The sequence below is a fragment of the Hibiscus syriacus genome, unplaced genomic scaffold (assembly GCF_006381635.1).
Source record: "Hibiscus syriacus cultivar Baekdansim isolate YM2019G1 unplaced genomic scaffold, ASM638163v2 tig00110602_pilon, whole genome shotgun sequence".
Lineage (NCBI taxonomy): Eukaryota > Viridiplantae > Streptophyta > Magnoliopsida > Malvales > Malvaceae > Hibiscus > Hibiscus syriacus.
The window spans coordinates 1,586,316-1,730,494 of record NW_024062798.1 but is presented as its reverse complement, the minus strand read 5'-3'; the positions used below and the strand labels follow the sequence as shown (position 1 = coordinate 1,730,494).

Genomic DNA, 144,179 nt, shown 5'->3' with positions numbered 1-144,179 from the left:
CAATATGTATATTCTATCTTATTAATCACGTAGAGGTCACAAAAATTGGTTCACTAATTTCATGCAAAACATATTTTATCAGTATCTCATTCATGCAAATACCCAACAAAATTATCATTACTACAAACAAATTATCAATAAACATATTATCAGAAACAAAAAGCCAATAAACATAATAAACACATATATTATCATAAACAAATTTTTAACAAAAGAAACCCCTAAACCATTTTTAACAGAAGAAACCTCATAAACAAATTTAGGGTTTTAATAGATCAAATTCATATAATCAGTAAACAAATCTATTCATATAATCCGTAAACAAATTTATTCATATAATCAATAAATAAATCTATTCATATATACTATACCTTTTTAACAGAAGAAATCATTATACCATTTTTAATAGAAAAATCCTTAAATCATTTTAACAAAAGAAACCTCTAAACACATTTACTAAACATTTATAAAGGACTTTTAACAGAAGAAACCTAAAACATTTTTAAATAAAAAAAATCATATTTCAAGGGGTTTTAACAGAATAAATTCCTAAACCTTTTTTACAAGAGAGTTTTAAAAGAAGAAAATATTTAAACACATTTTTAGAATTATTTTTAAACATAAAAAATTCCTAAACATATTTCTAGGGTTTTTAACATAGTAAACTTCTAAATCTTTTTTACGTGAGAGTTTTAAAAGATGAAACATTTAAACCCATTTTTAGCATTTATTATATCTCGCTTTTGACTCTTCTTCATCGTGATGATTTCTACTACCCATTTTGATGAATCTTCGATTAAACCATTGTTTACCCTAAACCTCAAACAAAACTCAGTGTTTACTCTCAGAATCTCTTTAAATCTCTCTCAAGAAAAAGACCCAGTGTTTACCCCCCCCCAAAGTTTTGATTTTTAGAAATAAAAGAGTTGAGATATTTCAACTGTTTCATGAAATGGATGAATAAACTTGTGTTTACCCATTTTGATGAATGAATCGTCTAAGGATAATTTCAAAAAAAAAATTCTTTTTCAAATTCGTTATTAATCACTCATTTGATACGTGTCTTTTATTATTTTTGAGTTTGCATTAATAATAATGTAAAATCCATTCCTCTACATCACCTTATTTTATAATAGCCACGTCAGACGCGCCGTTAGTTTTTTAACAGAGAGTGGTTTAATTTAACCATTTAAAAAATTGGGTGGTTTGATTGATTAAATTAGAACGTTGATGGCCAAAATGGTTTTTTGACCATAATTAGATGGTTACCCTTGTAGTTTACCTTATATTTTATATTGTGTCTTTTTTTTATATAATTTTTAATAATTTTATCTTTATGATACTTTTTTTCTATATTGATTTCACATTTTTTTAGGTTTTTAACACGTTTACATTCTTTTTTATGGGTAGTTTAGTCATTCTCATCATTTAATTTTTTTTAAAGTTGAATTTGATGATGCATTAACTAATCAAGATCATACTTATTTATTCACCATGTTGAATTGTCATGTTTTGAACCCTTAAATTGAATTTGGATACATGTTTTGTGTTCAGAGACAGTTTTCTCATGATAATAGGCTATGATTTGTAATTGTTGGTAGTCTTTCAATAGTTTGATATACTGTTGTGATTTGTTTGCCAATGTAGTCAAATCTATTTGCATCTATATTTTGTTTGATTTTTTAGATAAATTTTTTATCTTTTCATTGTATGTCCTTGTATGATCTTAAATTTCTAGTTTCTTGTGTTAACAGTTATAGAATTAAGACATTATGTATATAATTTGCACTTATGATTGTAAACATTCATTAGTAATTTTGAATGTTTTGTCTTTTTTTAATAAAATTAATTACTTATATTTGTATAAAAATTCTAGGCATTATTATATATAAAAAAACCCATTAACTATTTTTTTTTTTTTGAAGAGTAACCCCTTAGCATATTTGTTAGAAAAATACCTCCCAAAGTGCACACGTAGGACTAACTCACATCATACACAGCGCAAGTACATGTCTTGCTTTTTACAGGACGCAAGGTACAATGCACTTTTCAAATCACGCTTCACAAAACGCGAGGTTCAATTAACCTCACCTCGGGGACACTGCAATGACGGTTATAAATCGAGTTCCCACCACCCGACATTTCTTATTCTCACACCTTTATTAAAAAAACTCTCTCACACAAATTTTCTCTTTGATATTATTATGGCATGATTATTGAGGGTTGATCTTCCGCATGTATGCGACTATTGGCGGAATAATATGGCAGTAATTTTTATTTATTTATTTACTTTGAATTTTTTAATTATTTTGAATAATTTATTTATTTAATTATTTTATTTTATTTATTTATTTATTTGAATGGGTATGAACGTCCATTGACGTGTTATATCAACTATTTCTCGACCCTGATGACGATATTATTCCATATTTGCATAAAGCCTGTTTTGGTTACGTTGACACTATAATTGATTGTACAAAATTGCATCCTTCATTGATAAACGTGTTGCTAGAACAGTTGAGATCGGAGAAGCACATGTTTCATTTTCCTTATGGGAAGGTGACTATTACCCTTGAAGATGTCGCATACCATTTTGGGCTGCCTGTTGATGGAAAATCTATTATCAGTATTACTCACGGGGACTGGAAAGACTTGTGTGCGCATCTGCTCAGACTTAATCCGACATATGACAATTTGGATGGAGGGAAAATCTACATTAAAATTTTGGACAACAATTTTTCGCACCTACTAGTCAATGTTGCTCCAGAAATTAAACATGTAATTTTTTAAATATGTTTATTTATTTTAATTTATTTATTTATAATATTCGGAAAAAACTAGTTTATGTTTTATTTATTTTAATTTATTTATTTATCGTAAACTTTTTTACGATAAATTTTTAATCTATTTGCACCATTTTCATTTTACAACAATTTGCTCGTGCTCATATTTTACAAGTTATTGTGGGATCTTGATGCCTGATAAATCCCGAACAAAGTGCATCTGATGCGATTGTACCATCTACTTGATTTACAGGCCACTAAAAATAAGAGTTGGGGATCGACAGTGTTGGCCTTTTTGTTCCAGGAGCTATGTAAAGTTGTTCATCCAAACAAACAAGTAAATGGAGGTTGTTTGATGTTGTTACAATTATGGGCTTGGTTTTGAATGTCGTTTTTAGCACTGATTCCTACACAACCGAACCCATTAGAATTTTCACTACTTCGGAGGTAATTACAAATAACCTATGTTTATATATTCTTTACTACATGTTTTTTTTTGTTTTACAAATGATTATATTTTATTATATGAATGATAGGTGAATCGTCACACTTACTCACACCCACCTACCAAAAAGTCTGTGTGATTTTAGATTATCGATTGATAAGTTGACTGATAGACGAGGCAATTGATTTAATAATTTTTATTTGTAAATTAAATATCAATTTTTAATCGAGTTTTTCTAACATAGTTTAAAATATTTGTGTAGTTCATGTGGACGTCTTACAGTGACGATGCTATTAGAGTGAGTATACCAGATGAGATAAGTCACAGTTCACACGTTTGGATGTCGGTGCCCCGTTGACATTCTATGAGATCGTCGAGTGGCATCATATTGATTATGTGTTGCGGCAATTTAGCCATGTCCAAACGATTTTGCCACCACCAACAAACTTGGACAGGGCCTTGCATCGCCTAACGCGATAGGGGAAGATGGATGTTTATTGGGAGGTGCATCATGTGGATTGGGTGATGTAATGGATGACGAGGTTCGTTAGGCAGCCCTCTTCTGAACCCATATTAGTCTACAGTGTTTTAGATGATTACATGATATGGTACGAATAAAATGGGATGTCACATATAATGACTAAAAATGAACAAACACGAGAAATTTATAGCCCCCCAAATCGTCTGCCCACGCAACGTCCCCTGACGCAACGTGGTGATAGAGGAGAATCAATCAGAGTAGACGAAAACATGCTCAAGCCTCATCATCGGGAAAATCACTGGCACTTATAGAGCATCAAACACCACAGACGGCACCTATATTCACCCACTCGACTCAATCAACATTTCAACATATGGCGCCTTCGATGGAAGGTTTTTTCGCCGATGCATTTCGTTCCTACATGGCGATCGTTGTCCATTCTCCTTGCCCTCGTGCACCAGCTAAACCATATTATCAGTCACCTCTATGAAATCCACTCACCGTTCTTTTAGTTTCTTAGTTTAAGTTAATATTTACATTTCAAGCATAAATTTTTAGTTGAAAATTAATTGTTTGAGAATATTTTACGTTTCAAGAGAAATTTTAGGCCGAAAACACTTACATAAACATTCTCAAACAGTTTCTTAACTTTTAATCAACTAGTGAATTAACAACGAGACTACAGTGGACAATCTCCCAGTCCGGGATGTCGTTACTGCTAATGGTAACCATTAAAATAAATTAAACAGTAATTATTTTAATATAATTAAACATTAATGATACAATTAGACAATTTATTAGTCTACCCCGAGGCCGCTTTCTAGAACAATAGGCTACTTTTCGTATAGAAAACGCTATAGCATGGGACCCACTATAAAATAATGACAAGGGCTAAACTGTCGACTAATTGGTCCGCACGACCCTTAGATGTCTTGCTCGATTGCTCGACATCTAAGGCAGTTAATCTCCTCGGTTGTAGTTGCTATAACATAAGAACAATGGAAAAACATGGAAAAATGTAAGTAAGCGTGGGTGGAAAAGTTTTTGGCCTCAATGCCTGATTTTATTCACACCAAATTCTCTATATTCAATCGAGGTGGGGAAACCTCCTTTTATATTGAACTCCCTTTACATCTCATGACTACTCTTAATCTAATTATAAGTAAAACTCTTTACTTTAGTTGAAACTCTAATGCTTGAGTCCTATCCAAACAAGGACTTTGCCCCTAGTTGAAACTCTAATGCTTGAGTCCTATTCAAGCAAGGACTATGCTACTGTGGCTTTGTTTTCCAAGGGATGGCCGACTTTGCTAGGTGGACAGACCCTCTGTCGGTGCTGGCCTCATTCCTCGGTGCACTATCGGTGTGTACGGGCCTCGACCCTCGGTGCACCCTCGTTGTGCACAGGCCTCGACCCTGTGTGCTATCGATATACGTTGTCGTCACCCCCAAGTGCCTCCCTTATGTCCTGATTTTAGGCGCACACCCGGTGTGCATTGGCCCCAACCCCGAGTGCATCCCGTTGCTTGCTGGTTAGGGCCTTCGGCTGACCTTGTCGTGCATTGGCCTTGGCCCTAGGCGCAACTTGATGTGTGCTGGTCATGACCCTAGACGACCCTTGTTGTGCAATGGTCGTGCGTGTGGGTAGTTTGGGGCGGTCATGACTTGATCCTATCCGGTTCTGTGTGAGCCTTGATCTCGGCGTGGCCCTTGTGGGCCGCTTGGGTTGCGTTTGTCGCACCGTGGTGGGTGTTGATCTCGGCACCTCGATGAGAGCATCATGTTTTGTGCTGGTTGCGGCCCCACAGGTGGGTTGTTGCAAGCTGACCTTGCCCACAAGTTCGTGGTCAGTGACAATAACATTTACCCTATCACAGATTCCGGTCCACCACTATATAATGCACCGCCCCCACATCCAATCATACAATTGTCCTAGCAATTTTATTTTATTTTTTCGTTTCTTCAACCTTTCTTCGTTCGTAGCTTTCCTCCCCAAATTTCCTCCAGGCATTACAAAGGAAAAAACAAAAAGGGAGGATCCAATTCATTTTCTCTGGTTCGATCTCTTCGGTTTCTCACCTTTAATTGATGCATTGTTTATTTATTTATTCATGCAGCTGTCTTTTTTTATATATATTTTCCCAGTCAAAATTGTGTTTGAAATATTTTATCATCCCGGCAAAAATTCAAATCGAGCTTAGATGATTAATGTAGCTGTGTTGTTTGAGAAGGTTAAGTTATTCGATGAAGTTGAACCGAAGCAAGTGAAAAAACATTAACTTACTCCCTGGGTGTTATTTTATCAACCAAATTCCATTTGAATTTTTTTTTATCAAATTACTTGAATAAAATATGGATATAGTCGAATTGAACAAACTTGTTTGAATTAATTTAAGATAATTTAAATATTTTGAATTAAAAATTTAAAAGTACAATGGTTCTTTGGTTACACAAATGGTTCATTGATTATAAGGTGTTCTTTTGTTGAATCCTGGGTTATTAAAAGTTACAAAATGTTTTTTCAACTATAAGGTATTGTTTCATTGAGTCACTTAATTATTAAAAGTTACAAAATGATCATCTGACTATTCGTCTGTTCCAAATTTGTCATTTTATGTTAAAAATGATGGTTTTTTAAGTTAGACGTTAATATGATGACTATGATATGATATTCGTTTGAGATTTTTGGATTTGATTTTATCATATCTTTGTTTATGAGATATCAAAACTTGACTCGACTCGAAAATTTGATTTTTGTTTTTAATTTTGAGTTATTCAAGACAACTCAAATTATTGATTCGATTTTCAAATTCGAGTCGAGTTGAAATTTGGAAATTTTGAGTTATTCAAAAAAATAAAATTTTGATTAAGTATTTTGAAAGTTTTACGTAGGCATGTAAACGAACATGAATAAGGAGATCTTCATGTTTGTTCGTTTAACTTTAACCGAACAAACGAATGAACACAAATAACTAAACGAATGAAATTTCTTGTTTGTGTTCGTTCATTAATAACTTTAGCTTGTTTGTGTTAGTTTATGTTCGTTCGCTAAAATGATAAACGAATACAAATGAACAAACAAAAGCAAACGTAAATGAATATTAATGAATAGACGTAAAATTAATTGTATATATATTTGAGAACAATTTTTTTATTTTCAAATTATTTTAGGATTTATATTTTCTTTAATTGATTTGAGTATTTTTTTTATTTGGGTATAAAACTAATTGGGTTTTAAAATATTAATGGATTTAAGGTTAAAATTTATTAGGTCTTAATATTTCAAGTGGGTCTGAAGATTGATTGAATATAAACAAACGAACATAAACAAACAAAAACTAACATGAATGAATGAGCATAAACTAACAGATTACTGAACGTTCACAAACGTAAATGAACGAGCAAATTCTTTTTTTTCGTGTTCGTTCATTTAATGAAGCGAACATAAAATGTTGTTCATGTTTGTTCGTTTAATAAATAAACAAACATAAATGAACCTTTTGCCGAACGGTTCATGAACAATTTGTGGAATGTTCGGTTGGTTTACAAGCCTAGTTTTACGATTAGTCCCTGATTTTATTAGTCATTCAATTCTTTTTTCATTTTAAGTTCATTTTTTATCAAATTTGAATTATATGCTTCTAAACTATCTTAGAATATATATGTACTTTCAATTCTTTTTTTAATAATAATTTTTTTATTTTTTAATTTAGTCCCTCCATTTTCATAAGTTTCTTATTTCTTCAATTCATCTTTTATGTTCAGTTTGTTTTTTGTCAAATTTGAATCACATGCTCATATATCAATATAGAATAGCTATATAACTTCAATTCTTACTTTTTACTAAAAATGTACTCTCTTTTTTATTTAGTCTCTTAACTTTGCATTTTATTCAATTTGGTCTTTGATTGCAATTGTTTGTAAATTCTTTCTTTTCATCAATTCTTTGACTTTTTTATACTCTCATCAATATTTTACCTTCAAAATATTTTTTAAAATATAATATTATGAATATATTTTATAATTTTAAATTATATTTGATATATTAAATAATATTATAATGCAAATTAAATTAACTTAGTTGATGGGTGTTATTTTATCTGCCAAATTCCATTTGAATTTTTTGAATCAAAATACTTGAATTAAAATATGGATATAGTCTAATTGAATAAATTTGTTTGAATTAATTTAAGATAATTTAAACATGTTGAATTAAAATTTTAAGGGTAAAATACACAAATGGTCCTCTGACTTTAGAGCGCTCATTTGTTGAGTCTTTGACTATTAAAACTTACAAAATGTTCTTCTGATTATAGGGTGTTATTTTGTTGAGTCATTTGATTAGAAAAAGTTACAAAATGATCATCCGATTATTCATATGTTCTAAATTTGTCCTTTTTCGTTAATAAAATGATGATTGTCTGAGTTAGACGTTAACATAATGATTGTGAATATGTAATATTATAGTCGTTTGAGATTTTGGGATTAGATTTTATCATATCATAATTAGGAATTTAACGTCTAGCTCAGACTAACGTCAATTTTCTAATGATAAAGGATGACTTTGGAACATATGAATAATTGAGTGACCATTTTGTAACTTTTAACAGTCAGGGTTCTCAACAAAGATGTCCTATATTCAGGGATCGTCTTTTAACTTTTAATAGCCGAAGGACTTAAAAAAGCAACACCCTATAGTCGGGGCATCATTTGTGTATTTTACCCTTAAAATTTTGACAGTTTTGCTGCCAACACATGGAAAAAACAGCTAGCTGACTTGGTTTCTTTGTTGCATGATGCTGTTGGTTTCACGAATTGTCTCTCTATGAAGACCAAAATATAAGCATAAAAGAATACCGATATAATTGTAAAACGTTAAAAGCATACATAAAACATTATAAATTCAGGTAAAAGCATACATAAAACATTACAAATTCAGGTGAAGCTTATATGAATTGTGTGTAGAACTGGAAGTGGTCCTCATTTTTCATATTTGGTAATAGAATATGATATGCCTAAACTATATTTCATTTACATTTCAGTTAATGTTGACAGAGGTATCTGTTACTTATATTGGGCTGTTGACATCAATGATATTATTCATTGAAGTATTTCTTTTTTGCCTGAATTTATCTGTTTGGAAGTTTTTGCTTCCGTAGCTGGAATAGTGGAATGAATGTAAAGATTCATTTTTCCCATGGTGGATGTTTTCTTTCACCTTTTAGGCCTTTTTATCGGTTGAGGAATGCAGATGAGTACTTTCTGTCAGCTGACCCTCAGATTGTGTTTTGACTGTTAATTGCTGGTGTCTTAATTTTTGGAGTGCTCAAAAATTGAACGTGGATCAAAGTTACGTGTGTTGTGTGGTGGATTGGGACAACCATTTCTAGAGATTCCACATTTTTTTTTTACTTTTTATTGTTATACCCGACTCTTGAAGTAGCTGAACATAACCTTTCTGTATGTGGTTACATGTTGCATGCTGTTTTATTTTGTCTGCATGATGGGATTAATATTATGCAAGATGATCTTACTTGTTTGGTCGCACTTTGCACTCATTTTTTTAGCAGTTGGCTGTGTAGAGGTCCTCAAGGAGTATCATTGAACTTTTACACTTGCATATTGCTTATTGGATTTTCGGCAATGTTGCAGGTCCTGTTGCTGAAAACATGTTCCATTGGCAAGCAACGATCATGGGTCCACCAGATAGTCCATATGCGGGGGGTTGTTTTCCTAGTGACCATTCATTTTCCTCCAGATTATCCCTTTAAGCCACCCAAGGTACTTTTTATGTAATTCTTCTTTTCTTATAGGCAAGTTCTTTACACTGGCTTAGAGCATGCAAAGCTTCCCTGTTCATTTTGGGTTCTTGTTTCGTGATCCACCGCATATGGAGCTAGTCCATAATATATACCCTTGAAGAGTGACAGAGACGCTGCAATGAAGATAGTCAAAGCCTTATTTCCATATGATAAATGGGTTTTGCAGGTAGCATTTAGAACAAAGGTATTCCACCCCAATATTAACAGCAATGGAAGCATTTGCCTAGACATCTTGAAAGAGCAGTGGAGTCCAGCACTAACGATTTCCAAGGTGACATTTCCTCTGATATTCTTGTTTGCAACTCTTATCATTCATTTGGATCTTCAATGTTGTGGCACGAATGAATCCACAATCTGAACTAGCCAAGCCTTGATACTTATGTCCATCTCCAATTACCTAAATTCTATAGCTATGCCTTTTGGGATCTTGCGGTTTGTTCACTTGGGTATTGCTATCGATATGTTCCTTGCTGACGGACCCGAATCCGGATGATCCATTGGTGCCGGAGATTGCACACATGTACAAGACAGACAGGAACAAGTACGAGACAACTGCAAGGAGCCGGACCCAGAAGTATGCCATGGGCTAAAGGAGCTTCGGTCTGTGAGGGGACGTTGGAGGCACCGTATGTCATTTTTAGTCACTAGAGCATTGAATAATAAACGATGTGTTGACACACCAAAGTAACGTCGTTTTAAATTCCTATAAAAAGTATTTTTTTTTCTTTCTTCCTTTTTGAATCTATCCAAATTTCAATAATCGCTCTACTTGTTGCTTCAGCCATTGATAATCACCATCATTTGACAATAAATGTTTAAGCACCTCTGACATACGATGTGTTCGAATCTAAAATTTCTAGAGATAACAATCATCCCTTTAATCACTTAAAAAAAATTTTTCGTGCCATGACCTTAAATATTTAAGTAGTAAGTAAGTTTATTTTATCATATTTAGCCAACAAATATTCTTCGGCATGTTGAGAAAGTGTTCCTTGATATTTGTTTGCCGCAATAGTGTTCACAAATTTATTTTAAAATGTTATTTTACCGTGATTTTGGGTTCGAGTAGTTGTACTTGTAAAGTGTTTGTTATCAATGATTAAGAAATATTTTAAACAAGTACTAGCGAATAATCATCACATACTATTAAAAACAAAATAGGGTAAACATTGTTATTAGGGACATACGCGTAATTTTATGTTATGGGATGTGAATTTCTGAAATTTGAGGATGGGACGAAACATATTAACAATTGAAAATATAAATAAAATATCTAATATATGCATAGTAGTTTAAAATTTTATTGCATACATTGTATTGATGTTATTTGATTTTCTATTCGGCTTTTCCTTTTCAGATACAGAATACCTTGATATTATTAGATAATGATGTCTCTTCTATTGTGAAAACTGCAACTAAAATAATTGAAGAATATTGCAATATAATTTAACAAAGTTCTGGAACAGTGAAGAGGGTTTGAAATGGTAAATAAAGGTTTAGGGTTTGGGATGGTGATGGTGATGGTGATGGTGATGGTGAGGACAGTGAGTTGTGGGGGTTGGATTAGGGTATGAGAATTTTAATTCTTACTTAACACAAATATTAATAAAATAATTACGTCATCATACGTTTTATGATATAACAGTAAAAATAATCTAAAATTGTAGTGATTAAATTAAGTTTTTAAGTTATAATAATTAAAATAAGAATAAGAGTAAAATTGATTTGTAAATTTACGCTTCTTTTAATTAAACTCAAAAGTATATTTTGTTTCCTAACATATGGAGTATTTGTTTTTTAACTTAATATGTAAATTTATTTTAACTCGAAGTATCAGTAGAATTATGCTTAAATTCGTTATTAACACAAATTAAGTGACTTCAGTAATTAAAATAATAGTTGTTATCTCATAAGATTTAAGATTCGAATACAATATCTATATAGATATATTAACGTCAATTATTAAAAGATTAATTTTTTTTTTGAATAAATATTATATTTTAATTAACGCGTAATATTTTAAAAAAGTTCTCTGTTATTAGTTTTATAGAAATCATTAAACCGGTTTAAAAAAAAAATCTTTGATCAGGTAATAGTTCTGACAAAAAAAGGTGTTACGACTGATTTGAAAAGATGAACCGAACTCTATCGCAAAATGATTAAAGAAATGGCAGCAGGTGCGGCAAATGGGTCGTGGGCACGAGTGGAAGAGAAACAAAGTCCCTGAAAATCTGGTTCAATAAATAATACTGAACCTAATCTCACTTTGAATTTCAAAGGAACTGAAAAAGTTTGTCTCAACTTAAAAGAAACCAGCCAACTCCCTCCAAACACAAACACGACTATAAATGAGATGAGAAATATTCTGATTCGAGATTGATTCGATTAAAATTCAATAAATACTCGACTCGAATAGGCTTAACTCGAGCTCAACTCGAGTTCTTAACAAGTGGAAGCGAGTTACTTGATATTCGACTCGAAAAACTCGAGAACGGCTCGAAAATATAATATATTAAAATTTTATTTTTTTAAATATTAATAATATTAATATTTATGTGTTGGATTTTTTTTATAAAAATACAGTTTAAGATTTTTATGTATTTATATATTTATGGTTCGAGTTCGAGTTTTAGGGTTTAGGGTTGATTTAAGTAAGTTTTTTTTTCATTTTGAGCTTTTTCGAGCTTCAGTCCATGGTTTCGAGTTCGATTCGAGCATGAAAATTTTAGGCTCGCGAATTTTTTAGTTGAATCGAGTTTCATTTTAGAGTTTTCGAGTCGAGTTCAATAATACTCGAACTCGACTCGGCTCGTTTACAACCCTAACCACTATCAACATCATTTTGGTTTGATTAACAGTAAGGTTGATGTTTCGACAATGGCGGATCCAAAAATATTTTTCAGAGTGAACACACATATGTTAACAACATAAAACTTTTAAATAATATGAGTACAAATAAAATTTTAGGATGAGCATCGTCTGTAAAATAAATAACTAATAAAAAATCATATTTTAGGGTGTGTACCATCAATAAAATAAGTAATTAATCGAAAAAAATTTAAATTTTAAGTTAAACACGTGTCTTCGCTCACCAAGTTGTGACTCTGCCCCTGTTTGTTGAGTTCAAGTTTTGTTTGTATATTATATAATATTGTTTTATAGAAGTAAGATTAGTTCTTTTTTGGTAAACAAAGAGGCTTTAAGGCAGCCTATTAATCGAAGCAATGTGTAGCTAAAATTCCTTGTACAGCATGTAAATGAACCGAACGTACATGAACGAAGGTATATTTATGTTCGTCATTTAATAAATAAACGAACATAAACGAACACGAACATAAACGAACAAAAATTTTTTTGTTCATGTTCGTTTATTAAGGAATATAACTTGTTCATGTTCGTTCATTTAATAAATAAACGAACATAAACGAACATGAACATAAATGAACACGAACATCAACGTTGGAGACTCTACCTTCCATTGTTCTTTCATGAAAAATAGTCGACAATGCAAATCAACCAAATCTACAGTGATAAATAGCGTAAGAACTGATTAGCAGTGATGAAATGTTTGAAGATATCAAATATTTCGATCGATCTTTTAAAAATATTAAATGATTCACACGAATTTAATTTAACGCTATAACATTTATCTTAGTGGTCCATGATTACATATGAACAATCATTTTACACTACGTTATTCTAATAAATTTGCCGGTTAAAAGTTTTATGACATTAATATCAGAATTTAGTGAGGTTTGTTAATAATGGTCATTTACGTTGGCAGAGTAAAAAATTTAACAGCATGAAGATTTCGAACGGTACAAATTGGGCTACAAGACAATAACGTAGATCCGAAATCCCTTCGATGCTACAAATCGTAACTGATATTATTGTTAAACCACCATTCAAAATTTTAACGTACCTAAAGTGTACTCCACAACTAAAGGTCACACAAGAACTATGAAAACAAAAGTTCATTGTCAAAGTGTTTTTACTACTTATTAATGGGTTCTTCCTGTAAAACTCATTACTTCCGCTATTACACTCTTTTTCAGAAATTGCATAGAAACCTTTGTTTTGTTTTCTGACAAATTCTATATATTTTTCTCTTTATTGATGCTCATATACTTCTGATTGTTACATTTATCTTCCCATCTATTTCTAGAAAGAAGTATGATGTTTTCTTGAGTTTTAGATGTAATGATACCCGCAATAACTTTACATATCAACTATTAAGCCAAATAAAACAGAGAAAGAGATGAAAACAAACCTGTAAAACTTCAGATTGTATTATAATATAAATTGTTTTGAAGCTTTCAGCTATCGTTTCCAAATAAATTGGGTTAATTATAGAGTTGGTTATCAGAATATCAGATTAATTAATATTTTTAAGATACTTACAAATTGGTCACCAAAATTGATTTAAGAAGATTGGGTTAAACATAAATGAAAGAACATAAACGAACATAATCGAACGAACATAAATGAAAATAACCGAACGAACATAACCGAACGTTCACAAACGTAAATGAACGAACGAGACCTATGTTCATGTTCGTTCATTTAATTAAACGAACACAAAATCTTGTTCATGTTCGTTCATTTAATAAATAAACGCACATAAACGAACTTCCCGCCGCACGGTTCATGAACGGTTCGCTGAACGTTCAGTTCATTTACAGTCCTAACCAACGGAGCAGAATGAAACCTCATTCTTTCAAAGTCATCCGGTTGAACCAACTTAGTCACCTGTTCAGCAAGTCGATTCGCTGTTCGCCGCACCTATGAAAAACAAACTCTCCAATTCCTTCCAATAACTCCTCTATATGTCGTGAAATGGTGAGAGAAGCTCCTCCCCCTTCATCTGCTGCAACATTCTGTATACCTCACCATTATCAACTTCAATAATAATTCGTCTAGCCTCAAAATTCCAAGCATTCCTCAAACCTTCAAGAACTCCCCAAAGCTCTGCCTCTAAGACCAAGCTTATACCCACAGCTCGAGCAAAGCCGAATATCCATTCTCCCCTGCTATTACGCAACACCCCCCCCCCCCACACACACACACAAGAGGCATAACCCGACACATCTCGAGCCCCATCGGTTTTAAGATTCAAGAAATCATCTGGTGGCCGTTCCAACGCAATTGCACCCATATTCCCTGGATGTACCAAATTATTACGATGCACACATGCTGCAAGGAATCTAATACCTTCAGCTTGCTTGCTTTTGCTTTGTTCAAAAATGGAATAAACTCCCAATCTGGAGTTATCGAAAACACATAAATTTCTGTATTTCCAAGGTTCCACAGAATTGCTCCAAATAACAAATCCCAGTCCGTATCATTGATCACAAAAAGGCTTGGATTTGCAAGGTTCATAACCAACCAGTCTCTAACATTCATCGCTAAAAATTTCGAAAACTTACTTGGGCGGACAAGACGCTTCCACACCTCCAAAGCAGTCGGGCAAGTCCGAAACAACTTATCAACAGATTCCGCGTCGGAAGCGCAAACACCACAACTCGAAAAACTACTGATATGCCTTCTCATGCACTCCTTATTAGTCAGAAGTCTATCGCAAGCCATCATCCATAGAAAGACCTGTTGGTAATGCTCAATCCCACATAGTATTGGAAACACTATTGGGAATAGTATTTAAGGCTTGGCTTTCCCACTTCCTTGTTGAGTGATAGAGAACAAGGGGACTCTCGCGCACCGTCGCCGCCGTCCGTCTCAACTCCGTCTCGACTCGTGGTCGTGGTCGTGGTCGTGGTCGTGGTCGTGGTCGTGGTAATACGTGTCTTCGACACGTCCGCGCGGATACTATATTTTTAGAGGAATTTCTCTTTGAAAGAAACAAATGGAAAAATATGAAAGATTTCAACTGATATTTATAGGCTGCTGAGGACTGTTTAATTTCAAATGATAACAGCTGGTTTATGAGAGTTATCAGAAATTAAACAGCTTTTCCTAAATTAAATCAAAAACGTTAAGATGTATCTGGACTGATTTCCAGCTTTGTACAGAGGAGACAAGCTGTTAATATCAGGAGTTATTTGATTTAATTACATGGGTTACATGATATAATTTCGGGAGTTATAACAGCTGAACAATGATACAATGAACCTGGACTATTTTTGAGTCAGGTTCATCTAGACGTTTCAGCTGTTACAAAAGAAGAGATTTAATCTTGAAATTTTATGGACGATTTTAACCCTATTTCTAGCCTATAAATAGCCTATAAATAGAGGGTTATATTCAGCTTCTCAACTCACTCTCAAACATTCACAATTCACTTACAAAAGTGTTTTCTACAATTCTCTCTGTGAGTTCTCTGTGAGTGCTTTCCAATCAGAAAAGCAATACCACCAGCAGTCCACTCCGGTTTCGGGTGTACGAAATTCGGAGCGACCGTGTTAACCTCGGGGGACGATCCGCCTACTGCAGCGATTACACACATCGGGGCGAATTCGTTTCTAAGGCAGTGGTTTTTACCACGACACGGTTTACGAATTTGTTCCTTTTAATTACTGGTTATATTTCCAGTCAATGCTAACGGTGTAGTTTTGCACTTCATATATCCAACAAGACCTTCACCATCAGCAACACCCAAAATTTCGAGATTGTGGTCCAAAACTTATCCCCAAAAACAACATTGCCTTCAGTTCGAATCTCATATGTCGATCTGATTGTAAAAACTGGATTATGAGTCCATTTCCATTCAGACTTGTCCACGATTTGGGTCATGTGGGAGGCAAAGTCGCATGTAATCTAAGGAGAATTTCATAAGGAATGAATCGATTGATTAACGTCCAATTCTAATCCCTATTCTCATCAACTATGTCCACAATCATAGTCCTTGGCAAGATATCAACTTCCACATCATTCGGCACATAGTCTTTTAACGGACCAACATCGCTTAGTCTTGAGTCATACTAGAATTCTATTGAAGAATCATCACCTACTATCCACACCAAGCTAGACCGAACACAAGGCCAGGCCAAACTCACCCCTTTCCATAATCTTGACCAATTTATCCAAGAAATGTCTTTCAGAGTACTTCCATCCCATTTGTATTTGGAACGAAGCACTCTCGCCCATAACTGATTAGGCTGAACCACCAGGTTAAAAGCAAATTTCATTATAGAAAAAGCATCATTCTATTTCTCTAGGTGCTTAAACCCCAAACCACACATGGCAATAAAAGAGCGCGCCGTATCCCAATTCACCAGATTAATCCCCGATCTTATCTGCGATTTATCCCAGATAAAACCCCGAATCACCCGCTCAATCTCTGCACAAATGCATTTCGGAAGATGAGTAGACTTCATCGAGTAATATGGACTGACTGAGAGCATCGACTTTGCCAAAGTGATGATCTCCGCAAGAGACAATTTATTGGCCACCCATCCCAACAAGCGATCTCTTACTCGCAGAACCAAATATTGATAAATAGCATTAGTCATTTGGCTATGCAGAAGGGGTACCTTAAGATACTTACCCAAGTTTTAAATCTCATAGAACCCACATCGATTATTAATGGACTCCCGGCACCGCTGTTCAACGTTCCTAAAAAACAAAATATTCACTTTTTTGAAGGTTAATTTTTTGCCCAAGAAAACGACAAAAGTCCTCCAAGATCGTCGTGATTACTCCAATTTGTTCCAGAGACGCATCAACGAAGAGCATCATGTCATCTGCGAAAAAAGATACGAGATCGCTGGCCCATTATGACCTAATTTAATAGGTTTCCACATATTGGACGACACACTGTTCTGAATAACTTGAGCAAGCCTCTCCATATATAGGAAAAATAGATATAGAGAGAGTGGATCACCTTGCTTGATCCTTTTCGATGGCTTAAAGAATCCCGAACACGATCTATTCCACAACACTTGAGTAGAAACCGATGAGACATACTTCATAATCAACCTCCGTAACCTGTTAGGTAACCCAAGATCTTTGAGCGTATCATCAATGAAACTCTACTCAAGGAGATCATACGTCTTCTCCAAATCTATTTTGATGGCCATGAAGCATTTTCTCTTCTTAATCCTTATCGAATACACCACTTCCTGGGTAATGATAATGTTCTCCGTAATTGACCTCTCGGGGACGAAACTCGTTTGATTTTGTGAGACTCATTCAGGCAGAAACAGCTTCAAACAGTTAACCATAACCTTCGTAATGGATTTATACATAACTGAGCAAAGACTAATCGACCTGAATCGAGTGATGGACTCCAGGGTTTTGATCTTCAAAATCAGAACAAAGAGTGTTCGGTTGAGGGATTCATCAAAATTACCCCGTGAAAACACTTATCGCATAAAGCTACAAACAGTGCCACCAATTACTCCCCAATTATGTTGATAAAACAAAGCGTGAAACTCATCCAATCCGGGAGCTTTCAAAGGACCCATATCAAAAATTGATTGCTTAATCTCCTCATCAGTAATAGGACGATCAACTTCTTGTAAGGAATGCACCGAAACCGAGGGAAAACAACCTCTAATACTATATACATAGTTGTTGACTCTAGAGTTAGTGAACAGATCATTGTAGAAATTAATAACCATTGATCAAAGCTGCTCCTGATCATCACACAGGTTTCTATCAGAAAGATTGAGAGTGTGCACAAAATTAAATCTCCAACTTTACATGGTGGACGCATGAAAGTACTTCGTACTCCTATCGTCGTGAAGAAATCATTGTTGTCGAGACTTCTAGAACCATAAACTTTCCTCTTGTTCAAGAACTTCTTTAAGCTCAGCTCTTAATCTCGACTCTAACTACGTCAAGCGGTCACTGTTGGAATATCGGAAAGCTCGATCAATACCACAGATTCTAGCAAGAAGAGTTCTTTTTGGGTACCAATATGACCAAACACGGTAGTATTCCATTCATTGACCCTCTGTTAGTCAAATAAGGCTGCACCATTCGGTGCATGTTCAAAGTTTGGCATCGAATGGTGCACAATTTGAAAGTTGGCAGAATTTGTGTTGAAAATAGAAATGGGTAAATTGCACTTTAGGGTATTTTCAAAGATTAGTCTCTAAGCTCCAACTATAAATACCCTTACCCATTTAGCTTCAAAATCATCCCAAATCATTTCTTTCACCCACTACTAAAGAGTTTAGAGAGCTTTCTTGTGAGTTGTGAGTGTTTTGTAAACACCTGTAAATTTTCTCTCTTTAGTAAAAGATCTACAGCAGTCCGAAGACGTAGACATAATTGGTTGAACTCCGTTATCAATTTCAGGTATTATTTTTCCGCTTTTATTTCGCATTCTCACTAATATGGTTATAGAGAAATTACTCGTTACTCATTTATTTCCCAACAACTGATATCAGAGCTTTTGGTTGTGAATTTTGTCGGTTTTTCTGTGAGGTTACTATTCATGTGAATAGTAAATTTCGTGAATAGTAAACTTTTGTCGATGATACGAGTTTGTCGACGGAGGTGTTCTAATACACGGTGGTTTGCAAGAATTGTCAAAAATTATCCAAAAGATGCCATATTCGAGTGGGAGCGATGGCTTTGAGAAACGAAGTTGATGAGCTTAAGAGGGAGCTGCTCATATGCAAGGGAGCAATGAGTGAATGTGATGCACTCAATGCCTTCTTGGAAGGACTTAGACCAGGGGCGATGCTCGGGGAGAGCAAAGTGATGCCCAGAGACTTTCGGAGGCCATAGCTATAGTCGAAAAGCTGACTGAGCTTGCAGGTGACAAGCCAAGTAGCGATGTGTCGGCCAGGCTCATGCCCATAGATAGTGGCAACAATGGTGGAGACCGGGAAAAGGTGCAACAGAGAGATGGTAGAGAAAGCTCTTTAAATGACCAAGGTGAGCCATCGACTGTTCGTAGCCAAGGAAAGCAATCGGGAAAAAATGGCAAGGCTAAGTCCGGTGTAAAAAACAAGGGGAGCAAGGAAAACTTGAAGTGCTACTTCTGTGATGGTACTCATTTGATTAGAGGATATCCCGAGAAGCGTCGTCTTACAGCCATCATGAAGAGGATGGAAGAAGGAGAAGTAGCGGGAATTGGCGCGGTCGCAAGTGTTAAAGCTACCAAGCCAGGAAAAAGATTTAACCCGATTGATGAGATCAATGCGGCCAAGAAAGGAATAATATAAGGCAAGGATGTTGATGTTGAAGTAGTCGAACCCGGAATAAAGCCCGAGATTGCAAGTATCCAAGCAATCAAGGCATGGGCAAGACTTGAAGAGGCTACATGTTCCAAAGTAGTCGAATCAAGGGGCAAGGATTGTGCGACTACAAGTTCACAAGTAGTAAATCGAGGAGCGAGGCATGGCAAGACTACATGTGTCAAAGCAGTCGAGCACATAACAGGACCCGGTGCAATAGAAAGAGATAAAGCCATCAAGCCGAGGGTGCAAAGTGAGTAAGTCTGTTCACGGTATGCCAGGATGGAGGTGTGGTCCAAGTTGAGGCGTCTTAGGCATAAAGGGACACTTAAGGAGTATGTGAGCCGATTCAAAAGACTCATGCTCAAAGTCCCAAGTTTGACTGAAGAAGATGGGTTCTTCACCTTCATGTTCAGATTAAAGCCGTGGGCAAAGAAAGTGTTGGAGCAAAGGGAAGTCAAGGAGTTGTCCAAAGCCTTGACAACCGCTGAGTCCATCAAAGAATTTGGAGTCAAAAAGAATAAGATTTCTAAAGCAAAATTGAAAGTCGAGGGTAGCGGCAAGAGATTCCATGATGAAGGCAAGTCGAAGGATGAGGAATGTTACTCCTCGAGTGGCAGAGAAAGTCCACTCAATGATGAACCAGATGATGGATCTAGGAAGATGTGTGTAGTCTTGGCACAAGTTCGAGTGTCAAAGATGCTAAGTCGGGGGTAAGAGTCGAGCAAGCGAGGGGGCACAGACTTAAGATGCCAAAAGTGTTACCAAATTTCCCGAGGGGAGCCGAGTTATCAAAGGTGATGGATCATCCCAAGATCGAGTTGTTCGTGTCCAAGGAGTTTGTCGAGCATGTTCGTGTAGAGAACATGGCTTCAGAGACCATCATAAGAGAAGGTTCGAAGCAGGGGCTTGCCGAGGATGTTCAAGTGAGGAACAATCCTTCAAAGACTAGTAGACAAGAGTCGAAGGGAGCTAAGACGTTGAGGGACAAGACAATCATGGAGAAACTACCCAATAACAAGTGGGTGTACAGGGCGATGACTACGGAAAAACTGAAGTTGTGTTCAGCTTCAGTTGGCATGCTAGAGTAATAAGAACAAAAATACTGCTGCATTGATCGAGGTGTGAAGACAAATTAAAATCAGTCTTCAAGTGGGAGATTGTTAGTCAAATAAGGCTGCACCATTCGGTGCATGTTCAAAGTTTGGCACCGAATGGTGCACAATTTCAAAGTTGGCAGATTTTGTATTGAAAATGAAAATGGGTAAATTGCACTTTAGTCATTGCACTTTAGGGTATTTTCAAATATTATTCCCTAAGCTTCAACTATAAATACTCTTACCCATTTAGCTTCAAAATCATTTCTTTCTCCCTCTACTAAAGAGTTTAGAGAGCTTTCTTGTGAATTGTGAGTGTTTTGTAAATATCTGTAAATTTCTCTCTTTAGTAAAATATATGCAGCAGTCCGGAGATGTCGGCATAATTGGCTGAACTCCGTTATCAATTTTGGGTATTATTTTTCTGCTTTTATTTCGCATTCTCACTAGTATGGTTATAGGGAAATTACTCGTTACTCATTTATTTCCCAACACCCTCAACTTGAAATCCTCAATGTTGGCACAATACTTTTATTATTATCCCAAGAATTAGAAATGAACTCGGAGAAACCAGAATGCTTCTACCAAACAACAAGAAAGTAAAAAGGTTTGTTCGAATCCCTATTATTGACCACCAAAACATAAAGTAGAATGAGACAATAATCAGAACCCACTATGTTTAAATGAGTAACAATGAACAATGGGGGAAAACGAGCCCATCTCTCATTGATAAGGCACCTATCTAGACACTTCCACAACCTTCCCTGCTTCCAAGTGAACTGTGCTCATTTAAACTCTACTTCCAAAAGCGCCAAATCATTAATAAAATCACGAAAAAGCTGACTACCTCCATTGTCGTTGGAATTACTGCCAAATGTTCCCTCGGTTCTGATAGTCGAGATAAAATCACCCCAACATCCACGCCTCACAACTACCAAGATTTAACTGAGAAAGAAGATCCCAAATTGCTCTATGCTTGGTAACATTTGGACTAGCATATACAACCGTAAAGAAAAGCCACTGAGGGAGCCCATTATCCCAAACACGCCCATACACAAACTGAGTAGAGATGCATAAAATATCAATTTGTATTGGGTCCGACCACAACACCAAAATGCCACCGCTAAAACCAATTGCCTCCACACGAAAATTGTTCTGAAAGCCCAGTCTTGAAATTACTCTATCTGCGCTAACACCACTGATCCGGGATTTAAATAATATCACCACTTGTGGTTTATGATAAAGACTACAATTCTTAAAATAACGTCTGAAATCGGAGCTAGTTACTCCTTGACAATTTCATAGAAGAAAACTAATCATTAAAAAATGATTAAAAGTGTCGCGACTGTCTTTCGGGTGGATCCAGAATTGGGCTTCAACTTGAATGAAATAGTTAGAGTCGCCACCGATCATTTATTTTAAGAACAAAATGGGCTGATCGGATACCTCGATTTCTTACATGATCTACATCTTACCAAAGATATGTCAGATTCAGGAGTCAGTTACAGTCAAGAAAGGATTAGCACCCCTGAACAGCTCTTTCGGTACTAATTAATTTCTAGTTGTCTTAATTAAGAAAATTGTAATTTAAATTAAAAGGGAAAATATGATCCATATTACTTACCTTCGATCGGTTTAGACGAATACCCTTAAAAAGTTTAAAACATTAGATTGATAAAGAGACGTACTGAATCCAAAAGAAAGAATAAGAGGTAAATTATGACGTTTAAAAAAATATGTACATGTTGAGGGATTAAGAGAAATAAAACAAATTACTCTTATTAAAATAAATAGCAAATGAAAATTAATGTAAGGAACAAACTCTAAAAAATAAAAAATAACGGTGCTAATTGTAAGGTTAAATATAAACATTTACTAAAATAAAGAAATAAAATAAAATTATAAAAAAACCCTAAAAATAATAAAAAAATAAATTAAAGTAAAAATAAAAATAAGGAAGAAGGACGAATAATAAGTAAATAAATAAGCTAAAAATAGAAAATAAAACACGATAAAAAATGAATGAAACAAAATAGAATAACAATAACAATAACAATAAGGAAAAAAATAAAATTGAATAAGATAAAAACAGAAACAAAATAAGAAAAAGAAAACATATAAGAATAGAATAGAAAAAATAAAAATAAAACATACATATAATAGTATTTAATAAGTTAAATAAAAAAAGAAAAAAACAATTATGATAAAATAAATATATATATATATATATATATATACACATTAAAATATTAATAAAACAAATAAATAAATAAATAAAATAAATATATATATATACATAGCTAAAACGTTGAGAAAAAAATTTAAAAAAAAGAAACCAAAAAGGGAAGAAGAAAATTTAAAAATAATAAAGATATTAAAAATAAAAATAAAAACAATATATATATTAATAATAGTAAATGACTAAATTAAAAGAAAATAAAATAAATGGTACAATTTGAAAGGAAATCGAAGCCAAAATGGGGATTTAGGGGTAAAATAAGAGTTTTAAAATTAAAAGGGCAAAAACTGGAATTCTCCCCTTTTAAATTGAAAACACACGGGTCTAGGGGAGGGCGGGTTGGGTCGCGGGTCGGCAATGGGTCGAATATAAATGTCAAAAATCATAAACACCCCATTTCATTTTCATTTTTCCAAACCGATCAACCCCCAAAATTTTCTTAAACATTCAAACGTGTTCTTCATCATGAAGAACACGACACCCCCAAACCCAAGTTTCGGTGGATCGTCGCCTTGCTGGCCGTAGTTGATCGGCACCGACCAACAAAAGAAATTCATTTTTAAAAAGCTTTTTGCCCCTCCTTTCGAAAATCAACTTGGTTTTTTCAAAAATGCCTCGGGGGAGACTATATCTAGGAGAGAACTTTCGAAAAACTTCCCCTTTTTCATCGGCTTTTCGTTCGAACCAGAAAAAAGAAAAAAAATAAAGACCACGTGTAAACAAAGATGGCAGCGGATCAAGGTAAAAAAATACCTTCTCTTATTGCTCTTTCATTCGTAAATTACAAGTTCTTGCCTATTTTCTTTTGTGATTTCTTGTCTCCTCTTCTTTCTGATTTACATGCTTATTTATAGTCTAAAAAACCTATTTTTAATTCCGATTTTTTTGAGTCTTATGTGAACTGTAACTCTTGTTTGTTGGTTGTTGTTGTGTCCCACGAGTACACGTCGCTGAGAAAATTGGGGGCCTTGTTGACCGAATGGTTGCGGCTGGGGAGGATTTTTTTGCGCGTATGGCTGTTGCGGCGCTTATGGAGAGAAGTGAGAAGATAGGGTTTTAAATCTTAGTTGATTTAGGTTACCTTGGGGTTTGTTCGGGTCAGTGACTCCAGTGGATCCAAGTCGCAGATCTCCACTTGTGTTTTGGCTAATGATTTTACTTTGTAAACGGGCTTGTTGTTTTGTAATGGGCCTTGGGCTGCACAAAATAAAAAACGTTAGTTTAATAACAATAATGATAATAATATATATATATTATATATAAGTATAATAGGTCAAAAAAAGTGTGTCTACAAAAAGACAAGGCAAGAACCCTTACTGAGTCAACGAGATGGTCGAACCATCTTGATTTTGTATATTAGTCGATGTCTCTGGATTAGGCAATCTAGCTATATTTTCCACAATCATATCCATATTATGAGACAAAATAACAGAAGAACCACCTGTCAGATTTGATTAAGAAGCTCCATTTGATTCTTGTATTCAAACAGTATGGCCAAATTGTTTGTCAAGGGACTGAAACCAATAAGCTAGCAATGGTTGAAGAGGAGCACGTGGGTCAATAGCCTTCTTCAGCTTGAGCCCTTTGCGATTCACCCCCACTCTCACCTTCAAATTTCTTCCCTTTTTACTGGACTGATGCGCAACTTTACCCCTTGTTTTTTTTCCTTTTTCCTTCACGAAAGACACAGTTGAATATTTCCCATTTCCAACCGAAATAATATGATTATCAATAATAGGGTCTCTGGTGGTGTCTGGAAATAGAATAGAAGGTACATCCATCGACATATTCTCCTTATTACGACCCTCATTATCACACGATTTCGCTTTCCCATGCATACTTGTTGTGGTATTACTCTTGCCAGCTTGTTTACAAAACACCTTCTACGTTGATACATTCACACTCAGACTATTCTCATGCAGACTTGCCACAGCATTCTATTGTCCCTTAGCAGAACTTTGATCGCCTCCATTCTTCCCTTCCTTATCTGCACTAACAAGGATTTAAAATCGAGACCCAGATGGATTACTTTCCACTTGTTTACTCTTACTATTATTATCAACCACTCGATGAACCTGTCGCTTTCGACTATAAGTTATCATCCATGCCCATAAATGGATTTCAATTCAGAGTTTTTCACTAGTACATTCTGACCCTCCTTAGCGGTATTCTCATTGCGGATAAAGGCCGCCAATGTCAAACGACATGTCCCCAACAAGTGCTCATATGTTTCACAGGTACTACTATTTAATCTATCTATCTTGACCTCCTTTCCAATAACATCTGCAATACATCTTAATAAAACTTTCAAGTATTACCGATACAACAGTTTAGAAATTCTCACCCAAACGATTACATGTGAAAGAAACCTTTTCGTCGTCGAAAAAGTCATACTCTACGGTTGCATTGTCAAATAGCACCTATAAACTGTCCAAGGGCCTGTTGAAAATAAAACACTCACACAAATAACTTTTATTGAAACTCAAACAAATATTACAAGAGCACTCTCACTCAAAACCAAGAACTACAACTCACTCTTATAAGACTTTGCTTCTTCACTCACTTAGAAGCTCTTAATTTTTCTTGATGCTTAAACTAAAATGGGGAGGGGTATTTATACTACTTAAGAACAATCCTACACCACACAAATAAAATAATTTAAACCATTAAAAAATGAGACATACCTAACTCTCACCTAACTAAATTGATGTAAAAAATGACATCTTCACCTAATTGATGTAAGCAATGACATCAACTTAGTCTGGGTTTGGGTTTAGGCTCCCATAATGGATCAAGTTTATGATCCAACACCCCCTTAAACTTGATCTTGTGACCCCTAGTAAGTTTCTTAATTTTATGAAGTCTTCGCATGTAAGTGGCTTGGTAAAAATATCGGCAACTTGATCTTGTGACTTCACGTATTCAACTTCCACATCGTTTCTTGCAACACACTCCCTTATGTAGTGGTAGCGAATATCGATGTGCTTGCTTCGATCATGGAATACTGGATTCTTTGCTAAGGCAATGGCTGACTTATTGTCAACACAAACCTTGGTAGGCTCTTCTTGTATCAAACCTATCACCTTCAATAGATTTTTAAGCCAAATTGCATGACAAACGCATGAGGTAACAACAACATATTCTACTTCACAAGTGGATAATGTGACAATCGGTTGTTTCTTTGACATCCATATGAAAGCAATATCTCCCATGAAAAATACGAATCCAGTAGTGCTCATTCGATTATCTCTGTCTCCACCCCAATCACTGTCGCTATATCCAACAAGCTTGTAATCATTAGAAACTGAATAGAACAAGCCAAAGTCAATTGTACCTTTCAGATAGCAAAGAATTCTCTTTGCGGCTTTAAGATAGGTGGTTGTTGGAGATTCCATGTAACGACTAACCAATCCAACTGCATGAAGAATATCGGGCCTCGTGCAAGTTAGATAGCGTAGACTTCCCACCAAACTTTTGAAGAATGTTGGATATATACTTTCGCCTTCTTCATGTTTGGACATCTTGATCCCGTATTCTGTCGGTGTGCTTATTGGCTTGCAGTTATCCATCTTGAACTTCTTCAGTATCCCCTTTGCATAGCTTTCTTGTGAAATGAAAATTCCATCATTTTGTGGCTTAACTTCAATGCCAAGGTAGAACGCCATGAGCCCCATGTCTGCCATCTCAAATTCCTTCATCATCACATCCTTGAATTCATTAAACATGCTTGGATTGCTTTCAGTGAAGATCAAATCATCCATGTAGAGGCACGCGATCAAAATATCTCCATCTTTGATCTTGATATATAGAGCGTACTCATAGGGACATTTTTTGAAGTCATTCTATTAGAAATACTTGTCGATTCGACTATTCCAAGCCCTTGGTGCTTGTTTTAACCCGTAAAGAGCCTTCTTCAACTTTAACACCTTGTCTTCGTGCCCTTTGACTTCGTAGCCTGATGGTTGCTGAATGTAAACTTCCTCTTCAAGAACTCCATTTAGGAAGGCAGACTTTACATCCATATGTTGTATCTTCCACTTGTTTTGAGCTGCCAAAGAAATGATTAGTCTGATAGTCTCCAATAGCGCAACAGGAGCAAACACCTTATCATAGTCAATTCCAGCCTTTTGACTATAGCCTTTAGTAACTAGTTTCACCTTGTGCCTTTCAATCACTCCTTTGGCGTTTTGCTTTGTTTTGTACACCCATTTGACACCTATCACCTTATGTCCTTTGGGAAGTGAGGTAAGTTCTCATGTGTCATTCTTCTCGATGGCCTTGATTTCTTCATCCATCGCATCTCTCCATTTCTTTTCTTGTATTGCTTCTTGAAAGCTTACTGGTTCACAATCGACAAACAAACAAAATAATGTAAGATTATCTTATCATTCAGTTGCCTCATAGAGATCTTTAAGGCTTCTTGTACGTTGCACAACTCTTTCACTTTGACTCCCACTTGACAATGACGAAGGTAATGAGTCTCCTTGAGTGGTTGATGTTGGTGAAATGGGTGGAGTTTCAAGCTCTTGTTGAGGTTCACATAGTTGTTCTCTCATTGTATGCTCATCTTCTTCAAACTGAGGAAAGAAATTGAAGTCATCTATATGAGAGTTAAAATCCCATTCTCCTTCTTCGTTGAAGACCACATCTCAACTAATCACAATCTTCTTATTGTCTAGATTATACAGCTTGTATCCCTTCAAATTAGCATCATAGCCGATAAAGATAAAACTCTCGCTTTTATCATCAAGCTTCGTTATTCTCTCGTCTGGTACGTGAACATGGGCTATACTTCCAAAGATTCTCAAGTGGGAAATGTCAGGCTTTCTTCCACTTCATGCCTCTTGCGGTGTCTTTCCCCATACACTTCTTGTTGGATATCAGTTTGTTAAGTAGACTGTACACGTTACTGCTTCCGCCCAAAATTCCTTGGGTAGTTTCTTGCTTTTGAGCATGCTTCGTGTCATGTTAAGGATTGTTCTGTTCTTTCTTTCTGCCACACCATTTTTCTGGGGGGATCTAGGAATTGTCATTGGTCGACGAATTCTATTTGCTTCACATAACTCTTGAAACTCCCTGGAAGTAAATTCTCCACCTCGGTCGAATCTAATGGCTTTAATCTTTCTACCGCTTTCTCTCTCCACTATTACTTTGAACTTCTTGAAGAATTCAAAAACTTCTAACTTCTGTTTCAAGAAATATACCCAGGTTTTTCTTGAAAAATCATCAATGAATAGAAGAAAATAGTTATTGTTACCGAGAGAGCTTGGCTTGATTGGTCCACACACATCGGTATAGATGAGCTCAAGTGGCTTTTTGGCTCTTGTCTCTGACTCCTTTGGAAAGTTTTTCCTGAATTATTTCATGACTAGACACCATTCACAAAGCTGGTCAGGATGATTAATGTGAGGTAGTCCTTTCACCATCTCCTTCTTAGATAGGAGCTGTAGACCTCCAAAATTGAGATACCCAAATCGAAGATGCCAAAGCCATGATGCATCTTTATAGCAAGCTTTCAGGCACTTTGCAACATTATTTTGTATGTTGATCAAGAACATTATATTCTTTGACATCTGTACTTTAGCAATGAAGTTATTCTTATCATCTTTTATAGAAAGATTATAATTGTTCATATGAATATCATAGCCTTTCTCTACCAGTTTCCCTAAACTTAAGATGTTACTTTTCATATTGGGCATATAGTAGACATTTGAAATAAATTGATGTCTATCATCTTTCAAACGGATAAGAATATTACCTCTCTCTTTCACTGCTACTGTGAAATCATCTCCAAATAAAACATTTCCGCTTATTGACTCGTCTAGCTCCACGAACATATCTTTCCTTCCACACATGTGATTGCTTGCTCCACTGTCAATATACCAGGAATTTTCTTGGCCACCATCAGTTTCCTTTCGTGCTAGAAGAAGAGTTTCTTTGCCATCTGTCTTTTCCTCCACATAGTTAGCATTCTCCTCAATTTTGTTGTTGGGAGCTCTACATTCTGAAGCATAATGCCCAAACTTCTGACAATTATAACATCGAACTTGAGATTTGTCATACTTTGAGTTCGGATTGATTCTTCCACGGTCTCGTGTTGAGCTTTCTCCTTTCTTATAGTTGTTGTTGGAATTGTTATTGTTGTAATTCTTGCCTCGTACCGCAACTTCCACCTCATCCATGGCCTTTACCTCTGCCTAGGCCATGTTGGTTTCTATCATTGCGTTGACTTTCATGCATATCCTTGAGTTGCAGCTTAAGGAGTTTCTCAGTAAACTCATGCTTCTTCTTATGCTTCTCCTTATGCTTCTCTTCGTATGTTTGCAATGATCCTTGGAGTTGGTCGATCGTCATTTCTTCCAAGTCTTTAGTTTCTTCAATCGTCACGAATATGTGCTCAAATTTGGGATCTAACGAACAAAGTATCTTCTCTATTATCATCACATCTTCTAACTTTTCACCATTTCTTTTTAATTGATTAGAAACAACTACTACTCTTGAGAAATAATCTAAAATAGACTCATATTCTTTCATGTGTAAAGATTCGAATTCACCTCTTAATGTTTGGAGACAGACATTCTTCACTTGATTGGATCATTTGTAGGTTTGCAACTTCTCCCACGCTTCCTTGCTAGAGCTTGTACTCGAAATCTTTTCAAAGCCATAATCATCTAATGCTTGATAGATGAGGTAGATAGCCTTCTTGTCTCTCTTTCTTGAATCCTTCAAAGTTATCTTTTGATCTGGTGTAAGAGTAGTAAAAGCATCATCATCCGCAGGCTTGTATAGTCTTTCTCTATGATCTCTCACACATCTTATGATCCAAGAAGTGCCTTCATTTTGATTGTCGTAGTTATTGTTGTTGAGTGTCGGAACTTGGAATGGTGACATACCATTTGCCATTTCTCTCAATATAATGAGAATTTGCAAAATCCGATTGCACGGATGAATCCGGAACGTCGAAAAACCTTGGAAGGGACTTGGACAACTCGGTCAAGGGGCTCCAACTCGGCTGACTAGGCTCAACTCAGTGAGTTAACTTGATTTTCTAGCAACAGTCTTTCGGCGGTGCGTGGCAGCGCGTCAGAACTCAGATTGGCAAGATTCTGGCGGCGACAAATTCCTCTTGTTGAGACCTTCGATCTTTCCAAGTCGCTCTGATGCCACTTTGTTGGAAATAAAATATTCACACAAACAATTTTTATTGAAACTCAAACAAATATTACAAGAGCACTCTCACTCAAAATCAAGAACTACAACTCACTCTTATAAGACTTTGTTTCTTCACTCACTTAGAAGCTCTTAATTTTTCTTGATGCTTAAACTAAAATGGGGATGGGTATTTATACTACTTAAGAACAATCTTACACCACACAAATAAAATAATTTAAACCATTAAAAAATGAGACATACCTAACTCTCACCTAACTAAATTGATGTAAGCAATGACATCTTCACCTAATTGATGTAAACAATGACATCAACTTAGTTTGGGTTTAGGCTCCCATAATGGATCAAGTTTATGATCCAACAGGGCCGCTGGTCAGAACATAGGTATAATCCTCTTCATTCTCAAACATAACTACATAGTAATCACTATTAAGATAAACCACCTGGAACCTCCTAATAGGTTTCCACAACATATTGATTCTGTCCAATAGAGCCTTGTAGCCAATTCTTCGCCCAAGTATCGAACGATAATCGATCGACGCATACTGTGATCTATACGGTCATGCAACCGTTTGAAAAAAGTAACTCAACAAATCTGTCCACTCTTATCCACAACCACATCACCTTCCTCTAAGACCACATCATCCATGCAAGGCACCGTTTCTACAACCATCGTATGCGATGGCAGCCTCATCACCACACCAGTGTAGGACTTACTGGTCGCTTCCTTTCCTTCTCTTTTCCCACTTGAAAACCGGTATCATCTGCCATTATAACATCCATCCCATTCGCATTTAAACCTTCTTAGGTCAGTTCCTCCTCGCTTCTGCATTTCTTCAAAGTGTGATCATCCTCAATAGGAGACCCAGTCCTTTCCAAATTTGTGGACAGTTCTATTGTAATCACCCTCGTTGCATCTGGATCAAACACAATATCAGGTGGAATGTCTAGCGGCGGAAGGGGTGGATCCGCCGGCGGGGCGATGTCGTTTATTGAGTTATCACTAGGGTTTTGTGAAACCCTAGTAGTAGTGTTGACTTTCTTAACCACCAATTTTTTATGTCTTGAATTGAATGAAGTACGATTTGTTCTTACATTATAAATTTTTAGTTTTATATCTTTATAGAATTATTGAATGAGTGAAAAGAGATAGTTAAGATTAACAATAGAAAATGATAGTTAAGATTAACAATAAAAAATAAGAATATATTCACTTGAAAGAAAAATAAGAAAATAATTTCAGTCGTCTATTTTTCATTATTCAACTATATTAAAAAGATGTAAAACTAAAAATTTTAAATGAAATAGAGATAGATCCTACCTTTATTTCTAAGTATTGTAATCTATATGATGAACTCGTCAATTGTATTCAATAATTAAAGAAAGTTCATATTTAAATATATACATAAATTATTCCCATCATTGCTTTTAAACGTTATAATATGAACATATTTATTAAATTATTTAAATGTATTATTAGAGATTAAATACTGATACACTCTTTGACAAAAATAGTTTATTTATTACGAGGAAAACTTGGGTGTCGAGAAATGAAAGAAATGAAGTTGTGCGAGTCGGGAAAAAGTACGTAAAAGCTGAGTCGTAGCAAAGATATTTAGTGTTAATCATACCTTAAATAATTGCTGATGCATATTCTCTACACTCTGCACTCTAATTGGCTTTGCAGAATATATATATTTATATAGTTCGATTATCTTTATATAGATAATATTATTCATAAAGCTTTGATCATTTTCCTGAAAATAAGAAATTGGTCTCTCATGGGAGCCATTAACGTTTCCTCTTACAGGTTGGCCCCTTCATTTCGGATACATTACTTGGATTATATACTCAATATGTAGTTTTTATATTATTAAATAGGTATTAATAGTAATTACTACAGTTTATAAAAAAAATATTTCTTTTAGTATATAATTTATTTATTTATTTATTTATTGAACTCATCAAGCGATCTCAATAGTAAAAATGAATATTATTATTGAGTGACCTCAATGGTTAAAAGAAGTTGTTCTCCTTAGAGGTCTTAGGTTCGAAAAGCTGAGTCTGCAGGGTGTATGTATGTTGTTTAATGGCTAAGAAATATTATAAACAAATATTATATTGTAATCACTCCCAAACTATTAATAAAAGAATATTATGTTTTTGGTTCAAACAATTGTATTTACAGGGCCTGTATTTTCAATAACTAAGAAAGATTTTGAATAAATACTACCTTATAATCACCCGAAACCATTAAAAATATTATTTATTTATTTATTTATTTATTTTTGAAAGGTTAAAAGATTATGCATATAAAATAACCAAAAAGTAAAACAAAAAGTGTTTTTCTTAAATTAAGTGTAAAACTAAGTTTTGCACATTGTTATTAAGGTTTTTGTTACTTGTTAGTGATTGAATGTACTAATGACAACCTTAAAGAAGATTATAATTAAACAAATATTATGACTATCAACTTTAATAAATTTAATAGTCTATTGAACAACTAAATTCTTTGACAAATACTACCTTGATATTTTTTCTTGCAACAGATAAACTATCATTGACAACACACGCCTTGTAGACGTACTACCAGAACCTATAACCTCAAAGGAGAATAATACTTATTTTTAACTGCTAAGACATTTCAATGCGTTCTTTTGACTAATTTTAATTGTTAAACATAACATCTATGTGTGTCTAATGACAAGAGAAAAATGTAAAAAAAAAATGCATTCAGTATATATGACATTTGAGTGTGGACTTAAATCCATTCACTACAATAAAATAATATTAATTCCTTTTGATATTTGTTATTACGTACATTCAATATGCATGCATTAAATAGTTAAATAATTTCTTAGGTCATTTAAATAAAAACAGTAATACAAGGAAACTAGAATCAATTGATAAAATTACCCTTTTAATGAATTTTTATAATACTTAGTTTAGATTATTCGATCAATAAATTAAATATTTATAATTTAAAAATGACGTTTATATTAGAAAGAAAATTCCGATAACACGAGTAGCCTCACAAGTACAAAAGAATAAGAAAACAAATTTGAAATGAGAGACATGTTTATTTCTTGGTTGGAAGTTGGACCAGCTGACATACTTAAATATAGGTGGTCAACACTCAGCATCGCCATATGATCCATGCATTTTTGCTATTATTATGGAAGTTAAGGCAGTCGCCATTATTTTTACTGATTTATTCATTTAGTACGAAATTTTTTTTAAAAAAAATTGATAATAAAATTGTTTTTATTTATAACAAGTTATTATCGTTTCACTTTTCATGACTGATCAATGTCTACCGGTAAAAAATGAGATTGAAAAATATATAAACATAATAAATTTATGTATAAAATTTTAAAAGATAAAAATCACATGTAGCGGAGGGATATGTAACCTCTACATCAACCATTGATCTTTATTTTTTTTACTTCTCAATTTTATTTATTTACCAAACATATTATATTACAACATTTAGGCCGAATTAAATATAATTCAGATCATAATTTTTTTTGTATAACCATTAGTATTCGATATATTGATCGATTAATCTAGATCGAGTACTTTCAGGATTTGAACCCCTAACTTTGTTTAAAGAATCTAATGCATCATTCAACTATATCAATTGATTGTTAGTAGATCATAAACTTTCACATAAATTAAAATAAACTTTTACGATGACCTATAAAAAGACTAAGTAGAATTTATGTAAAAGAATAAAAAATTGAAGGATTCGTACTATATATTTTTATTTTATTTTTTAATTTTTTTAGTTTAAAATTTCCCGTAATTCAATAAATCAAATGATAAAAAGAGCTCGGTGTATAAAATAATTAATGACGTGTAATATAATGAAATTAGGATTCGAATCCTATCTTCTAATTTGTAATATAATAAAAAAAATTATTTTTAATATTTTCTAAGAATGATATTTATGATTATAAAACAGAGTTACGTCCTAATCCTAAGATGAGAATCTCAATTTTAATTTTATTTTCAATTTTCAATTTCAGTGGAGTCTACCAGCGAAAAGTGAGAACTAATGAAAAATAGCTGCGAAATAAGCAACGGACAGGACACGCGCTGCAGCAGGGTGGACGAGAGGAGCGTGTTTTTCGCCACTTTGAACCGTAAGATAATCCTATGTACTTATTTGGGATAAACTGCATCAAATATCAAGAACTTTAAATGTCATAGCATTTATAATATGAAATTTTTAGTTTTGTCAATTATGGTATCGAATTTCGATTTTCAATTCAATCATAAATTGTTAAATTGTTAACGACACGATGAAGACTACCGACGTAGACACCTCACTGAAATGATATCGTTTTGAATCGATTGTTAATGGTTTAACAGCCCAATGGCATAATAGAAACAGAAATCAAATTTCAATGTTATAATTGACAAAATTGAAAGTTCAATGGCATAAGCGTTACAACGCCTAGTGTTCGGTGGTATCTAGTTTAGTTTACCCAAATTTTTATATCTAATTTATAATTTAAGCACAAACCGAGCGACCTTTGTAATATCCTAAAATCGGGGTTAGTGACTAAATTGAAAGATTCTAAAATTTAGTGACCAGTCTCAGAAAAGACAAAGTTTAGGGACTTAAATGAAAAGTATTGATGTTGGATTTAATAACAAAGTTTGAAAGTAACAAGGGTAAAATGGTCTTTTCTAAGAAATGATTTTATTTCTCTCTTTATATAGGAGAGCAGCACGTGGTAATAGAGAGAAAGGAAAGAAAATTCTGGAGCTTGTTTTATATTCTTCCTCTTCTCTTCACGTAAGCTCCATGGCAAAGGTAAGTTGGTTTCAAGTTGATTAATTCTTTCGTTTTAAAGTTGGTTTTGATTGTTAGAGTGATAGAAAATACTAAGGAAAGCTTAAGATGGATTAAAACTCAAAGATTATCAAGTTATGAGAGATTGAAAATAAGAGGTTTCAAATTGAAATCTTGGAAAAGAGTTAGTAATTGAAGTTGGAAGTCAAATTTGACTTGTCATCAGTCAAAATAAGAAATTCAAAGTGTTAGAAACGAATTTAGAACACGTTGAGAAATTGGTAAGATTCTTGGTTTCCAAATTTAAGATGAAATATGGGATACTAAGTTGAGTTCAAAAGATATAAGTGGGCTAGGCTAAGTGTAGTTAAGTTTAAAGGGTTAAAATGAGATTATATAAGAAGAATTAAGTGAGTTTAGTATGATTTTCGAGCTTAAAATGTGAATTCTGGGCAAGGGGTATCGGTACCCATTCAACAGGTACCGATACCCTCTCAAACGAGAAAATTTCAAAATATCATAGGGGTACCAATACCCCCAGATGGGTACCGATACCCCCTTGAACGAAAAATTACAGAATGTTATGAGGTTACTGATACCCCCAATAGGGTATCGATACCCCCTAAAGGAAAAATGAAACATTAATTCCTTAAATTTGTTTAAGCTATTAAAAGTTAATTACAAGGTTTAGGCATCTGATAATCATTTTGAAAATTATATTTATGTAGATTCAGAGCCTAAACAAGTTTCAAAACAATTGCCCAGTAGAATCGATCAAGGGAAAGATAAGAGATCGAATTGACTAGTGAGGCCAGGTGAGTGCATATTAGATATTATATGATGTTTAATAGAAATAAGACTTGCGACAAGTCTATTTCTGATATTATTATGCATGAATTCATGAACTTGATTACGTGTTTGTTATGGGTGTATGAGTAATATGTTATTGTATATGTTACATGATTTATATGAATATATGATAGTGTGATAGGTACGATGAACTGGTATAAGTGATTTGCATGATTATATAAGTTATATGACATGGACATAAGGAATGATATGAACATGTGCATATGATGTGTGAATATATATATATATATATATATATATATATGTTATATGATATATGTAACCATAAGAGAACAAATGATAAACTATGAGATCACACGAAAATGTTATACGATCTATGTAACCATATGAGAATATGACATGAAATTATATGCATATGTGATATGAACATGTGAAGATATTAAATGTTAAGAAATAATGCCCATGTTATATGAGGTGAGAGCTATAGGTATATTTGGTATGCCAAGAGTAGAGGGTCTACGCGGTCATTCGAGACATATATGTATTCTTTGGAACATGTATGAGGTCTTTTGAGACACATATTTGGTCCTTAGCATATATATATGATTCTTAAGGAATTTTCTACGTGGTCCTTAGGGACATATTATATGGCACTACAGTGCAATTCTACGTGGCACTTTGGTGCAATTCTACGTGGCACTTCGGTGCATTTATACGAACTATGGTGACAACATAGTGCACAACCTCACAGTACTCACATACCTTAAGTTCTCAGTAATGTACATGGGCTAATAAAGAGATAATAGAAATAAATTTGATATAATTGTTATGTAATTGTGTGTTTGAATATGAGTGTAATGGTTGTATGTATTGCATATGTTATTATCTATGTTAAAAATTATGTTTGTTTGATATGTTGAAATGTAAGAGATTATAATGAACTTATATGATATGTTTCAAGTAATTACATGAGAAATGTTATGAATTCCATAAGTATAGGTATATGTAATAAAATGATGGATTATAGGATTATATGAATAGAATAGTTATGATTGTCTAGTGAGAATATACTTTGTAGATGAACTAGGATAATAGAATTATACTTGAAAATGAGAATTTAGATAAATTAATGGAGATAAATAAATAGTACATCAAATAGGAAATATGTATAGAAATAAGTCGTATAGAAAATTCCATATGTTTCAAGGAAATGATGATTTAAAACTAGTTCAACTCTTAAGTGATATAAAACATAGTACAAAGATCTAGGAAATGAAATCATATGAGAACATTATAAAAATTAAAATTTTTGATAGGTTATAATAATATGTTTATATGACAAATTGTGTGAAAAATGAACTAATAGAATATAAAGAATTAGTACACAAGGATATGATATAGAATATGTAACAAGAGTCTATGAGTTATATGATAAATAGAAGTAAATGGAAATAAGAAATAAGATAGATGACTATGGTATAAATATTATATGACTAAGAATTATGAAAAAGGGAATGAGTTAAAGGATAACAAGAGAATGTGATATAAGTTGAGTAAAGTAAAATAAATGATTATATGAACATGAAACAGTACACAATACTATATGATACGATGATATAGTTGTATGTATGTATTTGTTACATGAATGTGTATATGAGGTTTTATAATTTGATAGTATGAAGTATGCATTAATTGTTAAGAGTTATAGTTACCTTATACGTTTTATATGCCTCACTAAGTCATTGACTTAACGTGTTAGTGTTTCACACGTAGGTTTCTAGAAGCAAATAGAGAAGCGAAGCAGGGATAGTCAAGGCAAGGCAGGTCAACCTCTCCTTTCCTATGATCAGATCAGAAAAAAGTTTAGAATTATTTGTATTTGGTTATTGGAAATAGTTGGCATGTAATTAATGTTTTGAATTATATACGCTCTGATCAATTTTGAAGATACTTTTATTTTAATGATATGAATTATGAACTTTTATTGAATAAAAGTGGAATTTTCATATTGGTATACAAATATAAGTTTTGAAAAGTCAATGTGACACCTCGGACTCAGATCCGGGTCGGATACGAGTTGGGGGTGTTACAATCTTAGTGGTAAAAGAATTGTTGTCGTTCCTTGATGTCTCGGGTTCGAGCACTAGGAATGTCAGGGGTGTAAGAGTTCAATGTCAAATAATTGAGAGTTATCTTTGAACATATAGTATTTTGTACTCACCCATATTAATAAAAATAATTTATAATTCAAACTGAGATTATAAAAGGCTTAAATATACAAAACGTGTACAACCTATGCCTATTTTTCAGTTTAGTGCCTAACGTTTATTCTGTTCCAGTTTGGTGTCTAACGTTTCATTCCGTTACTCAAAATGGGTTAAGTTGTGATCCACCGTTAAGTTTGGATGTTAAGTGACACGTGTCACACCCTAGTAATTCTAAAAAATTTATTTAAAATTTAAAATTATAATTATAAACATATTTTTTAAAAAGAAAAACAAATTTTGAAATAAACTCAAAACTTTGAAAACCCCCTAAACCCACATCGACCGACATCTTTTGCCATCGACGAAGCTCCACCAGACCTCCCCTCATCTCGGCCACAAAAAGCTCCATGAAATCGTGACTGATCGATCATCAGGATCGCGATTTTCATCATAGGGTTTGCGTGGTATAAAACGTTAATTCGTCATCGATTGGTCGTCGATCGATCACGATTTCATGGGAGTTTTGGTCGCCGAGGGGAGGGGAGGTTGGGTGGAGCTTCGTCGATGGCAAAAGGCAATAGTCGACATGTGTTTAGGGGTTGAAATGAAGGTTTTCAAAGTTTTGGGTTTATTTCAAAATTTATATTTTTTTAAAAAATATATGTTTATAATTATAATTTTAAATTTAAATATAATTTTTAAAATTACAAGATTATGATACGTGTCACTTAATGGAGAAATTAATGATGTTGACGGCCCGACACTTAAATGATTAACGAAATAAAACGTTAGTCACCAAAGTGAAATAAAATAAATATTAGACACGAAACTAAAAAATACATATATTAGACACCTTTTGTACATTTTAGCCATTATAAAATAATGTGAAAGACGGAGTGATTTTAACAATCATGAATACAAATGATAAGACGTTCTGTTTTGTTGCAACGTTGGCCACACATTTGTTAAATCCTTCGACGTTTTCCTTTGAATTGTCAGCAAACTTATATTTAGGGAAACAGATGGGCACCGCAAAGAAAAACAATCGACTTTTCTTTCAAATTTTGTTGTCTTTTCACCTGCACAGCATCGCAGCCAACTCCATCAATCGAATCATCTTCGGCATCAAAATTCTAACACCAGAAACCGCAGCCACACAATAATATATGTTTTTCCAGTACATTAATAAAGATCATAGAGAATATAGATCAAGAAAAATAACATGAACAACCCAAAGTCATTTGATTTTGAACAAAAGGGCCAGATAAAAAGGAGAACCGTTGTGGTTTAATAGACGACTTTGGAGTTTTCATCGGTCAAAGGTGTTTTGCTTTTGTCTAATCAGTAATCACACTTTTACCGACTTAATAAAAGTGACTAACAGTTCAGTGTAGTAAACTTTTTGGATGTGAACATTTACTCTTCGTTGACAATGGTTTAGTTGTTTTTGTTTTAAATACCACATAGCCTTTCCTTCTCTACCTCTTAGATGTTTCAGTTTGAAGTCTCTTCTTCTCCAAAAGATAAAACTTTTTGCAACAATTTTTTTACTGTTTTTCTGCATGCTTTGATTCCCTTTTTGCAGATTTCTGATTCAGCCTTTGTGTTTTTCATCTGAGCTTCTTCTTCGCTGTTCCTTCCATTTTACTCGCCATTGGTACCAAAAAACATTCTAAGAAATGGACCAAGATTTGCTATTTCCGATCACTTACACCCAGCACAAAACCCTCACGAAAATGTTCAGAAAACATTCTTCCAAGTCCACGAAGGTTGTTCGGGTATCGGTGACGGACCCCGACGCAACGGACTCTTCCAGCGACGACGAAGCCGATTTCCATTGTCGCCGGCAGAGAGTGAAACGATATATCAACGAGATCAGCATCGAGTCCGCCGCTTCCAAGACTACCGTCCCCGGTAATACCCGGAAAAGGAAAGCCGCCGTCTCGGAGCCCAACCGTAGACCACTCAAGCTTTCTTCATCGAACGGGAACGGGAGGAAGTTCAGAGGTGTACGACAACGGCCGTGGGGAAAATGGGCGGCGGAGATTCGAGACCCCGCTCGCCGCGTACGGCTGTGGTTGGGTACTTACAACACTGCTGAAGAAGCTGCCTTGGTTTACGATAATGCAGCAATCAAGCTCCGAGGTCCCAACGCTTTAACAAACTTCATCACCCCTCCGGCTGAAGATAATATCGGAAAACCAGAAAACATCGACAAGCCATCGGTTTCCGGGTACCAATCGGGAGACGATTCACCTCGCAATCTTTCGTCTCCCACTTCAGTCTTCGACTTCCAAACTCAATCGAGCGAAGAAAAAACAACGGTCGAACCCGAGAGACCGGGCCATGAGCTCCAAGAGGAAGAAAGTAAGCCGTCGCCGCAGGTTCAAGAACCGGCAACCAGTGATTTTGGAGATTATTTGCCTCTCGATTTCCCTTTCCTCGATGAGTTCTTCAATGATCCGGTTCCGGAATTGTCACTGTTTAACGATAGTTCAACGATTTTGTCAGAAAGTAAAGTGTTGGATGACATTTTACTCGGCACATCTATAGAGTTTGAGTGCTACTCATCGCCTTTATCTTCGTCGTCTATTTCTCTAGGGGATGATCAAGTGGACGATTATTTTGAAGAAATCGACGATTTATTGTTGTTGGACCCTCTTGTATCGAGCGTTTAGTTTTCATTTTGTTTTCCCCCGATCTGTTTTCGTCGGTAAATGGTTGCCGGCAGTTTTGGTTCGACGGCGACGACTAACGAGCTTTTTTAACGTTGTGATACCTTTTTATGTTTATTTCCTCCGTTAAAATAAACGGACAGTTGAGTGAGAATTTGAAAATTTAAAGATGTACGATTGTAATCCTCAGCACTCCTCGGTCTATCACTGCCCGCACCCCACCCTAGCTGGCGCAATGAACGGTTTGGGCCGGTCAACTGAGGATCACTAGGTGCCGCTCGTGTGTGAAATCGACACTCCTTTTTCTTTTTTAGAAAAAATCAGGCTAATACAACAAAGGCTGTAAAAGCTATATAAAAAGTCATACTATCGTGAATTAAATAATTTTAATAATTGAAAATTTTGTTGTTATTTTTTAAAATTTTATGTTTAAATATTGCATATATCGATAATATTAATATTCATTAATAAATATTATACATATTTATAAAATATATGGGGCTGCTACAAAGGGGGAGATGAGTTCAGCTATTTTCAGTAATTGATGCAATGTGCAGTAACATACAACTGAGTTTTACAGGAAGGATGCAGTTGATTAAATGTTATTTTTCGGGTTCAAAAGTGACCCAAAAAAAAGTGAAATTGTTTTTTATAATTAATTTAGGATGTGATTGTAAAATATATGTTCGAAAAATTTTCAATTTTTTGACGATTAGAGATGGACTTAAAGGAGGGAGATCGTCCCCTAAAATTTTTAAAATTTTATATATCTTAAATATTTTATTTATATTTTCTACTAAAAATATGTTTCCGCCTCTCCTAAACTTTTATAAGTTCACCTCCTCTAATATGAAGTTATGTGTACGCTCCTATTGACATCGAAAACTCAAACACCCCTACAGATGTGCTCGAATCTGAAATCTTTAGAGATAACAATCATCTCTTAATCATGCTTCTTTCATGTTCTTTTCCCTTCAAAAGAAAATTGCTGGGCTTTGCAGCTAATTTACTGCTTTCTATTTGTTTGTCTAAGTAATTAATTGGATTTTGTAACTCCGCTCATGGGTGCATTTTGAATGATGATAATCAACTTCAAAACAATGATGAGGGGAAGTTTCACGTGTGGCAGTCTAATATATGGTTAAGGTAATGCACTACCGGCAATGTTATTATTTTTTTAACATTTTTGATAAAAAATTACTTAAAATATTATTATTTTTATCGGAAATATTATTATTGGACGTTTTATCAAATTTGTTAACATATTCAGTAAAATACTATCTAAAACATTTCAAAACATTTGATTTGTTAAGCATGAATGTTCTTTCTCAATAGTTTAAGGCATTGCTTCAAAAGCCCAATAACAATGATGTTAACAACTTGGTACACTTTTTTGCAATAAATTTGTGGGCTTCGTCCATGATTACCATACCAATCATGCATTTCAACAATTTGAGACTTCATAAATTTATTTAAAAACATTATTCTAGTAAATTTGTCACTCTATCATTAAGTAAATTATTATTTTATTCTATTATTGATTTCAATGATATTAAATTTTTGGTTTGATATATATTTTAGTATATAAACTTAACTTTAATATGCAATTTAAAACATAAATTTGTTTTATCCAATTAGGCATCTAAACTTGATTATAAGGTTTAATTTTCTATCTATTTTTTGGGTTCAATTATATACATGAATTTGACTTGTTGGTTGGAATTAGTATTAGAAGCTACTTTTTTTTGTCTATATTAGTACTTAAGATAAGCGATTTTATTTAAACAATATTAAACCATAAAGCCAAATTTAGATATCAATTTAAATTGTTATTATTTCATGCACCGATAATGAACAATAATGTTTGACATACTTAATAAAAAAATTAATATTTCGCACACATATTTATTTGAATCCTAATCTCTAAAACTTGTAGTTGTAAATTATAAACCCTAAATAACACATCTGGTATATTATAACTGATAACATATTTAAATTTTTGTAAGGATGACCACACATATATATTCACAACATAAAATATATAATTAGTCGAAGAAAAATCAAATTTCAAATTGAGTATTTATCCACCCTCACTAAAGTGCGGATCCGTCACGGATTATAACCTCGTTTATAATTAAAACATGTCCAAATTAATATCAAAATAAATGTACAGAGGGACACACAAGCAACAGATAAAACCCAAACATAAAATATCAAACTTCGTAAACTTGGACCCTTAATATTAGGTCACCTTTACATTAGTGAATTCGAATTATTATATCAAACATACAAAGGATGTCGGGATGAACTTTATTTAGGGCTTTTTGCGGAGCTTTTTAGATAGAAGAAACCCCAAAAGAAGTTGAGACAATTTGAACACATAATTAACACTATGATTTGCAGCTGTGCTCTAAACACTTTTTTTTTGACTTAATATGCATTATTAATAATAGAAAAGCTTCATTTAGGCATCCAATTAGAGGACAAGAAAAGAACATCCTCCTTTCTCGTGTCTAATTTGGTTTCCTCCTTGTGGTCTTAAGTGGGACATGCAAATCCTTGTGTTTTCGGTGCATAATGTCGAACACCAATTTGGACTTTGCAAAACATATGTTACAAAATAAAAATCTCCCATTCTCATATTTGCATTAGGTAAACTGTTCCCATGATTTAGATGAGACCAAAGTTAGTTTATTTTCTTTCGAAGTTTCGGTACATGATATATATTTTAGAATGGTGTTTATTAACTAATAATTTTTATCTACAAAAAGATCTTTTTACTCTAAAATATAATGTTGATGGTCAAAATATTCTAATATATATATATATATATATAATAAAATAATTATTTAATCAAACATTAAAATATTTAACATTAGACCCAAATAAATCTTTAACCTCCTATGTTAATATTTTTTTTCAGACATAGTTATTCGAAATGAAAAAGTTGAGGTTGATGTTAACTAGGGCTAAACGTGTGCATGGGGTGGTGTAATGATTAAAATAAAGTAAATTAAATCTTATTCAAAACTTTAACATTGGGTCCCTGAGAAAGAGTAGGCTTTACCCATAAAGACCGTTCTTTATTTTCATGCTCTTTGAGCAAACACTGAACCATGCCTAGTTACAGTTACCAGCGATTCTTCTCCAATAGTTTCAGTAACAATACTCTCTTTTGTTATTTTTTTAATGAAAATAGCCACGTTTTAAATATTTTACCTTTTTATATAAGTGATGAAATTTCATTACTTTTCTTTTTATAATTAGTAAAGGTTTAAGGGTCATCTTTATCCATGTAGTAGATCCAATTTATCAATTTCACCTCTATCGTATTTTCGTATCAATTTAACCCTCAAAGTTGTTTAATTGTATCATTCTATATTCTTACTCTAACTTAAAACCCTAAATTGTAAATCATAAATTAGTATTTAGAGTTTAGGGTTTGGAGGTGATATGGTTGTGATTTAGGGTTTAAAGTTTATAATTTGAGGTTTTAAGTTAGGAGTAGAGTATATAATGATGCAATTGAGAACTTCGAGGGCTAAATTTATGCGAAAATACGATAGGTGCGAAAGTGATAAATTAGGTCTACTATAAGGACAAAAATTACCCTTTTTCCATTAGTAAATTTATTTTAATGGATGGAAAATTAGGGTAAATAAATATTTTGGTATTTGAACTTTATTTCAAGGCATAATTTGGTACATAAAGTTTTATGTCTAATCAGGCATTTAAACTTAGTTTTAAGGTTCAATTTGGTATTTTTTTTCCTGTTCAATTAGGTATCTGAATTTGACATTTCAATTTAAATTGATATCTAAATTTGGCTTTATGGTTTAATATTGTTTAAATAAAATCGCTTATCTTAAGTACTAATATAGACAAAAAAAAGTAGCTTCTAATACTAATTCAAATTCATGTATATAATTGAACCCAAAAAATAGATAGAAAATTAAACGTTATAATCAAGTTTAGATGCCTAATTGGATAAAACAAATTTATGTTTGATATATATTTAGATATTTTAAGGTTCAATTTGGTATTTTTTTTCCTGTTCAATTAGGTATTTTAGTATATATTATTGATTTCAATGATATTAAATTTTTGGTTTGATATATATTTTAGTATATAAACTTAACTTTAATATGCAATTTAAAACATAAATTTTTGATATATATTTTAGTATATATTATTGATTTCAATGATATTAAATTTTTGGTTTGATATATATTTTAGTATATAAACTTAACTTTAATATGCAATTTTAAGGTTCAATTTGGTATTTTTTTTCCTGTTCAATTAGGTATTTTAGTATATATTATTGATTTCAATGATATTAAATTTTAGTATAATTTACAACTACAAGTTTTAGAGATTAGGATTCAAATAAATATGTGTGCGAAATATTAATTTTTTTTATTAAGTATGTCAAACATTATTGTTCATTATCGGTGCATGAAATAATAACAATAATTTAAATACACTTATTTTTTTAAAACTAAAAATGATACTCGAGATACCCATTACGTGCAGCAACACAGCCATATAAAGAGCCCCTCCAAAAAAAATTTGATTTAATAGCGTTTTAGGTTTTTATCAGTTTAAATTTAAATAAAGGACTTCTGTCCTTTCTAAATTTTTAAATTAAATACATAATAAGTTGTTATTATTTCGAAATCGAGTATCTTATCCTTCCTAATATTTGATCTCGACTCTCCTCCTGATCACGTATGAGGGTTCTTTTTCTAAATATTTTCAAAGTCAATTGTGAAGCAAAGCCAATACAATAGGTTTATAACCTAGCATTCCAACTTTCTTATTTTATTCCCTTTGTAAAAATCTTGAAAACATTTTAAAAGGATTAGAATTTTTTTTATCAGAAATAGGAAAAGTAATAAATCATGATATATGTATTAATAAATAAATAAATAAAGCATGATGTCTGGATATTCATACACATACATGGCCCCATGAGATATTTTACAGATTGATCTTAGTATATGATGAAGTGATTATGGAGCAGCTTGTTCCCACGACATTTGACACAAAATTAATAAAAACAATTCATTTGGTTGATCTAATCATCTTAAGGGCCCTATATTTTATATTTTTATGTGTATTTTTATTGATAATTTGTTTTTACCGTTAAAATTTTATAAATACATTTCTATCTAAAATTTTACAAATTCGCTTCTTCTAATATAAAATATTACATGTCCCCGTTTATAATCTTATCTATAGGTTGCATTTAGATGGATTCAGGTAGGACTTGATTTAAGTTTAGGTAATTTTGGGTTCAAGTTATTGTTTTTTAAATTTTAATTTTGTCGGATTGATATTGTTTTAGGTTTAAATTTTAATCCCCAGTTGATCTAGTGGGATGAGACACTAGGTCTCTTAAGCAAGTTCAGGGGTTCGAATCCTGGAGTTTGCGAATGAAGCAAACTGGGTTGGAATGGCTGTCCTCGCTTTTACAGTACCCGATCTGAATTAGTCGGTCAATAGATCGGATATCAGCGATTAATTCAAAAAAATTATTTTTACTAAAACCAATATTTTTTTGGTAATACTGAAACAACAGCTTAGTAAGTGAGGCTGCTTTCTTGCCCAACTAAGTCTAACACTTTTGTAGGAGGATCGTCATAAAATTCTGTTTCAATTGCTCGACCTCTAGCCATTGTCGCAAGCTTGTCCGCAACCATGTTGGTTTCCCGATGGGAGTAACTCACTGGAATCTCCCAATCTCTCGCTAGCAAATCCTTAATCAGCTTGAAAATAGTGCATCCATCTTTTTTGGTACTTCGATTGTTGATTAAATGCACTGCCTTCATGCAATCGGACTCCACTTCCACTTTCCGAAATCCCATGCTCCACGCCATCACTAAGGTGTCATGAAGAACCCATAACTCAGCTTTCAGAACACTGAATAATACCCCAATACTCCTCAGAAACCCCGAATCCAATTACCATGGTGATCGCGCAGCACCCCTCCAGCGGCAGCCATACCCAACTCCCCTCCCATTGCTCCATCGGCATTGGCTTTAACCCAATTTTCAGCAGGTTTTTTCCACCGATTACTCAACTTGTTCCCAACGTTTTTCCTTGGGTCTTCTATCAACGTTGAAGCAATACTCTCCTTGAATCTAAAGCACTCAGCGAGAAAATCGGTTTGTTCCACATAGGCACTGTCCAGCAATATGCTACATCTACGCTTCCATAACTTCCAGCAAACAATGATAAAAAGCAGGCTCCAATGGCTATCATTAAAAGAAAAATTACCTATTCCATGAATATTACTGATGAACCACTCTTGTACAGGAATGTTCATGAATTCTCTCAGCTTATCGGCTTGGATTAACACCCTCCAAATATTTGCAGCAAACGGGCATTGTCGAAGCACATGGGATATGTCCTCCTCACCATGATTGCAAAGCTCACACCTTGTTTCCGACACAATATGTCGTCTGGCCCTTTCTTGATTTGTTAGCAATTTACCTTGTAAAGCCACCCAAAGAAAAACTTACAACCTCTGTTTACATTTGAGGCGCCAAATAAAGCTCCAATGGTCGCCATTATTATCACCGACAGAGCTATCCATAAACCTATACGCCGATTTAACTGAAAATTTCTGGATGGCCTCCCATTTCCATCTTGGTACGTCATCACCAAGACTAACCGTAGGCGGTTTAATCGCGGCAATATTGCTGCAAATTTGGTGTAAACCTCTCCTCTCCCATTTGCTGGAATCCAACCGTGAATTCATTCGAACAAATCCAGCGAGCTTTGGAAGTAAACAACTTCTTAAAGAACTGGACAACATGACTCCTAAGTTCGTCACGATCATCACACCATGCACCATCTTCGATTTGAAGCATAGAAATTGCGTGGAAATATCGAGTGTTTCGATGCCCATTGCTAATCCATTGATTCCTCAATTTTTGATACCAAAGCTTTTCCTCTTGATCAAGCACTAAATCAAGATCTTTCTTTAGCGAGTCCTCCAAATCCCATAAAAATGCTGATTCTTTCTTTTCGAGAGCTAATTCAACACCTCGGATTCGGGCAAGAAGAAGAGATTTCCTCATACCAATGTGTCCGAAAACTTCCTTGTTCCAAGAACGACACTTCTCTTGCAAATTCAACAGATTATCGAACACAGATATTTTTGTTCCATGAGCCATCTAGAAATTCCTCAGAATTTGGGTGATCGTTCCAAGCTTCCAAGAAGCGAAAAGGACGGCTATTCTTTCGTTCCCTCTTCACATCCGTTCTAAGCATTATTGGTCTGTGATCCGAGCCTATTCTTTGGAGATGAATAACCTCCGAAGACTCGGAAGTTTCGAACCAAGCAGGGTTACATAAACAACGGTCCAAACGTTGGTACAAATCACCCCGTTGCCACGTAAAATGTGATCCGGATTTTCACTTCCCCAGTGTACCGAGACTTTGTTCAAAGAACAGTTACTTTTGGAAGCTATCTCGCATTTTGCATTCCCATTTCTGTGATGGGATGGAGGCTATCTTACCCAACAATTCGAAGCCCGTTTGCGTCTCCTGGCTATGGAGAGACATAATCAACTCGTTCTATAAGGAAGATGAAGTCGAACGCTGCCTTAGAGACCATCTCCGTGTCCAGGAGGGCAATGGAGAATCACTTTTATTTTGGTTCGATCATTGACTGAGCGATGTTCCTTTGAAAATTAAATTTCCAAGGATTTTTTTTTTTTTGCCTTATCTAGCGATGAAAATGGCAAAATATCAGATTTTGGCTCTAAAAGTGAGTCGGGCTGGGTATGGGAGATTCCTTTACGCAGAAAGCTATTTGATTTAGAGGTTTCGCAATGGGAGGATCTTATTCCTTTGCTGGGTGGTTTCAGACTTAGTGAATCGGAAAATGATTGGCTCTTATCTTATGGACATGAAATGGAGAAGGCACGCACTCTGTCAAATCGTTTGGGTCTTTGTATTCAATGCTGATCACTAGTCCCCCGTGTTGGAGCAAGCTTTTATGGTTCGGTTTGGCTCCACCTAGGGTGGAGATATTAATTTGGCAAGTGGTCCAGTTGAGGATTGCTGTCAAAGCCGAACTGTTAAAAGGAGTTGATGTTTATGGGGACCATCATTGCCTCTTGTGCAGGTCTGAACCCGAAACAATTTATCATCGTTTTATTGATTGCAAGGTTTCTTGGGATTTATGGAATCGCTACTGTTCTGGAATATTTCTTCGGTTCCCCCAGGTGATGTTCTTTTTTTTTTAGCTTCTTGGTTTGATGTTGCCCCAGTCCTTTCGTCGGAGTCGATTTGGAAGTTTATTCCTTATATTGCCATTTGGTCAATTTGGAAATGTAGGAATGATAGTGTTTAGAAACTGCTCACTGGATCATTCCCAACTTTTCTTTCTTGCAAAAATTTCGGCTCGCAGCTTGGTTCAAAGCTAAAGTTCCATCTGCTTTAGCTTCGATGGACAGTCTTGTGTGCGATCCCTCTTTGGCGGATACATTTTCCTCTAGAGGCTCTTCGAGCCCTAATAATGTGTCTTGGTCTCCTTCTCCTCTGACTGGGGCGCTAGGGAATTGGGGGTATTCTTCGCAACTCGGATGGGAACTGCCTAGGGTCTTTCTCCTAAGCTATCAGCCCTTGTGTTGGTCGAACTTTTAACAATTAGATATGATCTTATGCTTTGATTTGGATCTGAGCAATAAATACAGATTAATTATGTAATGTGATTGCAAGAATGCTCTTGATTGGGTTGTTGATCCTGCTTTAAGCCCCGGTCCCTTTGTTCATCTTGTTTGTGACATTGAGGTAGTTTCAAAGGACCGGGCGGTCATTTTTTGCCATGTTCGCCGGTGTGCCAACTTTAAGGCAGATGGATTAGCAAAGCAAGGGACGAGTGATGGGGTGCCGTTTTGTTTTGGGGTTCGGCTGGTCTTGCTTATAGAGTAGCCTGGTTTTATTTCTCCTGTTTTATTTCCCCCACTCATGATGTAATTTTGGTCTTTTTGTTGTAGTTGTACTGCTTTTTTCTTGTTTAATAATATTTCTGAGGTTCTCTTCTCCTCCTCCCTCTAATTATGTGTATAGGTCGTTGTGTGTTGAAAAGTATGAAGGGGTTTTTAACGAGACCTCCGACTATTATAAAAATATATATATAATTAGTTAAATAATTAATATCATTAACTAAGCAGGCTAAAATGTTGATGCAAATCTTTTCTTAGAACCATCATTTCAAACATAAAAATGAAAAAAATCAGCATAGGGATATTTTTAAGGAAAAAATCATAATTTCTGAGTTTGAGTTCCGACTCGTTCTAACTTAAAATTCTTGAATCAAAACATGAGCAGCAGAGCGAAGCGGCTTACTGCTCATGGTGCAGAGAATGGTTCGAGTTTTGGTTGTGCTTAGTGAGGGATCTACCTGCGTAAAGATTAAATCACATTTGTCTAGGAAGCCTCTTTGGTTCAGTCCAACAGATGGTTAGCTGTTCACGGACTGGCTGTAGCTACTGTCTCTTTTTTTTCAGGTTACTGGCAGCAATGCAGTCCTACAATGAATATTTAGTCACTTAACTATCACTTCCCTTCGTTTCGATCAGCCACATTTTTTTCAAAATTATGTCTATCATTTGGTTTAAGTTTCAATTTCAAAATTATGCCTAACATTTTATTTAAGTTTAATTTTGATGACCCACCGTTAAAAATTTACCCTAAACAGGATTGGAACTATTGATCCATGACACAACCAATCCCAAACTGAAATTAACTTTAAGCCCACAAACAGGTACTATGACTCAACAAGGGCAAGTTATCAGGAATACAGTTCAAGAAGCAATTTCTATTAAATTTCAAGTACAGTCCAAGCATTAGCTTTTAAATGAGGCTTTAGTAATCAAAAGATGAGGGGAAAAATGGAATGCAAACGGATCCAACTATGGGACAACAACAAAAAAATTGCAATTCCTAAGTTTGGATCAAACTTAAAATATCAAAAACTCGCTAACCTGGTGTAGTTAGCAGTCTTCAAATTCTATATTTTTAGCCTTTTTCAGCATCCTACGGCTCTTTTGGCAGGCACCACCAGTTAATAAATCATCCTCAGCTTGTTTGCTACACTCTACAGACTAACTTCTTCTTGGGCTTTGCAACTCTTTAACGTCTCTTCTTCAGTTTTCAATGAAACATCCTCCATGGGTGCTTTATCGGATTCGACAATTACCTGAAGTAAATCCAAAGGGGTGGCTGCAGGGTCCAAATCTTGACAACCTGTTGGTGCATTCACAGCTACTTCTTGGCCTGTTAGCAAGTAATTAGGCACCTGATGGGAAAAGCGGAACATCTCTTCTTTTGGAATCCTCCTCACTTCCATCGGGTCCATATGCTTCTGGAAAACTGTTCTAAAACTGGAAACTTTAGTCAAAGGGACCACAGAGACTCCTTGCTCCTCGTTATAATCATCAAGCACTTCCACCATGTCATATTTGTGTCGCACATCATCTGGTGTATGTTCATTCCAATCAGGAGACCAGTTCCTGTAAAGAGCCCAGACATCCCCTTTCATTGGATATATTCTAATTACTCCGCGTGCACCTTTTGTGTACTGAACCTTGTGGGAGAAAGAATTTAAGGTTTCACTAATTTCATGTCTGCCACGTCTGAACTCCCCACAGGTTTTGGAGAAACCAGAGCCAATCCAGTCCAGCTCACCAAATTCACTGTTGCTCCTTGAATTAAGCCAACTGATTTTCATCTTAAAAGGCTTCAAGGATATCACCTTGTGAACTCGAGCGTAGAAACGGGGCATGCCATCATCAGCATCATAAGCAGCCCAGACTTGGTCATCTTCAAAAGAACTTTCACTTCGATCAAAGTCGAAATTATGAAAATCAGGATCTGGAACATTTATAGACAATGGCATAGTCCCTCTATCAGATTCGTCAGTAGTAGAGGTAGGCAGTGGCTGCTTGCCTTGATGAACTTTATTGGTATCACATCCATCTCCATTTGCCATGCTCCTCTGTTTCTTATTTTCTTTCTCTCTGACCTTCCCTTTAACTTTGTCACCATTTTTGGTTTCAGTTACAGAGCTCCAGGCCTTAAGCTTTTCACGAATCACACCCAGAGCCTTATCCATCAGCATGTTACGAATTACAAGCGGTGACAACTCTCTCTCACTAATGTACTTGTTATAGTTACCAGAATATCCATAGGTGCCTCCCATTCCAAAAAGATTCCTAGATTCAGATGTGTTTCCCAAGCCAGGTCCATTTCCCATGGGCATTTGAGTTGCCATATTACCTGCACAACCATTAACATAATTGTCATCTTTTCTCTTTTTCACGAGTCTCTCCGCTTTAAGAGCTTCTTCACGTTCCCTTCTCAATTTCTCTTGAGCCAATCCATCACTTTGAGATCTAGAATAATTTGTTCCATGGTTAAATTGATTATTATTTACACCATGATGCCCAGAAGCCTGCTGTTGTTGGTTACACCGATTTGATGACTGGTAAACATTTGGAGGCACCTTTTCTAAAGCCAAGAAGGCCACTTGACAAGTAGGGCAAAGAAGTGTCTGATTCAAGTACACCCTGAGGTATTCATACTGTGTCTTGCATCTATTGCAAACAGTCCAAAAGGTAGCAGGCTTTTTATTAGGAGGAAATGAGTTTTGGCCTACCCGGCTATTGTTGTTCTGAGTCCTAGCATTTGATGCTACATTAGAACTAGAACTATGAGAGCCATTTGTTCTGGGTGGCATTGATGAAACTCCACTCTGTGAATAAAACTTATGTTGGGTTCCCCTGGAATTTATCCTCTGGTTATAAGCCAACCTCTTAGCCTGATCTGATAACAAGCTCCAAGCCTCTGAAACAATCTTAAAAGCACCATCTGCACCCACAAACTTGTTTTTATCAGGATGAAGCATCAGAGCCAGCTTCCTGTATTGTTTTCTCACCATATCATCATCAGCCGATGGGCTTACGCCAAGAACACCATACCAATCAGCTTCCCCACCTACTTTATTCTCAGCAGAAATATACACATCTAGAGTTGTCAACATCTGGGCAATACCATCAAGGTCAGGAAACAAGTTTTGAGACTTCAAAGCAAATTTTTTAGCTCCAGCATAATCCTTCTCCTTTACTTTCCTTTCAGCAATTTCTTTTGCCCTAATTGCCTCGTCTTTGTTGCACTCCATGATTTCAGACCGACTTTAATATAGCACCTAGGTATTATGAATATAGTACGGCTACAACGAAAAACCACAATTCGCAGCTTAAAGTTCTTTCATGCCTTAAGACAGAGGTCACAGCTCCAAGTAAGTGATGCCTGATCCAAAGGAAGAAAGTTTACTAAATAAAAATTTACATTATTGAGAAATAAATGCATTACCAATGTGGTATTATTATATTAGGATATAGCCTTATACCTTTTCAAAACAAACAAAATCTTTATCGACACTCAAGTTTCGGTCACTTTCTAGAGAAATCGATATTCTTAAACACAGATTGACATTATAATCAAATCTTAAGAAGAAACAAGTTTCGGCATTATTTAAGTAGAAGCATTAGTTCAAATTCTTACAAAATTTCAATATCACAACAAACACATATCTAAGTACACATTACTAGCATAATACTTTCTCAAAAAATAATAAATCCATAACCAGCATTTCTTAAAAAGCTCAAACAGATTCCACTTTTATCTCAAACGGTGATGTATAATTTCACAATGCAAAATGAGCTGGAATAATTAATGATATAACTTATAAGACTATCCTCCCAAGAAAATGCACCATCGCAATTTACTAATTGGTTCTCTCTCAAGGCTGTAAGCATTAGAGAAAGATAAAGTTTTCTGTCGGTTAACGGAGTTATCTTTTTCAGAAGGAAATGTGACTAGGAACTTAACCAACTTGACAAATTGGGTACTTATAAGCAAAAGAAAAGACGGAGGATGTTGAATGTGGTTATCTCGAATATAGTCATAGATGCCATAATGACTTGTATATGGAGAAATATACAACTATGGCTAACACCTGCTGCAACGGGTAAGCTGGCTTTCTTAAGATATTACATTCAATATTAACCATGGTAGGCACATGCCACATTCATGCAGGAGCTATTTATATCATTTTAGTGTTTCATTTTTTAGACATAGATAGATGGCAAGGATTATACATTGTCTTTAGGGTTTCAATCTAGGGCTATTATTAAATATTTTTTTGTAACCCTAGCATAAATAAGCTGCAAAATAGATTTGCAGCCACATTTTTTCCCTTAATTAATAGGCTTCAGAAACTAAAGCCTTTTAAACCCTACATTTTCCAACTTCTATCTTACTTGTTTGTCATCCCTATTTCTTTTGATTACAAAGTCCAACAAGTTATAACTTTACATGGCTCTCCCCATATAATCATAGCATCAATCAAGCATGGTAGTTTTTGCTATCTAGACAACAGTTGTTATAGATGATATCGTTCCGCTTTGCAGGCTGGATCAACAGTTTGGTAATGAATCAACACAAAGAACATCAACAATTTTCCTTCATAATTCTAATGCAGCCTACCCCTCACCAAGAACGACTAACATTTCAAAAGTAGAAAAGCGCAAACATAACAACAATATGACCCGTAAATACGCGAAAAGCAACACTTTAATGTATGATGAGATCACAAGTTCACCAACTTGTTACCAGAAACAATAACATGTGCAAGAATTTAATACCACGCCTCAGGTACTATGAAGCTTACTTAACACCATTTCCTCCAAGACAACAAACCCAATTCCTCAATCTTAAGCATGTCAACAGGTTCATTCCTTTTCCACTTTATGCAACAACCTAAACCCTCAAAACATTATTTTTCCCCCAAGATAAAAAGGAACAATTCAAAAGAACTCCAAAAAGTCACGACAAACAATTAAATGAATTAACTTCAAAACATAATTTTCTACTTTCCTCGGCGTTTCTTAGCCTTCACTCGTAATCAATGAAATAGATAAAATAAAATAAACCAAAAGAGAGAATAAAATTAAGTCGCATTGAATAACCAAAACTTGGAACCTAACTGTAACGGAAACAACTAGGACACTGAAGAGTAAATCGAACTTCCCATGTCTCCCGTCTCCATGGATCTAAAGCTAAAAGATGTTCTAACAAGCTTTACAACGATCAAATTAACATTATAAAATTCTATCACCCGGTAGCAGTTTGAAAACCCTAGATTCCACGAACTTTCAAGGAACTGTAAACAATAATCACAACCAGCTAAAAATTTGTAGAAATTGAAGGTGTAAAATAGAAAATATACCTCTCTAAAGAAAGCATGCCAAGAGAAGTTTGAATCTGAGACGAACATCAATCACAGCGCAAAATGACACATTTTTTTCGGGCGTTCTTTTGTTTTCTTAGTTGACGTTCTGGTTGGGCCCCAAAAAATTGAAAATAAATAAATAAATAAAGGGTAAACTACATGTTTATCACCTAAACTATCACTTTTATTCCGTTTAAGTATCTAAACTTTCAATGTTTTAAAAATCATACCAAAAGTTTACTTTTTGTTTCATTTTATTACCCCGCAATTAAAAATTTAGGTACTAAAATAAAATAAAAAGTTAAAAATGGGTAATAAAATAAAATGAAAAGTAAACACCTGGTATTAAAATAAAACAAAAAGTCAATGTTAGGTATGATTTTGAAAAATCTGAAAGTTTAGGTACTAAAACAGAATAAAAGTGATATTTTAGGTACTAAACATATAGTTTACCAATAAATAAATTTAATTTTGCTTGTTAACCTTAACACAATAATCTTTTAAGAGTAAATTATTAAAATAGTCACTTTCATTTTATTTTTTATACTTTTAGTCATTGTTTTTAAAAAATAATATTATGATCATTTATGGCATTGATTTATAATGTTTTAGTTACTAGTAGTCTAGTAGGGATGGGCATGAGACTCAAACCTGTAAATTCCAACTTGATCTTATGCTAATAGGTTGGATTTTTTTAAAAATTGGGTTCAGGTAGAGGTTGGTATACGGGCTACTGCCCGTTTAGCCCGCAGGTTTTGACGGGACGGGCTTAAACAGAGTAGTTTAAAAAGCCCGCATTCATAAACGGTTTTGAATTTTAAGGCCAACGTCCCATCCATTTAACCCACGGACTTACCCGCGGCCTGTTTAATAAAAATAATTTTAAATGTTTTAAATGCAATAAAAATAATGTTTTAACTTACTACACCTTTAAAAATGTTCGAGCAACTTGAAATGAAGGTAGCACCGTCAAAATAATAAATAATATTTAAATTTTATTTTAAATAGCCGGAAATGATTATAATATAATATTTTTTAATTTTTTTAATCATTAATATATATATATATAATGATATAATTACTTAAACTCAAATTAAAAAAATAATATTCACTTATATCACCAAATTGAAAAACAAGTAAAACAATAACCACATTATACTTTTATAAAACATTATTATTCAAGGCTATAATAAGACTAAAATACTATATAAATTTTTTAATTTTTATTTTTTTAAAATAAAGAATAATTTGATACATTAATGATGTATATTTAAATGAAAAAAAAATATCAAGCAGCGGTAGAATTATGACAAACGCCCTAATAAATTTAAGAACTACAATAGTTATAAGTAACATCATATTTATAGATAATTTATTTTCTTTTTCTATAAAATTATTTAAGTTTATTTTCTCTAAAATTTTATAAATTTTAAATTAAGCGGGTTTCGCGGGTAGCCCGCGGTTATACCCATTAAACCCGCGGATTTAACGGTCCGGGCTAAAAAGCCCGCAATTTAAACGATCTTCAATTTTCGAGGCATGAAGCCCTCACGGGTCGCAGGTTAAACGGGTAGCCTACGGGCCTTAGCCCATATACCCAGCTCTAGGTTTAGGCTAGGTTGAATTCGAGTTTAGAGTAAAAAGTATCCGAACGACCCGAAAAAAAATAATTCTACCTTATATTTAGAGATAATTACAATAAGACCCTTATATATTTTTTTGATTAAATCCCTATTTTTTATTAAATAAAAGTGATGTTTTTTTATAAAAATATTATTTCTGGTCGGGTCTGATCGAATTAGGATTTTACCTCAAAAGGGTGGATCGGGTTCAAGTCGGATAAAGGGTGTTTAATTTTTCGATCGGGTTCGGGTCGGATAGAGGGTGTATAAATTTTGGGTCGGGTCTGCTTGATCGAAAACCCGCCCCATAGCCATCCCTAATTACTAAACATTAATAGAAAAATAAATTTTAATGTGATTCACGAATTTTAGATAAAATATTAATTTTATCATTAAATTTTAAATAAAATATCAATTTAAATGTTAAATTTTTTTAATTAAATATCATTAAAAACGAACATTGAATCTTAGTTTCTTTTAGTTCACTTCTTTTTTCCTTCTGAGCACTTGTTCAATGTATGTTTCATCGAGAGAGAAAACTTTGAGCTCTATAAATTTAATCTACTCGTAATAATAAATTTATCATAAATATTCTTTTAAAAACAAGAACACTAAAATTTTTAATTTAAATCATAATTAAATTCATAACAATATATATATTCAAAATTTTAAATAATTTGACAAAATGGATTCAAGCAATGATGATCCATTTCGCTATGGATGACTCAAATTGAAATCAAAGTAAATCAAGAAGAATGTAATGCGATAGGCAATTAAAACTAGTCCGAACGCCCAAACTCCACGTTTCGTAATTCATTCGAACAGCAGCTTCGTAATTAGTCTTAATTTCCTCCTGGTTTCGGTAAACCGCTTCGGTTCAAATGACAACGATCGTCGATTTTCCTCTACTTTGAATCTCTTACTGAGATTGAAGATCGGGTCAAACAGGTGAAACTTTGATTTTTTAAATTTTTGTTGACTGTTACCGTTGGACTAAACTCAGATTTATGGTTTTAACAAAATTGAGGGAATTTTGTTGTGCGGTATCTAAAATAAGGTTAATAAACAACGTGATCTGTTAAAAAAGGTAACACGTTAAAAACGGCACCTAGAATTTTATCAATCGTAGCAACATAACATGTTGCACCAAATGCTATTAACGGTGATAAAATAAGTTATAAACGGTAAATATTATGAATATTATAACATTTTATGTTGTGCCTAAAATATTACAAGAGTTTAAGCTGATGATGCCTTAGACATTCTAACAATAACAAAAATAAGTTATAAACGGTAAATGTTATTAATATTATTAACATTTTAAGTTGTGCCTAAACATGTTATGGTTCACAAAGAAGTAGGTTGCGTTCTTAAATGTTAATTTTCTTAGTAATAAAATCGGTTGCGCCTAAGATATTGCTAGAGTTTAAGCTAATGTAGTCTTAGATTTTCTCACGGTAACAAAATAAGTTAAAAACTTAAAATATTATAAATATATATAAGAAAAACGGTTGCGTCAAGAAATATCACTGTTTACTAAGAAAAAGATTGCGATCTAGAATGTTAATTTTTTTAATAAAAATAGGTTGCGCCCAATAATGTCATAATTTTGAATAGAAATAGGTTGTGATATGTTATGTTAATATTTTTATTAATAAAATAGGTTGCGCTCAATAATGTCATGATTTTGAATATAAATATGTTGTGATATGTTATGTTAATATTTTTATTAATAAAATAGGTTACGCCAAAAAATAATTCAAAATTTTAAATTCGATATTGACAATTTTAAATAGTATGGATACTTTTGAAAAAATATTGATACTTTGCAACGTTTTCATTTTTCTTTTCTTTTTTAAAATATTAGAAAGTATGAATACTTTTGGGAAAATATCGATTTATACTTTTGGAAAAGTATCGATACTTTGGAAAATGAGAACATTACAAAGTATCGATACTTTTCAAAAGTATCCATACTTTTAAATTCGAAAGTAAAAATATCATTTTTTTATTTTTTTTAATTAATAAAAATATTAACATTTTTAATTACAACTTATTTCTTAGTGAACAATAACATTCTTGGGTGCAATCCATTTCATTAATGAAAATATTAACATTTTGTATCTATATTTTTTAGTGAACCATGACATTTTTTTACGCAACCTATTTTATTAATAAAAAGATTAACATTTCAGATCGCGATTTTTTTCTTAGTGAACAATGATATTGTTGGGTACAATCGTATTTATTATATATATTCATAACATTTTTAAATTTTAACTTATTTTGTTATCGTGAAAAATCTAAAACTCTATTAGCTTAAGCTCTGATAACATTTTAGGTGCAACCTAAAACGTTAATAATATCTTAACATTTACCGTTTATAACTTATTTCCTTACTATTTATAACATTTTAGGTGAACACATGTTATGTTGCTACGATTGATAATTTTTCTGGTTCTGTTTTATAACATTTTGTGTTTTGTTTTAACTGATTACACTAGTTTAAGTTATTTTAAAATAGTTGCAACTTAATATATTACATATAATTTAACATTTCCAATAGCGCTAAACATGTTTTGTTAAAAAAAATTATATTTTTAGTAGTGCCTTTTTCTAGCCTTAAATTACTATGTCGTTTCTTATAATTCCCCACTAAATTGGGGATCATTTGAACATTAAAACTACATTTTTTTAAAAAATTTATTCCAATAAGTGAACTCATAGTATGATTAAGAAGGGTTAATTACACAGATGATTACTTATGTTTATGTTTTGTCCACTTTTGGCCACTGATTTCAAAAAAACATAATATATGATCACTTTCGCTTTTTATTTAATTAAGATGTGATCACTCTGAGTTAACTGTCGTTAACAGCAGTTGAATATTTTAATATAATCACTCATTTGGTCCTTATTATTTACATATTATCTCAATTAAATCCTTATCTGATATAAATATTAAAGGTCGAAATCTCATTTTAGTCACTTTATTATGTTTAATTTTGTGATTGTTGTTTTTAAAGGGTAACATACATTTTTAAATATTAAACTTTGACCATATTTTTGTTTTAATCATTGAGCTATAAAAGTTAAACTTATAGTACTAAAGTTTTGTAATTATTTTTTTAGTCATTAAACGGTTAATATTTTAACGTAGTTTATGTTGTGATTTTTTTTCTTTTGTAAAATGCTTAAATATTCCTTTGTCTCCTTAATTATTCCATTTTTATCTAGTTGTCCCATAAAGTAATTTGGGGGATGTTTTTCCCCCTCAACTGTAAATTATTACCCCATTTACCCTAAATCATTAATACTGTTAAAAAAAATTTATAGACCAATCAGAACACGTCACATCATCATTTATGTTTAATTTATTTTATATGAATAAATAAAAATCAATTAAAAATAAAATTATATAAAATACTGCATCACTTAACAGAGATATTTAACGGTGGTTAACGTCTGGACACCTAAAAGTATAACGTTGGAAATATTAAACACTTATTTTTAACGAATTTTTTAAGTATTAAAACGATTTTCGAGGCCTAAATTAAAAGTAACAAAAATAGAAAGACTTTTAATAATACGTTATTTCATTTATAAAAGGAAAAGAATATAGGGATTGTTATATTTACAGCCTAGTTGCATTAAAATAATTTTAAAAGCTTTAGTTTGTGAAGTGAACGACAATGACACTAATGTTGTCAGTGCTAATCCCGAGCAATGGCGAAGTCCATTCCAGATTATGACCCTTCAGACTAGGGATAGTAAAAAAAAAAATGAGTCCGAGGTGGGGCGAGACAAGTTCAGATTAGGTTTAAGATGAAAAAAAACCCTACCTGATTGATTTAAATTATAAATTTTCTTTATATTTATATAATATATTTAAGATTTTAATTTTTTTATATTATTAAAATATATTATTTAATTATTAAAAATATAAAACAATATATTATTTTAATAATTTAAAATATAATAAATAATTATAAATATATTATTTTAAAATATTAATATATTCGAATTCGGTTGGGTCAAACTCGATTTTTTAATTTAGAAATCGGGCAAGAATTTATTAAGGCGAGACGGGTCGGGTTTAAATAATACAATTTTAAATCGGGTTGAAGCGGTCAAAAACCCAACCCGGCCCTCCCGGCCCGTCCCGTGCCCATCCCTACTTCCGCCAGCGGGTTCAACTCTCTCCAATTCATCCGGCCTATCGGCCTTCTATATGCTAGTAGATGATTTTAAACCTTGTTTGAAAAAAAAATGTTTCAACAATAAATGTTACTTTATGATAAAGGATAAGGCCAGAGGGTAAAATGGTACCATGGTAAAAAAAAATTCAAAAAAAATTTACATAGATGGTACCATGGTATAAGTTAAAAACCAATCGAATATAGATTTCAGATGGTAAAATGGTAAAAAATTGTAAACCAATATAATATAAATCAAATAAGTTAAAATAGAAAAATAGAAAGGCCGAACCGGTGACCTCTTGACCTGCAGTCATATGCTCTACCACTGAGCTATAGACAATTTGTTGCTAAAATTACAAATATTGTTTTTCAAAATCATTGAGAAATTGATAGAAAACCTTTTCAAACGGACACAGCTTGTCCCAACCCCTAATTCAACACAATTGATTTAAAGGTTTAATTCTTATTCATGGGCAAAACTTAACATAAATTTTCTTTTTACCCGTTTCTGCAGCCATCTGGTCTATCTAGATTGAAGCGTAAATGAGCATAACGTTCGGTAAACTATTCGCGAATCGTTCGCTTGTTAAGTTTTTTTTTCTTTTTTCATTTATTTGGGGTAAGTATAAGGTAATATTTGTTCAAAGATAACTCTCAACCATTTAACATTGAACACTCACACCCCTAACATTCCCGGCGCTCAAACCCGAGACCAGCGGCAGACCTCCATGGTGCCTGGGGTATCCCAGGCAACCCCTCCACAAGTGTCACCCCTAATACAAGTGTCACCCCTCCAAAGTGCCACCCCTGGGGCTCTTGCAACCCCTGAATTTTTGTCCTGAGTCCGTTTCTGCCCGAGACCTCAAGGAATAACAACAATTCCTTCACCACTGAGATCGCTTGGTTCGTGCAATTTTTTTATGTTTGTTATATAAACAAACGAACACGAACAAATACATGTTCGATTCGTTTATGTTCATTAACAAACTAGTTATAAGTTTGTTTATCGACTCCTATGTTTATGATCATGAATAAATTCATTTACTTTTTACATTTGTATATTTTAAAAATTGGTGAATGTAGGGATTAAATCAAACACATGATGAAATATAGGATTTAAACTATGAATATTGATGATTTTAACTACTAGTGGCATAGTTTTACCATGTTTTTTGTTTGTAAGTGAATATGTTAGTGAAACTAAATTAATATGTTCGCGAACAAATAAATGCACTTTGACTGAGCATTAAACGAATATATTTGTGAATAGGAATTGAGACAAGACCAAATCAGACCTGACTCTATTAGGTCGATTTTTTTAGAAGATATGTTTAGGTCAGGTCGGGTCGAATTTAAGGTAAAAATATTCGACTCGAACTACCCAAAAAATAATATAATTTTACCTTATATATTTAAAGACAATTATAATAATACCCTTATATATATATTATTTTTTTTATAAATATATTTGTTTCGAGTGAGGTTAAGTCGAGTTTGGGTTTTATTTAAAAATGAAAGGTTGAGCTCAAGTAGGGTGAAGTCACCCTAAACGTGGGTTAGGTTAGATTTTGGGTGGAGAATGTATAGGGTGCCAATCAGGTGGAGAAAAACCGAAAACAATGGGGATCCAAACTGACTAAATGGGGAGTAATCGAAATCTTCACCCATGGGATGGGGATGGAGGAAGTTTTATCCCCGGAGCTCAAATGGGGATGGGAAAGAGGATTGCTACATCCGAGCCGTGGGGATAACTTAACTGTATGCATGTGAATAAACGTGGGGATCTCCGAAAAATAATTGTAGGGATCCTCAATATTTTACAAAAATAACCATGAGATCTCCGAAAAATATATGTAAGATTACGTGTTGACACTGTTACATCTCAAAGGAACTAAAATTGAAATTTAAATCTTTTCTCATTTAATATACATTGATTTGCTGATATTAAAAATGGTTAAGATTATATATATACATTAGATATTAGATGAATATTGATGTTTGAAACTTTCATATTATAGATAAATACTAATTTGAGACAATACGATATATCTTACAAGTTTTAGGTGTTGCATTGATTTCGAAAATGTTTGTTTAATTTTTGGGGATGAGGATTAACCGAAACCCGCAGGGATTCGTAAGGGATGGATACGACGACAAAAAAAATCTCTGAAACATATAATGTAATTCCCCAAAACCGTACCTGCAAATATTGTCGACGAAATGGATAATACAAAACCATCCCCGCTCCGCCCCGTTGCCACCCCTAGGAGAGTGTATAATTTTATGTCGAGTTGGTCTCAAACTTAACTCATGCCCATCCTTATTTGCGAATATATAAACGAACATTAAACGAACTTTTTCACGAATGCTAAACCAATAAACAAGAACACATTCGAAAATAAATAAACGAACATAAAAACATTAAACAATTAAACGAGTATAAGCATTTTTAAAAATAAACAAACAAATAAAATCTTATTTGTTGAAGCTCAATTAATTTACACTCTTATAATAATCTAAAATAAATATCTTCTTGATATAATCGATGTATGGTAAAACGACGCCGTTGTCTTGAATAAACTAGAAAAAAGTAAATAAAAAACGACAAGCGAGAAATGAAATTTTGGCCCATCGTGCAAAATAGAACCACCGCCTCTGCTACTGCAATATCGACCGAGGTAAAGAAACCCTAGACTTGTTCAATCGGCTAAGCGAATCGAAAGCCGTGATGTCGTCGACTCTACTCGAGCTGAATCGGGCTGCTCACGAAGATGTAGAACGTCTTGAGCGGCTCATCGTGAAGGACCTGCAAAATGATCCACCTACCTCCAAAGACCGATTATATCAAAGCCACCGTGTCCGCAATAATATCGACACAATCATCGCAACCACCGAGAAGCTGGTAATTACACCTTATGCAAATTTGAGTTACAATTATAGCTTCTTCTTTTTTTGTATTTATATTTTGAATGGCTTCAGGTTGAGATATATGAAGATAAAGATAGTTCTAGGAAAGATGAAATCGCGGCTCTCGGAGGTCAAACAGCTACCGGAATTAATGTCTTTAGTGCTTTTTATGATAGATTGAAGGAGGTAACCTTTTGCTTTGTTTTCTGAACCCTGAATTGAAAATACTTGCCTGGATTTTTTTCACAAAACCTGCGTTTTTCTTGGAAGCATGAAAAAATCCGAATATTTTTTCCAATTACTTTTTTAGAAAAAGGGAATAAATAAATAAATAATCGATGTTTAGTTAAGTAATTGCTACTTAAATGCAGATACGTGAGTACCATAGAAAGCACCCCGCTGCACGTGTCGTCGATGCTAATGAAGAGTATGAGGCTTTACTTAAGGAGGAACCAGTCATTGAGTTCAGCGGAGAGGTCTCCCTCCCCCCACATTTGCATATAATTAAGCACACATTGTTGCAGTAATTTCCTACATTTATTTTATGTTTTTCTTTCTGTCCTGCTCTTACTTGTTAGCAATTCATTTTCAGGAAGCCTTTGGTCGGTATCTGGATCTGCATGAATTGTTCAATCAGTACATTAATTCAAAATTTGGAGCCAAAATTGAATACTCGGCTTACCTGGATATCTTTTCACAGCCACACAATATCCCTTGGAAACTGAAGTCAACAAGGTAAATTTTCCTCAAATCTGTTTCTTGTTCTTGCTTAAAAAGTTGTTTTGCCGACAGTTTAATTTCTTTCTGCTTTTCTACCACTTTAGTGTGCTTCTTATACTGGGTTGGCCAATATTGTTATCTGTAGGCAATACAGGGAGTACATGGAGAATTTGTTGGAGTATCTAATTTACTTCTTTCAGAGGACTGAACCACTACAAGATCTTGACAGAATCTTTTCCAAGGTTCACACTATTTACTTGAAAGTTACCTGAATATCTTTTTTCCAAAAAGAGATCCTTAACCTTGAATATGCCATGCCATGCTAAACTTGAACCCTATTTTGTAACATGGGGTTCTATATTTTTTTAGGTGAAAAAAAAAGAAAGAATGAAAAACTTGCCATGAATGAGGAGTTCCTGCGTTGAGCTATATAAATATAAGATGAGACTTCTTTTAGGAAGTACAATGGTTCTGATACATTAAAATACTTTTATGATGGTTTGTGATAGGTTGAGGTTGAGTTTGAGGAGCAGTGGGCTAATGGCCAGGTACAAGGATGGGAGAAACAAGGTCCGGAAAATGAAGATGATCCTATGCATCATGCAGTGATTGATCTAGATTATTACAGCACAGTTGAAGAGTTGATGGAAGTGGGACCAGAAAAGTTAAAGGAGGTAATTTCGGTCGTCTTTGATTATGTCATCTTTACTAGCTAGCTTTTGTTGTAGTCACAACGACTTTTCAGTGCTTAGAAATGTATTTTTCCCCATTTTTATTTAAGCAAATGCATGTTCAAGTCATATTAAATAGTGAAATATGAAGAAACGTGTTGCCATGCATTCTCTGATCTTGTCACTGTAAAAATCTTATCTTACTGGTTGGTTTCAATTTTATTAGTTAATTTGAGAATGAAAAAGATTGTGGAGAAGGCTATATATTCTTATGCTGTGATTTATTGTGTTCATTTGTGCAGTGTTTGGAAAGCATAAATTTGGAAGTTTCGATTTGGAACTCATTTTACATAAATTTTGGGACTGAAATGCAACCTTGGAGTAGTTTTTCTTCTGTTTTAATTACTGTGATTTGGGTTTTATCTTGATTGCATGTTGAACTTTGTCACATTGCCAGAACCCAGGTGCATTATTGTTTGTGTTTTTTAGGCAATCATTTGATATGTATTTAAAACACTTAACTAATAGCTTAAAAATTAAAATTTAATTACCTCAATTTTGGCTTCCTTCTTAGTTGATGATGAGTGAATGTTGTCTATTTATCCTCACAGGCATTGGCAGCATTAGGACTAAAAACTGGTGGTACCGTTCAGCAGCGCGCCGAGAGGCTTTTCCTCACCAAGGTAACATACTAACATGTGATCCAACCTTTGAGTTTTCTTTAAATACCCTTGTCTAGTGCCTATCTAGCCATGTATTTGGGGATATTACCTTCCAAAGATCTTCCAAGTTCCAAAAACGTTGTATAAATTGATCACTTGCATCTGAGTAACCTAAGCTAATTAGCTCTCTCTCTCTCTCTCTCTCTCTCTCTCTCTCTCTTTCTTTCAGTGTTGTGCTTTTGTTAATTGTTATTAGATTTAGGATGGAAACTGGGATTGTACCTTTCTTTTTAAATTTGAAATGGCTTTTGAGAAATCTGCATACCAGACTCTTGCTGGAATTTTCTCGAAGGAATTAGGAATATATTATTTGAAGTCATGTGGAAAGGAAATAGGTTATAGGGCTCAAAGCCTGATACAGCTATGAAATAATATAGTACTAGGTTGTTATGTTGAGAAATGTTGATGGGATAACTATTATAGACTGGTTTAATGGTAGCTGTTTTTATCTGTTGTACTGTTATATCAAATAAATTCATACAATATATATTCGATGCCTATACATTTTCTTGGCAGCATACACCTTTGGACAAGCTGGACAAGAAACATTTTGCAAAAGGCTCACATGGACCTCGACAAAATGGATCCGCTGCAGTTTCACAGGACATTAACAGTCTGAAACATGTTGCATTGATGGAAGCCAAGATGAAGAAACTCTGTGATTTACTGACTAAGGTTAGTTGGTTGCTTACTTTGCCCTGAACTGACTTTGATATATGAAATGTGAGAGAAAGCCTTTGCAAAAGTACATTTTGCTGCTGTACGTATTGCAGATATAGTAAATATAGTGGGTATATTTAACTTATATTTCTGTGGTTTTTTTAGACAATCGAACAAACAAAAGAAAATGTGGTAAAGAAGCAAGCTTTGACATACGAGGAAATGGAACAAGAACGTGAAGAGGTAAGTTAATCTCCTGGTACAGTCATTCAAGTGTTTTTAATGATGGAGCAAAATTCTGTTGTTTATATCGTATTGTTATGATTATAATTCATGTAATAGAGTTTTGAATGTGGGGGCTTGTATGAACCAAGCCACTCGGTTTCAACCCTGTTTCTGGTCTGCAGCTCTCACTTCAGGGTGTAACTGAGCAAAATTCTGTGTTATACTTAAATCCGAAGGGCCCATTTTAAATGGTAGAAATTAAGAATTTACTCGATTACTATGACTATATTTTAGGCGAAACAAATAGAGGGGATGAGATATCTTTGAATGAATCAACTGATTAAATATTTTGGGCTTCTCATCCTCTACCATGGACTTCGATTATTCACTATATGGGTGTATTCCTATAAAAAAAAAAATTCACTAAATGGGTGTATTATCTTTGGTTGGACCTTTTTTCACATCATTAGAAGGCGCTAGCATTTGGTCAAATGTCTTGGTTAACTAGTGCCTTTTGTCAGTTCCTGTATTGTTAAAAAAAATAGCGAACAAAAGAAGCAACTTTTTCTCTAAAATTTTTGGTATCTTTAAATTCTGTCTGCTGTGATTGTCTGACAAGAACTTGTTGCTTTCTAATAGGAAGAGACACAAGTGGACACTGAAAGTGATGATGAAGATCAACAGATCTATAATCCTCTTAAATTGCCAATGGGTTGGGATGGAAAGCCTATACCTTACTGGCTTTACAAACTTCATGGCCTTGGTCAGGTAATTTCTAATTCTTTACTTGAACTTTTGCATGCACAGCTACTTTGCCAACTTAGAGATTACTAAAGAAGAAACAATGAACGCTCTAATGAATATAGTACACACCTCTTTTATTGTTTTAGTTTTCTTAAATCTATAGCCTATGGGTATATTTTCCTTGATGTTTTACAACTAATTCTAATAAATGGTTGATGTTTTCTATTTATAAAAAATATTGAGAACTCAAGCTTGAGCATAAATAATGAAGCTTAAAATTAAATATGAGAATCATTTTTATTTAGATAAAACGAGCCTAATCGAACCTAATTGAGCTCGCTCAATACAAATCGAACCTAGGGGTGTTGGATAGATTGAGGATATGGTGTGGTTGCACAAGGGCTTTTGTATCTTTCCTCGCTCTTTGATTGCTTAGTTCTTCATTATCTCTAAGTCAACAGGATCTCATACAGCTCTTCCTATTTCTTTTTATTCTTCAGGAATTTAAGTGCGAGATTTGTGGGAACTATAGCTACTGGGGTCGACGGGCTTTCGAGAGGCATTTCAAAGAATGGCGGCATCAGCATGGCATGCGATGCCTTGGTATTCCTAACACCAAGAACTTCAATGAAATCACCAATATTGAGGTATACAATATTTTCTTTTCAGATATTGCATAACAATTTATATTTCTTCCTGCTTCATCGGCCTACCTGTGGTTTTTTCATGATTGAGTTTAATGTGCCATTTCCATTGGTGTCTGCTATTTTATTATTATTAAGCAGACAAATCTTTTGGCATTTGACAAATCTTTGGTCTGTACTTGAACAAGTTCTTATTTGAATTCTAATGTTAAGAGATTATTTGTTTACTGGGTACAAGTTAAATATTAGGGTTCATTTGCATACGAATTAAACTTCCAGTGTTTGGGTATAATAAAATGTACAGGTCTATCTAAGTATAGTGTTAAAGGGTCTATTTATTATCTTAGCCCGACTATTAACCTGTAAGCATAAAATTCAAAACTTGCAGGAAGCTCAAGAACTGTGGGAGAAGATAAGAGAACGGCAAGGAGTGAACAAGTGGCGGCCCGATCTTGAAGAGGAATACGAAGATAAAGAGGGTAACATCTATAACAAGAAGACATATACCGATTTGCAGCGGCAGGGGCTGATTTAAAGATGCTTCTGTTGAGAAGCGAGTGTTCCGCGTTTCGCATACCTGCGGATACGGTGCGTATTTTCGTAACCGGTTAAGTTGTCCTTGATCATTTATGATTAATGCTTTGTGGCAACCCTGAGGGATAGAGGTTGTGGAATAGTTTAATGCCAAGACTCGACTTGATTTCTAGCTGAACTAAACTAGTGGCATTCGAGAAACAATTAAGGAATTCACTATTGCCTGGAAGTTTCATTTGGACAAGACGCATACAAGTGCCGAGCCATTTTACGCCACGGGAGACGGGCATACTGTACCGGGCAAGAATTGGCGTATTTGAACTGGTTCAACCATTGTGAACTTATATGATGGTTAAAGTAATATCTTATGCTTTGTAGAGATTTCGTAAAACAATTCAATTTAAAGTACAAGCAAAGCAAGACTCCATTATTGCCCTCTTCAAAACTCATAATCGGGTTTAACATTATAGTAATTCCTCCTCGACAAATCTGGTTTCAGTGTTAAGCAATCACGTGAGGGCCAAGATACGCACTTGATGCTGAAACAAGATTGAAGTGGATTGAATATTTCTTCAAAGGCAGGGACGAAAGCAGAAAACAGATAATGAACTAAAATTTAATTAAAATTCTTTTAGGGACCAAAACGTATTGATAAATCATTTTATAACTGTCGAGGGGACTAGATGATTTAATTTTATGATTATATTTCGGATTATTATTTTATATCGGAAAAATATTCTACAAGCATGGTCATATTAATGTCTTTTGTTCCATTTTAAATTCCATTGGGCCATATCAGTTTCTTGAGTACGAACACGAGATTTAATCAAAATTATAGATTGTGGTAGATAGCAACACCGAGTAAAACAATTGAAAAAGTTGAATACCTAATTGAATTGTCTGTGTACTTACTTTATAATTTATAAATTTAAAAATTGTCCACACCTAATTTGAACATTCATTTTTGGTTTATTTTATAACTTCTATTTTTATAGTAAATTTCCGATATTTCAAATAGTAATAAAAAGAATAATTTTTTATGAACTTAAAGAACAGTGCTAGTAATAAAGAGAAAATTGTACTCAGGGACGGAGGGCCATTGAAGCCCAAAAGAATCCTGTTTGCAATTTATAAATTTAGTATTTATACTAGTATAAGAATTGTTAAAAAATTGGATAAACTATAAGTTTAGTATCTAAACTATTATTTTTGTTCTATTTTGATATCTAAATGTTATTTTTTTAAATCATATCTAACGTTTAATTTAAGTTTTAATTTTCTATCCGACATTAAAAAAATTAATAGAATTGTTAACATGATATTTTTATTTTATTTTTTAATGATGATGTAACATTATTTTATGATGATACATCATCACCTTTAAGTTTTTAATGTGGGGTAATTAGATATGATTTTGAAAAAAAAATAAAATTCAGCTATAAAAACAGAACAAAAGTAATAATTTTGGTATTAAACATGTAATTTATCTTAAAAAATTACAGATATTTTATCTTTCCCAAAACAAAATATAATGGTCTATTAACTCATTTTTTTCAACATATAATATTATGATAAAACCATCAGGTCCATAATAAAAGTAAGCCCATTAAATTATTTATTATCAGAGAATTATTAAAGTGATCCAAATTTAATTAAGTCAAACTTTAGGTAGGTAATTAAATACTAATATATTTATTAATTAAAATTGTTTAATTTTAATATATTTAGTATAATATCGTGAATGTATTTAAAAATTAAAAAAAAAGTAACACGTTTTGTTACAATTATATGATAATTATATCTTTAACACATTTTAAAACTGTATCTCTTTCCATTATTTGCTTTAATTTTCTATTTGTTATTACATAAAAATGATAAAATTAATACACATATTTGATGTTATAATTTATATTTTTAAAATAAATAAATATTAAAAAAATAAAACTATGCACAAAATTTAAGACCGTTTAACAGATCCAACCTCTATTAAGGTTAAATTCAGACTCTGTCCCTGATTATACTTCTTATGTGGTTCAAAGAATGTGCACACATCACCCCTTTTAAAAAGATATTCACAGATACTAAAATTTTACCTAATAATATTATAAAATTCATATAGTTATTTTTATCAAAATAAAATCCAAAACCCATAATTATAAGTAAGCAAATTTTACCAAAGTTGTAAAGATCCACTCCCACGTCTTACATCAGCTTTGCCCCTGAAAAATCCATCTCAGGATGCTGCAAAAATACCAACAAATATATTTGAGCAAATTTTATCACCTAAAGCTCCATATGAGGATTAATAAAGTCGGATGCAATAGAACAAGTTGTGGAAGAGAATGGTTACCTCGGACATGAATTTCTTCAGAATTTCTTGCTTCTGAAGCTCATCACTGGTTGGAAGGCCCATGGCCTTCTGTCGTTGGTCGAACTGCAACAAAGCGCACCATTTTTATGACCAAGTACCGACCATGGTTTTACGATGGATCCAAAGTTTTACAATCGGAAAACAAAAACAAAGAACACTAAAAACTACGCAATTTGACTTTTTCCGGGACGAAAGCCCCTTTGGCAGATAAAAACCATCCAAAAGCAAAATATCACAGAAAAGGTAGAACTAATTACCATCATCTTCTCTACGGTTTGTCGTGCTTCGGGATCCAAGTCAGACAGTTTGCTGTTCTCTGGTTCGACTTTCTGAGTGTCAATTTCAGGATCCCCTTTTACCAATGATTTCCACCACTCCATTTGGTTGTGGTCAAAAGGATTGACAGCGCACAACCATCCTCTACAAGAAGTGTGGGAAAGATTTTTAAACCGACAATAAAAGAGAATGATGCAGATTTGAACAAGGTATTCTTAGTTCATATAAAAATCAAGATGTACTAGGTTGGAATTTAAGTATATTATCCTTACTCTTCAACTTTTTTTAAGTATCTATATGTCTAAACCTCAATAGGACATATTTCTGACATGGGTATGGAGATCAGAGTTAAGACCATCAAATGACTCCCAGAATACATGGAAAAATTGAATATATTCATCACGGATACATAATCACGTCCAACACACAACCAAGTCCGAAAAACATATGCTTTTGAAATACTAGAATAATTGCGAACTTGTAAGCTCTAGCTGAAGGGGGAAAAGAATAGTACAAATAAAGCTCAACTTGCAGTACACGACTTGTATTTTCTTTGAGATAACATACCTATGCTCCAGTAACAATCATCGGGTTTGACAGCTTGGAAAAGTTCCCCCTGAAAAAAAAAGTATGTGACTCTGATGTAAACCAATTAAGACTACCTCAAAAAGCACAATGACTAACTTACATCGATAATAGGAGGCTGGCCCTTTAGTCCAACTTTGAAATGATTCTTCTTAATCTCACATACAACAAGCCTTGATTTTGTTCCACAGGGAACTGGAACATTAACAGTGACCTCTGGCAGGGTTTGTGTCCAAGAGTATTTCTCCAGATCAAGACCATTGCCTTTGTTTGGAGCTGTCCAAACATTCCAAACATTTGGAGAAGTATAAATAATACAGTGAACCTAACTAATCTTTGAGTTACATTTTTGCATGCCTCATAGAATGTCAAATTCGAAATCCTCCATGTAAAACTTGATCACATGTTAACCCCAACTTAATCATGAACATTTTCCATCCCCCCTAGACAATAAAAAGAAGACACCCATACAAGCAAAATAAGTAAAGAAGTCCCTTTATTACAGGCAATCCAACAGGGCGCACATCTTTGTAGCCAATTATGGATTTAACAAGCATAGCCACTTGTAATAAAATCATATCATCTACACCTTCCATTAGCCCCAATTGTGAGAATGCACACCTAAATCAGTTAAAAATGAACAAAAAGATGGGGGAAGAGAAAGCACCATGCAATTCAACATATAAGAAGCAATATGTGAAACCTGGCACTGTCTACAACCTCCAATACTAGAAGAATTTATGGGAAGTTCAACATTAGTACGGTGCACGGTTGAGCCAAGTATAACATTGCTGCAAACTAAAAGCCTTCACTACCATGTTTCTAAGAAAATGACTAGATGTTTCAGGTGATCAAATCCAACTTACACCAAGACTATCATTAAGCTTATGCAATCAAACCTCCCTGCTTCAATCAAAGTCCAAAACATGCCAGGACAAAATCGCCCTACCCAAAATGTTTCCATGTCTTCTCTTAGAACAAAATAAACATCAAAAAACCTTCACACCATGGACGCCTACTAACTTATTTTTTTAGTGAAATCCGTGAAAGACATCATGAAAAAAATTGCTAGACAATGGGATAGAGGACCAGCACTATATTAAAGGGGCGTATTTGAGCTAGAGTCAAATTCATAGACAGCACATAGCTCAAGCTCGATTATGTGCCTCAACTCTTGAAACTTACTCAAGTTTGCTTAGTATAAGGTTCCTTTCCATATCCAACATACAACAATCTCTGCTAAAGTTTCAGGACAGTAAAAAGAAGCAGAGCATGGTCTTGTTTTTAGATTTCATTCCAAACAAGCAAACCGTGCTATAAACACAAATCAAAACTCTAAAGAGCCTAGTAAGTAATTACTATTTTAATCGTTTAAATCCTTTTCATCGTCTAAAGTTCAAAACACAAAGAATCAAACACTTAAAAATGCAGACCTCAGATTATTATGTTTTCAAAGAGAAACAAATTTCCACAAGTTAGCCTTGCATGATTTAAAAAAATATTAAAAAGGAGAAGAAGAAAAATTTAAAGAAATTAAGAAATTCGAACCTTTCAAACCAGAGCTACTCTCTTCTTCCTTTTTATCAACCTTCATTGGCTCCCTCTTCACTTCCTCCTTGACCTCCTTTCTCTCCACCTTCGGAGCCACCTCTTCAGCCTTCTTCTTGTTCTTCTCCTTCGCAACTCTCACAATAGCCGCAATCTCCTTATCAGCGTTCTCTTTCCGAAGAAAATCACTTTCTTTTGCTAGAAAATCGAAGACTTTCACCAAAAACCCAACTGGATCGGACGGATCCAAGTTCGCGTTAAACGGAACCGCTTTCGACGGTGGCGGTGAAGATGTAGAGGTCTTAGCCTCTTCTTCCTGAAACTCGGAGATTATTGCCATGATTTGACTCAGGTGAGTTGAGATGCTGCGTAGTGTTGAGTTTTTGATCAGCCGGTAGAACAAGAATGTTCGCTTAGGGGTTATATATAATAGGAGGCGTTGCCTACGGTGGGGACACAAGGGAACTTTATTGTACGTCACCTACAAAACGGCTAAAAAATAGTGTGACTCGTTAAACAAAGGATCGGTTGAAATTTAGATTATTTATGTTATATCATTTAATCGAAAATATTATCAAGTACAATAATATATTATGTAGCGTTTATATAATGTAAAAGATAGCGCTTATATTGACATATTTTTTAACTAAACATGTATATTTAAATTGGTAACATTGTAAATTTATCTATTACATTATAATTATCGGTTTTGATGTTTTTGGGATTGATACAATTTTAAATGTATCGACACTTTATGCGTGCACCTCGTTGTTCTTTCATTTTGGGAAAAAAATATCGACACATATTTAAAGAGTGTCGATACATAATGTAAACTTATTTGCTAATTAATCAGTATATTTTTACCGGTTACATTGTAAATTTATCTGTTACATAATAATTATCGATTTCGATGTTTTTTGGATCGACACTTATGCGTACACCAGTTTGAGTTCTTCAATCAACAGTGACACAAAATCCTAACCAAAAAATAAAACTAAAACTGACATAACTTTATCCTATGGAGATAATAAAAGTATATCATAAGTTTGCGTTGAGAGATGTCTGTTTCTGAATTTTTGTTCTTTGAGAAACTGATAACATGGTGTGTTTCCCAATGTTATTCTTTTGTTACTGTAAAGTTTTTGTTCTTTTCTTACTGAGTTTTGCTTAAAATATCTAACTTTTTGTATTAAAAAATGAAAATTATGAAATAAAAATGACCACACAAGCATACTTTTTTACTACCGGTTTTGTCATTTCGAGACCGATTTTGTTATATTTTTACATGTTATATTATTATAAATCAATATATTTTTATAAAGTATCGACACTTTATTGGCACTATAACTTCTTTTCTTTTAAATTCTAAAAGTGTCGATACTTATAATAAAGTATCGACACTTTCAACATATCCAGTAGCTCTTTACCGGTTTTGTCATATTTTTACTTGTTATATTGTTATGAATCTATACATTTTTATAAAGTATCGACATTTTCAATATATCCGGTAGCGCTTTACCTGTTTTGTCATTTATAGATCGGTTTTGTCATCTTTTACTTGTTATATGGTTATGGATCGATACATTTTTATAAAATATTGACACTTTCAATATATCCGATAGAAATTTACCTGTTTTGTCATTTATAGACCGGTTTTGTCATTTTTTTACTTGTTATATTGTTATGGATCGATACATTTTTATAAAGTATCGACACTTTTAATATATCCGACATGTTTTGTTATTTATAGACCGATTTTGTCATTTTTTTACCTGTTATATTGTTATGGATCAATATATTTTTATAATGTATCGACACTTTCAATATATCCAGTAGCGCTTTACCTGTTTTGTCATTTATAGATCGGTTTTGTAATTTTTTAACCTATTATATTGTTATGGATCAATATATTTTTATAAAGTATTGACACAAACCGACAAGTTAAGTTTGCCGGTTGCCAAATTTTTTAATATTTCTTCATGATTTACACCTATTACATTATTATTACTCGATATTTCCGGTAGAGCTAAACAGAATTTGTCAAATATGTTGAACTATGTTTCGATATAACAATTTAAGGCAAAATGGTTTTTGGACTTGAATTGAATTTACAAAATGTTTTTGGACTTAATTGAATTTATTCAAAGTTTTTAAAAGGTTTCAAAAATAATTCAAAATCAATTAAAATTCGGATTTGAGCTAAAAATATTTTAAGGGGTTTCAAGATTGCCCAGGGGTATAGATTCCCCCCAAGGGGGTACAGATACCCCGGGTACAGATACCCCCCCAGGGGGTACAGATACCCCCTGCAGGTTTTTGCCTCCGAGAAAAACAGAATGTCCAGGGGGTACCGATTCCCCCCCAGGGGTACCGATTCCCCCCCTGTTCAACAGCCCAACGGTCATAATATTTGAATATTATGAAGGGGTATCGATTCCCTATGAAGGGGTACCGATTCCCTCTATTCTGGGCAACCTTTTTGAGTATAAAAATCATCCCCAAACGGCTCCAAAACATCCCCAACGGCTATATACGACTTCAAACTCATTCCAAGCTATAAATACAAGCTGAGGACACTTGAAGAAGAGAGAGAACAACTATCCAAGCAATCAAACACAAGAGAATAGTTTTTCAATCTTATTTCATCTTTCTCTTGTAAATATTTTGTTCTTGTGAGCTCAATCTTGTAAACACCTACCTTAGAGAGGTTTTCTTGTTTACATTTATTATCCTTTTGTAAAGGGGAAAGGTTCTAGCTTAGCCCGTGTAAAAGCTAGGGAAATGTTCTAGTTTAGCCCGGAAAAACTAGGGAGTTTGTAAGGTTACTCTTTATCCTCAAAAGAAAGAACAAATTAGTGAATTTGTTGGAAAATCCTTAGTGAGGAGCTAAGGTAGTGGACGTAGACTTTGATTGAGAAAGTCGAACCACTATAAATCACTGTGCAATTCTCTATCTTTCAATCTCCTTACTCCCTAAACACAAAACCGTTCCGACCCCTCTTTGCAAATCGTTCCAGTTGTCGTTTCGAGCTTCCGAAAATTCTAACAATTGGTATCAGAGCCTAACTCGTTAAGAAGGTTTAACCACCTTGAGACGATCCTAGAAGAAGCTCTACCAATTCCCGACACAACCGAGAAGATGGCCTCCACCTCCGGCTCGTTCCACATGGAAGACTCCCTACCAACGGACAAGCCTCCATACTTCAATGGAGACAACTATCATCATTGGAAGAAATTAATGAAGGTATTCATCCAATCCAATGATCTTGATGTATGGGAGATAATCGAGAATGGATACTCTTCTCCAAAGAAGAAGGAGAAGAAGCGGAGTGACAAAGAACGGAAGAAAGCTCAACTTAATGCCAAGGCCATGCACATGTTGTTTTGTGCATTTGGTCCTAAAATCTATGAAGGAGTTTCTTCATGTTCAAGTGCCAAGGAGCTTTGGAATAAGCTCAAGGAAATCCATGGAAACAAGAAAGAAGAACCAACAAAGGTGGTGTCTCTAATGGCTTATGAAGAGCCCGAGGTATCTTCTAACTCAAATGAATTTAATTCATATACATTTGATGAGTTACAAGATGCTTTTAATAGGTTATATTCGGAGTTTGAGACCATGAACTCCAAATATAAGAAAATGATTTCAAAATATAAAATTGAAAACGATTTTCTTTTGAAAACAAAAATAGATTTTGAAAGCCAAAATGAAATGTTGAAAAAGGATTTAGAGCTTTCAAAAAATAAAAATTGATAGTTTTGAAAAAAACAAAATTTTGATTTAAAAGTTAAGCTTGAATGCTTAACAAAAGAAAAAGAAATCATTTTAAATAATTCATTTAGTTCAATAATGACAATATGCTCACATTGTCATTATCATGGTCATTTGGAACATACTTGTCCTTTGAAGAAAGGAAAACGTTTTAAAATTAGGCAAGTATGGGTTCCGAAAGGAACAAGGGGCATTGAAACTAACGTTCAAGGATCCAAAGCAATTTGGATACCAAAATCTACTTAAATGTCTCTTGTAGATGTGTGGGAGCAATGGTGATGAGAGTGATGATATTCAAGATGCTCTAGCCACACATGAAAAAGGAATGGGTAACCTCTAAGCTTAATGCTTTTAATTTAGGTTATTTGGTTGCTCATTTGATTTTAAGCATGCATGAGTTTTGGTTTTAAATGATTATGCATCATTGTTTTAATCTCATGTATGTTGAAAAGATGATTATGATGAACATTTATTTTTGAGAATTTTAGTTCATCATAATGAATTTTGGTCAAAATTGGTTTAAATGCTAATGATATCTCTTTAACAATTGATATCAAATTTCAAAATACTTTGATTTTATAAATTTTAATTTTTGGCCTAAATTTGAATGTTTATGCATGTGGTCTAAATGAAAATGATATCTCTCTAGCAATTGATATCAAATTTTTAAAATTGCATAACATTTTTGGAAAACTTTATGCAAATACACTTAATTTTAGCAATTGGTATTAATATCAAATTTCAACAATTGGTATTGCATAAAATATTTTAGACTTGGATATATTGAATTTCATGTGCTACAAACATGTTTGTTATTCTTTTTAGAAATTCAATATTTTGTTTAAGTGTCAAGATCTTAAAAGCTTAATTTTGTTTGGAATACATTTATTGAGGGGGAGCTTTGATTTTTCAAATGATTTTTAAATGTAAAATTTACTACTTACTCTCCAAAGTTATTTTAAACTTCAAAGATCGAATTATTTTTTATATAACAAAAAGGGGGAGAAGTTTGGTTTGAAAAATTCAATTTCTTAATGAAAAAGGGGGAGCTTAACATTTTCATATGTTTTCCAACAATTAGTATCTTTTTCATTAAACATTTTATTAAGGGGGAGTTTTGTCAAAAACAATTTTTTAAATGTTTTGTTATATCAAAAAGGGGGAGATTGTTGAACTATGTTTCGATATAACAATTTAAGGCAAAATGGTTTTTGGACTTGAATTGAATTTACAAAATGTTTTTGGACTTAATTGAATTTATTCAAAGTTTTTAAAAGGTTTCAAAAATAATTCAAAATCAATTAAAATTCGGATTTGAGCTAAAAATATTTTAAGGGGTTTCAAGATTGCCCAGGGGGTATAGATTCCCCCCCAGGGGGTACAGATACCCCGGGTACAGATACCCCCCCAGGGGGTACAGATACCCCCTGCAGGTTTTTGCCTCCGAGAAAAACAGAATGTCCAGGGGGTACCGATTCCCCCCCAGGGGTACCGATTCCCCCCCTGTTCAACAGCCCAACGGTCATAATATTTGAATATTATGAAGGGGTATCGATTCCCTATGAAGGGGTACCGATTCCCTCTATTCTGGGCAACCTTTTTGAGTATAAAAATCATCCCCAAACGGCTCCAAAACATCCCCAACGGCTATATACGACTTCAAACTCATTCCAAGCTATAAATACAAGCTGAGGACACTTGAAGAAGAGAGAGAACAACTATCCAAGCAATCAAACATAAGAGAAGAGTTTTTCAATCTTATTTCATCTTTCTCTTGTAAATATTTTGTTCTTGTGAGCTCAATCTTGTAAACACCTACCTTAGAGAGGTTTTCTTGTTTACATTTATTATCCTTTTGTAAAGGGGAAATGTTCTAGCTTAGCCCGTGTAAAAGCTAGGGAAAGGTTCTAGTTTAGCCCGGAAAAACTAGGGAGTTTGTAAGGTTACTCTTTATCCTCAAAAGAAAGAACAAATTAGTGAATTTGTTGGAAAATCCTTAGTGAGGAGCTAAGGTAGTGGATGTAGACTTTGATTGAGAAAGTCGAACCACTATAAATCACTGTGCAATTCTCTATCTTTCAATCTCCTTACTCCCTAAACACAAAACCGTTCCGACCCCTCTTTGCAAATCGTTCCAATTGTCGTTTCGAGCTTCCGAAAATCCTAACAAAATATCTTTTAATGTATCCGGTAAAGCCGTATATTAGCCGTATATTAGTCTGCCTTTCCTGAGACAATCCCGGGGACACAAACGTAATTTATGTACTTTTATGGTGGGTTTGGTTTGGATCATGGTTTTTAGAACCGGATCGGTTAGCGAACCGGCCATGTTATCGGTTCACTGATTCAATCGGTCGAACTGGTCCGATCGGTCGGAAGAACCGGACGACGTCATAATTATTTAAAAAATTAAATAAAAATACCAAAAATATTTAATAAAAAATAATTTTTTATATCACAAGTCATATTCAAAGCAAGTCATAACATATATAAGTTAAAAACCATAAAATCAAGTAAAACAAAATGATTCAAATTAACTACAACATAATATTTAAGATAAAACATATTAAATAATAAATATAATTATATAACTATAATAAAAAAATTTGGGCTAAAAAAATCATAATAAAATGATATTGTTTGGTTTAATTTTTTAAAAAAAATAATCTCACATGGCTAATAAACATAGAAGAGCATCTCAGAAGTCTAAAGAGTAAAAATATGAGAACAAAACAATCCCACATGGCTAAGAAACATAGAAGAACATCCCAATTAACTTCTATAAATAATAGAGGTAATTTGACATTCAAAATCATGTAGTCTTTTGGTGAGCATAGAGTGAACTATTCTTTCACTTCAATCAAGCTCGATTTTTAGGCTTCAATCGAGCTTCTAATTTTTTTTTGAGTTCGAGCCTTTTCGAGTTCAAGTTTCAATATTATATTTCGAGTTCGAGTTGAACTTGATAATTTTTAGCTTGTGAGTTTGAGTCGAGTTGAGCTTACTTTTAAAGTTTTCAAGTTCGAGTCGAGCTTAGCAATACTCGAATTCGACTCGGCTCGTTTAACAAACGACGTCGTTTGGTTTAATTTTTTTTATAAAAAATTTGGCGGTTCAACTGGTTCACGGTCCGGTTCGAACGGTTCAGTGGTTCTGTTCGGTTCAGTAGTAGCGGTTTAACCGGATTACAATGAACCGAACCAGATAGCGGTTCCCGGTTGAATCGGCTGGTCCGATCCGGTCTGATTTTCAAAACACTGGTTTGGATAATACAATATTATTTTGGGATTTCAGTAATAAAAATGAAGGTAAGCTACATAAATGGTCACCAAACGTTTAAGACGTATTCATTTTGGTCATCTAATTTTTAAAAATTGTTACAATAAAAAATAGCTGTCCCTTTTCCCCATATATATGGGGTAAGGGGAGGTAAGATAGTAGGCTACCCCTAACATCAGGTTGAGAGCAGCTTCCGTAAGAGACCTCCGAATTATGAAATGCCCTCCGTGGGACTCGATCCCACGACCTCAAGGTTAAGAACCTTGTGCTCTACCAACTGAGCTGGATAGTTACAATCATTGAATTTTTAAGCTGTCTGCGCTACGATCCGACAATCCCCGACATCTTCGGTCTCCGAAACCCCAATGTCGATCGGGTATAGGCTAACAAACGTTACATTTCTAGTGCAATGCATTGGTAAACCATAGTTAGTTAATCCGATACTTCTATTGACAATTGCAGAAAAGGGCGTTCTCCGTCACCTTCTCAGCGGCCTCCACAACAATCCCCCGTCTTTTCGTTTACGAACACCATGCCGAAGAAAGAACAAGGTTTGGATACTTTTTTCCCTTTCACTTCATGAGTTATGAACTCATTGATTACGCTTACATGCATGATCAGAGAAGCGAGCAGAATCGCCACATCGGTTTCCACTTTTACGGTCTGCATCCGTTAGCAGGCCCCACGCCCCAAATAAGAGCCGATCGACTACTCCGATTTCAGCCAGCACAATGCAGCGGGTGAGCATATAAGAATTAACTAATCTGACAAAGAAGCATTGCTCAAGTCATGCAGTGCTAACTCTGCTTATACGTTATGATATGTTCTTCGTTATATATATCTTTTCTAATGAGTTTGGTTTTTGCTGCTAGTATCCATCAGAGCCTCGAAAATCAGATTCGATGCATCTTCAATCGGAGAAAGATGTCCACAGAGACATCGATCAGTCTCCGGGCAAAAGTAAGAGGCTTCTCAAAGCATTGCTTAGTCGTCGGAAATCAAAGAAAGATGAGATGCTGTATACTTATTTGGATGAATATTGAGAAAACAGAACTTCAAGGATGAAGCTATATGCTTATAACTATCTTTAATATATTTTTATTATATATATTTGGTTTAATTTTTCGAGTCAGTGTCGAGGAATTAAATAAAATTCGGGTGAGAAGCAAAACTTGTTGGCGTCTCTACTCACTGCTAAACTAGCATCAGTATCGGAGTTTTGAATCGTCCCTGGTTAGCTTTTAAGACAGCATATATGTCGAAGAAAGGATCGATCTTTTCTGGTTTTAAATAGAGAAACGAACACGAGTGTCAAACACGGATAACAGAAATGAAGAGTCTCAATAACGTGAAAGAGAATAATTAGGCATAGCTTAGTAATAGTTCCGCATTTTTAAAGCCGATCAACATACAACCTGCAAGATGGTGATAATGGGCTAGAAGCTGAACTTCGTACATCCTAGCTTTTGATAATTTTATAAATGCTAGCCTTAAATTTTATAAATTCTACCTCTAGAATTTTAAAAGTTCACCCCTAAAATAAAAAAAATCATCTGTTTAAAATTTTAAATATGTAACCAACACTTCTTAATATCCTGTAATTACATGAATTAGCTGAACTAAACCATGTGTTTGTAATGCTACGACCCAACTCACGTTCGTTAAACAATGAGGATTAAGCCCAATGATTTAGGCTAAGACGAATGGACTATTACGACAGCCCATTGATGGGATTTAAAAATAACTATGTCAGAAGTGGGATTTGAACCCACGCCCTCTCACGAGGACCAGAACTTGAGTCTGGCGCCTTAGACCACTCGGCCATCCTGACTCTACTGATGTTCAATTTCATCAGTATTTATAATAATTAAAATTAAAGCAATGTTCAGGAGACTTCCAAGAAAGTTTTGTAATTTAAAGCTTATGTTTTTTTCAAGAAAAGTACACTCGTATCACTGTTTCGTTATTTATTTTCAGCCTAGAATATTCGTTGTTGAACAACAATATTAATGCTTTTGGGGGTAGATAAACACATGTCTTTCAAAAGGCAACTTCCACGTCATTTTTGCACAAAGGTATCTCTTTCACAATGTACGTGTACAAAGGTATCTCTTTGTCATTTTCAATTTATCCATTGCACGATTTCTGATTTGTACAGCCAGCGTTCCTTTTTGGCTACTTTCATTTATGTAAACCCCAACCATCGTAAGAGAAAAGCTCTTTGAACCCATTTAAATCGCTTTCGATGAGCATCTCAGGCCCTCGGACTTTGATTGGTGATTTGAATGTTACTCTTGCCCCGGAAGATCGTAAAAGAGGAGCTCTGTCGTCTGTTCCAGATTCTGATTTTCAGGGTACAGTTTTCCATTGCGAATTACATGATCTTGATTACCATGGCTCGGATTTCACCAGATACCAAGGGAATTGTTCAGTTCGCCTTGACTGTTGCTTCGGAAATTCTTATTGGTTTGAGAAGTATCCTCAATCATCTGTATATTTCATTAAAAAATTATATAATAATGATTTTAAGTAACTTCAATAGTTTAAGTTATTATGTCCACTTTTTAATACCTGCAGTATTTCATATGTATATTTAAATTTTAACCCATAACCTTAATTTTGAATAAATAATATATCAAGAGTACATAAATGAACGTGACTGTCAAATACACGAGCATGTGCTCGTTCCAAATTATATGTATATTCCAAATATATACCATCTCAACTTTGGAAAAAATATATACAGAAATGTAAGGCAAAGCAAAGGACTTATGAATGCATGATATTTGAGCAATTGGCTCCCAATTAGGTAACAAACAATTACACAAAAGCAGCTATGGAGCTTTAATGCAACCCGGGCACAGAATGGTATGTGTGTATGTATGTATGTATACTCGAAAAGGAACATGCAGACGTATGCTACAAAAATAAAAAAGAAACTGCGAAAATGAAATGCTGCACTTGGAGATTGTTCTCAAGCTGCTGCGGATTTTTGAACCCTAGGCCTCGATCCGATATTTACTTGGAGAAAAACAAACCAAGGGCAAAAATGATGCCGGTCTTGCCACGAGGGGTGTTCACGCACAGCGATTGAAAGTGACCAACGCTACTATTTAGTCGGTACAGTTTGTCATTGGTCGTTCAGAGGACCGAAAGATACTCTTTCCCCTCGACTTCAATGCAATGAACATAAACTTCTTGGAAGTCACCCCAATCCACTTCCATGTCGAAAAAATGGAATCTAACCCCGTGATGATGATGATGATGATGCAAGAGTTAACGACTTGAAGACCGATAACAACTTCTGTTATCATGAAAATGGTGAAGACTTGACGCATGCAATCCCGGACCCTCAACTCAACACAGACAAATGCATGGGATTTCCAACAGAAAAAATAAAAATGAGGAACGACGACACCATCAAACAGAAGTGGCACGAGTAATGGCCAACTTGGCCCATTCGGCTGATTCTTTAATCATAAGGTCCTCTGAAGACAAGCATTCATTTAGAAAGTCTTTGCACGAAAGTGATTGCTGAATCAAAGAACCAGCATGACTTCCCAATGTATCGGCTACATCTCCAAGTACTTCGATAGCAGTCTTCATTACCACATCATCCCTATAGTAAAATAAGTATAACATAAAAAAGATTGTTACAACCACACGTCAAAAGACGAGGCATTCAATAGAGTACGAGCCTCAAAGAGTATTATTTTAGTAGAACTCACATGTCTTTCTCCATGTATATGCCATCCAAGAACTGGAGGATGTGAGGTGCATAAGGAATCAAGAGCTGGGTTTTCGGAGAGCTTTTAAACCCTTGGAAAATCCCAGAATATGCCTCCAGAATTCCATTTCTCAGGGAATTTGTGTACTCTGTCAATTCATCATCTCCTAAAACATGGGTTGATAACTCTGCTGCTCTCTGAAGAGCAGACATGACCCACATTAAGTACTTTTCGAAATACTCTCCAACAGCCAATGCAATGTCACCAAAGCACGAAAATATGGGAGGCTTCACAGAACGACGCAACTGATTGCTTGATAAATTCTTGAGAAGTTGTGTCATAATCCCATCACAGTAAGGAGCAATTTTGTCCTCTAACGCCCTACAAATATCACCCACAACACCAACTGTGACAGCACAGACTTGGTACTCTTCGAAATTCTGAAGACCCACTTCCAGGTACCTATAAAAATCTGGCATGTACTTAGCAAAATCTGGCCCTGTTGCATAAGCAAGGGCTCCAATTGCAAGCATGGCCTCCTCATGCACAGTTGCACTCTTGCAAGAAAAAACCCTTAGGAAAAGACCCATTATCTGATCTGCATACTGCATGAACACATGCTTGGTTGGTTCTGATGAACCGAGCTTCTGGATAATAACCTGTAAGCATCCACAAAGATGGTCGTGGAATTCACTCTGTTTCTCTCTTTTATCAGATGACAGTTTCTGCCCCTCAAGAGTGATATGAAGCTCCATCATGATGATGGGCACCAGTTGCAACACCAATGGAGCTGTCTCATCAGTTGAACACCTTACCACTTCGTTCAATGTCTCATAAGCAACTGTCCTCAGCCGGGATTCCCTGGCATCTTCTCGGTGAGTGACAGTGAGAAGGGACTGCACAATTTCCTGGAAAAAAGGCGCTAAAGGGGATGAAGGACCCACCTCCTCATAACCTTTAGTGAGAAAATACAGAGCACCACAGGCCTTCTCAGCCACATTTGGAGTGTCCTTCATGCTCTGTAGCAGAACTATGACTATTTGTTGGCAATTTTCTTGAGTGATGATTGGTAAACCAATAACTGAGCCATGAAGGAATTCAAAGATCCGTCCAAGGGTCCAGGCAGTAGTGTCTTTGACAGGGCTATTGGGGTCCTTTGTCAAAGCACTTAGCATAAAGTTTAGGGCAACATTCACAAGAGGTAATAATTTTTCAGGAGAAGGACCATCCAGGATTGAACCAAAGGCATAAGTTGCGGCCTCCCTCTGCCTCCAATCTGGTTTGGCTATATTCTCCTCGATAAAAGGGACAACAAGAGGGACTATATCATCTCCTACAGTCCGTGCAACCAAACCAAGACAAGTTCCACCAGCCATTGCAATATTCCAAGCCCCTTCATCCTGATCTTGATCCTCTTCCTGCTTCAACAGCAACTCCAACAGCATAGGAACAAGAGCAGGAAGAGCCTGCTTGATGAAGTAAAAGCAAGTAATATCAGAATCCCCATTAACACCTCCGTATTCTTCCAAAATATCAATCTCCTCGTCACATATTGAGCTCCAGAATTCAATAGCTTGAAGAGCAACAGATTCATCATCTTCCCTCACAGTCTTTGCCGTAACATTAAAAATATCTTGAATATAAGAAGCTAGTTTTTCATACTAAGTTGATGAAATAGAAACCAAACACTCAAAAGCTGCCTGCCTTATCCTCATGTCTGAAGATTGCGTTGCCTCACAGACAACTCTCATTAGATAATCACGCTCCATGTCATTGTTGAAATTTGCCAGAGCAAATCCCAGTGCATTATTAAGTGCTCTTGTCGCAACAAGCCTCACATCAGTGTTTCTTTCCGATGCACTCATACCTTGAAATACAGCCGTAAGTATTTTATTTACTTTATCTTGATCAAAAACATCAGGAGAGACCTCCTCACACAGATATCCAAGAGTCTCCAAAGTAGCTTGCTTCGCATGAGCTGGAGACAGATGAACATTTGATAAAAGAGAACCTATCAACTCGAGCCACTGTTTCTGTGGCAACTCAATGCCAGCAACCTTCGCAATGACTTGCGAAGCAGTTGATCGAGCATCAGACACTGGAGAAGAAATGGTCTTAAGTAAGCATGCCTTAATTTGGCTCTTTGCATTGTCATCCAACAACAACCATCTTTGAACAAGCTCAAACTTCCTGTGTTGTTCCTTAGCATCCAATGCATTCTTAAGTATCAAACCCGCTAATTTACGTGTTTCCAAAGGCTTCTCCTCATTTACCAACTCTCCAGAGAGTGACAGCAAGAAACAAGGAAGGTTTTGCTCTTGAAACTGTTTCAAGCTTTCTTCAGCATTTTTTCGTATACTTCCATCAATTGATTGTGCATTCAGAAGCACCTGTGTAACTTCCATCTCCTAGAATTTGTGAAAGTATTAAAAAGTATCAAAAAGTATCAATCAATGAGAAATCAGACAATCAACAACAAAATACATTAAAGTATAAACTTTTATAAGCAAAAAAGAAATCATACTTAATGGATTGGTTAATGAAAAATAGAAAATGAAATTAACAAGTCTGATACCAATAGGCAGCCAATAAAACAAAACCATGGTTTCATCTCAATTTACATTTTACGTAAGTACACAACTGATATGAAAACTTCAATATTCTGAATTTCAGATCCATTGTGCCAAATAGACATTAAAAATTAAATTCATTGAAATTAAACAAGTTTCCAGATCAAATTACATTTAAATCAGTATCACGTACGAATTCACCCATTCAAAAACTGTTTAATATACTAAAATATCTAAATACTCCAAGTAATACTCTAGGAACCAAAAAGAATCCAATACTAAAAATAAATGAGAGAGCAGATCCAGTAAATTCACCATTGAATACTAAAAATCACTAGAAATCTAGTTACATAAAAGAACAAAACCACTTAAAAGCCTCGAAATTCTATTGGAACTTTACCTTTCACTGATCAACGAGAGCAAAAGCCGCTGTTATGATTAAAACCCTAAATGATGATAAGAGAAATGAATTTTTTTTAAAAAAAGGCATATAAAGCAGAAGTGTGGAGCTGCACTCAGATAATTTTGGTACTAGACAAATCTGGAATTTAGATTACTTATTCTTTAAATAAAAGAGGAGAATTTATTTCTTTGGTTGCTATTGGTTGTTTAAATGGCCCCCACTTATGTAGTTTGACCAACTTTGATTTGAAAAAAGTCAGCCTGTTTAACGGTTTAGTTTACCTTCGACATAAAGTTTTCAATTTTTATGAGAGCTGAAACTTCTTAGTGGTGGAGAATGTGTGATCTTTATTCTTAGGCTGTAAGTAAGTCAATTTTTTTTTATTTAAAAAAGTCCATTTCTATTGTGAAACTATGACAAAATAATTTATAAAAGTTTATTCGATTTTTTCTAAAAAAAATTTAAATTTTAAATTAAAATATTATATATATATTCAATAAGAACTTTAAAAGTAATTAAAAATATTTTTAAAAAATAAAACTGAACAAAAGTTTTAAATGTTTTGGAAAATAAAACTAAATTAGAACTTCTAAAAGATCAAATGCTAATTTTTCAAAATCTTAAGGTTCAAAACCCGACGATTTCAATGTTTTGCCTTGATTAATTCGGATCGACCCGCGTCATACACATGGTTTTGAAGAGTGTGTCTCCCAACAGAATTTTTCTACATCCACAAAAACTCAAACTCGAGGCATACTTAAGCGATATCAATGTACTTACCACTTGAATAAATCCCTATTAGTAAGTAAACCATTATTTTGATTTTTAAAAATAAGTTTTTATTTCTAATATTTTATTTTATGAATAAAAATAAAAAAATATTTTCAACAATAGAAACATATTTAGTTTCTATCATTTTATAACACTAATATGAAAAATAAAATAAAATTTATACGCATTTACATGGATTTAAAATATATTTGAACTAGGATCATAAATTATTGGGGAAAATATTTTTATGATTATAACTTAAATCTTATCCAATTCATTATTTTTCAACTTCATCACTTTTATAAAATATTTTAAAAGATTACCTTCGTTTTTTCAGAAATCATTTTTAAAACTTTCAAACAAACAAAGCATAAGTTGAATTAATCTTTCAAAAACAAAGTTTAATGTTTAAATTTTTACCATTTTACTGAAATTTAGACAGTAAAACTACGGTCATTAACACTATTAATTACTTAATCTTGTGCACCAGAGATAAATAGTTAAAACTCAGTTCGAAATTTGGTAATGAATTGGGATTAATTTCCATCTGCAATTTTCTCCAGGAAAGGGTTTTGATCAGATAATTCATGGAACAGCATCAAATTAAAAGCAAAGCATGTAAAGTACAGCCAAGCATTTCACAGGCTAAAGAGAAAATATGAGTGGAAAGCAAGCACTAAGCAAACCGGCATCATGTCCATGCCACAGAGATCGATTCACTGTTTGATAGAAAAGGTTTAGGGTGATCGAGTCTCCGTTGTATCTAATCTACCATAAAGATCAAAGAACTAGCTAGGTTCAATGCCCACCTCCGGCATACGATGAATGAATCACACTATTCGGTCCCTTTGAAGGCAAACATCCAAGTTCCAGGCTTTATCCAAAGCATTCATTCAACTCATAATGCAACAACATAAGTATTTGAATTCCATTTCACCAGCTAAACTTTCCTTACCTTCGAACTCTCTTCGATCTGCTTATGGGGGTAGTGAGAGCAGTATCCAAGGAGGCAAGGGCAACGAGCATCATAGTGCCCCACATTAGCATATAACTATGTTAAAAGAGCATAAAGGTAACATATAGCCATATTCATTCATGAGAAATTTTTCAAGTACTTTAACCAAAAGCAAACTTGGTTTAAAATGCAGATCAATCGGCTTTGCCTGCATGTCGCAACCAAGGCCAATCCAACTCACATAGGTGAACTGGAGAGTTGCCATCGATATCCTTCATATCTTTGTCTGCATTTTGTTTTACAAGAAACTCAGCAATGTCTTTTCTCTCACACACAACAGCATAGTGCAACGGGGTTTGTCCTTCATTGTCCTTCCAATAGAAAAAATAAATAATTTAACAGCACTTATTAGAACACCAGAACAAGAAAGATATCTATATGCGCGAGTAAAGAACATAGTGCATGATTCAATAGGTTCAAGCTGATGCATGACCCACCTGAAAACAATTTTTTTCTCGTTACTTCGATACGCTTTTGAAAACAGTTCAAAACATTGCAAAGACATCTATTTTTTCATGCATCACATATCCATCAGGCATGAATAGATTCAGCAAATATTAGGAGGTTAAAACCGATAAAACAGTGAAAGCAATACAATAATTACCTTAGCATTCACATCTGCGTTCCTACTAACAAGTGCTTCCGTGATTTTAAGATGGCCACGATCTACAGCCCAATGCAAAGGGGTTCTGCCTTCACTGTCTGCATGCGTCATATGCATAGTTACAAGGTAAAACAAGTCATTCAAACCCTATGCAAGTCTAGTTTTTCAAAGGGCAAAATACAACTAAATAGAAACAAACCTTGTAAATGCACGGAAACACCACTTTCAATGCATTTAAGCAAATTTTCCAGGTCTCCTTCTCTGGCAAATGTATGAATAGCATCCATCTTCCTGAAAAACAATAACAATTTAGCATTCGAATCAGATCTCTTAAATACTAGAAACAAAATACCATGCAATAAAGAATATTGTGTTTACATGACAGGAGGAAAGTCTTTTAACTCATCAATGAATCACTTTTGTAGACGCACTACTTTGTACCAACAGGAACCATTCCACAGTTAACAAAAGGGCAGCTCATATCAACAATCAGAGCATAGAAAATTATACAATACCTAAGGCGTCATATATGAAAAGGCAACATCAATGCTTGCGGACAGAATTTAGAACAACAAACAGCCAAAACGAGACTTCAAAATATAAATCATAAATTGTGGAACAAACATATTACATATTCATAGTCCAAGTCAACTGGCCTTCGATTTTGAGGGATTTGATTGTTTGATGACTCAATAATTATATTGGATTGCATAGGCAAGTGGTAAGAACCAGAAAATAGTATAACAAGAAAAAAAATATTTACTATCCCAAGTAGAATTGCACAGTGTAAACTTATATCTAAAGAAAAAGAAAGTTCCTTTTTCTATTCAAATTCAGATACTAAACTTGCAAGTTTAAAAACAATTATGCCATTACTAGCAACTTCAAATACCTAGTGTCGGTCAAGCAAATATGGGAAGCCCTATAACAAGTTCCAGTTTACTATGTTACACAGACTCAGAATCTCAGATATAGGTATGTGTCCAAAATGGGCATATTAAATTACTCTTTTTCCAAGTTTTCCCATGTATTTGGAGGGTCCTACCTCCTAACTTGAAAACCACTATAAGACATAAGTAGACTGTAGACCTAAGGAATATCAGATAGAAAGATTGATATGATGAAGTTTTAAGAACCTTACAACTCATTTCCAGATTCTTCTTCATATATGAACGAGCTGAAAACTGGTCCCATTGGTCCTTTTGCATCTTTACTTGCAGCACTATCAGCCCCACCTGTTCTCTTCTAGGAGCAAAAAAGGTTGAGAGACCAGTACATCAGCAAAACAGCAAAAAAATGAAAAGTAAACACCGATAAACAGTACAATAAAAAAGAATAGATAAATCGCACCATTGCCGAACCATCCACCCAAGTAGGATAAAGCTCAGTCACGATATCAATGTATTTCTGCATTGCGTCTTCCGGAGGCATAGCACCCAATTTGTACCATGCTTGCCTAAGAATAAACAAATACCCAAATTCAACAACTAGTACTATAAATTTCTCAAGCAACTTTCAATCATTCAGGTCTTGTGTTATGTAGTAGAAACAACTCTCATACCCCATGGAAGTGCCTTGCAATGAGGGGACAATCAAGCATTTGATAATTGAATAATAATTTAATTAAATGATCATCAGCTTCACTCAGGTTTCTACTCATAACAAGTTCAGTTTTGAATCATGAAACAAAGTTTAACTAAATTATACCAAGCAAGTTCATCCAAGACATTCACACTTGCGAAAATAATAATAAAAAAACCCACAAACAAACAAACAAAATTCACGAAGTAACTCAAAAGGGAAAAATGAGCAGAAAAGGGAAAGAAACACCGCTTTACCACTTAGCACGAGCGGTCATTTTCAAAGCGGAAGGCTGAGGAGCAGTGCAAGGTCCCTCGGTGGCAATCTTATACAGACCGTAAAGCTGCAACTGCACCTCGTTAGGAACCTTCTGCGATAATCGATCCGCCGCAGCCGCCGCCACAAACGCAGTTGCAGCACTAAACGCATCATCCAGCTCCGTACACTCTACCCCCTCCCATTCTTCGTCGTCATCATAATCCTCGCCAAGGCCATCACCGTCGCTGTCGTTCCTAAGACTCCCCAATTCGGCGAGCACCGAATCCGACTTGTGCAATCCCTCGTGCTCAGTACTGAGAAGCGAGTCGGGCACAGGTCCCGGGTCGTCGATCTTCTCGTAGCCTTGGACATTGCGGCTACGGTCTCGGGTAATCGAAAGGTTATCTTCTTTGAAAGAAACGACTAGGGAAATTAGCTTAGCGAGAAGATAAGAGAAGATGAGACCTATAAAAATCGACTGCAAAAGCTGTTGCCAGTCAGCCATGGAATCAATCAACCAAAACCAAACCCTAAAATTAAAAAAACACACACACGGGGGAAATGATTGCTTCAACTTCGCATCGTAGTTAAACTAAAAACCTAAAAGTCTTCTCGAAAATTGAAGATAAAAAAAATCCTTTCGTTCTTCGTTGATATTATATCATACTATCTTTTTAGGAAATACTGGCGCCCGATTAACAAAACAATGTTGTAATATAATGATAATGGAACAAGAAGAAGAAGCCAACAAGGTGAGGGCGTAGTGCGCACCACTGGCACGGGATCAGGTGTTTCGTGGGTTATGATTATTTATATTTTGTACACGTGGCTCATTTGTAGTTGTTGACCTCATATTTTTCTTCATCACAATAAATTCCATTTTTCTTTTTCATGTCACGTGCTGATCACGTGATATACAGAACTTTGAGAAGTATTTTATTGCTGTACTGATTTTAGGGTAAATTATATCTGAGACCACTCAACTATACATTTAATTTATTTATATATTCTATCAATTTGGTCATATTTTTAAAAAAATTAAAATAAATTTAATCTTCACTATTATCAAATATCATGATACATTAGAAGAATAATTTATTTTAGTTTGATATATTTTCACCTCTGAGTGAATGAAAATTACATGTGCTAAATAAGGGGCTATAAGAACTCGAACCAACAATGCCTGGGAGAGAAAGAATTGGCTAAGCCGTTGGGCCAAGTTTAGTTTTTGGTTTAAATTATTACATATAGTCTATATTTTTGTTTTTAGTATAATCTTAAATTCTTAATATTGAATATATCTTAACTTAAAATCACATCTTAACATTTTTTTTAATGAGAAGATGAAACAAATTAAAAATCACAAACGACTGCTATCAGACATCCATGGACTCCTGATGATAAGCTGTCGGGATCTCCCTTGGTGGTTGCTGGAAAATCTGAACTTTAAGATCGTACGGGTGAGCTATCTAGGCCATTCCATCAGCGGTTGAGTTGTTGTTTCGAGTAATGTGCATGAAAATAGCCCTCCAGTTCCGCTTTAGTAAATAAAAAATGTGAGATAACAGTGAGGAACTCCCTCATCGGCCATCATGGTCATTCAAAGTCGTCACCGCTTCTTGACTATCTGAATCGACGATAACAGCAGTAATTTGCTTATTCCATGCTAATTTGAGCCCCTCTAGTATTCCCCAAAGCTCCGTATCGAGCACCAAACATGTTGCGATAAATTTGGTGAAACCCAAAATCCATTTACCTGTTTCATCTCTAAGCACACCACCACACTAAGATGTCCCGAAGTTTAAATTTCGTGCACCATCCAAATTTAACTTGATCCAACCACTCCGGTGAGCTTGCCACCCTTCACCATTCCGACTATTTGAACCTCGTTGCACCTGTCTTGGGCATTGATAAGATTGCACCAACAACATTTCATTGACCAGTCTATTACTTCGATCTAAGATGCTATCGCCTACACCAAACTCCTTATCGAAGATCAAGCTATTTCGCCGTGACCATAGATATCAGACTATTGACCCGAACCTCAACTCCCAATGTCCATCATTGCATGAGAAGTATCCAGGCTGAGTCATATTACGTTGGATCCATGAAAAGAGCTCCCTGTTCATAAACTCCCTGTATCGATCCAAACGCACAGTCTTCTGCCAAGTTGCATGTGTTGTAGGACATTTACATAATACATGCGATATCGAATTATTACTTGCACCACATATTCCACAATTAGCCGTCATCGCTACATGCCTTCGGACCCGTTCTTCATTTGAGAGTAATTTTCCTTTGCAAATCAACCACAAAAGCATTTTGATCTGAGGGAGTCCTTTATACTTTGTTAGGAAGTCCCACGAGGCCACAGCTTGCTCCAAATTCAAAGAAATACGCCTTTGATATGCACTTTTCGTCGTAAACCTACGATTAGATTCCCACTTCCAACCAGGTTTATCCGGGCCGCTATTCGGAAACGAGGGTAGAACCGCTGCAATATAAGACAACACCATGGGCGAAAGAATCGCTTCTAATACCGACCAGTCCCAATCTCCCATAGGAGTCACCCAATCGATAACTCTAGATTGAGCAAGAGCGCCTTGTCCTGAAGACATTACTGATTTATCTAAAAGACCCAACTCTCCTAGCCAATTATCTCGCCAAAAATCAACGGTCATACCATCACCAAGGCTCCACATAATCCTTTCACGAATATCTTCCCAAAGAGATCCCAAAATTCTCTAAATACGAGAACAACCTGCCTTCGCTATTGACAGGGGCAAACTTCCAACATTTTATACTTAGCTTGCAAAACACGAACCCATAACCTATCCCGTTCAGCTATTAATTTAACCCATAATAAGTGCTTCATTTTGCGAACGTAAATGTCTTACTCCAAGACCTCATTTCTTGAAATCGATGCAAACCTCCTCCCAATTTACAAGGTGAATCTTTTTTTTGTTGATCGGAGTTTCTCCAAATAAAGGCTCAGATTAACTTCTCAATCTCATCAAAAACTCCTCGCGAAAGATGACATGATTGCATCGCATATGATGGGATGGCCGATAGCACTAATTTTGCGAGTGTGACACGCCCCGCCAAAGATAGGTGCCTCACTTTTCACTCTGTAAGCTTGTCTCTTACCTTTTGAACTAAGAATTGATACGTCTCACGGGAAACTTTCATATGTAGAAGTGACACGCCCATATATTTCCCAAGATCATCAACAAGAGTATATTGAAATCCAGCACTGATATTAGCTTTGGAAAGATCATTGACATTCTTGGAGAAGTAAATGTCAGTCTTGGAAAGACTCGATTTATGCCCGAAAACATCACAAAAGTCACCAATTACCTCATATTTAGGGATAAATTTAAAGTGTCTACCACCCTTGACCCTCATATTCCCCTCGTTAGTGTCATACTTATCAAATCGGCCCACAAGGCCAATTGGGATTTCGATGATATGTCCAGTGAGTGGCATCCTTTTATACAAAACTTGGACAACATCGAGAAAGAAGATGACAAAATAGAAGAGCAACTGGTGCCCCTACCTCAAGAGGATATATCTATGAAGACCATGTATGATTATATGGTTCAAAACTTTGGGAACATAAATGCTCGTATGGCTACCATTAATCATCACTTGGACTCGTTTGAGTCTAGTATGGATCGTCGCTTGGACGCGCTTGAGAATGACGTTTGCTTGATGCATCATCACTTGATGCCTCCCTCTCCTTCGCCATCGCCTCCGGAAAATTAGGTATTTATTTGTCATTTTATGACATTTGCTTTTAGATTTGGACTTATGCACTTTATGACTTATTTTGAAAATTTATGTTATTTTATGTTTGATACTTGTTTAATTTGGTATTTTATGGATTTATGTTTGAATTATTGATGTTGATATTATGTTTTTTAACTTGATTATTTTATGTTAAGCATAATTTGACTTTTGAATATTTTATGTTGAATATTTGAGTTCCCTATTACACTAACATTTTTTCTCTTTTGAAGCTTAATTTGATTTTGTTATGACAAAAATGGGGAGAAATATGTGTAAGTATACATTTTCTAGCTTAAAAATCATTTTAACCAAAAATTATTTTTCTAAGGGAAGACTTTATTTTTCACAAATTATGACAAATTAATTTTAAATCAAATTTTCATAAAAGTTTTTGTTATATCAAAAAGGGGAGGATTGTTGAACCAACATTTGATTTTGATATAACATTATTTTTAAACATTTTAAGTTGTTAATATTTGCAATTCATAATTTTATAAATAATTTGTTATAAACGTTTTAAAGTATTTTTAAGTGTGGAAAATAATTACAACTGTTATTGAGTATATTTACATTTTATAAATATCATTTTAAAGCTCAAAACACTTGAATTTTAGCTAAAACATCATCCAGTCTCGAGACCATTAAAGTAGTCTTAAAACCAAAATTCCATAATGGTTTTTGGTATCGATACCAAGGCCTCAGTCTCGAGACCGGGAGGTGGGTATCGATAATGATTCAAACAATATAGATATTGATGGCTTAATGGCTATAAATTTGATTGTTGGAAGTCTTGGTCTTGAGACCAATATGTTATTATCAATACCAAATGTGCAGGTGAGAATTAAATGCTCAAAATTAAAGAATCCAACTGTTCTTTTCAATCCCCAACGGCTCCAAACGACTAGATTGATGTTAGAATACATAAAGGGGACCAAGATTCAATTGAAGAAGAACAAGAAAGTTAATTGGAAGATCAATTCAACATTAAAAGAGTTTTTAGTGCTAAATTGTCAATTCTTTGTAATACACTTGTGAGCTTCTTGTTTATTCTTACTCAAGTGCAATTTGGGTGTGTGCTTAATTAGTTGCAAACTCATTTGCCTTTGTGAGGTTTTCCTTTTGTTTGCCAAAATTTTAATTTCTCTTTGGGAAAGTGTGTAAGCAAGGTTTTGGGGTATAAACCTTGTGTGTTAATTGTAATGTTACACCTTGTCCTTAAATGTTTGCATATCTAGTAGATTTGAGAAATCCTTAGTGTGGATAGCTAAGATAGTGAATGTAGACTTGGATTAGAAGTCGAACCACTTTAAATTGTTGTGCAAAGTTTTATTTTTCAATTGCATCCACCCCTCTTGGCGGTTTTCGGTTAATCGATAAAGCTAACATTTAGGATCGTTGGATAGATGAAAATATACATATAAGATTAACTCTTTGAGTTTCTCAGTGAATATTTTATCGTTTCCCACCGTTAGTATCAGTAGTTTATTTTTACTCATCCAACGATACTAAATTTGTAAAAAGTTTTATACTCTGTCAGTGGATCCTAACCTATATATGTAAAAAATTTTACATAAATTATGATACACTTACACAATGTAAAACTTTTTGCAGTTTAGGACTGTTGGATGAGTAAAAATAGACAAATGAGATTAACTCATTGTTTTTTTCAGTGAATGTCTTTTCATTTCCTACTATTAATCTTAGTCGTCTATTTTACTCATCCAATAATCCTAAACATGTGTAAAACTAAAAAGTTTTACATCATGTAATTGAATCATATATATATATGTGTGTGTGTGAAATGAGAATGTATTCACTAAAAACAAAGAGTTAATCTTAGTCATCTATTTTCATTCATTTAACAATCCTAAATATTTAAAAACTAAAAAGGAATTTACATTGGGTAAATAGATCCTAACTCATGTATATATACTCAATTAGCAGTTTTAGTTATTAAAAAAATGTTATTCTCCCAAGGTGATATGGATTTGAGCATACTTATTATGTCCGAATATATACATATTTGAAATCAAACGCATATTATCTTATTAAACATATTAAAATTTCAAAAACATATTATTTAAAGTATATATATATAAAAGCTACAAGTGGTGTCTTCCCTCGTTCCATTTACTAATTATATCGTAAAAATGATTAAAAATAGGAAATAAATTAAAAATGATAATAAATAATTAGAGGCAAATTCGTTTTGTTTTCCCTTATTGTGCCTTTGAGGCTTTGACCATCTCTTCCTCCTCAAAACCTATTGTTATGGCTTGAATTTCAAAGACCCCATAGTTCGAAATCTTCGCTGTGAAAAAGGGAAAGAATAAACCTAAAGGCCAATCCAAAATCCCCAAATCAATCAAATAATCTCTTGGGATGGATACCAACGTCGGCTTCTTGTCGTGGCTGGGAACCAGCGTCGCTCAATTCTTCTTCATATCGCTCGAACGATTCGCCTGCATAAATCTGACTACGGCCGACGACGCAGAAGATTCCGAGGCGCATGACCGCCCTCTCATGTTCTCGAGCTTCAACTCCGTCTCGTCGTCGGTCATTTCCAGGGCCGTTAATAATATCCCCGCTTCCAACGATGTTTCTAACCTCCCCGTCTAAAACTTTATTTCTGTCATTCACTTATTACTTAATTTCTATTTTAATATTTAATTTTTTTTAAAAAAATCATCTATAATGTTACATTTTTATTCTATTTTGTGATTCACCTAAAAAAAAAAAAAAGTTAACATTGGTGATGACGTGACCTTTGTTATTATTTTGGATAAATTATATATTTAATATCTTAATTATTACTTTTATTCTGTTTTGGTAATCCAACTACTTTTTGTTTCAAACTCATATCAACGTATAATTTTGGGTTTTTTATCGTATGTGTTAAAACATTTAACGTTAATGTTGACATGTCACCATAAGATAATATCATGTCATCATTTAAGAATATTATGTCAGCAATTCAGTTAATTTTTTTAATGATGGGTGACCAAAATGAAATAAGAACTAACATCATGTATGATTTTAAAACAAAAAAATAACTGGGTGATAAAAAAACGAAACAAAAATGATAGTTAAAATACTAAATGTGCAGTTTACCCTATTATTTTTCAGAGGCGATGTTAATTCTTTAATGGCGGGCTATCAAAATAGAATCAGAACGTAACGTTAGTTACGATCTTGAAAAACTAATAGTTTGATGACCAAAACAGAACTAATTTATAAGTGAGCGACCATAGTTGATCTTATTTTCCATGATAGTGTTTACGGTAATAATCCTTTATTTATTACGTTATTTCTCCTGTCTGAAATTCTATTGAATTATGATATAAACTTTGTTCTAATTTTTGTAATGGATTTGTTCAAATGAGCTTCTTTATATATATTATCTAAGATAGCTTAAATTGATGAATTATATTTCATTGTTATTGTTATATAATTTAGTCTTTTCCAATCGAAACGATTAAAATAAAATCCGAGTTTAATAAATTTATTCGAATTAAATTTTAAAAGTAGTTCAAATTAAAATCTAAACAATTCGACTAAATTCTGAACCAGGGCACGTAATCTTAAAATCAGACATATTTGAAAAATATTCTAAAATAAAATAAGAGATAAAAACAATAAGACATTTTAAATTTCATATTTACTTATTTTAATTTTCAAAATTTTGTGAATTTGGAACAATTTTAAAAATTTTATAATTTAACATTTCTTATAGATTTTTATATAGTTTTATAGAGACCAATTTTTTAACGGTTTTAAAACTATTAGAGACTCGGGTGGTGTTTATTGAAGTTTATAGTTTGGTTTATTTAAACCATTCGCGTCATAAGATTCAACTCAAATCAAACTAGAAAGATCAAATAACACAATCTTAAAGATTAAATGACTCGAAATTCGACAAATATTGATGGGTAATATGTATACAAATTGAAAGTTTGTGAGTAAATTGAATCAAATAATTCTTTAAAAATCAAAGTGATAATTAAATACAATTTCAGAGTTCAAGACATTTTTTTTTGGATAATTGAATTTGTCAGGCTTTTAAATTGCAGTTGCGGTCTCGTTTTGGGTCATTTCAGGTTTACCGTGATTGTGGCCGTCACGGATGCTATTGGACTCTATTATGGGTGTAGCAGATAACTCGGACGATGGTGAAACTGCTATTTCACGGACGCTATCACATTTTCAAACCATGATTTAAAACCCTGAAATTTTGAAAATCAAAGAAAATACAATAAAAAAAACACCCTCAACAAGAAAATCCCCTATTCATCTCACAGCTAGCAATACTCCTACTATGTAACTTAACCCGAATAACCTTTTTGATAGCCAAAAGGATATCAGCAGCTCCCCTCACCTTTTGTTGATACAGCCTACGATTCTTTTCCTCCCAAATGAGATATATATGAGCATTCCAGGCTGACTTAAGAAGGAGAGTGAGCAACGACTTACCCTTGAGATTGGCAATAGCCCACTCAATCTTCCCCTTCCAACGTCCAACCCTCCTAGTCAGTCCATATAAAAGCAAAATGGCCTGCCAGTTATCCTTAGCAATGGGACACTAAAAAAACAAATGATCAATAATTTCCATTGCATCCCTATATAGGCAACACATACCATCAACCTGTAGACCCCAACGCAACAGTCTATCACCAGTGGGAAGGCTCCCCAATCAAGTCATCCACGAAATAATACCATGTTTACCAAGCAACCTTTGCAACTTTAATTCTAATCTTGTCCCGGAACCATGTAATTTTCAGATCATCATTAGCAGTAGCACAAGAAAAAATAACTTGAGCCTCACGTCTCATCTTCGTCGGCTTTTGCAGACCCAACTAATATTCACTCTCACATCAAGCTGCCAGAAGTTAGTCCCTTTCAAAACATAAGCATGAATCCATGTTACCCAAAGAGACCCCTCACTAGCAGGAATGTATTTAATCAGCCGAAAGCAACATGCTTTATTCCAAGTTTTAATGTCCCTAACCCCAAGAGCACCCTCAGATTTCAACCGACAAACCTGACTCCACCCAACGCGAGGACCACCAGCGGCAGTATCTGATCCCTTCCAGAAAAAATGCATACAAAGCTGCTCCACTCTTTTAATAACAGCCTGCAGGAATAGCTGGCCACACAAGACATCCTTTTTAACCATTTTCATAAAATAATATATTTATTAATATATTTTAATCAAATTAATTCTGACGTGGCAAGAAAGGGTAACACGAGTTTAACAGCTTGCGGTGAAATATACCAGACATGATTTAAAATTTTTGACTTTTTAATCGAATGCATAAGATATTTTTTTAAAAATAATATCATATATTATTGTTATCGATTTAGATTTACGCTGACTAACAAAATTGTATAAATATGGGAAGTAAAATTTTCTGGATTAAGATCCAAAACGCAGCAAAGTATAGGGGCTAAACCAGAATTACAGACAAAAACAGCTAACGCCGTTGCCGGGGATCGAACCCGGGTCGTCCGCGTGACAGGCGGAAATACTCACCACTATACTACAACGACTTGATGACAATCAAGCAAAATTTATATTAAAATCACTGTATCAGGTTCGGCCATGAGCATAGAGTAAAGAGTAAACTTTTCTTCAATGGCAGTGCATACTAGACGAGATGTGGGAATTGATCGCTTGCTTTAAAAAGGTGATACGACACAACAAATGATAGTTTATCTATTTTAATCAAATATATCTCACCATTCTAACTTAAAAAAAATCTCATAATTCAGGACTAACTTTATTTATTATTAAATATGATGATATAAAATAGTTTGGTATAACACCAAAATCAGTCTTCAATATGTAATTGGATGATTGTTTTTGTTCACGTTAAATTTTGAACGGAATACTAAAACAAAATAAAAACTAAACTTTAAGTATGATTTTAAACAAAATTAAAAATTTAAATATTAAAACGGACCAAAATCGATAGTTTAGGTATTAAACATATAATTTACCCTGAATTTAATCACAATCAAATAGATAAGGATACCACTTATAAGTTTATAATGGGAAAAGAAAGGAAATCCAAGAAATGGTTGGACAATAACACGAAAGTAGAAAGAGAAGTAGAAAGAAAACAAGTCATTAAAGTCAAAATTAATAGTTTAGATACTAACCATCGTGGCTTGATTAGTCCAACTCTGTAGCAGATGTTTGTGGCGTTTAATTGTGACATTTAATAGAGCTTTAATATTCCAATGGACCTTTGCTTTCTAGTGTTGAATAGAAATCCATTTGTTTTTTTAATAAAGATTAGAATGATTAGAATAATTTTAATATAACATCACTTATAAAGGTTTTTAATCATTTAATAATGAATGTTCAAATTTTATAGATACTATGCTCGAGTTCAGAACTTCTAGGGATAATAAAACCTCTTTAATTACTACGATCACCTGATTCATGTAATTTATTATATTGTTATAATACATATTAAAAGACGAAGTTAAATATTTTATTATCGATATTACAATTATAATTATTTCATTTGATTGTCGACATTGATATTAATTTTTAAAAAAATTATCAGTATATATATATTAATTAGATATAAACATAAATTGACATATGGTTTTATGTTAACGTCGTACTTCAATTTTTTTAAAATGATGAATTTATAAAATTTTATGGGATGAAAATATATTACTAATAAAAAATATAAAAAAACATATAAGTCTAAAATTTTCAGGAGTGACAATTGTCCCGATCACTCTATCTTTTATTCATATTTCGAAGAGAAAAAAATTTGAATAAGATGAATAGTGGTAGTTTAATAGATTCCAAATCCAACAAGGAAGAAAAACACTTAGATGACGTTTAGTTCGCTGGAATCTCTTAGAATTAGGGAGAATTGAAATCCAATTCCATTAAGGGAGAGAGTAAATTCCATCCATAACATGATGGAATTGAAATCATTTGGAGGAGAGAATGTGAAATTTGACCATATTACCCTCATCAATCTTTTGGTATTCGAGTCAGATTTTTTTTTAAAAAAATCGGCTTCGGGTCGGGTTAGGTTTTTTTAAGTTGGATATTCGGTTAGGGTCGAGGTTTTTTAAGTGTGATATTCGGGTCGGGGTCGGGTTTTTTTAAGTGTGGTATTCAGGTCGGGTTGGATTTTTTTAAGTTTGATATTCGGGTCGGTCTTGTTTTTTTAAGCGTGATATTCGGGTCGGGTTGGGGTTTATTGTGAAAAATACCCGACCCGACCCGAAAAAATATATAATTTTACCTTATATTTTTATGAATAATTACAATAATACCCCTTTATATATATATATATATTTTAATTAAGTCATTGTTTTTATTGAATAAAAATAATTTTTTTACCTAATTGAGATGATTTTAACTTATGATGTTTATTAGTATGATTTTTATAATTTATTGAAATGAATAATCAATCAATAAAATGAAAATTTAATATTTTTAAAATTTTTATAATATATTGCTATATGTAAGTTATAAAACAAACTAAAATTAAGCAAAAAAACAATAAGGATAATTCTGTCATTTTACATTACTGAAATCAAATTCATCTGACATGTCTTCGAACCAAACAGAATATGGAATTGGATTTCAATTCAATTTCCTGCCAACCAAACAGGTTTCAGATTCAGATTCCAATTCCTACAGATTCTAATTTCTTCACATATTCAAATTCCCTCATAAACATTTCAGCGAACCAAATGCCACCTTAGGATTTCTAAACCCTTTTGCTTAATTTTATTTAACTATTATTATAAAAAATTAAACTTCAAATATCAAGCACCCATGGCCTAATGGATAAGGCGCTTGACTTCTAATCAAGCGATTGTGGGTTCGAGTCCCACTGGGTGTGCCAAATAATTTTGCCCGAGTGCCAGTGATTATTTAGTGAATTAAGATTTAATTTTACAATTTTTTTGCTCCTCACCGTGGAGATGTTCTTGTTTGGGTTATCAGGACTCGGGTTTTTATTCCGTCAAAGCAGGTATCTTAACAATAGAAACCCCACATTTACTTTCATAATGACAAAAATCACATGACAAAACAAGGAAAAAAACAACCTTAACCATCTACAGCCACAAAACATTGTATCCTTTGATATTCCATTAAGAAAATCGAAACTTGTGCATCAATCAACAAAAGTAACTTCTATCTCCATAAATTTTCACAAATAATATCATCGATTTCTAGAAATAATGGTTAAACTATCATCCATTTCAGATCATCAAACAGCCAAGCAATAAAATTACAGGCACATGATGATATTTCAGATTCAGAAATATGAAGATTGTTCGCCTAGAACATTCAACTGCGCAAGGACTTTGGCAGCCATCGATTTCATTCCGCTGCTTCCCCGTTGAGTTATATCGACGATCGGCATTTGAGCCAACGTTGCATATCTCTGCTTCATCTCGGGCAGCCGAAATATCCTTTCCAGAGCTCCCAGTGCCTTCTCCTGCAAATTGTTTGAAGTTGAACTCAATAGCTTTATAATTGGAGGTATGGCATTTACTTTGTCAAGCACTTTGCAACCACTTTGCAGTCTTTCGTTGTCGATCAATGTCAATAGGGCGTCTAAAGAAGCTTCACGGGCTCCTAAATCTCCGTCCTCGAGAGTCCGAACTAGTGGATCGACGGCATTGGCCTCTAAAATGCAGAATGAAGACTCAACCGTACATATTCCTTGGTGTACTTGGCAGCCTGTTTCTGATGCAGCAAAGCAGCAAATGAATGCTCTGGTCTTCTTTAACGGCTGGCTCATTGAGGCCGAGCTTTCCGAAAACTGTTTAAGCGATATGGCTGCATAATGTTTTGTCAAAGAAGTGCCTGAAACTAATAATTGTACCAGCACCTGAATAAAGCCGGCTTCAGCTACTTTTCTCTGCCATTCTTTGTTTGTTGAAACAGTGAAACGACGAAGGGCTCTTGCAGCATCCTCTATTCCAAGCTTCTTGTTCGAGGTATTTCGGTTCCCATCAGTTATGAACGAAAAGATTGTATCCAGTGCCCCGGAATCTAGAAGCCATTGAGTTATCTGTATGGTGTTGGGAAGATTCGAGATGATCCCCATAGCTGCACTGATCTCTTCTTCGTCGGTTGAAGAGTTTATGATCTTCAGCAATGTCTGAATGCATCTCTGGCCCACATGATCCTGGAAACTGATGTCGTCACCATCTACTGTCAAGCAATAGAATAGCTTCACTGCACTGGTTCTCACTCTCACCGTTTGGTTGTTTATCTCACATAATTGAACCAATACTTGGACAGCAGGGAGCTAGTGATCAAATAAACATTCAAGTAACATAAAACGTTAGATACAATTCCTGATTTCTTCGGGAAACCGAAAAAAGTGAAGTAGAAGATGAGTCAGAATTAATGGCATTCCCTTGATATTTGCAGAGGGTAGGAGTTTGACGCAATTTTAAAAGTCTGAAAATGCATAACGTAAACACATTTATCCAAGTTCTAAGAATGGTTTCCTTATGCAAACTAGTTATTCAAGTGAACTGCAGGGAAGATTTTCCATGTTATGTATGGAAGCCTATATTACTCCTATTTTTCATCTTGATATCCCTTTCATATTCAGACATAAATATGGACATAATTCTACAAATTTAATGGAATTCCCTCGAGATTTGCAGAGGGGAGTGTTTGATGCACTTTTTAAATTCTAAAAATGCCTAATATAAGTATCCAAGTTCTAAGAATGGTTTCCCTATGCAAACTAGTTATCCAAGTGTACTGCGGAGAGGATTTTCCATGTCATGTATTGAAGACTACATAACTCCGATTTTTCATTTCCACACCATGTCATATTCAGACATAAATAGGATATAATCCTAAAAATATATGGACATTTTAGTATACTGTGTCGGACAAGTACCAATTCCAACCACTAATCTCAAATCCTGATAACATAGATCAGATTCGGAACAGCTCAGAAAGCATGCGTACCTGTCTCAGCTTTGCTCTGATGTCTGGACCTGAAGATGACTGGCACATCGCACAAAAAGCTTCAAGAATGTTCCTTTGAATGTCCGGTCCAGTGAAAGAAATCAGAGAAAATAGCTTAAAAATATCTTCATCCGACTCCAGCAATGAGATTTGCTCATCATCCGAAGCTGGGGCATTAGTTGATTTGGCAAGGTGCATGATTACAACTGCAACCTGTTCACGCAAACTTGGGGATGACAAGCTATGGCGATACAGGATATCAAATAGTGGTCCAAGTGCACCTTCTTTAATCATCTGCAACCCATTTTGTGGCAAGCTTGACAGGTTCTTAAGGGCCTTAACTGCCACTGTTTTCATCCCTAGATTATCATGAGAGAGTAACTGAAGAAGAGGTCCTAGTGCTCCCCCATCTTTAACTAGGGATAGTTTATGATGATCAGTGAACTCAATTTCAGACAATGTCTTAGCCATCAGCAACCTCACATTATCTGGCCCTGCATGAAACCAGATTGTGACTTAGAAAGTTCATATTAGACACAAACTAATTTATACATACTTATGTCCTACACCAACCCAAATCCAGGTACATAGCCGATTATAGTTAGACAAGATAATCACCACAAAGAACTTACCCCAAGAAAGAAGGTGCAATAAAGGTTTGAAGAAATTTGCCTTGGCCATCTCTATAACAGTTTGATCTAGGAAAGAAAGGTTATCCAAAAGCTCTCTTGAGGCTCTAGAAGCTTGAGCATCATCACTGCTTAGCATAGTGACGACAAGAAAAATACAGCCTTGAATGGATCCAATGGCATCTCGTAGTGCACTGCTTCTTGATAATTGCAATAGCAACTCTATGGCCAACTTGCTTTCCTTTATTTGGCGAGCAACAGATTTGACAATGGATTCGAGTGCATAATCTTCTTTAGCAATCCTTTCCTGGAAAGTTAACAAAACCACTTTGAGGAAAATATATATATACACACACGTATTGTAGCTTGGAAATAAAGGAAGCGAATGTAGATACTGGGATTTAGTCGATCTACATTGGAAGTCAGTTTCATCAGTAAAGACAATATGTAAGAAGCTTTGCCAACAATCCTTACATCCACAAACAATTAAAAAAACATCATTCTAAATCCTAAGTTGCTAACCAAGTTTATCCTGTTTATGTGCAAGTGAATAGATTAGAGTAAACAGCTTTGTCAATATGAAAGAAGTTAAAGACTGTAAGTACCCGGTTTTCATGACTATCTCCAGCAAGTAGGCAGAGAATGGCTAAAGCCTGTGTTCTTATTTCACCATTTTTTACTCTAAGAAGTCCAATAAGAATCGGTATATAACCCTCAAATGTCACCCATTCTCGGTGCAACTCTCGTTCTGTGCATAGATCCTGCAGCTCAGAGAGAGATTGAAGCACTTCTTGGCCATCATTTGGCTTAAGTTTAGGTTTGATGGAAACGATGGTGATCATTTTGTTCCTGTATTTCCATTCTTCAATTGTTTGTCTGAGAGTCTTGTTAGGCTGTAAAACCAATGAATCCAACTGAATTGATGTCGATGGGCAGACCTTGTTTCCATCTGCAAACCACCTTTCAATGGCACTTCTTTCGAACGTCCGACCTGATGAAATCTCCACTGGATCAACCATGATGTCCATGGTGATTGGGCAATAAAACGATTGGAGAGCCAGAAAAGGTTGAGTACCAAGTGAGTCTCTTTCAAGTTGGTACCTTTTAGCTTTCTCCTCAGAAGATGCCATAACATCACCCATTTCAAGCAGCTCAATAATCTGTTCCATTCTTCTTGCTTCGGTCATGCTAATTCTGGGTTTCGAACCTCGTATGTCGGCCTTCAGTTCTTCAAGTTCCTTCTTCATGGCCAAGTGTTCACTAGGAATTCCGATTCTTTCAGCAATTAAAACAAACAGATCATTCACAAAACATCTGTCAACATTCCTCTCTCGCAAGCCTGACTCAATCTTCTCCAAAATAGTAGTTTCCCCTGTACAGGGACTATATTCAGCTTCCACTAAATCCTTGCACAACCTGGTAACCTTATTAATAGTTCTCAGATCATCCAAAGAGGCCAAAGGGATGAACTTTAGTGCTTGAGAAATCTCTTTCGTGCTGTTCTCCAATTGCTTCAAGATTTTCCTGCAGTTGATCAAGAGATAAACCTTGTTTCTAGTTCCACATTCATCAGCTAGCTGTTTCACAACTTTAACTTCCACGTTCAGAATAGCGAGACCATTTCTTAAGCTCTCTGAATCATTTGCATTTGATTTTGATAACTCTTTTAAGATAAGTGTGATCTTCTCCATGAAATTTGAGAATCTCTCGAAATTCTTAGTCTGAGCAATGACAGCCTTGGCAGCATGAATGCAATCAAGTACAGCAAATGTGGTCTGTGAAAACAACTCAGGGAGTGAAACCATTGACGTACTTGTTGTAATCACGTCTTTTTCCATCTTTGAGCATTCAAAGAAGGGAAAAACTAAGGAACAAAATAATTACAGAATAGTATCTACAATTCCGAATATGTTTCATATCCATCCCAGAAAATGGTGGAATTCTGGTCATATCTCCTATGGAATTCGCCAGACCAACCCCTGAAATCCAATTTCAGAGAATTACAAATCAGTTGCAGTTAATTCAATTTCTGAGGAAAATTATTTTTGGGTAGATCTATCACATATTCACAATACATAATTTTCACTTTTCAAAGAAACTAAAAAATATCGTCAGTCAATCAGCATCTAGTAGGATACATGGGATGCTCAAGGTTGATTCATTTGAAGCATTCATTGTTCATTCGCTAGCAGAAACCAGCTAAACACACACACACACACACATATAAATAACAACAATAATGATAATTCACTTCTCAGCTTCTTTTTCCCCAGAGCAATCAAACAAAACACAACAACCAAAACAAAAACAACATTTTCTCAAGTCATTAAGATTACTCGACATGTAAACACTTAAAAGGAGCAAAGAAAGAATCGGCCCTAGATACAGAAAGTCAACGAATCTCTTTACTTTTGGTCACGTTTTTTACTTGCAAGAAACCACTGGAATTTTCCGGGAAAAGTAATAGCAGCCAGGGAAAAAAAAGTGGCTTCGGAGAGCTCCGCGAACAGAGACTTTCTCCTCTAATTTTCCACCATTTCTCTCGAGTCTCCTATTCAGACCCGTTCTTATTTCACCTTTTAAAAATTGGAGATTGTTTGACAAAGTCAACGGTATATTTTCCTGCTGATTCGCTGCGGTGCGGTTTATGATAGGATTGTAAATAAGAAAAGAAAAAGAAAGGAGAAATATTTTTTACTAAAAAAGAAAAGAAAAAGGATCGTACAGCAGCAGCCCCTCTCCCTTGCCCCATTTCCACTTCCATGGTCACCGGTAAGTCGTGACCGTCACTACCACCGTCGTTTGCATCAATGGCGACCCCGATTAAAATTCCGTTGGTCTTTGACCGTAAATTACCACCATTTGCTGTGAAAATGTGTTCGAATTATCAATTTTTAAGTCACCATTATTGTTTTTTTTGTTGATTCTGACGACTTTATGCCACGTCGTCACCACCATTCGAACTCTTTCTCCTCATCGCTCCGTCGGGGCTCCAGGATGTTCCAACGTGGAGATTAAAATTTTAAAGGTTTAAGGATTTGGATGTTGAAAATTTCAGAGATTTAAGAGATTTAGGGGATTTGGGTGTCAATAAGTGCGGCGGTTGATCAATGGGTGACCAGCGACGAGTGGGTGATCATTCGACAATAACAATAGTGGTCGGAGATGGCCAACCATTGTTGGTAATGAGTTGAAATGAGATATTTTTGTTTTTTGGAATTTTTTTATATTTTCATTAAAAGTTTGGGGTTCTTTTGTAAATAAAATAATTTTTTTAAAAAACTTTAATTTTCTTCAATAAAAAATAATATTATTTCTTTAGACACCAATTTTTTTTCCAGATGTAAAGTTTAAACATTTTGTTTTGTATTAAGTCTTCATTTAACAAAACATCTTTAATAATTTAGTGGGTAATTTGATCGAGTAAGAGAAAAATAGATTATTTTCGTTTATATGTAAATATAAATAAAAAATAATTATTTTATCAAGAACAATCAAATATTGTTTAAAAAAATGTTGATCCATTTCATAAAAAGATCGATATTTTGTATCATAAATATTAGTTTTTGTAAGTAATAACTATTACATTTTATTAGGGGTGTTCATTCGGTTAATTCGGTGGCCGAACCGACTAAACTACCATTTTCGAATTAACCAAACTTTTTTTCGAAAATATTAATCGAACCGAATAAATTTCTGTTAATTCGATTAATTTTTGAATTAACTAAAAAATTTTAGAATTTTAGAATTTAATATTTTTTTCATTAAAAAAATAATTTACAATTAATTTAAATAATATCTAATTATAAATAATATCTAATTAATTTGATTCAAACATTTTGCATTTAGTTTTGATATTATTTTAATTAATTAATATTGATTTGAGTTTTAAATGGATTTTAAATGGATTGGGCCTCTTAATATAATTATATTTAAAGGTTAATTCGGTTAATTCGGTTAATTAATCGATTTCGAACCGAATTAACCGTTAACCGAATTTTAAAAAAATCATTAACCGTTCCCCGACCGAATTAATTCGGTGGCCGACCGAATTAACCGAACTAATTCGATTTGATCGGTTAATTCAATTAAAACCGAATTTTGAACACCCTACATTTTATAAACTCTTAATGACAAAAAAATCATAGAAAAAATATATAAAAAAGCACACAAAGTATCTCGAGAACGACCAGAAGCATCATTACAAGCAAATATCAATACTAAAAAGTCTTTGAGCGCGTAATTATTTTATGTCTAACAGTAAACACTTGTGAGCTTAATTGTTCATACTACTCGAGTGTTATTTAAGAGTTTATTTACTTTGTGAGCTTAATTGTTATATGACCATGTAAGTTTACGGTCCATGAGAATGAGTCATATAGGCTAAGAATTGATCGATTCAAACCAATTAAAATATAGGTTACTCGAAGTATAAATTATTTTAAGCTTATAAATCTAATTATTTAGTCAAATTTAAATATTATTAGGTAAAATAATTAGCAAACCTTCGTCTGTCTATGCTTATATATTAAAAGTATTTTAATATTATTTGTTAAATTAAAGATAAATTCAAACTTATAATTGATAAATTCATAATAAAGTTATATGCTTTATTTGTAACTGTAATAAATTAATTAGCGTGCGTATAAGGGTGAGTTTGGTTCATAGAATATAGTATTACCTCCAATAATATGATTACCAGAATATAACATTATATGACACAGTCTGAGAATGTTGCATTGTTGTGTTTGGTTCGTTTAGCAGGAATGTAAAATTATAGTTTTGGTTAAAGGAACAAAAGATTATTAGAATGTATATTTTACCAAATTGTCCTTATTATATATTTGTTTTTTAACAAGTTGAATTCTAAATATTCAAACGAGAATATTTGTATAAAATATCATAGAAAATATATAATTTTACTATTTTTAATTTATATATTTTCTTTATAAAATTTAAATTCATAAAATTTATATAATTTTTTTATAAAATTTAAAAGATAAATAGGTTTAATGAAAGGGTTTAATTTTATTTATAATCATGGACTTTTTTTGTAAATCTAAAACAGTTTAAGGATAAATTTATAATTTAACCTTCATAGAAAATATTTTTTATTCAACAACCGAAGAATGATATTTTTGAAGAAAAAAATTGTTTAAGGGTATTTTAGTCCAAAATCATGGCAAATGACAAATACATAAGGGATTAAAGAGAATGACATTTCCGATAATAAACCCCAAAATGTCAATATTGAGAAAGACTTATTATCCCATACTGAAAATTTTTACAATCCAAACATGGATATCATATTTTGAAAAAAAAATTACCCCCGGTAATCTTCTATTCCCATTCAAACGCACCCTAAGAATATTTTGCAGGCTTGCAGCCCAAGCATTTACGTTGGAAAAGGAAACCTCCTCCAGCCCATTTGGCAGAAGCGGACGATTCTTAGATCCATTTTACAAGCTTCCCTCCACCGCCCCCGCGTTTCCTTCTTGAATTTGATCTTTGATTGAAGTAAATGAGATAATCGACGGCCATGGCGGAATCCGTCGAAGAAGTGCTTTACGAAGAGCGGCGTCACGCCTCTAGACCTTTCACTTCCAATCATCCCCTTCAACCGGTATCCTCCTTGATTCAACTTTTTCTTTCTTCACATAAATCGACTCAGTTTCCAATTTTGATTTTAATTTTTTATTATAAATTCAGTCAAGCGGAGCTGATAGAGGCGGTTTCTTATCATTTCTTTCTGTTGGAGGTATGGTAGATTTAAGTGCTTCTTTGATACATATTTTAATTCAGTTGTGGTTTAATTAGCTATTTTTATATGACAATAGAATTCTTTCGATTTTTTTATAAATAATTTTCTTTATTGCGGGGCTGTTATTGAATGAAGGTGTAAGTCGGCTTAAAGAGAAATGGATTCAATTCACAAGTCCGAAGCAAATGAAAAAACCTGTGTCTTTATTTATATCTCCTAGAGGTGAGCGTGTCGCTGTGGCTGCCGGAAATCAAGTCATCATTTTGCGGAAGGAGGATGATTACCAGGAGCCTTGTGGCCGTTTTACTGGTAAGATTTACATCGTATTTATTCCACTTGTTTCTCTAATGAACATATGTTCGGATTCATTGGTTAATACTTGAACATGGCTTGATGATGAAGAAAAGTGTTCATAGTTGTTTAAGTTATGATTATAAATTATTTATAGAACTTGTTCTATATAGTTTTATAACTGTGTTCAACTTGGGTTCCATGCATCAGATAGCAGCCTTGTTTTTTTCACACGTGGAGCTTGGTCTGAATCTCATGATATTCTTGGAGTAGTCGATGATGCCGATGTAATATATTTCATTAAGGAAAATGGTGAAGAGATAACAAGGATTACGAAGAGGCATTTAAAAGTATCTTCAACAATAATAGGACTGATTTCACAGGATGATTCTGAATTACAACGATCTTCCTTGTAAGCTTTAGTTCACATTCTTCATCTGCTGATTTTAAACATTTCATGTTCAGGTAGCCAGTTTCTAAATGCATGATTATAAATACCATAGAAGGCATATAATTACTGCGTGTGTGTAATCAAGGGACTTGTTTCCAGGTGTAGCTTCAGTTTTCTGACTTCTGAGGGAGCTTTTCATCATATTGAGATCGGTCCAGAGCCAAGTGCCTCTATTTCTTCCATAAAAAGTAGTGACCTAGCTTTAAAAGGGCAATTCCCGCAGAATGTTTTCTGCTTTGACTTTTATCCAGAACTTTCCTTGCTTGTTGTTGTTGGCTCAATTATTGCTAGCAGGAAATCTGGTATGGTTTTATACTTCATTTCCCTTGGCTTTAAATGAAAACTTTGACTTGAATTTGAAATTCTTTAGTTATGTTACCTGACTCAATCTTCTAGGCTTTGCATGCGAAAACTGAATTGAATCAATGAAGCATCTGTGTCTATGCATCCGCTTCATATGATAAAATATAGAGTTGGGTAAATAAGTTTTTACAACAATTAACTTTTAGAGTTTCAACTTTAATGGTTCTTTTTATCTTTCTTTCCAGAATCCTGTTATCTTTCTCTTTGGTGTAAACGCCAGAATTTGGAGCCATTAGCCTCTGTTCAGTTTGAGGGGCTTTACTATGAGAAAAAAGGTTATGCAACTCATCCGGCCAACCCAAAGGTGTTGATCTCACCCAAAGAGGCTTATATTGCAACTTTAGATATGAATGGATGTTTATACTTGTTTAAGCTGGATAAGGAAACATATTTAGTTACAAACTTTGCTTTCCAAGAGAGAACTAATTCTGAAGTGAACGATAGATCTTTAAATGTATGCACAGATATCTTAGTTGACATTGTAGATTTTACTTGGTGGTCTGACCATATTCTCATTCTTGCTAAAAGAACTGGCGTTGTCACTATGCTCAACATTGTTAGTGGTCTGAAATTAATAGAGAATGATCCTGTCTATTCTATGCCTGTTTTAGAAAGGGTGCCGAAGTTTGAAGGAAATGTTTTTCTTTTAGAGAGGTTATCATCAGAAGATAGGTGTGATTCATTTAATGGTAATAGAATGACAAAGGACTTGCATCATGGAGAGCAAATTTCTGAAGACAGATCCAATCAATCTGACCTTTCCAGATTGCGTTGGAATTTGATATCGTTATCAGTGAGATCTGTTCCTGAAATGTATAAGATTCTAATTCGTAATTCCAAGCATCAATCTGCCTTGGAATTTGCAGATCGTTACCAGTTGGATAGGGATGAGGTTCTGAAGTCCCAGTGGCTGTGTTCTGGCAAAGGAATAAATGATTTAAATACATTATTGTCAAATATTAAAGATAGAGTTTTTGTTCTTTCGGAGTGTGTAGATAAAGTTGGACCATCAGAAGAAGCAGTAAAGGCTTTACTTGTTTACGGGCTGCAGTTAACTAACTGTTACAAATTTTCTGAACCAAACAACCAAGAAGGTCTTGAGATTTGGGATTTCCGTTTGGCTAGACTTCAGCTGTTGCAATTCAGTGACAGGTTGGAAACATTTATTGGGATAAACATGGGCAGGTAGTGTGCGTTCCGGTTTTTAGTAGTTATTTCTGCCACTTATAGTTTTGGTAGGTTACTGCTTTTTAATTGTTTCTATTGATTGACCGCATAATGACATAGGCTTTTATAGGTTTTCTGTTTGGGAATACAGCAAATTCCGGGTTATGCCAATGAATGAAGCAGCAATTGCACTTGCTGAAAGTGGAAAAATTGGGGCTCTAAACCTCCTGTTCAAGCGTCATCCTTATTCACTGGCTCCCTTCATGTTAGATATTTTGGCTGCAATTCCTGAAACAATCCCTGTGCAAATGTATGTACAGCTTCTTCCTGGGAGGTCTCCTCCAATTTTTTTTACGAGGGAGGAAGATTGGGTTGAATGTGATAAAATGGTATGTTTTATTAATAAATTACCTGTGAACCATGACATTGGTAATCAAATTCGAACTGAACCTATTGTCAAGCGGTTGCTAGGATCTTTTTGGCATTCAACAGATGAACTCGCAGTTTGGTATAAGCAAAGAGCTAGAGATATTGATTCCTACAGTGGGTTGTTAGAAAACTGCCGCTACTTAGTTAGCTTTGCTTTCCAGAAAGGTATCTATGAGTTAAAGCAGTTTCATGAAGATATCTCATATCTGCACCAGTTGGTTTATGCTACTGAGAATGATGCTGAAATAAGTACCAGTATGAGTCTTGTTGCATGGGAACAATTATCTGACTATGAAAAGTTCAAAACAATGCTTAATGGGTGCAAAGAGGAAAATGTGGTTGAATCATTGCGGAATAAGGCGATCCCATTTATGCAGAAAAGGTCGCGCAGGGTTTCCTTGGCTACCCAACAGCAGATTGCAGATGGCCATTCTTTGGTAGATCAGACTAAGAGCGAGTCATTCCTGGTTAGATGGCTCAAAGAGATTTCCTTTGTGAATAAATTGGATGTATGCTTGATGGTCATTGAAGAAGGCTGCAGGGGGCTCCAAAGCAATTGCTTCTTTAAGGATGAGGTTGAAGTTGTAGATTGTGCTTTGCAATGCCTATATTTATTTACAGTCACAGATAGATGGAGTACCATGGCTGAAATATTGTCAAAGCTTCCAAAGAAGCAAGGTAGTTTCTGTCACAAAGTATTATACATTTTGCTTATTCTAATCTGTTGTTTTTCATCATTAATCTGTTTCACAGTTAAGTGCCAAAGGACTTGAATTATGAATTCCGTTTCTTCTTGCTAATGCCCTTACATTTTGTGGTGATTGGTTATCTTACCGTAGGGAATTTAAGTCTTTTAGTTAAGGAATAATGATATATAAGGTTTAATTTAGGACTGTAAGGGAGATGCGGAGTGTTGAATGAATTAAAATTTTTAGAAAAGGCAACTGTGCTGGTTATACGTCTTTCTCCTCTTTTTGATACTTACTGTTTTAATGATCTGATCTCTTTTGATATCTCTCCCTAGACTCCCAACTTCGTTGATTCCATGCTTCATAATTTTTGGGCCTCAGTTTGGTAACCCCGATCTTTTATGCTCCACTTACAACTAATTTTACAGATTCTAAAATATCTATTGGCAACCTTGATCGAAGGTGCAAAGTGGCAGAAGGCCATATTGAAGCAGGGAGCATTTTGGCATTTTACCAGGTTTGTCTTTCCCTTCTATGCTTCTATGTCACATATGGATTCTCTTTTAGAATTTTTTCCCTTTTAAACATCAGTTCAAGGTGTTTATCCTGCTGTGCTTGATGCTATGGGTAGCTTTCGACTATGAGGTGTTCTTTTACAGGTCCCAAAACCAATGAATTATTTCTTAGAAGCCCATTCAGATAAACAAGGGGCAAAACAGATTATTAGCCTCATGCTTTCAAGATTTATTCGCCAACAGCGTGGCCGACCAAATGTTGAGTGCGAAAGCATGTGGGATGATCTGCAGTGCTTGCATGAGACAGCCTTTCCATTTCTGGACCTCGAATATTTGTTAACTGAATTTTGTGGAGGACTGTTAAAAGCGGAGAAGTTTTCTCTTGCAAGAAGTTACTTAAAGGGTACAAGTTCAGTTGCCTTGGCAACCGAAAAAGTAGAAAATATTGTTATTGAAGCTGCAAGGGAGTTTTTTTTCTCAGCTTCAAGTCTGACTTGCTCAGAAGTAAGTATGCAGTCAGGTCTATTATGGTTGAAATAATGTCATGTATGATTTTTGTGCTATGATCTGAACTTTCATTTTAACCACATGTTGATGACAGCATATATCCACACTTGTGGTTCATCGATGTCAAAGTAAATGAAATATACCGAATTTTCTTTTGTTTTAAATTCGAAAACCGAAATATTAATTGTGCTGCTGTGACTTGTTTCAGATCCAGAAGGCTAAAGATTGCTTGAATTTATTTCCAAGCAGCAGAAACGTTAAAGCAGAGTTTGATCTTATTGATGCACTTGCTGTTAAACTTCCCAACTTCGGAGTGACACTTCTTCCCATGCAATTCAGACAAATAAAAGATCCAATGGAAATCATTAAAATGGTAATCTTAAGTGAAGCTGGAGCTTATCTACATGTTGATGAGCTAATTGACGTTGCCAAACTTCTTGGATTGCGCTCCCCGGATGAAATGTCAGCTGTTCGGGAAGTTATTGCTAGAGAAGCAGCTGTTTCTGGTGACATGCAATTGGCCTTTGATGTCTGCCTTGTTCTGGTCAAAAAGGGTCATGGTCTTGTTTGGGATTTATGTGCTGCGTTAGCAAGGGGTCCTCCTCTCGAGAATATGGACATGAGTACTCGGAAGCGGCTATTGGGTTTTGCCTTGAGCCATTGTGACGAGCAATCAATTGGTGAGTTGCTTCATGCATGGAAAGACTTGGACATGCAAATGCAGTGTGAAAATTTAACGATGTTGACGGGAACAGGTTCGTCTGGACTGGTTAAAGGGTTTAAAGGTGCTGATAGAAAAGATCGTTTAAACAGTATTCAAAATACACTCTCTCTCGTCGCTAAACATCCTCCCTTTGAGCACAGGACAGATTGGCAGCTTCTTTTGCAAGAAAACGGAAAGATTTTGTCTTTTGCCGCCTTACAACTTCCATGGCTGCTTGAACTAACTAGAAAACCGGAGCATGGTAAGAAATTTACTTCCGACTCAACTTATGGGAAGCAATATGCGAGTGTAAGAACTCAAGCTGGGACAACTATTTTGTCCTGGTTGGCAAGAAACGGTTTTGCTCCCAGAGACGATCTGATCGCTTCTCTGGTAAAATCGATAATAGAACTACCAGTTACCGAAGAGGAAGACGTCATCGGTTGCTCCTTGCTATTGAATCTTGTGGATGCTCATAGCGGGGTAGAATTAATAGAAGAGCAGATTAAAACCAGGGAGAAGTACGCCGAAACCTGTAGTAACAAGAATTTCGTGACGACATACAGCATAATACAGAATAACGGCGTTCATTGCGATGGTGCTGTCCAGAGAAGGGAGCTGCTGTTAATGAAGTTTAAAGAGAGGAGTAATGCCGGCAGCAGATAATATTCCAGTGATCGACGGCTTAAACAAGGCGGCGCAATTTTGTTCACAGTTAACACCATCCAACGTGCGGTTCCATGTGAGCATTCTTTCCTTGTACAGTCTTGACTCCTCTGTATAATTACTTTTGTAACCAGTGAATAATTCAGCTTCGGAAAAAGAAAAAAAATAACCAGAAAATAAAATCATCATAAAGTAATTTTGTGTTCTTCTACATAGCGTAGGTTTGGAATTTTTCTTCCACGTCGAAGCATCTGCAACAGCCTAATGTGGTAGCTGCCAAATAACATGATAAGGGGAAACAATGATATTGATTGTTAATATTGCAAAGCATTATGGTTGGAGATTACTGAACCATGATTGAAGAGTTGCATCCAAAACTCAAGTTTCCCCCCTCAAGGAAACAAAACAAAAAGTCTGCATTAAAGTAACGGCAGAAGTGGAGTCATTTTCTTTATATTATTAGGGTACCGAGAAATAGAGGTGAGCGTTCGTTCGAATTGATGAGTTTTATCTTATAGACTTGAGGGTTACTTTTATAATAGACTTAATTTATTATTTTTACCTCCATTATACAAGTATCAATTTAACCCTTAAAGTTTTTGATTGCATCATTTTATACCTCAAATTCTAACTTAAAACCCTAACTCCTAACCTTTAACCTTAACTTAAAACTCTAAACAATAGTAAATATTTTAAACATTGATGCAATTGAGTAACTTTGAGTGTGAAATTGATACGAAAATATAATAGGGGTGAAACTAATAGATCGAGTCTATTACAAGGGAAATAGTGACTCTTAAGCCTATTATATAATTCAAATTTTATTTATTTATTTTCAAATCGAGTTGAATTGTTCGAATTTATGTTTAAATATATATATATATATATATATATATATATATATATATATATATTTATATATGTTATTTGAATTCTATCTTATAATTCGACTCGAATTTAAAAAAAAATTCATATTATGTTGAGTTTATCTTGAAGCTGACCTGGAATGCTTTTTTATAATATGGTGTGGGTTGAACGGAATCATAGAATCTTTGTGAATAAAGCTAGATCGTGTACTGCTGTTGTTGATTCTATTAGGGAGGTAGTTCGTGTTAAGTTGTATAGGAAGAGTATTAATGGGGGGACCTTGTAAATGAGCGCCAGTGTGTTGCTTGGGACCTGCTCGACTGAGGGGCTGCTGTTTTGCTTCTGATGTCTGTAACATCTTTGCTGATTCTTGGTTTTAATGCATAATGAATTATCCCAAAAAAAAAAAAGTTAAGTTGAATTAATTTTTCAAATCGAATAGAGTTTTACTCTTAAAAAGTAATTTTAGATGAAAAATAATAATGTCATATTGTTTTTTTATTAATTAGAAAGCCATATTGCTTTCTTTTTCATTTCATTTGACGGGTCGAGAAATCCACTTCGAACCTTTTTTTAGTTACTTTTGTATATAAAAAAAAGAGAGAAGTTCCTATTTTTTAATCTAATATTGTATTAAATAATATTAAATTTAATAATAGGAGACTCAAAATGAAAGTCTCTTTTTCGCACTCACTCTCCATCACATTGTCAGAACAAAAATGTCATATGTATCTATATAAAAATATTTGATATGTGAAGACATGATTTGATTTAAGTTTCTATCTAATAAATTCTATATATTCTATATAGATAGAAAATTTAAAAATGATATAGAATACAAAACTAATAAATCTATATACAAATATTTTACCCTAATAATTTTTTTAACAAAATTTTATAGATAAATTTTCTTTCATTCACATAACAAGCATGACATAATCAAATTACAATACTTTGTGTGGTTATAGTATTCATGATTATTTACATCAAATAATTGTCTAGATTTACTCGAATCAAACGAACGAGTTTAATGGTTAAGATATTATTATTATTCATTGAGATCCCAGATTCAAACACCGCATATATTAATGTATATAACTTTTACTGTCAAATAATTGAAAATCTTTCGAATAAATAATATCTTGTATTTAATAAAAAAATTGCCTCAACTTTTGCTCCCACAAGGTGGAGGATGTCATCGGCCAATATATATCAACTTCAAATATCTTTATTTATTATGAAAATAATTATTTTTTCTCTATTTGTTGTAGCTATTGTAATGGAAGCATATCTTTTAATGCCATTTTACAAATATTCCAATATCGATTTAATTTTCATATTTACAATCTCTCTTCTTATTTTATTTTCAATGAAAATAATGAAGCTAAACTAAAAAGAAAAGGAAAAATAAAGCATATTGAAAGGGATTTTAATTACTGTAATGTGATCTACTGACAAACAGCCGAAGAACAATGATGGAAACTAAGTGACCTCAATTCCTTTACTGGGCAGACCACTATTTTGTTAAGGATATATTGTAATCTCTTCTACTCTTAAAATCAAAAACTACAATCTTCCATCAAACAAGTAGGAATTGCAACGGTACAAGGAATGAAGTTACCGTTGTTGGTTTTTTCCCCGACCTGCATACGGTACTTAATGGTCCACAGGCCTAATCGTCCATCCATCCGTTCACCGTCACTCAGTCATTCAGTGGCTCGGCCTCAGGGTCCATGGCTGTCCAACTTTCCGTCTCTGCAAGGAAAAAGAAAAGCCACCAAAAGTTTGAGAACAGAATAGCCTCGAATATGCATGGAGAAATGGCAGGAGAATGAAGAATGTTTCGGGTTGATGCAGGCTGTGCAAAATATGTAAATTTGGCTTTTTGAGAATGTTCATTTGGGGGGGGGGGGAGTGTGGCGTAAGGTTTGCACGTACTTGGTTTGTCGGAAATTGCCATCAGCCGTCTTTGCAAGATGGATGCGACGAAGAGGAAAATCGAGCACATACCGAACATAATAGTGATGGGAAATGCATCAACCTTCAGAGGCAAAAGTCAACACGGTTATTAGTAACAGAGTTAAAGCCTAGAGCGTCTGTCAGCATATATTTATTCGACTGTGGCATATAATGGAATGAATCTATCATGGAAAACCTGTAACATACATTGTACAGCACGACACAGACAGATATTGAGAGGAATGCGGAAAAAGTTCATAATCGTGCTCCTAGCCTCCTCCGGGATGTATTGGGATCTCAATTTCATAATGGATGGCCAGAATATGCCTACACACGCCTCGAAAGTGCAGAAACCGAGAAGCTGGAGACAACCTGCAAATGAGATACTTCCACCTTTCTCTTTAGAAGGTGCCACCAAGAACTGTTGCAAATGCATCCGTGTCACGATACAATTAAAGAATTATATATACGCAACATACACACAAAGAAAGGGATGTTGAGAAGTACATTAGTTACAATAGGAAGAAGGAGAGAGGCAGAGGAAATCACGAAAACAATCTGCATGTAGCTTTCTACCCTGGGTGAAGTGCGAGCCATTAATCGAGATGCAAGTGAGCTTCCCAACATTGAAGCCAACATGAATGTGGCAAAGATAAGACCATGAGGAATCTCCTCATCATTGGGGCTCAAAGCAGGAGTCCAAAGGAACACAAAGGTATACATCGAACCTTCAAACAGAGACTGGATGGCACCCAGCAAAGCAATTTTTTCATCTGCAAAGAATACTACACTGAGGGGAACCGGAAGTAAACAATGTAAGGTATAAATGCATTACAGTGGATGATTGATAACATGTAACAAAGCTTCAAGTAACAATACGTGCTTGCTACATGTCAACCTGATGATTGCATTGAGCTTAAAGTAAAATATTGAACTCTACCAGAAGCAATTGCTATAGCAGCCCCCCTGAATTGGGTAAGAAGGTCTTTATTTTCTGAGGGGTCTCCAAAGTTTTCAGTCCATGATGATAAAATAATGGCCATCCCAATAGCAAGAAAGCACGCGGCAGCATCAAAAGGAGCCACAGGTCCAAGGGAAAGTGAATCAACAAGTAGGTTCCCAAACAGCCCAGACACGATGGCAACAAGACCATTCCCAAGAAATATTGCCTTTGAAAATGTTAGTGACAACCATTGTTGCTCAAAGCCTCTCTGCAAAGAATAGAAGCAATAAAGTAACTGTCGGCAGAAGATATAAACTTCAAAGAGATATCAACATCAATTACAACAGATAAAGCTCATAAAAAAATGTGGCTAAGCGGAACTAAATGATCCGTGCCTTACCATCTTCTAAAAAAAAGATAGAAAAATCATGAACAAAGTTAGCATTTCTCTATGCATCATATGCAATATTACAGATATAAACAAAATATTTTTAGCGTTTTTTCTTTTAAACCAGGGGACGGTGGCAGTTGTGAAACAACCTGACAGGGAGTAACATACAGCATCTAAAATACTAAAAACAGAAGAAAATGAGTGAGGGCACAGAAGCAAAAGCTCATAATGCAAATTGTAAGCTTGTCTGATATGTATTAAGAGTAGAAGGGCAAAGAAGTAGTGTCTCACCTTATTATGTTCGGCAACAAGCCATGACTCAAATGCTGAAAACAGAAGAGAGGTGGCGATACCTCCCAAAACTCGACCAACCATCAAAACTTTGTATTCAGGAGAATGCTTGGTGATACAGCTAAGTATGTACGTTATGCAGTAACACATGCTCTCCTCCGGCCCCTGAATTGAACACGTGAAGGAATTTTTGTATTACGACAAGATGTTTAATCCATAAGTACGAAAAGATTACAAAATAAGTCAAAAATAAACTTACTGTTTGTCAGCTAGAGATCCAACAATTGTCCCAAACAACATGGAGGATCCAAAACCAGCAATGAAAAGCTGTCCAATGTCCCCTTTTCCAAAGCCATATGTACTGTAAAGAAAGTAAACATATGGACCCTGCAGCCAGTCTCCAGCTATTGACACATGAACACCCATTCATCAAAGGAGCAAGATAGACATATGCTCGATAAATATACAGGGAGTTTTTTCCTTTTAAAAAGGATCTCCAGCCACAGGAAGTAATTTGCTTACGATGGAATTCATAAGTCTTAAATTACACAAATCAAACAACATTGTCAAAAAAGACTTGTATCAAGAGCCAGATTAAGCATACAATAAGGAAAATTCGAGAACAGTGGCATCTCAGACTATTAATACCAAGGAATCACCTAAAAAACACCATCAATCCTTCTACTGCTAAGAAACTAATTAAAGTGGTTAATGCAATCTTGTTTATCTTTCACCTAGTCTTACACTTCCACTAGCTAAGGACCTGGCACCATCAGACACAACATGCCACTACACAAAAAGGAAAATCAAACATGAAATGAATACAAGAAAATGTCAACATCTGTAAAACATAAATCATAAATTTGTCAAAAGTTAGGTGAATATAAAATACTTTGAACATGATTATGACACGAAAAAGTATGCATGAAGATGATACAAATACATGAACTGGCAACCAGGCCAAGCATTAACAGACTCAACAACAATTACACATAAACTCTAGGCAGCACGAACAATGGACGGCTTGATTCCCCAAAAAACAGAACCATAAAAACCAGGCAACAACAACCTATCACCAACCTACAAAATGCGACAGATCCAATGTCTCTCAACCATAAAACGAAAAAGGACCGAAACCCACAAATCAATTATCGTAAGTTAATTTCTCTTTATACCGTTTTCTTTTCATTAACAAGATAAAATAAATGCATCTACCACTTTCTTTCATTTTCCTTTTCACGATGAGCTCGTTTTCCATTTCCTAAGAGAAGAAAAAAACATTCTGTAATTTTCAATGTAGCCATTAATAAAAATAAAAAAAACTATCAACTCACAACAAAAAAAACACCACAATCACACTTTAGAAACGCAAATTCAAGGAACGGGTATCCGGATTCAAAAATAAAATCAATCAGAGTCCACGTCTAAGTAAAAAGAGAGAGAGATCTAACGAATAGAAACGGAAACCATCTGGGTAAACAAAAATGACGGGAATTAAATTACCCATCATGAGAGAGTAAACAATAAGGTAATTGTTCTTAAATGAATTGAAAGCAGGGGACGTATTGATTCGATCCTTGCTGTTCTTGCTTAGCTCTAATGCAGCCACCACCGCTGTCAATGCCCCGAACACCATTAAGTAGAACAGCTCCATTGTAGAAAATTGGTATCCAAATCACACGCGCCACCCGAATTCTCTTCTTCTTCAATTTCCAACAAAAGACGCAGAGATTTACATAAACAGCTGTAAAGCCAAAGCTAATGGGTCATCTGGGATTCCTTTTCCGAACGCTTTTAAAGAGAAACAAATATATACAGTAAATCGCACTCAGAGGAGGATCCAAATACTGTCTCCTTTTATATACACTTCTAAAAGTAGATTTGTCCGGGACGGGGCTTACAGTTACGGCCGGGTTGGTATGAGCCGGGTTACGCTCGTTTTTTTCATAAATTCCAGTTAATCCGATATTATCTTTACTAATGAGAAGTTCTTATTTAAATATGGGTTAATCTCATTATACCTACCTAAACTCTGATTTAAATTTCAAATTGATCCTTAAATTTTAAATTGATCCTTAAATTTTAAACCTTCAGATTGAAGACTTAAAATATCATTACCATATCAATTGAGTTTGTTCATTAAATATTAATTCAGATATGTCGTAAAATATATTTGAATCACATAAATCATATAGAAAAAGATCATTTCCCAATTTTCAATAAACTCAAATAACTATATAATAACTTTCTATAATTGAGAAACAAAACTAAAAAATGAACTATAATCAAGAGACTATATGAGTAATTTATCCTTTTAGTTCAATTTTTTCCGTTCCGTTCAAGGTTCAGATTCAAACCCCGACATTTGATATTAGTAACATGTTTAATTTACTCACATTGCGAAATTAATTATAATGAGTTAATTATATTAAAAACCCAATAGATTTGAGCTCAAGACGAGTCCATTCGAATCAAGTATTAACCGAGCTTTGACTGAGTCGAACTCAAGTAGCTAGTGATCCCTCTCATCTCATTTACAGCCCTATGACCCTACAAAATATTGAATAACTTCAAAAAATTGAACTTACACATACTGGATATAAAACTATATCTGACAATCACCCACAAGCTTAAATAACATATAGCTCACTCAGCATTCAGCAATACTTTTGAAAAATGAAACATGGATGCAGAAAAGAAATACAAGAAAAATGTACTTACTCCAGATGGTTTTCCTTTCTTCTCTTCATCTAGCAAGTCCCTAATAGGGAAGTATGCAGCTTTTTTGCAGAGTTCGAGAATATCGGACCCCTTCACACAAACTGGCTATGAAGTCAAAGTTCATGTTTTCTTCAACACTATCACCCTTCAAAATCACCTTCAGTATCTGAGCTTCCTCCCTATTGTCCAATCTCAAAAGCCTGGGGAAGACGCCTGAGGATGGCTTCATCTAGTTCAGATGGCCGATTCGTTGCAGCAAGAACCATAACTCGGGCATTCTCTGTACAACAATATACAATTTTCAGTTCTATATTATAATTTAAAAGCAATCCCGATAACATTCTATATAGCCCTTCATCATAAAACCCGAACGACGGTACTTTGAATTGGATTGATAAGAGTACATAACTTATTGGTACAAAAATACTCATGATCAGCGGTAAACCCATCCCATAAAGCCATGAACTCGGTCATCATGTTCGTTATTGCTTCATGATCTGAATTACGACCTCATCAACAAATATAATGGCAGGCTTAAGTATATATGCCAAGCTGAACACTGCAGCCTCTGCAGGCTTAAGTGGGGCCTTTGATCCATTGGAAAATTCTAGTTGAAAAAAATGTTTAATTGATCAGGACTAGCTTACTATACTACTACTTACATATACCATGATCATTTTTCGTCGTTTTTCCTATTTTGTAATAAAAATTTCAGGGTAATGATTTTAAAAAATGCAGGCCATTAACTAAAAAAAACAATCTTCTCACATCTCCAGAATACTTAAAACTCAATAGAATAAATAAATAAAAGAAAAAAGACCCAATTTTGATCACTTCCAACCATATGAATTAAAGTTTAGTCAAAAGAAATGCAAAGGGCCTGAGAATCAACATGGATAGAGTAAACATGATCAAAACTAAAGTTTCAGTGCATCACCAAACCACGTGCTCATCAGATTAGATATCTGCACATTGATAAAAACAGCTCCGGACTCCTTAGCAGTGGCTTTAGCGAGCATGGTCTTTCCAGTACCAGAGGGTCCATATAACAAAACCCCTTTTTGAGGACCAAGAAGTTTTCCATGTGAAACAGCTCAGGTCTCCATAATGGAAGAATCATCAGTTCATAGAGAGCTTGCTTGATGGCATTTAATCCGCCAATAGACTCAAACTCCACGTCAATGTGATCAGGATTTATCACATCACATGCTACTACATCCTATTAAATGAAAAAAGAAAAAAGACATAGGAAGGTATAAGCGTACGGAGCACCATAAAATGTAACATTTAGGATCCCTTACTTCTATTCTATACTCTGAGAATTTCAGGTATACAGTAGGATATTAATGAACATGATACAAAAATAGGGAAGAAAGTGAGTAGAAAATAACAAAAATCAAATACAAATACACTAAAAGGCTGCAAACAATGCTAAAAAAACAAAAGCTCATATGCCATGAGCTAGCATTCCGGTTTCGCTAATATAACTAATCTGCCTCAGTCTAGATGAATTCTTTTTTAACTAGAACCCTGATGGTAACAATGAAGGAATCTAGGTTCATATAGTTTATTCATGTATTCCAAGCTAGTTGTATGAGTTACTTTATGTATCACTGTTTAGACAGGTGGGCTGGGTGGCTTCCTTCAGCAAGCAGCCCTGGTATACCCTTCAGCAAGCTTTATTCAATTCTATGCTGGAAATTCAGATAAAGTGCATTGATTTACATGCAAAACAAAACTGCAATTTTGAGCTACAAACTCCGGCCTTGTTTTCTATTTCATCCAAGCAAAAGTGCAAAACCCTAACGAATCAGCATTCATATGACAATGGATGACTAATTCTCACATATTAATCTGACTCCCAACAAAATTACTTAAGTAATATTCCAGTTTTAAAAGGAAACAAATGCAAATTACCACAAAAAATTGTACCCCATGGCCCATAGGGATTAGTACGGAACTATAGATAAGAGGACGACCCAAACGCTTAGATATTTCCTTCTTGTGCTCCAATGCTTTTTTAGAAGCTTCTCGGTTAGGGTCGATGTGTCGGAGCTCCGCAAAGAGGACCAAGCAACTAAGGCCGGCGTACAAAATCAATTCTTGCAGGAACTTCGTCAGTTCGTCTCCGACGAAGATGAACCCATTCTTCACATATATTTATTTGTTTAATTACTTTCTTCTTAATATCATGAAAAAAAAGGACCTTCCAAGTCACAACTATTATTTTTTAGAAAATAATAATAATTAGGGTCCTTTGTGTTTTTGTTTTTAGAAAATCGCTTGTTTTATTAAAAAAATAAAAATATCTAAAACTACAATAAAGATTTATAAATATAATCGTAAATTTAAAATATAATTATGACATTTTTTTATTAAAAAACTTAATAAAAAAATTCGAATAAAATAAAGATACGAATAAATTTGACTGCATCGGTAAACATAGCACAAAAAGAGATGAAACTACTGAAAGATCATTGACAAATCGCAAATCAGAGTCAAGAGACGTGAGAAAAATATCTACGAACGCAAAACGAGTATCCAAATCAATCTGATAGTCTAAAGAGGGAATATCATCATGATAACAAATAAGTGACATCTTGATCAGCCGTGGCGATACCAAATCCAACTCTAAAAAAAAAGATAAACAAAAACAACGATAAAAAACGACAAAAAACTGTAAATTACAAAAAGACAGAGAAAAACATGTCACAAAGGCAAAGATAGATGTACTATAAGGACAGAGAACATATCACAAAGACATAATTATTCTGATTAAAAAACTAAAAAAAAGATAAGTTGCGGGTGGAAACCAACATTAAAATCGATGCCACCACCCGTTAAACAAAATTAAAGTAGAAAAGTTGGACTGATCAATAAAATTGACACAAGTTGTAAAGAAAAAAAAGAAAAAGAGAGGAGAATGAAGAAAACGACTAGGGTCCTTTGGTTCTCATAATATAAGATTATTTGAGAATGAAATTATCATGGTGTTACTTGATATATTACTGAGAATATTGTATTATTGGGAATACAAGGTAAAAAAATGTATTGTAGGCAATGTTTCGTTGTCTTTTGGTATGAATGTTTTTGAACCAAAGTGGGTATGTGATTTTAGAAAAGACCATTTCACTTGGTAATAATTTTTCCTTGATCCAAATTAGGGTTCAAAATTCTTCCTTCAAAGAAAATAAAGGTAAAGTATATAAATGGTCATCCGATTATAGTGTATTATTTTATTAAGTCTTTCGACTATTAAAAGTTACAAAATGACCCTCAAACTATATAGTATTATTTTGTTGGGTCCCTCAACTATTAAATGTTACAAAATGGTCACTCGATTATTCATTATATTCCAAACTCATCATTTGCCGTTAAAAAATTATGGTTGTCTAAGTTAGACTAGAATCTGTTGACTGTGATATGATAAAATATGATCTCAATATCTAAAACGACTCTCATATGACAGCTATTATGTTAACGTTTAACTTAGATAACCGTCAGTTTTTTAACGACAAATGAAGAGTTTAGAACTTAATGAATAGTCGGGTAACTATTTTATAACTTTTAATAATCGATTGATTTAACAAAGTATAGTCAGAGGGTCATTATACAACTTTTAATAGTCGAATAATTTAATAAAGCAATACCTTATAATCGGAGAACCATTGATGTACTTTCTCAAAAAATAATTAGGGTTCAAACTTTTTAAAAACTAATATTCTTGCTTTGAAAATAAGAAATGGTAAATTATATAAAATACGTGTTAAAACTATACCACTTTTTCATGAATAGATATCTAAATTATTTTTTGACTCATCCAAGTGCCTAATGTTACAAACGTTACCATTTTAGGTATCTCAGTTCTAACGGCCGCTAAAAAAACTCGTTAAGTAACACGTGTCATGAAATGGTAATTTTGTAAATTTATTTTTAAAAAATTTTAAAAAAATATTTTTGAAAAATTTTAAAAAAATATTTTTGAAAAAACTCCATTTTTTCCTAATATATATATATATATAAACAAACTCCCTAAATCTCATATTCTATTCCCATTTACTTCAATTGCCGATCATCTCCGATCACCTATCCATCGACAACCAACTACCCATACATCGTCAACCACCCATTGATCAGTCATAATTCTTGCTATCATCTCAAAATCCAAAATTTTCAAATCTCCGAACTTCAATCTGTAACAATCCGATTTTCAAAATAATATTTAATTAAAATTTGAGGGTTTAATTGTGAAAATTTGGGACTGAATTGAAAGATTTTAAAACTTGGAGCTTGTTTTAAAGTTAAAGAAAATTCAGGGACCAAGCCCTGAATTTAACCATGGAGTGTCGGCAGACAATTGATATATGCGTGATTTCTGTTTTGAAAAAAACAGAAATCAATTTCACAAATCCTTCCTCACGCACACAACTTCCAAACTCGATTCCGACGCCGTCCGAATTCCGATCGTTGTTTTGAAACCACCGTTGTGTTCATCATCGAGCGAGGAGCAAAACCTTCAAATTAATTGAAGCGAAACGCGGCCAAACGTCGGAAATTTCCAGTCAAAGTAGCGACGGTTTTGTTAGCTCTATCGCCGAGAAAATCTTAAATTCACCGCTGATCGTTGCTCTATTTACGACACCTCCCGCACCATCGTGTTCCTTGTGTCGTTCCGAGTTCACCGGTGTCAATCTTGTCCGCCGTAGACGGCGGCGCGTGAGGAGGTGGTGCAGTCAAAGATTCGGCCGATTTGAAATCGAGCTCTCCGCCGTTCAAAAATTTGAACAGATCGTTGTAAGTATCTTGAAATCGCTCAAAATAATTTTTAGAAATTTTTCCGGGATTTTTAGGGCCCCGGAGGACGTCTCACGCGCCACACGCGCCGCCGCAGGGCGAGTGGCTGCTGGAAACCGGTCTGAATCGGTTTGACCGGTCTAACCCGACCCGACCGTTGACCCCGACCCGACCCGACCGTTGACCCGACCCGACCGTTGACCGTTAACCGTTGACCGTTGACCGTTGACTTTCTTTGACCAAAACTTAAAATGGCTTTGACCGAGCATTAAACGACCGTTAATCTTTCCCGAGTATACCTATCCTGATAGTTTTCGACGTGCCGAATCCGTTTCCGCTATCCGTTTCATCAAATTCGAATCTGAAGGCCTCCAAATCGACGGTCAAAGTGGTTGACTTTGACTTTGACCAAGAATTTGGATTTTCGAAAAGTCATACTTTATATTTTTCGACGTCCTGATTCCGATTCCGCAATCCGTTTGGCCAAATTCAGACTTGAAATACCCCAAATTGATAGTCAAACTCGAAAAAATGCTTATATACTTAAGAATTCTAGCTTTGAACAATTAAGTAAGATTTGGGGCTGATTAATTATTATTGTTTGAAGGTACAAGAGACTCTCTCCGGATCGTTCGATAGCTCGACCCAACTCTTCTAGATCAGTTAAACCATGTATACCAGTATTCACTCGTAAGACTCGTAAATTTTATGATTTTAGAGATTTATTTATGTTACCCATTAGTAATATAGTGATATTATAAATTAGGTTCGAAAACTGTAGCAGAGCGTGGTGAAACCAGCAATCAGTAGATCCACGATTTGAACATATTATCGAGGTGTGTTCCCTATTTATTACTGAACTGTTTTATTTGTTTTAATATGTGGTACACTGAATTCTTTGGTTTTCGTATTGTTGATGCACCGATTTAATGTGATGATTTATGGATTATGACTGTTATCTGATAATTGTTTTGAAATGGTATATGATTACCATGTTTATGGATTTATGGAATTTATAACACGGTGCAATTGAATTTTTGGAATACGAATTTATAAAGTACAGCTCTGATCAAGCTGGAAAATTTTACAGACCTAATGTGACTCTTAGGTAGGCTCTGCGGCCCTGAGATTATTCTCGGGTAGGCCCTGCAGCCCTAAGATGTGTTCTTAGGTAGGCCCCACGGCCCCGAAATCTATCTTGGGTAGGCTCTCAGGCCCTAAGATGTTCCCTTAGGGTAACGCTTTTTAAAGAGATTTACTGCAGTATAATTTTATGAGACTTATTGGACTATGATTTGTTTAGTGTACCTATAGTGATTTTATGGTAATATTGGGACACACTGAGCCTAGCTCACTTTTCGAAAATGTTTTCCCCCTTTCAGATACTGTTGGTTAGTTACCCTGGATTGAGCACTTGGAGGATCAACATATCTCTTGAAGTATATTTGATTGTAATGTTTTTACCTTGCAAGTTGTCTTTATTTTGTTAACATGGACCTTATTTTAAAGTATGGTATTTTAATATGATGACACTTTTGCTATTACTATTCGGTTTATCGTGATTTGATTTTAAGATATGTTTTAAATTAATTTATTACTTATTGGTATTATATTTACAAGTTAGGTTTTGATAGTATGATTTATTATAACTTCATGTCATTTATAATGTGATTTTACATTGATTGAATAACGGTTTCGGAAAAAAAATGTCTTAAAGAATCATAATGTGAGCCACTAGACTTAGTCGAAACGCATAGGCTGGGTCTAGGGGGTTACATTTATTGGTATCAGAGCTTTTGGTTTTTAAACCTCGGACTGTGTATGAGTCCAAATTGAAAATACGATTTTGAAATATTTACAAAACGAGTTACTAAGGTCATGTCACAAAGCTTATCTTAAATCTTCTGTAGCAAACTTGAGATCCACCAAAATGAGTGCTGTGGTCGTCGAACTAGACGAGGTCGAGTGGCTAGTACAGATCCGATCGATAGATACGAGTAGATCCCCCACCTCCGATAGGTGATCCTGCTCCTACGACCCCAACGAATCTGCCTCCTACCGATGATATTGGCATGACTACACCGATCATAGGAGCGACAGATATTGAGTCAGAATCTACCGGAGTTTCTTTGGATGAGACTTTTGGTAGACAATTTCTGCAGTTGATACAGGGAGCAGTCAGAGCTGCTGGTGTTGTATCTGAGGTTCCTATTTCGCAGACTCTAATTGCTAATGGGGTCAGGACTTTTGGAGGACAGCTTGGAGGAATTCCTACTGAAGTAGAAGATTGGCTACAGGATACAGAAAGACGCATGGATCAGTTGGGTTTGGACTCAGCAAAGAGATATTTGGGGGCAGTAGCGATGTTAGATGGAAATACCCACACATGGTGGGAGTCAGTGACCAGTAGTGTTTCTACTGATCGGTTGACATGGGATTTCTTCAAGGAGCGCTTTCGGAGTCGATTCTTGGGTGAGCGCTACTTAGTCCAGAGACGACAGCAGTTTCAGGACTTGGTTCAGGGTGACATAACTGTTTCAGAGTATGAGATAGAGTTCTTGAAATTGTTAAAGTATGGAATCAGTCTGGTGCCTACCGAAAGAGATCGATGTCGTAAATTTGCCTTTGGACTCAGATACGAGCTACGTAGGCAGGTGGTAGCCCTTCAAGATGAGATTTTTGATGTGCTGGTAAGCAGAGCCAAGGATGCTGAGGAGATGGAGGCGTTAGCTTCTGGTAGAGAGCGTGTTGATCAGGAGCGATCTAGGAAATCTTTTGGCCCTACTGAATCATCCGCACATTCCGGTAAGAGGACTCGTACTTCAGCCCCTCAGAGGAGCAATACACACTTCAGGTCTACTGTATCATCACCTTCAGCTGTTAGTAGAGGTGGTTCTTCAGTTCCGGTTCTAGTGCCTCAGTGTGACTTTTGTGGGAAACGGCACACGGGAGAGTGTTATAGGAAGACCGGAGCATGTTTTCATTTTGGATCTAGTGGACATTTTCGGAGGGATTGTCCTCAGCTAGCTTCGTCTGAGCGGATCGCTACCCAGACTCCTGTGCGTTCTCAGACTACAGTACATACTCCAATTAGAGATCGTAGCCAAGTAAAGGCTCGTGGTTCAGCGTCCAGGACAGACAGTAGAGCTCGACCTCAGCAAAATAGAGGGCCAACAGTTTCTGAGGCTAGACAGCCAGCCTTGGTTTATGCCACTAGACGTCGGGATGACAGAGATGAGCCAGAGGTTATTGCAGGTACATTTACTATTTATTCTATCCCATACTTTGCATTACTGGACAATGGCTCCACTCACTCCTATGTATCGAGCTCAGTATCTCGAAACCTTCAGATTCCGATAGAGAACACTGAAAATACTGTTACAGTTACAAGTCCAGTAGGACAAGCGGTATTAGTGAATAAGGTATTTCGGCGTTGTCCTTTGGAGGTGCAGGGAGAAATTTTTCTCGCTGATCTTATGGAGCTTCCTCTAGAGGAGTTTGATCTAATTCTTGGGATGGATTGGTTGAATAAACACAAGGTAAATCTGGATTGCGAGTACAAGCGAGCTACCCTGAAGACTTCAGATGGTCGGACTGTTGTGTTAATGGTGAACGGCGTGGCTATCTCTCCAATATAGTTCAGCGATGGAAATTGATCGTATGATCCGAAAGGGATATGAGACGTTCATTGCCTGTATTTTGAACACTAAAGGTGCATTGTCCACAATCGAGGAGATTCGTACAGTTAGCGAGTTTCCTGATGTTTTTCCTGAGGAGTTGCCTGAGTTACCTCCTGATAGAGAGGTAGAGTTCGAGATTGAGACTTATCCGGGATCTTCACCTATTTCTATGGCACCTTATCGCATGGCTCCAAAGGAACTTAAGGAGTTGAAGGTCCAATTGCAAGAATTATTCGATCGAGGATTTATCCGACATAGTACTTCACCATGGGGAGCTCCAGTTCTATTCGTGAAAAAGAAGGATGGGTCGCTAAGATTATGTATTAACTATCGGAAATTGAATAAGATGACTGTCAAGAATAAATACCCATTACCCAGGATTGATGACTTATTTGATCAATTGCGATGAGCTACTGTATTCTCTAAGATTGATCTTCGTTCGGGGTATTATCAATTGAAAGTTAAAGGATCTGATGTTGCAAAAACGGCCATTCGCACTAGATATGGTCATTATGAATTTTTAGTGATGCATTTTGGTTTGACGAACGCTCCTGCAGCTTTTATGGATTTGATGAATCGGGTGTTCCGACCATATTTGGATCAATTTGTGGTGGTCTTCATTGACGTTATTCTGATCTATTCTCGTACTGAGGCAGAGCATGACGAGCATTTGAAGATCGTTCTGCGGACTTTGAGAGAGCATCGTCTATATGCCAAACTAAGCAAGTGTGAGTTTTGGCTTCAAGAAGTGTCATTTCTGGGGCATATTATTTCTGCGCGAGGTGTTCAGGTTGATCCCAGCAAGATAGAGGCTATTATGAATTGGAAACGACCTAAGAACGTATCTGAAATCCGCAGTTTCTTGGGCTTGGCTGGTTATTATCGACGTTTTGTTGAGGGCTTCTCGATCATTGCTTCTCCTTTGACAAAGTTGTTAAGGAAGAATGTGTTGTTTGACTGGGGCGAGGCACAACAGGAGAGCTTTGAGAAATTAAAGGCGGTTTTGACTCAAGCACCGGTGTTGATTCAACCGGAGTCCGGGAAGGATTTTACAGTGTATAGTGATGCTTCACATTCAGGACTTGGTTGTGTTTTAATGTAGGAAAGTAAGGTGGTGGCTTATGCATCCCGTCAGCTGCGGCCGCATGAGAGTAATTATTCTACTCACGATTTAGAGTTGGCAGCAGTAATTTTTGCCTTGAAGATTTGGAGACACTATCTTTATGGAGAGAAGTGTTACATCTTCACAGATCATAAGAGCTTAAAGTATCTTCTGACCCAGAAGGAACTTAATTTGAGACAGCGTCGCTGGTTAGAGCTTCTAAAGGATTATGATTGCGTGATTGATTACCACCCTGGTAAAGCTAACATTGTAGCAGATGCTTTGAGTCGAAAGACGGTATCGGAGTTGAGGTCTTTAATGACCAAGATGAATTTATATGACGATGGCACTTTGTTAGCAGAATTGCAAGTTAAGCCGACCTTGGTTGATGAGATCAAAGCTAAGCAGCCCCTTGATAGCTCCTTGCTTTCCATCTTTGAGCAAGTAGAGCAGGGGACAAACACAGATTACGCAATTGATCAGGATGAAGTTTTATGCTTTAAAGGTAGATATTGTGTGCCTGATGACGCTGAATTGAGGCAGACTATCCTTACTGAGGCTCATTGTAGTCCATATGCTATGCACCCCGGAGGAGATAAGATGTACCGGAATTTGAGAGAGAGGTATTATTGGACTGGTATGAAGAAAGACATATCTGACTTTGTGGCTAGGTGTTTGACTTGTCAGCAAGTTAAGGCAGAACATCAACATCCATCAGGTTTGTTACAGCCTATCAAGATTCCTGAATGGAAATGGGAGCGTATTACTATGGATTTTGTTACTGGCTTGCCTATGACTCCTTTGAAAAAAGATTCTGTTTGGGTGATTGTTGACAGACTTACAAAGTCAGCTCACTTCATTCCTGTGCGAGTAAATTATACTTTGGATAAGCTGGCAAGATTGTATATTTCAGAGATTGTCAGATTGCATGGTGTTCCATTGTCTATTATTTCTGATCGAGATCCGAGATTTACTTCGAGATTTTGGAAGGCGTTACATACGGCTTTGGGAACAAGATTGGATTATAGTACATCCTTTCATCCACAAACTGATGGTCAATCTGAGAGAGTAATTCATATTCTAGAGGATATGTTGCGGGGTTGCGTAATCGATTTTCATGGTAGTTGGGAGAACTTTTTGCCGTTGGCTGAATTTGCTTACAATAACAGTTATCAGACCAGTATTTGTATGGCACCCTATGAAGCACTCTATGGGCGTAAATGTCGCACTCAGATCTGTTGGACTGAGTTGCGTGATAGGAAAACGTTGGGACCTGAGTTAGTGCGAGAGACGGAGGACACAGTCAGATTAATCCGTGACCGTCTGAAAGAGGCATTTGATAGGCAGAAATCTTATGTAGATCAAAGAAGGAAGGATATACAGTTTGAAGTGGGAGATCGGGTCTTTTTGAAAGTTTCACCCTGGAAGAAAGTATTAAGATTCGGGCGTAAGGGTAAATTGAGTCCAAGATTTATTGGACCATTTCGTATCTTGAAGAGGGTAGGACCTGTTGCATATCAGCTTGAGTTGCCTTCTGAGCTAAGTCGTATTCATGATGTCTTTCATGTATCAATGTTGAGGAGATACCGTCCAGATCCAGGTCACATTATTCAGGTTGAAGAAGTAGAGCTGAGACCTGATTTGTCATATGAAGAGGAGCCCATTCAGATCTTGGAGAGAGATGAACGAGTTCTTCGGAATAGACGAATTCCAATGGTCAAAGTTCAGTGGAGGAATCGAGGCCCCTCAGAAGCTACTTGGGAGACATTGGAGTCAATGGAGGCTCAGTTTCCTCAACTATTCTCATAAGGTAAATTTCGAGGACGAAATTTCTTGTAGAGGGGGAGAATTGTAACAACCCGATTTTCAAAATAATATTAATTAAAATTTGAGGGTTTAATTGTGAAAATTTGGGACTGAATTGAAAGATTTTAAAACTTGGAGCTTGTTTTAAAGTTAAAAAATTCAGGGACCAAGCCCTGAATTTAACCATGGAGTGTCGGCAGACAATTGATATATGCGTGATTTCTGTTTTGAAAAAACAGAAATCAATTTCACAAATCCTTCCTCACGCACACAACTTCCAAACTCGATTCCGACGCCGTCCGAATTCCGATCGTTGTTTTGAAACCACCGTTGTGTTCATCATCGAGCGAGGAGCAAAACCTTCAAATTAATTGTAGCGAAACGCGGCCAAACGTCGGGAATTTCCAGTCAAAGTAGCGACGGTTTTGTTAGCTCTATCGCCGAGAAAATCTTAAATTCACCGCTGATCGTTGCTCTGTTTACGACACCTCCCGCACCATCGTGTTCCTTGTGCCGTTCCGAGTTCACCGGTGTCAATCTTGTCCGCCGTAGACGGCGGCGCGTGAGGAGGTGGTGCAGTCAAAGATTCGGCCGATTTGAAATCGAGCTCTCCGCCGTTCAAAAATTTGAACCGATCGTTGTAAGTATCTTGAAATCGCTCAAAATAATTTTTAGAAATTTTTCCGGGATTTTTAGGGCCCCGGAGGACGCCTCACGCGCCACACGCGCCGCCGCAGGGCGAGTGGCTGCTGGAAACCGGTTTGACCGGTTTTCAACCGGTTCTGACCGATTTCAACCGGTTCGAACCGGTTTGACCGGTCTGACCCGACCCGACCATTGACCCGACCCGACCCGACCGTTGACCCGACCCGACCGTTGACCGTTGACCGTTGACTTTCTTTGACCAAAACTTAAAATGGCTTTGACCGAGCATTAAACGACCGTTAATCTTTCCCGAGTATACCTATCCTGATAGTTTTCGACGTGCCGAATCCGTTTCCGCTATCCGTTTCATCAAATTCGAATCCGAAGGCCTCCAAATCGACGGTCAAAGTGGTTGACTTTGACTTTGACCAAGAATTTGGATTTTCGAAAAGTCATACTTTATATTTTTCGACGTCCTGATTCCGATTCCGCAATTCGTTTGGCCAAATTCAGACTCGAAATACCCCAAATTGATAGTCAAACTCGGAAAAATGCTTATATACTTAAGAATTCTAGCTTTGAACAATTAAGTAAGATTTGGGGCTGATTAATTATTATTGTTTGAAGGTACAAGAGACTCTCCGGATCGTTCGATAGCTCGACCCAACTCTTCTAGATCAGTTAAACCACGTATACCAGTATTCACTCGTAAGACTCGTAAATTTATGATTTTAGAGATTTATTATGTTACCCATTAGTAATATAGTGATATTATAAATTAGGTTCGAAAACTGTAGCAGAGCGTGGTGAAACCAGCAATCAGTAGATCCACGATTTGAACATATTATCGAGGTGTGTTCCCTATTTATTACTGAACTGTTTTATTTGTTTTAATATGTGGTACACTGAATTCTTTGGTTTTCGTATTGTTGATGCACCGATTTAATGTGATGATTTATGGATTATGACTGTTATCTGATAATTGTTTTGAAATGGTATATGATTACCATGTTTATGGATTTATGGAATTTATAACACGGTGCAATTGAATTTTTGGAATACGAATTTATAAAGTACAGCTCTGATCAAGTTGAAAAATTTTACAGACCTAATGTGACTCTTAGGTAGGCTCTGCGGCCCTGAGACTATGTGCAGCTGGCACCTTGACCATTTGGTCAACCATTTAGTCGGTCATTTGAATTTTGACCGTTTGACCATTGAAACTGAAATCACGAACTGCAAGGTAGGGGAGGGAGAGGGGAGGGGATGAAAGCAGGTTGGTTTTTTTATTATTTATTTAATTTTTAATAAAAATAAAAATAAAAATTTAAAATTCAAAAATTTAATATTATAACACGTGTCACTTAACGAGATTTTATAACGGTTGTTATGGTTGGAACACTTAAAGTGATAACGTTTATAACGTCAGACACCTAGATGAATCAAAAAATTATTTAAACACTTTTGTGAAAAACGATATAGTTTGAACACTTATTTTAGTACTAATTTTTTTACCAAAAAAATTTTAAAAGTAATAAATTAACCATTGATGTTATGACTTATAATAAATCAATTACTAAATCATTAACATCTCTAATTGACCAAGTATTTTAGAACTTTATTTTTTTAATTAATCATTGATATTCGATTTATTGATCGTCTAATCTAGATCGGATATGGTAGATGCAATGGCGATCATTCCAATTTAATTTGCTCCATTCGTAAACATCAGGTTTGGAACCCCTGACCTGTTTAAGGAATCTAGCCCTTCTTCCCACTAATCCAATTGGTTGTTGGTTATAACTTTTATTTTTTCAAACACTTCCTTAGCGCATCCATAACCGAATTGAAATCTCCTCCACTTACACCGGCGGAGAAGAGAGACGATATATGACTTTGTACATTTATGTTTGCAATCTTTTTGTACATTTATGTTTTAGTTTTGTAATTTTTTACTTGCTTCGTTTCCAGTTATGCTCATTAATATTCTACCGTATACTTGAAATTATCAAAAATTAGAATTATGCATACCACTGTACTCTGAAATTATCAAAAATATATATATATATATATATATATATATATATATATATATATATATATATATATATATATATATTTGGTGAAATATATGCTTTGGGATTGAGTATAGAATAGAAGCGAGTGATCCTAACTGTATTATATTTATTTTAAACACACTTGTACTGATTCAAAGCAAATAAAATAAATCCACAAATATTCCTTACATCCTTCGATCATTATTGCATATATTATTTTTCTCGACATTTAAAAGAAATAATTTTATTTTATTTCTTCTGGTTCGATTTCAAATGCGGTTATGGGAAAACTCTTTGACAATCCCGTTGAAGCAGTAAAGATGATTTTGTTAGGATCGGACCGGTCTATAGAAATATCAGAAAGAGGAACCCAAATCATCATCTCTTTGCTTTTGATACCTGTCAACTTCCGCATCCGACCATTCTCGAGGAATCCCGTCATCTCGGATGCGAACGAGCTTATTCCAATATCCTTCATCCTATACTTGATTCATCCTATACTTGGTGAGCTTCTGTTGTTTCAGCCACAAAAAACCAGTGGTCGGGTTAAACCCGACCTCAACTAAATTGTTAAGAGGCATCAACGTTTTGGGTAGTCGAAACTTGTCGAGGAGCTCTTGCGCTTTTTGCTTGCAAAGCGTTGAGCCATGGTATACTTCAGCACCGGCTCGGTGAGTTGCTATGTCCTTGGATGCCATCCCACTTATATTTTGTTTTGCTTTGTTTTTGTTTCAGTTTGCAAATTCCAACAATCCCAACTTGCTTATGTACACTCCCACAATGGCAGAAAATGAAGACAATTTTGTGCTTAAATTATTCAGTTCGTGAATATGTGCATATTTTTCTATGATTTAATTTCCATTATTTATGTAATATTTTAAGCAACATATGAAAGAATTATATGATTATTTTCCGTGAATTAGATTTTGAAACTAAACAAATGGATTTTTTTACTGGAAATGGAGGCTTTGGTATTCATCTTTAAAAATGGGAATGAATCATTGCTTTGCATGATTGCATTAATTAAATTGATTACAAGGGAGACACAAAAAAACTCATGGGACATGAGAGATCCTATTGGTATATGGGAAATTAATAAATAAGTTTTTTGAATAGAAAATGAAACTAAAGCAAAAAGCTAAGCTGGGTTTCCAGTAGCCAAAGGAGCTGAGGAGATATCTCAAGCAAGGAGAGTCCCGATCACAGGAGGGGGAGAGGCATGCTGAACAAGATCAAAGTGATCCTTTGAGTTGAGCTTGGCTAGTTGATCTGCAACTCGGTTTTGGTTACGTGAAACCCATTGAAAACAAACCACCCAAGAAGGTGATAAAAGGCTGATAATTGCTCGGACCAGCGGGATATGGTGTTTCCCAACACCTATGACATTCAATATTTTTGCTAAAGCCAGTCACCCAATCTTATAGAATTGTACCAACATAACCAAATCGCACCAGAAAAGTCACCAGTTTCAATTCGATGAGATTGCGTGAAACCAAGGGAAACATTGAAACTGTCTGCCTGAGCACCACTAATTTGAGTCTCCACAAAAATAATCAAATTCGGTTTTACATTATACAAATATTGTCGAACTGCGGTTTCGAAACGAGGGTGTCTGCATCCCTGGGTATTCCAACAAAAATTTTTAAATCCATAAAAAATAATAAGAACGAAGAGCCACCTGGTTAAACTTCTATGGGTGCAAGAATAGTCGCTAGAGTCGGCAGAGAGGCATGGCGAGCAACGGAACTCGATTGACCATTATTGAATCTCGATTTTTTTATTGTCACAGCAGATACAGACAACAGTTTTCGGAGGGAAATTTGCTCCTTACCTTTGCTAATCCTGACAAACGTCTGAGGTTTATTAGATTGATTTGGAACCTTGGTTTTCGAAGCAGTCTCGATGGTAGTACTATGTTGAATCAAAATAGAGTAAAAACTCTAATTGATCAAAAAAAAAACTCTCTTTAGAATAATCTCACAAAATTGCAAAAGGGAAGAACTCTTAAGAAAGCTTTCAAATGCTTATAATTAAGCTTTGATTGTTGGATGATAAAACTCAAATACAAGTAGGGTATTTATAGGTTACAAGAAACAATCTAAACAACTCATTAAAATAAACACTAAATAATCTAAACCATTGAAATTAAAACATGAGAAAAATACTTAATTTTCACCTAACTAAATTGATGTAAGCAATGACATCAAAACTAAATTGATGTAAGCAATGACATCAAATTAATTTAGGTGTGAACATATAGGCTAATATTGAATTTTCAACACTCCCCCTCAATGTTAGCCTCCATTCTTTGAATCACGCCATGCTGACGACGGAAATGTTCAAACTTTCCAACACTCAAGCTTTTTGTAAACAAGTCAACAATTTGCTCATCTGTCTTGATTTGCCTCATCTCAATCTCTTCTTGCAAAACTTTTTCCCTAACAAAGTGGTAATGTACTTCCACATGTTTAGTTCTTGCATGAAAGACAGGATTCTCCGCTAGCCGAATTGCCGATTGGTTGTCACAATACAACGGAATTGCATAATCTACTGGTTGATGTAGATTATTCATCAACTGTATCAACCATGTACTCTCTTGAGCTGCCATTGTTGCTGCTCGATACTCAGCTTCAGTGGTTGACAATGATACCGTTGGTTGTCTTTTGCTACACCAAGAAATTGTTCCGGAGCCAAGCTTAAACACATACCCAGTTGTTGATCTCCTGGTGTCATGATCTCCTGCATAATCAGCATCACAATAACCAACTAACTTGCAGTCTTCACCTTTCTTGTACAAAAGACCATAGTCAATTGTATTCTTCACATATCTCAGTATTCGTCGAACTGCTTCCAAATGAGGCTTCTTTGGATTTTGCATATACTGACTCATCACACCAACTGCATAAGAAATGTCAGGTCGGGTCAAGGTTAAGTAGATCAGACTACCTACCAATTGTCGATACATTGTTGCATCTTCCAAATCTTTTCCTTCATGTGTACACATTTTGATATTTGGTTCCATTGGCGTTGAAGTTGACTTGCATTCGAGCATTCCAAACTTCTTCAGCAAATCTTTAGCATATTTCTGTTGACATAGAAATATTCCTTCGTGTGTACGATCAACCTCTAGACCAAGGAAGTGCTTAAGTTGTCCAAGTTCCTTCATCTGGAAACGAACTGATAAATTCTCCTTCGTCTGAAGAATTTCTGCCTCATCATCACCGGTTATGATTAAGTCATCCACGTACACCAGCAAGATAGCTAGCTTACCTTCATTGGCTTTGACAAACAAGCTAGAATCTGCAAGTGTTACTGAATAACCACTTTTCGTTAGAAATTCAGCAATCTTACCATATCACGCCCTAGGTGCTTGTTTCAATCTGTAGAGTGCTTTTCGCAGCTTACACACATATTCAGGATGATCTTGACTCTGAAAACCCATTGGTTGGGTCATGTAGATCTCTCGATCTAGCTCTCCATGAAGAAAAACATTCTTTACATCCATCTGCCACAAGTTCCAGTCTTTGTTGGCTGCAAGTGCAAGTAAGACTCGTACGGTTGTAAGTTTCACCACTGGACTAAATGTTTCATCATAGTCTAATCCATACTGTTGAGAGAAACCACGAGCTACCAATCGCGCTTTGTACCTCTCGATTGACCCATCTGGATGGCGCTTTATCTTGTAAACCCATTTGCAAGATATGGGTTTCACATCTTTTATCTTTGGTATAATATCCCAAGTTTGATTTTGCTGAAGTGCATCGATCTCTTCTTTCATAGCTGTCATCCACTCAGAACTCTTCGATGCTTCTTCGAACGTCTCAGGCTCCGTTGCTTCTTCAATTATGGCTGCATTGGCATATTTGGGATTTGGCCTTCGTATTCTTGTTGACCTTCGAAGTTGAGATTGTGGAATTGATTCTTCTGTTTCACTAGGCCCACCTTCTTCGTTTGGTTGTTGATACACGCCAGTTTGCCACGGATTCTGAGTCACTCTTTGTTCGACATCATCACCATTTGGATCTTCTGATTCATCTGAACTTGTTTGAAGTTGAACATCATGCTCCCCCATCTTTTGTTGTAGTTTGTCTCCAAATTCTCTCGAATCTGGCAACACCTCCTTCTCTGAGGACCACCAAGAAGATGCTTCATCAAATACCACATTTCGTGACGTGTAGCATCTTCCACTAATTGGATCACAACATTTCCACCCCTTTCTCTGGCTGTCATATCCCACAAAGATACATCTAACAGCTTTCTTGTCAAATTTGCTCCGTAAATGATCAGGAACAAACACATAACATACACAGCCAAATACTCGAAAGTAGCTAACTGTAGGTTTTATGTTCCATAGTTTCTCAAAGGATGAAACAAATCCTAACCTTGGTTGAGGAAGGCTGTTGATCACAAAGGCTGCAGTCCTCATTGCTTCAGCCCAAAACCTTCCAGATACGTTCTTTGCATGTAGCATACTTCGACAAATTTCTGCAAGATGCCGATTTTTTCTTTCCGCTACACCATTCTGTTGTGGCGTGTTGGCACAAGTGTACTGATGACGTATTCGACATTCCCTTAGGTATTGAGAGAACTCGTTTGATCTATATTCTCCTCCGTTGTCTGTGCGCAAGCAGCATATCTTCTTTCCCACTTCTCCTTCAGCTGAGTCTCTAAACTCTTTAAACTTTGAGAAAGTATCAGATTTTTCTTTCATAAAGAAAACCCACACATACCTGGAGAAGTCATCAATGAATGTTACCATGTACCGCATACCGCTAATTGACTGTTGCTTAACCGGTCCGAACACATCAGAGTGAACCAACTCCAAAGGTTATTTTGCTTTAAACTTCGACTCGTCATATGGTAATTGGTGTGCTTTACCATACTGGCATCCCGCACAGACCGTGTCTGTTCTCACGTCTAGTTGAGGAAGCCCCTTAAGCATCGACTTTTTCACCATCACACTTAGCTTGGAATAGCTAACGTGACCTAACCGCATGTGCCATAGATCTGATGTCTCATTTTTCCTTGTCCTGTCCACATATGCAGACTCTGCTGACATCACGTAAATTGATTCCAAACGTCGTCCCTCCATTGTTGGTGTTTCTGTGATTTTGACGTCACGATAAACCTTCACGTCTTGGGGACCAAATAAGACATAATGGCCTGATGATGTTAGTTGAGCCACAGATAGCAAATTTTTCTTCATTCCTGGGACATGGTAAACATCTTGGAGTTGCACCTGGTTAGTATTATATCGAGGAGTAACTATTGTCTTACCGATGTGAGTTATCGGTAACCTTGAGTTGTCAGCTGTCACTACCACACGACCTCCATTGTACTCAGACAAGTTTTGCAACTTCTGTTTGTCACCCGTCATATGATTTGAGCAGCCAGAATCTACGATCCAATCATTCTTGTAGTCAATCCGTTCTGGTGATGTTACCGTGAGAGCTAATTCTTCTTCCTCCGTAGCAAATAACGCTTCAGCATCCCAACTATCTTCACTATTCTCCTTCGAACAAGAAGTAGCAGTATTACTTTCAACAGGCTTTTTCTTGGTCCAACAGTCTTTTGCCATGTGGCCCATCT

At 34.9% G+C, this 144,179-nt stretch overlaps 8 protein-coding genes, 2 long non-coding RNA genes, 3 other non-coding genes and 3 pseudogenes across 22 annotated transcripts; 5 read left to right on the top strand and 11 right to left on the bottom strand.

Annotated features, from left to right (window-relative positions):
• The first annotated feature begins 9,333 nt into the window (after window positions 1-9,333).
• Window positions 9,334-10,147, top strand: LOC120135003 (ubiquitin-conjugating enzyme E2 10-like). The gene is made up of 3 exons (XM_039151369.1): window positions 9,334-9,490; window positions 9,698-9,802; window positions 9,978-10,147. Exons 1-3 carry the CDS (start codon window positions 9,353-9,355, stop codon window positions 10,119-10,121), a joined length of 387 nt encoding a protein of 128 aa, XP_039007300.1. The 5' UTR covers window positions 9,334-9,352; the 3' UTR covers window positions 10,122-10,147.
• A 13,601-nt stretch (window positions 10,148-23,748) lies between these two features.
• Window positions 23,749-24,438, bottom strand: LOC120135092. Its single transcript, XR_005517225.1, has 2 exons — window positions 24,330-24,438; window positions 23,749-24,209 (listed from the first exon to the last, which is right to left on the bottom strand). It is a non-coding gene; the product is annotated as an uncharacterized LOC120135092 (long non-coding RNA).
• Window positions 24,439-39,639: 15,201 nt separating this feature from the next.
• On the top strand, window positions 39,640-40,823 carry LOC120135074 (ethylene-responsive transcription factor CRF4-like). The gene has a single exon (XM_039151435.1). It carries the CDS (start codon window positions 39,680-39,682, stop codon window positions 40,676-40,678), a length of 999 nt encoding a protein of 332 aa, XP_039007366.1. The 5' UTR covers window positions 39,640-39,679; the 3' UTR covers window positions 40,679-40,823.
• A 9,669-nt stretch (window positions 40,824-50,492) lies between these two features.
• On the bottom strand, window positions 50,493-55,067 carry LOC120135199. The gene is made up of 2 exons (XM_039151514.1): window positions 54,984-55,067; window positions 50,493-53,002 (listed from the first exon to the last, which is right to left on the bottom strand). Exon 2 carries the CDS (start codon window positions 52,869-52,871, stop codon window positions 50,790-50,792), a length of 2,082 nt encoding a protein of 693 aa, XP_039007445.1. The 5' UTR covers window positions 52,872-53,002; window positions 54,984-55,067; the 3' UTR covers window positions 50,493-50,789.
• Window positions 55,068-59,463: 4,396 nt separating this feature from the next.
• On the top strand, window positions 59,464-69,054 carry LOC120134980 (splicing factor SF3a60 homolog). Of its 4 annotated transcripts, none has more exons than XM_039151351.1 (13): window positions 59,464-59,475; window positions 63,492-63,709; window positions 63,787-63,900; window positions 64,086-64,190; window positions 64,307-64,449; window positions 64,580-64,676; window positions 64,944-65,108; window positions 65,717-65,788; window positions 66,344-66,502; window positions 66,653-66,730; window positions 67,352-67,480; window positions 67,957-68,103; window positions 68,489-68,804. In XM_039151351.1, exons 2-13 carry the CDS (start codon window positions 63,536-63,538, stop codon window positions 68,633-68,635), a joined length of 1,530 nt encoding a protein of 509 aa, XP_039007282.1. In that variant the 5' UTR covers window positions 59,464-59,475; window positions 63,492-63,535; the 3' UTR covers window positions 68,636-68,804. The 4 variants fall into 4 exon arrangements, 1 of the variants encoding a protein (XP_039007282.1); XR_005517213.1 differs by lacking the exon at window positions 59,464-59,475 and adding an exon at window positions 68,844-69,054 and having other exon boundaries at window positions 63,404-63,709; window positions 68,489-68,688; XR_005517212.1 differs by lacking the exon at window positions 59,464-59,475 and adding an exon at window positions 68,822-69,054 and having other exon boundaries at window positions 63,404-63,709; window positions 68,489-68,688.
• Window positions 69,055-70,668: 1,614 nt separating this feature from the next.
• LOC120135094 lies at window positions 70,669-73,805 on the bottom strand (annotated as a pseudogene).
• A 2,897-nt stretch (window positions 73,806-76,702) lies between these two features.
• Window positions 76,703-97,658, bottom strand: LOC120135228. Its single transcript, XR_005517233.1, has 3 exons — window positions 97,576-97,658; window positions 92,369-92,375; window positions 76,703-76,713 (listed from the first exon to the last, which is right to left on the bottom strand). It is a non-coding gene; the product is annotated as an uncharacterized LOC120135228 (long non-coding RNA).
• Window positions 82,210-82,293, bottom strand: TRNAL-CAA. The gene has a single exon. It is a non-coding gene; the product is annotated as a tRNA-Leu (tRNA).
• On the bottom strand, window positions 83,151-87,248 carry LOC120135227 (importin subunit beta-1-like). The gene is made up of 3 exons (XM_039151538.1): window positions 87,161-87,248; window positions 84,191-86,598; window positions 83,151-84,081 (listed from the first exon to the last, which is right to left on the bottom strand). Exons 2-3 carry the CDS (start codon window positions 85,633-85,635, stop codon window positions 83,883-83,885), a joined length of 1,644 nt encoding a protein of 547 aa, XP_039007469.1. The 5' UTR covers window positions 85,636-86,598; window positions 87,161-87,248; the 3' UTR covers window positions 83,151-83,882.
• Window positions 88,519-92,070, bottom strand: LOC120135226 (acyl-CoA-binding domain-containing protein 1-like). 2 transcript variants are annotated; one of them, XM_039151536.1, is made up of 6 exons: window positions 91,392-92,070; window positions 90,904-91,009; window positions 90,695-90,798; window positions 89,753-89,844; window positions 89,554-89,651; window positions 88,519-89,260 (listed from the first exon to the last, which is right to left on the bottom strand). In XM_039151536.1, the coding sequence occupies exons 1-6, from the start codon at window positions 91,895-91,897 to the stop codon at window positions 89,084-89,086; spliced, it is 1,083 nt and encodes a 360-aa protein (XP_039007467.1). In that variant the 5' UTR covers window positions 91,898-92,070; the 3' UTR covers window positions 88,519-89,083. The 2 variants fall into 2 exon arrangements, with proteins under 2 accessions (XP_039007467.1, XP_039007468.1); XM_039151537.1 differs by having other exon boundaries at window positions 90,695-90,795.
• Window positions 97,659-100,656: 2,998 nt separating the features above from the next.
• On the bottom strand, window positions 100,657-100,728 carry TRNAD-GUC. Its single transcript has one exon. It is a non-coding gene; the product is annotated as a tRNA-Asp (tRNA).
• A 2,260-nt stretch (window positions 100,729-102,988) lies between these two features.
• On the top strand, window positions 102,989-103,061 carry TRNAR-UCU. Its single transcript has one exon. It is a non-coding gene; the product is annotated as a tRNA-Arg (tRNA).
• A 276-nt stretch (window positions 103,062-103,337) lies between these two features.
• LOC120135224 (U-box domain-containing protein 43-like) lies at window positions 103,338-107,783 on the bottom strand. 4 transcript variants are annotated; one of them, XM_039151533.1, is made up of 5 exons: window positions 106,398-107,783; window positions 106,006-106,099; window positions 105,796-105,930; window positions 105,164-105,657; window positions 103,338-104,483 (listed from the first exon to the last, which is right to left on the bottom strand). In XM_039151533.1, exons 1-5 carry the CDS (start codon window positions 107,628-107,630, stop codon window positions 103,482-103,484), a joined length of 2,958 nt encoding a protein of 985 aa, XP_039007464.1. In that variant the 5' UTR covers window positions 107,631-107,783; the 3' UTR covers window positions 103,338-103,481. The 4 variants fall into 4 exon arrangements, with proteins under 4 accessions (XP_039007464.1, XP_039007466.1, XP_039007463.1 ...); XM_039151535.1 differs by having other exon boundaries at window positions 106,731-107,783; XM_039151532.1 differs by having other exon boundaries at window positions 105,796-106,099.
• Window positions 107,784-111,180: 3,397 nt separating this feature from the next.
• On the top strand, window positions 111,181-117,810 carry LOC120135116 (MAG2-interacting protein 2-like). Of its 3 annotated transcripts, none has more exons than XR_005517227.1 (11): window positions 111,181-111,415; window positions 111,502-111,550; window positions 111,689-111,862; window positions 112,055-112,256; window positions 112,395-112,597; window positions 112,844-113,843; window positions 113,956-114,932; window positions 115,372-115,460; window positions 115,603-115,962; window positions 116,174-117,410; window positions 117,556-117,810. XR_005517227.1 is itself a non-coding variant. In XM_039151465.1 (10 exons), the coding sequence occupies exons 1-10, from the start codon at window positions 111,332-111,334 to the stop codon at window positions 117,332-117,334; spliced, it is 4,299 nt and encodes a 1,432-aa protein (XP_039007396.1). In that variant the 5' UTR covers window positions 111,181-111,331; the 3' UTR covers window positions 117,335-117,496. The 3 variants fall into 3 exon arrangements, 1 of the variants encoding a protein (XP_039007396.1); XR_005517228.1 differs by having other exon boundaries at window positions 117,551-117,810; XM_039151465.1 differs by lacking the exon at window positions 117,556-117,810 and having other exon boundaries at window positions 116,174-117,496.
• A 1,787-nt stretch (window positions 117,811-119,597) lies between these two features.
• Window positions 119,598-123,650, bottom strand: LOC120135039 (annotated as a pseudogene).
• Window positions 123,651-124,120: 470 nt separating this feature from the next.
• LOC120135040 lies at window positions 124,121-125,534 on the bottom strand (annotated as a pseudogene).
• Between the last annotated feature and the right edge of the window lie 18,645 nt (window positions 125,535-144,179).

Excerpts from the sequence above, each read along its gene's own strand:
- LOC120135003 (XM_039151369.1), top strand. The coding sequence starts at position 9,353 with ATGTTGCAGGTCCTGTTGCTGAAAACATGTTCCATTGGCAAGCAACGA. Across the intron at positions 9,491-9,697 it reads ATCCCTTTAAGCCACCCAAG|GTAGCATTTAGAACAAAGGT; the intron begins GTACTTTTTATG and ends TGGGTTTTGCAG. Across the intron at positions 9,803-9,977 it reads CAGCACTAACGATTTCCAAG|GTATTGCTATCGATATGTTC; the intron begins GTGACATTTCCT and ends TTGTTCACTTGG.
- LOC120135074 (XM_039151435.1), top strand. The coding sequence starts at position 39,680 with ATGGACCAAGATTTGCTATTTCCGATCACTTACACCCAGCACAAAACC.
- LOC120135199 (XM_039151514.1), bottom strand. The coding sequence starts at position 52,871 with ATGGAGTGCAACAAAGACGAGGCAATTAGGGCAAAAGAAATTGCTGAA.
- LOC120134980 (XM_039151351.1), top strand. The coding sequence starts at position 63,536 with ATGTCGTCGACTCTACTCGAGCTGAATCGGGCTGCTCACGAAGATGTA. Across the intron at positions 66,731-67,351 it reads TGGAACAAGAACGTGAAGAG|GAAGAGACACAAGTGGACAC; the intron begins GTAAGTTAATCT and ends GCTTTCTAATAG. Across the intron at positions 67,481-67,956 it reads AACTTCATGGCCTTGGTCAG|GAATTTAAGTGCGAGATTTG; the intron begins GTAATTTCTAAT and ends TTTATTCTTCAG.
- LOC120135227 (XM_039151538.1), bottom strand. The coding sequence starts at position 85,635 with ATGCTGTTGGAGTTGCTGTTGAAGCAGGAAGAGGATCAAGATCAGGAT. Across the intron at positions 84,082-84,190 it reads ATATACATGGAGAAAGACAT|GGATGATGTGGTAATGAAGA; the intron begins GTGAGTTCTACT and ends ATTTTACTATAG.
- LOC120135226 (XM_039151536.1), bottom strand. The coding sequence starts at position 91,897 with ATGGCTGACTGGCAACAGCTTTTGCAGTCGATTTTTATAGGTCTCATC. Across the intron at positions 91,010-91,391 it reads ATGACCGCTCGTGCTAAGTG|GCAAGCATGGTACAAATTGG; the intron begins GTAAAGCGGTGT and ends GTTTATTCTTAG. Across the intron at positions 89,845-90,694 it reads GAAGAATCTGGAAATGAGTT|GAAGATGGATGCTATTCATA; the intron begins GTAAGGTTCTTA and ends ATTGTTTTTCAG.
- LOC120135224 (XM_039151532.1), bottom strand. The coding sequence starts at position 107,630 with ATGGAAAAAGACGTGATTACAACAAGTACGTCAATGGTTTCACTCCCT. Across the intron at positions 105,658-105,795 it reads ATTGCACCTTCTTTCTTGGG|GGCCAGATAATGTGAGGTTG; the intron begins GTAAGTTCTTTG and ends GGTTTCATGCAG. Across the intron at positions 104,484-105,163 it reads TCAGAGCAAAGCTGAGACAG|CTCCCTGCTGTCCAAGTATT; the intron begins GTACGCATGCTT and ends TTTGATCACTAG.
- LOC120135116 (XM_039151465.1), top strand. The coding sequence starts at position 111,332 with ATGGCGGAATCCGTCGAAGAAGTGCTTTACGAAGAGCGGCGTCACGCC. Across the intron at positions 111,416-111,501 it reads CCAATCATCCCCTTCAACCG|TCAAGCGGAGCTGATAGAGG; the intron begins GTATCCTCCTTG and ends TTATAAATTCAG. Across the intron at positions 115,461-115,602 it reads GCATTTTGGCATTTTACCAG|GTCCCAAAACCAATGAATTA; the intron begins GTTTGTCTTTCC and ends GTTCTTTTACAG.